Source organism: Pan paniscus, chromosome 16 (genome assembly GCF_029289425.2).
Source record: "Pan paniscus chromosome 16, NHGRI_mPanPan1-v2.0_pri, whole genome shotgun sequence".
In the NCBI taxonomy this organism is placed as follows: Eukaryota; Metazoa; Chordata; class Mammalia; order Primates; family Hominidae; genus Pan; species Pan paniscus.
The window spans coordinates 74,716,947-74,859,331 of record NC_073265.2 but is presented as its reverse complement, the minus strand read 5'-3'; the positions used below and the strand labels follow the sequence as shown (position 1 = coordinate 74,859,331).

Genomic DNA, 142,385 nt, shown 5'->3' with positions numbered 1-142,385 from the left:
TCTTCTTCCTCCTCTTCTTCTTCTTCTTCTTGTTTTCTTCTTCTTCTTCATTTTTTGAGACAGAGTCTTACTCTGTCATTCAGGCTGCCATGCAGTGGCATGGTCTTGGTTCACTGCAACCTCCACTTCCTGGATTCAAGTGATTCTCGTGCCTCAGCCTCCTGAGTAGCTAGGATTACAGGCACTCATCATCATGCCTGGCTAATTTTTGTATTTTTAGTAGATATGGGATTTCACCATGTTGGCCAGGCTGGTCTCGAACTCCTGACTTCAAGTGACCTGCTGTTCTCGGCCTCCCCAAAGTTCTGGGATTACAGGTGTGAGCCACTGTGTCCAGCCTAACTGTGTTTTTTTTTTTTATTTCTTTTTCCCCCCTTAAGGATGTGACTTAAATGTTTATGGTTTATTGTAGCCTAATTCAAGGGTGAAGGCTTTGTATGCTTTCAGGGGTGCTTTCAGGGGTGAAGGCTCTGTATGAGTTCCTTGGTTGTAGAGTCTTTGGATGATGGCTTATTCAGATGCTGGTTGTAGTAGCACTGTGCTCAGTGCATGAGCAAGTTCACTGTCTCCCATAGGATTGGAATGACAGAGGTCTCTTGAAGCTTATCTCATTCCCCCATATTATGCACTTCTTTATTTATTTTTCCCCAAGTATTTTATTTACTGGGTTGAATAGTCCAGGCTTCAGACCAAAAGGGGAGCTAGGCCATGGGTGAAAACCAGCTGTGGCTAAAGCAGGTGGGTAAATGCAATAACTAATGATGGACAGAGGTCCCTGCCTTGACCGAGATGGCTGGGGGAACTCTCAGTGAAACATGCTGAGGTCTTATCAGAAGGAAGGACTGGAGCCACCTCAGCTCTTCTGCCAGGCCAGCAGGAGAGCGATCCACCTCCCAGACAAACTCTTGATCCAGTGTTCTGGCTATTTAGAGCAGATAAGCACCTCTACTCATCTGCAGGAATGTTGATGTTCCAAGTAGAGAGGAATTGTGACTCTGTCTCTTGTGCAAGCCTGCACCTGGAGGGTGCTCCTCCAGTAGGGATGCAGTCACCCTGAAGTGTTCCAGAGAGGCTGTCTAGAGGTGCACCCACACTGAGTTCCCATGGGAAAAGCCCCAGCTGTGTTTGCAGTGGTGAATGAGGTGGAAAAGAAATCCCCCTCTCCAAGGCCCTTCACAAACACCAACACTGCCTGACTTGTCGGGGGAGAGCTACAGATTTTCCCTGCTGATCCCACCACTGCAATTTTGCCTCTGCTGAAGGAAACTTCCCACCAGCAGAAAGACCCGAGACTCAAGGCTTGCCACCTGGGTTCTTTTGTCCCACAGGGTGTTCCCTCGATGGGGTGCATTCCCCCTTCCTTTAGGAGTGGGAGGCCCTGAGAGCCAGACTACTGTGAATGCTGTTACTCCTCTGAGTCTAGCCACCCAATGTGGCTGCCACACTGTAGCCTGGTACTAGGGAATATCTGCAAGGGATCCAGAGTTATGACCTGCTCTCAAGTCTCCCAGTAGTGGGTACCAGCACCAGCTCTAACAGGAGTGGCAGGGGAGTGACATAGACTCAGAGATTCCTTGGTTATAGAAAGTCTTCGTGTATTGTCTTCCTCAAATGCCCATTTGGGTAGTAATAAGTAGGTCACATGGGCAGATTCAGGACCTCCTGGTTAGCCAGAGTGGTGCAGGCAATGGTGATGGCTGGGGTCACACACAAGTTTTCTCCTTCCTGGGCACAGTGTTATTCTACCTGCAGATGCTGTAATGGACTGTGTGAGTTGGCCTCCAGCCAGGAAGTGATGCTTGCCAAAGAGCACCAGCTATAGCAGAAGTGATGGGATTTGTGCTTGCCTTATGCTACCCAGGGCTGGTACTTTGGATAATCAGGCAATGGATGGGGCCATAAAGCTCTGAAAATTTCTGTTTTTTGTGCTCCTAAAAGTTTCTGTCTTTTGTGTTAAGCTACCAGGGCAGGTGGTGGGCAAAGCAGGTGGGGGCTGGGTCAGGCAGGTCCATGTTTTGACTCTTCACATGTGGTGCTAGCAGTGGCCCCTGTGGGAGTTGTAGGGGTGGTTCTTTGGCCACTGGGATAATGTTCCAGAGAGGAGCATAACTGCCTCTGCTGCACAGAAGAGTTCACGTAGGGAGTGGGGAGTAACAGGCAGCAGTAAGCCCCACCCAGCTCCCGTGCACTTGGCAAGGCAGATCTCTTACCTGCAGTATTCTGCTAGCAGCAGCCAGCTAAGTTCCTGGCCATCTATGCTTAGAACTCAAAACTTCCTTCGGCCATAAGCCTTCCCCTGTGGAGACAAGAACAATGGCTTTCAGGCCATGCCCCTTCCAGTCTGCCTGCACAGCCGGGGCACCCAGCTCATTTACTCATGCCTGCAGCACACTTCCCATTCGCTCCCGGGTTCTGGCCAAGGGAGTTCTTCCCCACTCGAGGTTATATCGTGAAATTCAGTTGGGAACTTCTTTTAATTAAATCAGGCAATGGCTGCTGCCTAAGTAAGTTGGCAGACTTTTGTGAGGTCTCCTGTGTGGCAGAATAAGGAATGGCTTCCCTTGGTCCATGCTGGAGACTGGGAGTGCATGCAAAGTTCTTCCTGCTGCCATTTGTGCTTTAATATTCCTCTCCACTCTCAAAATCAGTTCCAGTGTTGGTTAAGGCCTTTCCCTGTGGCCTAGATTACCAGGTTCCCTGGTGGGGGTGTATACCCTGGAGGCAGTCACTCCCCCTCTCACATTCTGGGGACTTACAGGTTTTTTTTTAACCTTGCTCATGCCATAGGCTGCAGCCTGCTACTTTAAAAAAATAATCTGTGGGCCAGGTGTGGTGGCTTATGCCTGTAATCCCAGCACTTTGGGAGCCCAAGGCAGGTGGATCACTTGAGGTCAGGAATTTGAGACCAGCCTGGCCAACATGGTGAAACCCCGTCTCTACTAAAAATACAAAAATTAACTGGTGGTGATGCATGTCTGTAGTCCCAGCTGCTTGGAAGGCTGAGGCAGGAGAATTGCTTGAACCCGGGAGGGAGAGGTTGCAGTGAACTGAGATTGTGCCACTCCACTCCAGCCTGGGTGACAGAGTGAGACTCCATCTCAAAAAAATAAAATAAAAATAATCTGTGGATTTTAGTTTTCCTGTTTAGTTCCTGCAGTGTTCCTTGGGAATAAAGTCACAGTGTGAATATATACAGGCTATTTTGTCTTTCCAAGTGGGAGTGACATGTGAACACTGCCTCCAATCTGTCATCTTGGAGAATAAAAGCAATCCTAAAGACTACCTAGATGTTGAGACTATCTGGGAACTTAAAATAACTATAATTAATATGTTAAAGGCTCCATTGGAAAATGGAAACAACATGTATGAATAGACGGATTTCAGTAGAGAGATAAAATATATGAAAGAGTCAAATTTAATTGATAGAAATAAAAAACAAGGTAACAGATATGAATTATGTCAATGAGCAGTTTAGGAGACTTTACATTGCTGAGGAAAGAATATATGAACCTGAAGACAGGTCGTTAAAAATTATGCAAACCAAAACACAAAGATAAGAAAAAGTAAAAGCCCCAGAGCACCCAAAAGCTATGAGACAATATCGAATGGTCTAACATAAGTGTAATTAGAATACCAGAAGGAGAAGAGAGAAACAGTGAGGTAGAAGACATAAACTATATTACTCACCCCATTTTTTCTTCTTAAAGCTAACCACTTATCCTAAAGTGAGTGTGTATTACTTCCATCCTGTTTTAATACTTTTTAGTATAGCTAAAGGTACCACCAAATATGTGTATAGGTTCAGACCTGAATGGATTTGAAACAATGGAGTTGCTTTTGTTTTTAAATGTATATAAATGGCATCATGTATCGTTTTTGTAATTTACTTTTTTGAATTAAAAATTAACATTCATTAATTTTTACTGGATAGTATCCCATTATATGGTTTACTTATTCCCCAAATGATAGAAAAACTGGTTTATTTTAGTTTTTACTATTATAAAATTATATATATAATATAATAATATATAATATATATAATTAGTTTTTACTAATATAAAATTATTGCAATTCTGCAATAAACATATTTACACATGACATTGTGAACATGTGAATTTCATAATGTATTCCGCAGTGTGCAATTCTGAGTTGAGAAAAAGCAATTTTTTTTTTTAGAAGAGTCTCGCTCTGTCACCCAGGCTGGAGTGCAGTGGTGTCATCTCAGATCACTGCAACCTCCACCTCCCAGGTTCAAGTAATTCTCCTGCCTCACCCTCCCAAGTAGCTGGGATTATCGGTGCCCACCACTATACCTGGCTAATTTTTGTATTTTTAGTAGAGATGGGGTCTCACCAGTTTGGCCAGGCTGATCTCGAACACCTGACCTCAACTGATCTGTCTGTCTCTGCCTCCCAAAGTGCTAAGATTATAGGCATGACCACCACGCCCCACAAGAAAAAGCAATTTTCAATACTACTATTGCCAAATTGTTCATTAAAGTGGTTAAACTGATTTACACCTCCACTAGCAGTGAATAATAATTTCTAATTCTTGACATGTTCATAAACACTTAGTATTATCAGACTCTTAATTGCTGCCAAATTATAGGTGTAAAATTATTGTTGTTTTAATTTGCATTTTCCCTGAACATCTTTTTTTTTTTTTTTTTTTTTGAGACAGTCTTGCTCTGTCAGCCACGTCGGACTGCAGTGGTGCCATCTTGGCTCACTGCAACCTCCACCTCTCGGGTTCAAGCAATTCTCATGCCTCAGCCTCCCAAGAAGCTGTGATTACAGGCATCAGCCACCACGCCTGGCTAATTTCTTTTATATTTTTAGTAGAGACAGGGTTTTGCCATGTTGGCCAGGCTGGTCTCGAACTACTGGCCTCAAGTGATCTGCTCACCTTGACCTCCCAAAGTGCTGAGATTATAGGCATGAGCCGCTGCGTCCAGCCCTGAATATCTTTTTGTATCTTTATTGGACATTTATGTTTCTCTTTATGTAAATTCCATGATCATATTATTTGCCCATTTTTAATTGCATTGTTTGTCTTTTTCCTATTATTTTGTAAGATATCTTTATCCCAGTTGATTAGTCTTTGTTTATTATATGCTTATCTGTGGCTGGCCTTTTATTTTTGTTATGAGCTCCTTTTTTATACAGATATTAGAATTTTAATTTGTAAAATTTAACAATTGTTCTCTTTGTGTTTTTGCTGCCTTATGAAGTGCTTTTTTACTGTAATATCATAAAATTACATTTTCCTCTATTTTCTTCCCAAGTGCTAGAAATGTTGTTTTTCACATTTGCAAGTTGTTATATGTGAGATAGGGTCTCATTTATCATTTTCTTCATGAAGCCAATTGTCCTGGTACTATATTTTTAATTGTGCTTTCTTTCCCCAGTGTTTTCGAATGCCACTGTTGTCAAGTTTCAAGTTGCCACTTATATGTGGGTGGGTCTGCTTTTAGGCTTCTTATTCTGTTCTCTTGGCCTGTTTTTCTGTCTTGGTGCCTCTTCTATTTTCTTCACTTAACATTATTTCATAGGAATATATGAGGAAATTTAGAGGCGGCCAACAGTGTCTGGACCACTGAGAGAACAGCTGTAAGAACTAGAGTGTTTATTTTTCTTCCTTTTGGGGCTTTATTTTTAATTGACAAATGATAATTGTATATATTTGTAGGGTATAATGTGATATGTCAATACATGTATGCATTGTGGAATGAGCAAATCAGGCTAATTTTGAGGAATTTTGATTCTTGATGAGCTTACTGGGCATAGACTGGAGAACCAGAGACTACTCCAAAACCCTCTGGATCACTGCTCTCATTAAATATGATGAGCAAGCCACATGGCTGGCGCTGTGAGTGTGATGACAGGCTTTGGGGAAAAGGAAAGGGGAACTTCAGCCTGTTCTCGTCCCATATTCTTTCACCTGAAAGTTTATTTGAATTATTGAAATTCTTACCATAGCTTAGATTATTAAAAATTAAACCTTCTGGTGGAAGAGGCAACATACTTACGTACCAGAGTAGGGAATTGTTTTAAAGAAACACAAATGTTCCCCGCTTTTTTCTCATAAGGTAATAAAAAGTGAAGGTGGAAGAAATCTTTGAGATCCTCTAGTACAGGTCGCCCAGATGGAATTTTAAGAAGAAGTTTGTTATACTGATGTACTATGTTCTTAGGACAGTTGTGGAGGAAGAGCAAGAGTCATTTTAAGTTAGAAGAAAGTGATTTCACTAATACTCCCTGGCTCGCTTGACATTTGTCTTCTGAAGTTGGAGGGTCTAGGGCAGCTCTATGACTCATACCTAAAAGTCTAAAATCAGGAGGCCATGGTTGGAGATGTTCCTGCCTGGCAGCAGAGTGACAGGTGATGGCTGTACCCTGAGCCACACTTTCACTAATAATGGGCAAAGATGCCTGTTTTTAGAGCTGTGGAAAGGAAGATTTGAACTGGAATAAATTTATATTATTCATATTACATTGGACTAGTCCCAAATTGTGTAATTATTAGGTTATTTGAGATTTTATGCAGGAATAGGGAAGAAACTGCAGAGAAAGTTTGAAGGGATGGGGAGAAATAATAAAGTTAGTTTTTTTTTTCTTATACTCCTTTGGGTCCTGCTTAATGAAAACACTAGTTAAATATGAATCTTCAGGTCAGGTGCAGTTGTTCACACCTGTGATCCCAGCACTTTGGGAGGCCAAGGCGGGTGGATCACCTGAGGCCAGGAGTTCGAGACAAGACTGGCCAACACAGTGAAAATTCGTCTCTATTAAAAATACAAAAATTAGCCAGGCATGGTGGTGCGCACCTGTAATCCTAGCTACTCAGGAGGCTGAGGCAGGAGAATGGCTTGAATCCAGGAGGTGGAGGTCCCAGTGAGCAGAGATCCTGCCACTGCACTCCAGCCTGGGCAACAGAGCGAGACTCCATCTCAAAAAAAAAAAAGTATATATGTATATGTGTGTGTATATATATGCATATGTATGTGTGTGGATGTGTGTATTATATATATATATATATATGAATCTTCAGATTGGGGGATCATAACAAGTCACAACTAAGATAAAATAAACATTTAGGTGAAGTCGCAAAGAGAATATATTTTTTAAATTCCTGCCTGCCCCTCCCAACCCCTCTGAGAATATCGTGTGACTCTAAATGTGTGATACTCTGAGGATCCAACATCACCTGTGTGATATTCTGGGCAAAAATGAATAACCCGAATCTAATAAAGAAATATCAGACAAACAAAATGAGAAACATTGTATTTAAAAATTTGGGGGAAAAGAGTATAATAAAACTGTCCATGTAATAAAAGACAAAAGCTACATAAATAGTCCAGATTCAGGAAGGCTTAAAATATATAACAACTAAATGCAATGCCTGAGAAGAGATTGGGTTGTGTACTTGAGGTGGGGAGATGGGGGAAGAATGTGATAAAGGACATTACCAGGCCAGCTGAAGAAACCAGGAGAAGAATGGAAGATTAATAAAAATGTATCATTGTTAAATTTATTAAAGTTGATAACTGAGCTGAGGGTTATACAAGAGAGTGTCTGTACTCTTAGGAAATGCACACTGAAGTATTTAGGGGTAAAGAGCACAGTATGCATACCATATCCTCAAGTGGTTCAGAAATAATTTTTTTTTTTTTTTTTTTGAGATAGAGTCTTGCTCTTGTTGCCCAGGCTGGAGTGTAGTGGTGCAATCTAGGCTCACTGCAACCTCTGCCTCCCGGGTTCAAGCGATTCTCCTGCCTCAGCCTCCCAAGTAGCTGTGATTACAGGCGCTGGCCACCATGCCCCGCTGATTTTTTGTGTTTTTAGTAGAGACGGGGTTTCGCCGTGTTAGTCAGGCTGGTCGTGAACTCCTGACCTCAAATGATCCACCTGCCTCAGCCTCCCAAAGTGATAGTATTACAGTCATGAGCTACCGTGCCCAGCTGCAGAACTATAACATTTTAATATCCTAATATTTTCTTTGTAATTCATGCATGTTAAAATGTTAAGATTATTTTTATTTTTAAATTTGTGTTATTATTTATTTATTTATTTAGAGACAGGGTCTTAATCTGTTGCCCAGGCTGGAGTGCAGTGGTGAGATTTTGGCTCACTGCAGCCTGTAAGGCTTAAGAGATCCTCCTGCCTCAGCCTCCTGAGTAGCTGGGACTACAGGTGTGCACCACCACACCTAGCTAATTTTTGTGGTTTTTTTTTTTTTTGTAGAGATGGGGTTTTGTCATGTTGCTCACACTGGTCTCGAACTCCTGGGCTCAAACCATCTGGCCACCTCAGCCTCCCAAAGTGCTGGGTTTATAGGCATGAGCCACCAAGCCCATTCTAAAATTTAAGATAAGAAAAAAAAAATCTGTAACTTCTTAAATGGTTAGGGGAAAATAGAGGGAATAAAGAAAACAAGATACCCTCCCTTTTCCAAAAAAGGGCGAGGAAACGAAAAGCATAAAAGTAGAAATACACAAAATAAAGTGAAAATACATTTCACTATATTGCCAATCGCAGGGAATATAAGTATGTATAAAATAGAAAACCATATAGAAGTCAAAACAAACTAATCAGATCTATATGTATCAACACAAACAAGTCTCAGACACATTGTACTGTGTTTATAAAATAAGATCCAAAAAGATATCATAGTAAGGGACCCGTTTGTAAATTTAAAAAATGACATAAAACAACGTTGTATATTGTTTATAGATACAAATATATGTAGCAAAATTATAGATGCAAGAATACACACCAACTTAATGATAGTGTTTATTTCTGGAGATGAGAGAGGGCAGGAATGGGAGAAAGAGATGAGAGTAAATTTTTTTTTTTTTTTGAGACAGGGTCTCACACCGTCGCCCCGGCTGGAATGCAGTGGCACAATCTTAGCTCACTGCAACCTCCACCTCCCAGGTTCAAGTGATTCTTGTGCCTTAGCCTCCCAAGTAACTGGAATTACAGGTGTGTGCCACCACTCCTGATTAATTTTTGTATTTTTTTTTTTAAGTGAAGACAGGGTTTCACCATGTTGGCCAGGCTGGTCTTGAACTCCCAGCCTCAAGTGATCTGCCTGCCTCGGCCTCCCTAACTGCTGGGATTATAGGAATGAGCCACTGCACCCGGCCTATGAGAGTGATCTTAACTGTATCTGCAATTTTTTCCTTAAAAAACAGAAAATAACAATTCTGAAACAACACATAACTAAAAGTTAACGTGTTACATCTGGGTTGACCACAAATGGGTGTCTGTTATATTTATTTCTGGATTTTTCTGTGCATTTAAATTATTTGACAATTAAATCTCTGTATTTTCTATTTCTTAATTACATTTTTCTAAGGACATAGAGAGGATGCAGTCCTGCTTTCACAGGTGCTGGCTGAGGTGCTTATTAAAATACAGCTACTAAAAATAGTGCCAGAACTATATTGGGTGGGGGGGTGCAGGTAAGGGAGCTGAGTCCCCATCTGTCATAGCAGGAAGACAATGCGTAATGTCTGATGCTGGTTATTTGTGGGCCTAGGGTCCCTCCCAGTTTCATGCTCTTCCCTGCTCCGCTGAATCCAGTGGACTGTACTGTCCAGGCTTTCTTCCTAGCTGGCTTTTGGGGTTCAGCCAGTGGGAGGCTCTGTGGGAAGATGGGAGGGTGGGATTCAACAGAGGTCAGGGTAGCTCTTTCCAGCTCTCTTCCTGCTTTGGCATGCTAAATCTAACTGTAGCTGCATCCTAGGTACAACTCTTACTCACTGGGCTCTGATAAGTGTTTCCTTCCCTTGTCTCAATAGGCCCTGGAAGCGGGGAGGGTAGTAATAGCTTCTCACCATTGCTAGTCTCTAGGTGTCCTACCATACCTTGTTTGTTACCTTATCCAGTCCAGAAACTTTGTGAATAGTCCCTTCATTAAAGCCTTTTCATTTTAACCATCTAGGATGACGCAAGAAACACTGTGAAAGGTAAAAATTGCTTTTGTTTGTTTGTTTGTTTCAGAACTCCTTTGCTGTGGATAAGAAGATTGACTAGGTGACTTGCTCCAAGTTCAAAGCCTGTTTGCATAAAACAACAATGACTTCTCTTTGTTTTGTTTGGTTATTTTGAGACAGGGTCTTGCTCTGTCGTTCAGGTTGGAGGGCAGTGGTGCAATCATGGCTCACTGTAGCCTCGACCTCCTGGGGTCAGATGATTCTCCCCCCTCAGCCGCCTGAGTAGCTGGGACCACAGGGGCATGCTATCACGCCCAGCTAGTATTTTTAAATGATTTTTGTAGAGATGGGATCTCCCTATGCTGCCCAGGCTGGTCTTGAACTTCTGAGCCCAAGCAATCCTCCTGCCTTGGCCTTCCAAAGTGCCGAGGTTACAGGTGTGAGCCATCACACCTGGTCACAACTTGATTTGAGAGCGTATGGTTGACAACATCTTGATGAAAAGGGATATGGCTGGCCAGGCATGGTGGCTCACATCTGTAATCCCAGCACATTGGAAGGCCAAGGTGGGCAGATCATGAGGTCAGGAGTTCAAGACCAACCTGGCCAACATGGCAAAACCCCATCTCTACTAAAAATTGAAAAATTAGCTGGGTGTGGTGGGGGGTGGCTGTAGTCCCAGCTACTCAGGAGGTTGAGGCAGGAGAATCGCTTGAACCCGGGAGGTGGAGGATGCAGTGAGCCGAGATAGTGCCACTGCACTCCAGCCTGGGTGACAGAGAGAGACTCCATCTCAAAAAAAAAAAAAGGGGGATATGGCTGATACACACAGAAAGATCTACTCTCCTAAGACCTTGTGCCCCAAGAATTTTATGACTTCTTGGATGGTATCGATTGTGTTTTATGATGTATTTATTCATTTACTTGATAAGTTTTGATCGAGTGCGGCTCTGTACCAAGAACTGTGTCAAGAAATGGGGATACACTGTTGTGCAAGAGGAAGTCCTCATGTGCCAGGAGCTTACAGTAGACAGGGGAGGACACGCAAACCCATTACGGTAGACAGGGGAAGACACGCAAACCCATTACGAAGAAATACGGTAAATGCGAGGGGAATGGAAGCGGAGGGTGCTCTGGAGTACCCAGGAGGATTATTCAGCCCAGCCTTATACTGTCAGGGATAGTTTCCCAAAAGAAAGGATATCTAACCTGAGAGCAGAATAATAAATACTAGTTAGCCAAGTTAAGGAGGATGGGTAGATGGGAGGAAGTGAGTTTTAGTTTTAAGGCATTCTAGGTAGAGAGAAAAGCAATTTGGGCAAATCTGGTAGGGGATAAAAATCATTTGGGAAACTGAAAGTCAGCCTCTTGAGTTGATTGCAGGAGGAGAGGGTGAGATAAGTTAGGAGAAGAAAAACAGGGATCGGATCACAAAAAGCCTTTTAAGTAAGATTAAGGGCAGGGGTATTATTATGAGGTCAATACAAAGCCATTAGATCTTTTGAGTAGGTGGTATACAGTGTAATCGCATTTGCATTTTTAAAACATTATCTTGTCTATGCGGTGAGAATAAACTGGAGGTGGATAAGAGCAGAGGCAGCTCCCTTAGGAGGTTGTTGCTGTAGCCCAGGCCAGAGATCATGAGTTGGACTTGAGGCTGGGGCTGGAGAGAAGCGGCCAGAGAAGAACATATGGCTAAAGCAGGCAACCTGAAAACATTCAGGAAATTATTGTCATTAGAGGACAGCCCGGCAAAATGCAAATTGTTCTGTCCTTATTTGATCTCAGCTGGACTATGAACTCTGTGGGGACAGGGACTATTTTGTATTCATCCCCGTTTCCAGTATAAGGAAGTACTCAGGAAATGAATGTTCTTTCTAAGTGAGTCTCAGTGACATGGTGTTTGGATAGCGTGGTAACCCTCACGCCTTTGCTGACCCACCTTTATTAGGGAAGTTCAGCAGCGATTGTGAAGTCGACATGTAGCGCTGCTGCGGCAGGGACATTTAGGTGCAGAAGCTTTACCCAGTTCACAGTGCACACTGAAATACCCAGGCTGGTTTTTCCTGACTCAGTTCTCTTCTGCCATCTGCTGGGACAGTCTTTCATAGCACACCAAAGCAAGATCACCAACGAAGACAGGCGTGAAAGCTTTGTGGGAGCCACAATGGACAATGACTTGGATAAGTTTACGACTTAGTCAGAGATGCAAGAATCACATCCAAACCACTGTCCATTTGAAGCTAATCTTCAGTATTTATTTCCCAAAGACTAAATGTCTTTGTTATAAGAATGAGTTCATGTCCTTTGCAGGGACGTGGATGAAGCTGGAAACCATCAACCTCAGCAAACTAAGACAGGAACAGAAAACCAGACACTGCATGTTCTCACTCATAAGCGGGAGTTGAACAATGAGAACACTTGGACACAGGGAGGAGAACATCACACACGGGCCTGTTGGAGGGTAGGGGGCAAGAGGAGGGAGAGCATTAGGACAAATACCTAATGTATACGGGAATTAAAACCAAGATGACAGGTTGATAGGTGCAGCAAACCACCATAGCACAAGGATACTTCTTTTTTTTTTTTCTGATACGGAGTCTCGCTCTGTCTCCCAGGCTCTGGAGTGCAGTGGCGCAAACTCGGCTCACTGCAAGCTCCGCCTCCCGGGTTCACGCCATTCTCCTGCCTCAGCCTTCCGAGTAGCTGGGACTGCAGGTGCCCGCCACCACGCCCGGTTAATTTTTTTGTATTTTTAGTAGAGAAGAGGTTTCACCGTGTTAGCCAGGATGGTCTCGATCTCCTGACCTCGTGATCCACCCACCTCGGCCTCCCAAAGTGCTGGGATTACAGGCGTGAACCACCGCGCCCGGCCGCACATGGATACTTATGTAACAAACATGCAGGTTCTGCACATGTATCCCACAACTTAAAAAATAAAAAAGTCTTTTTTTTTTTTTTTTTGAGATAAAGTCTTGCCTTGTCACCCAGGCTCCAGGCTGGGGTGCAGTGGCATGAACATGGCTCAGTATAGCCTAACCTCCTCCTGGGTTCGAGAAATCCTCCCACCTCAGCCTCCCAAAGTGCTGAGATTTCAGGCGTGAGCCGCCATGCCGGCCCATGCAGACTATCTTAAATGTCTGTATTCTCCTTTGAGTTTTTGCAACAACTTTATGATAGCCATATATTATAACATCTTTTAAACAAGGAAACAGAAACACAGACATTTAAATGAAAAGCTAACTTTGAACAAAAAATAAGTAGCCCGAGCCAGAACTGAAGCTTCCTTGACTCCTGGTTCCATACTTTTCTCACAATGTCTCAACATCTCCAACACACTACGGGAGAGTTCCAACAGGCCGAGACAGGCTGCTGATCTGCAGCAGGGAGAGGGCAGGCCTAATGTGAAGGCTGACAAGGCCGGTGGCTCCCTGATGTTCAGCACAGAGATGCAGAATGTTGTCATGGAGTGGGGTGGGGGAGAGCAACAGAAACAATTCTCCACGTTCTATGTTCCCCCAAGATATGTCAAGGTGATGTTTCCGAGGGAAACATTTTTTTTAAGTATATGAAAACTAATAGAACTTGAACTTTTGGTGGGTGTTGTCAAATAAAATAGACCCTACTATTTTTGTTAACGCGTGTGGTTAAGACTAAGAAACTATTGCGCCATCCTTTTCCCTCTCTCTCTCTCTTTTTTTTTTTTTTTTTTTTTTTTTTGAGACAGGGTCTCACTCTGTCGCCCAGGTGGAGTGCAGTAGTGAGATCATAGCTCACTGCAGCCTTGAAAAGCTGGGCTGAAGCAATCCTCCTGCCTCAACCTCCCAAGTAGCTGGGACTACAGGCATGTGCCGCCACATCTGGCTAATTATTTTTTATTTTTGTGGAGACAAAGTCTTGCTATGTTGCAAGGAATCCTCCTGTCTCACCCTCCCAAAGCACAGGGATTACAGGTGTGAGCCACTGCACCTAGCCAACTTTTCTCATTTAAACTGAAGTTATTCTTGTATGAATGCCCAAATACATTCTTGGTATTAAAAAATCCAGACACTCAGGTAATGCTAAACATTCCTTTTACTACAGGTTTCAAGCCTTTCCCCAAAGACAACCTCAGTCAGGAGTATGCTTCCAGATCTTCTAGGAAATATGGGTGTTCCTATGGGAGCATAGTCTTGTTTAGTGTTTTATCTCCCTTACATGAATGGGATCTTGCTCCCCATTCCCCTCCCCAGGCCTCTGGAAACCATCTTCTACTTTCTGTCTTATGAATTCAACTACTCTAGGTGCTTCATGTAAGTCAAATCACACAGTATTTGTCCTTTTCTGACTGGCTTATTTCGCTTAGCATCATGTTTGGAAGGTTCTTCCATGTGGTAGCCTGTGCCAGGATTTCTTTCTTAAGCTGCATAATATTCCATTGTATGCATGTACCACGTTTGGTTTATCCATTCTTCTGTTGGTGGACACTCAGTTTGCTTCCACCCTGTGGGCTATTGTGAGTAAGGCCGCCATGAACATAGGTGTACAAGTATCTCTTTGAATTCCTGCTTTCCATTCTTTGGGGTATATGCCCATAAGTGCTGCAGCAGCTTTCTGAGTACATTTCAGGCTGTGGGTGTCTTCTTCACTTGAACACCCCTTGCATTTGGGCTGTTTACCATAGTTACCCACTGATGTAGTTTGGATTTATCCCCCTGCAAAAATCTTGTATCAAATTGTAATCCCCAGTGTTGGAGGTGGGGCCTGGTGGAAGGTGACTGGATCACGGGAGTGGATCCTTCATAAATGGTTTAGCACCATTCCTTTGGTGCTGTATTCGTGACAGAATTCTCACGAGATCTGGTTGTTTAAAGGTATATAGCACCTCCCCGCTGTCTCCTTCCTGCTCCGGCCATTTGAAGTGCCTCTGTCTCCCTTCACCTTCCGCCATGATTGGAAGCTTCCTGAAGGCTCCCCAGAAGCAGAAGCCGCTATGCTTCCTATACAGCCTGCAGAACCATGAGCCAATTAAACCTCTTTTCTTTATAAATTTCCCAGTCTCAAGTGTTTCTTTATTGCAGTGCAAAAATGGACTAATATACCCACCCACCAAGGGCACTCCTTTTTCCTTTCTAGGGTAGCTATAGGCTTAAACAAGTGGTTCTCCATTTCTAAAGATTTGGGGCAGGAGAAAGAAGTTGTTCTCAGGCTCCTGTACTGTAAGACTCAGTTCGAATGTCCCAGCCTCTGTTATCTTCCCCGATCAATCTAGGGACTGAGTGCCCTTCTCCTTTTCACTGCAGTCGCACTGTGCTCTCTTATTTACCAGCGCAGTGTTGCTGCTCTTTGTTTAGAGTCCCATCTTCCTCAGGATCCTGGGAACTCCTTGAGGGAGAAGATTGTGCCTTTTCAGTCTTTGATCTGCTGTATTGTACACAGTGGACAGTGTCTACTTTTAAATTTTTAATTAATTTGAAAAATATCTTTAATAATTATATACAGTTAAAAAATTCAGGACCGGACGCAGTGGCTCACACCTGTAATCCCAGCATTTTGGGAGGCCGAGGCAGGTGGATCACTTGAGGTCAGGAGTTCAAGACCAGCCCGACCAACATGGCGAAACCCCGTCTCTACTAAAAATACAAAAAATAGCTGGGCATAGTGGCCGGTGCTTGTAATCCCAGCTACTGGGGAGGCTGAGGCAGGAGAATCACTTGAACCCAGGAGGCAGAGGTTGCAGTGAGCTGAGATTGCATCACTGCACTCCAGCCTGGGCAACAAGAGTGAAACTCTATCTCAAAAAAAAAAAAAAAAAATTCAGGCCAGGCGCAGTGGCTCATGCCTGTAATCCCAGCACTCTGGGAGGCTGAGGAGGGAGGATCACAAGGTTAGGAGTTCAAGACCAGCTTGACCAACACGGTGAAACCCCATCTCTACTAAAAATTAAAATAAAAAAAAGTAGCTGGGCATGGTGGCGTGTGCCTGTAATCCCAGCTACTCCAGAGGCTGAGGCAGGAGAATCACTTAAACCCAGGAGGTGGATGTTGCAATGAGCCAAGATCGCGCCACTGCACACTCCAGCCTGGGTGACAGAGCAGGACTTTGTCTCAAAAAAAAAAAAAAAAAAAATTCAAAGAACAAATAAAAGGTTGGTAAATGTTAACTTCCCCCTCCCTATCTTTGTGCTACACTTCAGAAAGAAACATGTCTGTTTCAATTTTCAGTCCTCTGAGTGGTAATCAGCTTCTCTAAGTAGTAAACTTGAACCACTATGCCACCAACCTGTAGGAGACAATCTATTGGCTTCTGCTTTGGTTGATGAGAATTTAGTTCACCTGTACCAGCAGCCACCTTTCCTGCCCCCATTGATTTCAAGCCTTCACCCCGTCCATGCCCATCTCCAGGCCCATTTCCTTGTGGCTTTGCAGTTCGGCCCACTTACATATCCTGTTTTTTACTTTGGGCTCAGCCATATCATGTGCTTTGGATAATGGGATGTTTGCAGGCATGATGTAAGTAGGGGTTAGAACAATGCTTGTGGTTCTGGGCACAGTGGCTCACGCCTGTAATCCCAGCACTTTGGGAGGCCGAGGTGGGCAGATCACTTGAGGCCAGGAGCTCGAGACCAGCCTGGCCAACATGATGAGACCCCGTGTCTACTAAAAATACAAAAAATTAGCAGGGTGTGGTAGTGTACACCTGTAATCCCAGCTACTCAGGAGGCTGAGCGGGGAGAATTGCTTGAACCTGGGAGGCAGAAGTTGCAGTGAGCCGAGATAGTGCCACTGCACTCCAGCCTGGGTGACAGAGCAAGACTCCATCAAAAAAGAGAGAAAGAGAGAGAGAGAGAGAGGAAGGAAGGAAGGAAGAGAGAAAGATGCTTGTGCAGTAGGCTGTGTTCTGTTGTACCTCTGTCATCATCTGGCTAGCCTGCTGGTCTTGGGAGAAGGATAGAAGATGTAGGGCAACACCATCCCAGTGAATTGTAGACTTGCAGACAAGGAGCAAAGCAATCTGGCCAGCCCAGCTAGATCAACTGAATTCTAGCACATCTGTAGATGGGTGAACAATCATAAATGATTATTGTATAAAGCCACTGAGTTTTGGGGTAGTTTGTTATGCAGCAGAAGCTAACTAATACATACCTTGATCTACCTTCCCAGTCCCCCTCGTCCTTCTCCAGTTATATCACCATTTTTGTTCCTCAATTGTTATCAGTTTAACCTTTCTCATTTCATTAATTATTAATGGTATCACTTCTCTCCCCATTTTTTTTTTTTTTTTTTGAGATGGAGTCTCACTCTTGTTGCCTAGGCTGGAGTGCAATGGTGTGGTCTCGGCTCACTGCAACCTCTGCCTTCTGGGTTCAAGCGATTCTCCTGCCTCAACCTCCTGAGTGGCTGGGATTACAGGTGCCCGCCACCACACCCAGCTAATTTTTGTGTTTTTAGTAGAGACGGGGTTTCACCATGTTGGCCAGGCTAGTCTTGAACTCCTGACCTTAAGTGATCTGCCCACCTTGGCCTCCCAAAGTGCTGGGATGACAGGTGTGAGCCACTGTACCCGGCCCCCATTTGGTATCATAAGTTTATTTTCACTCTTCCTTCCACTCCACTCACCACTGTCCAACAACTGCTTTCCATCAGCTACAGCTTAGCTTTTACACAGAGATGTTTGATTTCACTAACATTTTGTTTGTAATAGAACTTTCAAACACTTGGGGCTTTCTAAGTCCATCAGGTTTCTATGGAGGAAAACTGACAAGATACTCTTTTACAGCAAACCTACAATTTCCCATGAGCTAGTTTAATGTGTTTCTCTTTCTTGCAATCAAATGATCCCAGATTAATACACCCTCAGTCCCATCAAATCTCCTGGGACCGAAATGTAAGCAGCAGGAAGACTGAATGGCAGGATGAGACTTCTTTGCATTGAAGTCTCATCAATTGAGTTTTAGCAGTGGTAATATAACCCTGGGATGTTTCCTCTCTGACAACTCTTTCTACTGTCACAAACATTTGTGCTGGTAGCAGATAGCACACATCAATTAAATGTAACAACTGTCCTTTACAAAGCTCTGTCTTCATTAGTAAAGATCAATTAAACTAAGTTGGGCATTGTGCCCAGGAAGTCAGTGTGGCATTTAACAAGAAGGATATTCTCGGTTGATACACTTTGCCATACATTTTTTACCAGATAAAATTAAAAAATTTGGAGATGAAAATGAGTAGATATTTTGTAAGGTTTAGGCTGGAGATGGTGATGTTGGAACTGGAATTCTCAATTGGTAGGAATGCTATCCTTGGGTTTGAGGAAGCTCAGATCTTTCCTGACCCATCCACACCTCCATGGTTCAGAGAGTGTAATGAGGGACTTTTCCCTTCTGCGGACATTGGTTCCTTTATTTCTCCCATATTCGCTGGAATCATGAAAAGAACCTGGATTTGGGAGTAGACAGTTTTACATTCGAGCAGCCGCTTTACCATGGCTTGGCAAGTGGAACTTGGGCAAGTTCCTTAACGTTTCTGATCTTCAGTTTCCTCAAATAAGGAAAATAAATAAATGCTGAATAGGTTCTGCTGTGAAGAGTGAATGAGCCAAGCATATCATATGCTTGAGTCATAGAACATCACAAAAGGTAGCTGCTTTTATTCTTACTATTATTATTCATCACCTGGAGACACATTTATCTTCATATTTAACTTAGCTCACTTTATTATCCCATACAATTTACAGTGATAATGTATTTTCCCCCCTGATATCCTTTCTTCTGTGATAACTCTAAGATCTCTCCTCCCTCCGGGATATTCCTTGATTCTTGGATGCTGTCTCTTCCAGCAGAGAAAACCGGAAAACAAGGGTGTCTAGGATTTTTGGCTGTTTTTGCTTATCCTAACACACAGTGGCGCTGTTGAAACAAACAATCTTGCCACTGGGTGCCAACCTCCTGGTCCAATGCCCAGAGATCTTAGAGAACCAGATAGGCACCTCCGTGGAATATAGAGATCTGGCAGCAGCTGCTATAGCCCATCTCAGCCTCGTGGAGAGATCACTTTTATTTAAGTACGGCTTGTGATGACTATCATGTGTGCAGGAGGGATCCTCACCCTGGTGTGCCCTGCCTGTGTCTGAGGCTCAGTCCTGCTCCCCTGTTTAATTACTATGAACTTTGAGTTGACACATCCAGAACCTCCATGACAAGTGATTTCTCTCCATGCAGCTACCACCAGACTCAAGTAATGAGCATTCTTCTCCCTGGCAGTATTCACTTGCAGGTTCCTGCCACAAAGACGCCCTTGTAGGGAACCAGCTCTGAATAAAGCTTGGAAAGCTCACACCTCTCTGGGCACTTCTCTGCCCAGATGAGTTCCTTGGACCTGGATGTTTCTGCCCACACTCATGAGACCTGGGCTGGAGTTAGAAAGCTGTCAGTGCTGAGGGAATGTTGAAATTAACATCACTTGTTCACTTTCGCCTTTTAAGCCAAATCTCAGGACTTTAAATGTATTGAGGGCGTTTGCCATGAGAAGGAGGGGCATGAAGAGATATCCAAGATAAATGGTTTAATCGGGAAAACAAATTGGCAAACTAGGTGTATAACATGATCCTATTTCCCTGTTTTTTCTTTTGGACTTCTCTATTGTCTGAATTTATTGTACAGTTATAAAGAGTGTGAATTCGTTTTACACATAGTAAAAAATGATAAAGATTTTAAAAACCACTCTATTCTGCCAGCAAGTTGGTTGGAAATAGAGGCTTCAACTGAAAGAAAAAAGTAGGGGATAATGTGGTGCTTTTATCACGATTGCTTTTGGAAAAACTGAAAAATCAAAATTATTTGCTTCTAGCATTATATAATCCAGAATCAAAATTATTTTAATATTTTTAAATTTATTTTTGAGACTGAGTTTCACTCCGTCACCCAGGCTGGAGTGCAGTGGTGCAATCTCAGCTCACTGCAACCTCCACCTCCCGAGTTCAAGCAATTCTCCTGCCCCAGCCTCCTGAATAGCTGGGACAAAATTATTTTTTAAATGAGCACAAAATAAAATCCATAAGGTAATATAAAACTATATTGTGAGCCGGCCTTTGCTTCCTTAAAATGATTTCTAAAGAGATCAAAACAATTTCAAGGGCCAGGTGCAGTGGCTCATGCCTGTAATCTCAGCACTTTGGGAGGCCCAGGAGTTTGAGACCAGCCTGGGCAACATAGTAGGACCCCATCTCTACAAAAATTTTAAAAATCAGCTGGGCATGGTAGTGCATGCCTGTAATCCCAGCTACTTGGGAGGCTGAGGCAGGAGGATCACTTGAAGCCTGGGAGGTCCAAGCTGCAGTGAGCCAAGATTGTGCCAGTGCACTCCAGTCTGAGTGACAAAGCGAGACCCTATCTCAAACAAAACAAAACATCCCTATCAAAGTCTAACAGTAACCACACACTAAGGACAACAGCAGAATCAGGCAAGAGCAGATGGTGTTTCTGTCTCCTTGTGGCCAAGAAAGATTTCTATGCCTTCCTTTCATGTAGGCTTCTTTCTTCTGTTTTTACTTTTGATCGAGCGGTTAGTGGCTATATTCTTTATATTTGATTATGCCTCCACAACATAGAGTGTCTGAGCAGCATCCCTCTATTCAGTTAGAGAGACTAAAAACTGAGGAGATGAGGGAAATTGACATTTAATGGATACCAACTAGTACTGAGCACTGGGCGAGTGACTTTACTGCCTTCATGGCTAAGAAGCCTATGTCCAAGAGGGTTTAAGAGCAAATTCAAAGGTGCTGGCTTTTCTTTTTTATTTTTTTATTAATTTTTTATTTCTATTTTTTATTTTTGAGACAGAGTCTTGTTTGCTACCCAGGCTGGAGCGCAGTGGTGCGATCTCGGCTCACTGCAAGCTCTGCCTCCCGGGTTCACACCATTCTCCTGCCTCAGCCTCCCATGTAGCTGGGACTGGCGCCCGCCACATGCCCGGCTAATTTTTTGTATTAGTAGAGACGGGGTTTCACCATAGCCAGGACGGTCTTGATCTCCTGACCTCATGATCTGCCCGCCTCGGCCTCCCAAAGTGCTGGGATTATAAGCATGAGCTACCGCGCCTGGCCAAGCTGCTGGCTTTTCAAGACACTTGGTCCTTGGATCCTGCATCTATGAATGTGGGAATTGCAAATATGTATACTCCTTTATGGAAGGGAAGAATTCAAATTTTTCCAAATATATATTCAAGTCTATTTTAGCTGCATGTGTTTTCTGTATTAATTGGGTGATGTTAGCTGCTGTAGGAGATTAACACCACTTCTCAGTGGATTAACACGAACAAACATATTTCTCTGTTAGTTTCCTGGTCCATACTGCTTGGGAAGTGTTCAGTATGGCTACTCAGAGCCCAGGAGCCTTCTATCCTGTGGCTCTGCCCTCTGCTTGGTCCCCAGAGTTCTTTTCATTCAGTGGATGGGTCAGGGAGAGTGATTGTGTGGAAGACACACATGTTTCTTAGTCACTTTGACCTAGAGGAGACAACAGCACAGCATCATTTCCTTGGTGAGAACTAGTCCTGCCTAGAACTGGGGCTGGGCAGCCCCTTCGCACAACGACTGTGCACGGTGGAAAGGATCACTTATCTTTGATGGTCAGCCGATCCTTTCTACTACGGGTATATGCAGCACTCCAATCAATGATTCTGGAAAAATGTAATATTTAATGTCCTCAAAGTCACTTTCCAACTTCAGCAGTGAAAATGGCAAGAAAGAGAGGTCATTTGGAGTCCACTTAGAGAGAAGGTTGAGATTCAGATCAGGCATCCTGGAGCTTCCTGTTTGTATTTGCACAAGCAGTCTATCTCCAGACCTGGTATCTCCTCAGCAAGTTGGTCAGAGGGCAGGCAGAAGCATATCTATCTGTCAACAATTTTTTTTTCTTTAGATGGAGTCTTGTTCTGTTGCCCAGGCAGGAGTGCAGTGGCGCAATCTCGGCTCACTGCAACCTCCGCCTCCTGGGTTCAAGCGATTCTTCTGCCTCAGCCTCCCAAGTAGCTGGGACTACAGGCATGTGCCACCACACCCGGCTAATTTTTGTGTATTTTGTAGAGACGGGGTTTCACCATGTTGGCCAGGATGGTCTCAATCTCCTGACTTCATGATCCACCCGCCTCGGCCTCCCAAAGTGCTGGGATTACAGGTGTGAGCCACTGTGCCCAGCCCCATCTGTATCACTGATGAGGATTTATTTCCCAATCAGCAACCCTGGACAACCAAATAGTGCAAACACCTACATGTATGAATGACTCCCAGGGGTTTCTTTTTTTTTTTTTTTTTTTTTTTTGGCAAGATGGTATCTTAAGAGCAGGAAAAAAACTGACCAAGTTCTTATGAGGCAGAAATAAATTCTTCCAGCATGCCGCTGACAATAACCATAAATAAGTCGCCATAAATAAGATCTAGGTCTTACAAATGTGTCTGCTACCTGGGACAAGCCCAGAGCCAAATCACATCTCACTATCCAGAATGTGGGTGACAAATGTGCCAGTTTCCCTTAGACACACAGCATATTCCTTGCTGCAGTATAATTGGAGTTTTTAAAAAAACTTTTTAACAGAAGATTCCATAGAAGAGGAACAGAAGAGTGAGCGGTTGGGATCAGTGTTGAGCCTCATAACTATCTCTTTAGTGTCTGACTTGCATCTGTTCAAGTAGGTCTGTTTTATTAATGCTTACTGGCCTACAGCTATAGCCATAATATTAAAGATGCAATGTTAGCACAGCACTGACATATAGATTGTTTTCCATAAGAAAGAAATTAATGCTCGTGTAGGATATTGAAGCCCTGGCTTTCCTCCAACTTTCTGGCCTCCATGTTCAAAGGCTGCATTAAAGATAAAGATTACAAAGGGGCCCCTAAGGGGGTTACCATTAAGAATGGGGTAGAGATCAATGAAAGCTAGACTAGGGGACTAAGGCTGAGATATCACCTCACCTCAGTGTGAGACCCGACTTCCTCCCCATTGCTGAATCCTCAAGCATCAGGTAATCCATATGGACTAGCAGGTACTTGGTAAAGAAGGAAACAAAGTGATCCCTTGACTCATAAACATCCAAACAGCTTTGTCAGGCAAGTAGCAGAATTTCATTTATCATAAATGCTGGGGTCCTTTTGTCACTAAGAATAAGACAGTGTAGCCACCTCCAGTTTGATCCAGGCCAATATTCATGCTCAAAATATTGAAGGGTGGAGCATATAAATTCAGTTTCTAGGCAGCTGCCATCTTGGATACCAGGGACTCTGAGGCCCTAGCCCAGGAGGCCCCTCCAAGCAGAAGAGAACAACGAGAGTCTCCACCACAAGAGAAGGTGGGGGTTGAGTGGGAAGATCACAACCCAGTAACTTGGTCCGTGCTTCAGGGCAGGACTCCAGACCCATGAATAGAGAGGGCCTTAGAAACCAGAGGCTGGGTGGAGGGAAAGACGCACCAATGGAGTGCACTCAGAATTGGGAGCCAGGGGACTGGAGGTGATGCTGCTGCAGACTCCTCAAGATGTTCAGACCAGATGCGTCTGATAAAAGTAAACTGGCTCCTCAGGAACTCCCTCTCCTGTGGGAACAAGTTCCTCTTGGGAATGGTTGCTTCCATGGGTTCCGGGTCAGAGGGAGATTAGACTGTGGCTGACCAGCCTGATTAGGGCTATGTTCCTGAGCTGGGCTTGGCAAAGTTCTTCTGCAAAGAGTAGTAAATATTTTTATTTTTATTTATATATATTTATATATTTAGAGAGAGTCTTGCTCTGTTGCCCAGGCTGGAGTGCAGTGGTGTGATCTTAGCTCACTGCAGCCTTTGCCTCCCAGGTTCAAATGATTCTCCTGCCTCAGCCTCCCTAGTAGCTGGGATGACAGGCGCGCAACACCACGCTCTACTAATTTTTTGTATTTTTAGTACATGGTTTCACCATGTTGGCCAGGCTGGTCTCTAATTCCTGGCCTCAAGTAATCTGCCTCCCTCAGCCTTCCAAAGTGCTGAGATTACAGGCGTGAGCCACCATGCCTGGCCAAGAGTAGTAAATATTTTTAGCTTTGCAGGCCATAGGCTCTGTCTTGCTGTCACTCAGTTCTGCCCTTGTAGCACAGAAGCAGCCACAGACAATATGCAAAAAATGGGCATGGCTGCATTTCCCACCCCCCCGAAACAAAACCTTTATTTACAAAAACAGGCAGTGGGCCAGATTTGTGTTGCAGAATGTAGTTGGCTGACACCTGTTCTGGAGAAAAATACTCTTTTCTCCACAAGGCCATCCCTCCTATCCATCAGGCTTCTTGTTTACGGCCCAATGCAGGTGCTCCTCGGTACTTCTATTTTCCTCCTTTCTCCTTTGCTTTTCTTTCTCTGCTCCTTTTTTGTTTCTCTCTTCTATATCTTCAATCCCTTACCGTTTTTCTCGTAAAGCACTTGCCCACCACATTGTAATGTAATCATCTGCACCCAGATCTGTCCTCTACTGGACTTCCTTAAGGCTCTGTTTCTGAGAGTTTGTAGTTTTCCCGCAATGCTTTATAGGCAGTAGGTGCTCATTCAATGTTAGCTAATCAGCCTGCTCAACTGGGACATTTTACTCCTTTTCCTGAATGCCTGGTCTTCCTCCCATAACCTCCACAGCAGCTGTGTTTCAGGAGCAGCTCCTCCTCTCTGTTTGGAGCTCTCAGTGTTGGAGGAACAGCCACTGGGATGGGATTCTCTGAGTCCAAGAACCTTCAGCAGCTGGTCCCCGCCTGAAGAGAGAGCTGCTGTTCCAGTTCACAGCACACCTGGTTGTGACAGGAGAACAAAGGAGCCCTGGCAGGAGCATGAGTCAGACCGAGAGGGGGCAAAACCTTTTGGTGAAGGTCCCAGAAGGCAGAAGTCTTTTCATAGGGCTCGGGTCAGAGGTGTTCCACCCAAGAGGATGTCTGGCAGGTGGCAGCTTCCTTTCTACACTCTTGCCCCATTCATCCTCTCTTTGGCCCTCATCTCTTCCAAGAGAAGGATTCCTTCCTCCTGTTTTGCAAAGTGACTGATTTTCACTTATGCCAATCTAGTTGACAGACCCGGGTCAACGCAGGGCTAAGGTAAGTGTCTGACTTCACAAGCCCCTGTGGCAGCAGCTCTTCTGATGGTTATAAAGAGCCGCTCAGGAGATGTTGGGCCTCCCCACATGGTCTTTTTTGGGAAAGAACTTATCTGCTGGGTGTGCATCTTAGAGGCCTGCTGTAATTTTGGCTTCAGAAAGGGTGTCATCTGGGGCTTGGCCTGAGTCCATGTTGCTCTTGGTCTCCTTCGGTGAGACATCTCCCCCTCCCACTCCTCCTTACCCTCTTGCTAGTTTCACAGATGTACCAACACATCCATTTTTAATCTGACCAAATCAATTACAAATGTTACAGATTGTAATTACCGAAGGAACTCCCGAAAACTAATTATGTAATACGCAATCCCCACAATAAATTACACCTTTCCTTTGGCTTGATGTTCCAGCAAACTGTTTTCTGCTCATGCCTGTAATCCCAGCACTTTGGGAGGCAGAGGTGGGCGGATCACCTGAGGTCGGGAGTTCGAGACCAGCCTGACCAAAATAGAGAAACCCTGTCTCTACTAAAAATACAAATTAGCTGGGCATGGTGGCACATGCCTGTAATCCCAGCTACTCAAGAGGCTGAGGCAGGAGAATCGCTTGAACCCAGGAGGTAGAGGTTGCAGTGAGCTGAGATCACACCATTGCACTCCAACCTGGGCAACAAGAGCTAAACTCCGTCTAAAATCAAAACACAAAACAAAAAAAAATTATTTTCTGAGGAGGCAGAGAAAGAGTATTGCTCATCCCTGCCAGGGACGCTCATGAAGCGGCTATTTAGCTCTGCTGCATGTTTGTGGGTGTTTGTCAGAGGTGGCCACAGGCTCCGTGCCAGGGCTCTGGGCAGCAGCCACATCATCTTTTGCCACTATAGGGGATGTTGCCAGAATACCCATGGGCCCGTGTCTTGTCGTTCCACCACCAAGAGAAACTTCAGTGTCCTTGGGCAAAACCTGGGAGGCCAGGTAATGGAAAGCAAATAGCAGATGCAGGAGATGCTTGAAAAGGGAAGAGAAGCAACGTGTTAACCTTGGCCTGAGACTAGTGGAGTCCTGTTAAGTGATGGATCACTAGAGCGTTCCTCAGCAACAGTGCCTGTCAGAGAAGAAACCCAGAGCAGACATTTACATTCTTCTTTTCTTGTTTTTTGTTCACTATCAACAGACAATGGAATATCAGAGTTTGCTGAATCTCAGCTTTAGGTACCAATAAAAGCTTTCCTTGACCTAAATGCATTTGAAAAGCACACTATACAATTATATCAGTGATAAAGTAAGAAATTCACTCATTTACAGGAGTCATAGCATCAGAGTTGCAGACCCTTCACGGGGAGCTGCCATTCATGTGAAATGCTATTCATAATTGTTAATAAAATCATCAGGATAAAAGAGGAAACAGGGAGCAAAGTTGTAAGCATCCCAGGCATGCAGCAAGGATGGAGAAGTTTAGCAACAATTGTTTATGTCAGGGGGGCCAAGGAAGGCTGACAGAAAAAAAACATTCTTTGAGTTTGTATTAGGGTTCTCTAGAGGGACAGAATTAATGGAATATATATACACACACATATATACATATGTATATATACACACCCATATATATATAGGGGAGTTTATTAAGTATTAACTCACATGATCACAAGGTCACGGAATAGGCTGTCTAGGCTGAGGAGCAAGGGGAGCCAGTCCGAGTTCCAAAACTGAAAAACTTGGAGTCCGATGTTTGAGGGCAGGAGGCATCCAGCATGGGAGAAAGATGTAGGCTGGGAGGCTAGGCCCATCTGACCTTTTCATGTTTTTCTGCCTGCTTTATATTCACTGGCAGCTGATTAGATTGTGGCCGCGTCCAGATTAAGGGTGGATCTGCCTTCCCAGCCCACTGACTCAAATGTTAATCTCCTTTGGCAACACCCTCACAAACACACCCACGATCCACGATCAATACTTTCCATCCTTCAATCCAATCAAGTTGACACTCAGTATTAACTCTCAGAGTCTCAATAGTAGTAAGAAGGTTCCCAGTGAGAAGGAGTGAGCTTGGGGGTGGTCCCGTGTGCCTAGGTATGCACAGGGTTGGTACGTGTATGTGGCAGTGATTGTGTGTGCATACACACGTGCACATGCATTTGTGTGTGTGCAGATATGAATTGTGTGCATGTGTGTATGCATGTGTGGATGTGAGTGGGTGTGGATGTGAGTGTGTACATGTGTGCATATCTGCATTTGCATATGCGTTGCTGGGTATGGGTGTGTGTGCATATGTATGTGGGTGTACATGTGTGTATGTGCCTCTGTGTGCACATGTGTGTGTGTGTGTATAGGGACATCAAAACACACTAGATAAGATAAGAGCCCTTTACTCTTCTCCTGCAGCCTTGGCCTTTACTTCCCTGTTACAACCTCCGTGGTTCTTACTGTAGATTCCCATTGAACTGACCGCCTCCTCTCCTAGGAGGGCCGGGGGAGGGGGCGGCAGTGTGTTCTTCAGCTGCACACCCAGCCCTGAGCCTGCCTCCTGGTAAGTGCTAGCTCAGTGTCTGCAGAGCAGTAGAACTGCACCCCACACTGATGGGATGGGGGACAGTTAGTGTGCATGGCGGGCAGTTCTCATCTCACCTCCTTCCTCACCAGACGTGCTAAGTTCCATTTTGCAACATGGGCAGTCTAGGTTTTGTCACTTGTTTTTTGAGCATTGGTTTTCTTTTTTCGTTTTTTTGAGATGGAGTCTCTCTCAGTCGCCAAGCTGGAGTGCAGTGGTGCAATCTCGGCTCACTGCAACCTCTGACTCCCTGGTTCAAGCGATTCTCCTGCCTTAGCCTCCTGAGTAGCTGGGATTACAGGCACGGGCCACCACACCCAGCTAATTTTTATATTTTTAGTAGAGATGGGGTTTCACCATGTTGGCCAGGATGGTCTCCATCTCCTAACCTCATAATCTGCCCGCCTCGGCCCCCCAAAGTGCTAGGATTACAGGCGTGAGCCACTGCACCCGGCCGAGCATTTGTTTTTAAAACAAAAATGCATTTTTTTGAATTAGCGTGGACCCAATTCTGGCATATAGAATAAAGTCTATAGAAATGTAAAGAAACCCTTCTTTTTTCAAAATTCTTGACATTGGAAGAAGTCAAACCTCATGGAATGCTCTCAGTGTCTTTTATTACAAACCCCAGCTTCTTCCTGGTGATTCTCACGTTCTCGCCTCTCATGTCCACTTGGTAATCTGACGTTTTAGTTTGGAAATGATTCAGGAACCTACTCAACCACTACTTGTAAATGCTGCTTTTATGAAAACAGCCATTCTTCCTTGCCTGTGTCACCACAAAAGTTCTAGCTTGGTTTCTTTTTCCATTTCCGCTTCATTCTGCACACTTTGCTGAGGCTGCTGTATTAGTCTGTCTTGCACTGCTATAAAGAAATACCTTTACATGGCCAGAGCCAGAGGAAGGTGGGGGGCATGCTACACACTTTTAAATAAACAGATCTCGTGAGAACTCACTCACTATGCGGTACCAAAGGGGGATGGTGGTAAACCATGAGAAACTGCCCCCATGATCCAATTAGCTCCTGCCAGCCCCCACCTCCAACATTGGGGATTATAACTGAACATGAGATTTGATGGGGACACAGATCCAAACCATATCAGTTACCTTTCAATAAGAAGATCTAGTTGTATTAAGTGGGAAACTATGAAATTGCCAATATCCAACCTCTCTTGGCCTACAAAAATTTGCGGTCTAACAGAAGTCACCATGACACTGCTACCTAGCTCTTGAGTCTGTGTTGGCCTCTCATGACAATGGGTTTTTGAGAAGAAATTGCTGTATTTTGTTTCCTATTCGCTTCCTTAGGATTAAATAAGTGGGGTGGTATCCAGAATCTCATGTCCCATCGATGTCATTTTCTGGGTAACCAACAGCAAAGATCAGATATTTACCTCTGACATGCAATGTTCAAATGAAATAGTAAAACATCTCTATGTACATGTTTTATGCCTCTTTATAATATCAATTGAATTCTATCCTTTCTGAAGTCACTACACCATTTCTCCCAGTATAAAATTGTCTACGAAATCTCAGAGTTGGTTCTGACACTACTAATTTTGAGTTGAGTGACCTTAGACAGATCACCTACTTTTTAAGCTTCACTTTTCTCATATAAAAGTTAGGCATGTTAATAATAGTTAACTCATCAAGCTTTTCTGAAAATTAAAATAAAAGTGCATATAATGTGGTAAATAGGGTGACTCACACCTACTGAGTGCTCCATGGAGTACATTGTACCTTTTAAAATAACTCAAAGAGTGAGATTGGGTTGTTTGTAACTCAAAGGATAAATGCCTAAGGGGATGGATACCCCATTCTCCATGATTTGCTTATTTCACATTGCATGCCTGTATCAAAATATCTCATGTACCCCATAAAAATATGTACCTACTATGTTCCCAAAAATTTTTTTTAAAAGAAAAAAAGTATTAAAATTTGTTTTTAATTATTTATTTATTTATTTACTTGGAGTCAAAGTCTAGCTCTGTCCCTGAGGCTGGAGTGCTGTGGCCCAATCTTGTTGGCTCACTGCAGCCTCTGCCTCCCATCCTCAAGTGATCCTCCCACCTCAGCCTCCCAAGTAGCTGGAACTACAGCCGCGCTGCCGTACCTGGCTAATTTTTGTATTTTTTGTAGAGACAGGGTTTCACTATGTTGCCCATGCTGTTCTTGGCCTCACAAAATGCTGGGATTACAGCTGTGGGCCACCATGCCTGGACTTTTTTTTTTTTTTTTTTAGATGGAGTCTCGCTCTGTCACCCAGGCTGGAGTGCAGTGGCACGATCTTGGCTCACTGCAAGCTCTGCCTCCTGGGCTCACACCATTCTCTTGCTAGCCTCCCAAGTAGCTGGGACTACAGGCACCCACCATCACGCCCGGCTAATTTTTTGTATTTTTAGTAGAGACAGGGTTTTACCATGTTAGCCAAGATGATCTCGATCTGCTGACCTCGTGATCCGCCCACCTCAGCCTCCCAAAGTGCTGGGAGATTACAGGCGTGAGCCACCGCTCCTGGCCCATGCCTGACCTATTTTTATAGACACAAGTTCTCGCTGTGTTGTCCAGGCTGGTCTCAAACTCCTGGACTCAAGTGATCCGCCCAACTTGGCCTCCCAAACTGCTAGCATTACAGGTGTGAGCCACTGTGCCCAGTCTATTTTTATAGAGACAGGAGTCTTGCCATGTTGCCCAGGCTGGTCTTGAACCCCTGGCTTCAAGCAATCTTCCTGCTTTGGCCTCCCAAAGTGCTGGGATTACAGGCATGAGCTACTGTGTCTGGTCTAAAGTCTTTATTGATAACATTTTGAGTGATACTGATTAAAAAATAAAAAAGTTTTACCATAGATATTTGCGTTAGCTTTTTTATTGTTGTATAACAAAATACCACAACATAAAGGCTGAAAAATAACACATATCTCACAGCTGCACACAGTTTAGCTGGGTCCTCTCCTTAGGGTTTCACATTGCTATAATCCAGGTGTCAGCTGGGGCTGCAGTGTGTCTCATCAAAGGGCCAGCTGGGGAAAAAGACTGACTTCCAAGCTCCCTCAGCGTGGCTGGCAGAATTCATCTTTAACTGTAGGACTGAGGTCTATTTCCTTGATGACCTTTGGTTCTGAATTGGGAGCTGCTCTCACCTAGGGACTGCCTGAAGCTCCTTGTTGCCTGGCTTATCTGTAGACTGTCTTACAACATGGCAGCTTGCCTCTTTAAAGCCAGCAAGGGCTTCTCCAGTCTGCTAAGATAGTATCTTATATAGAACATAACACAGGAGTGACATCCCATCACTTGTGCTATATTCTTTTGGTTAGAAACAAGTCAGGTCTCCCATCCCAGCACTTTGGGAGGCCGAGGTGGGAGGATCACTTGAGGTCAGGAGTTCCAGACTAGCCCGGCCAACATGGTGAGCCCCCATCTCTACTAAAAATACAAAAAAATTAGCCAGGCGTGGTGGCTAATCCCACCACCTGTAATCCCAGCTACTAGGAAGGCTGAGGCAAGAGAATCACTTGAACCTAGGAGGTGGAGGCTACAGCGAGCTAAGATCGTGCCACTGCACTCCAGCCTGTGTGACAAAGTGACACTTCATCTCAACAACAACAACAACAACAGCAACAACAAAAAGAAGTCAGGTCTTGCCTACTCTCAAGGTGAGGGGATTGTATAGGGTATAACGGGTGATGCATGAAGATCACGGGGCCCATCTTAGAATTCTGCATACTATAGTATTCTAATAATCTCTAATAGATGTCCAATAATCTCTAATAGATGTCTAATAATCAGCAGAGAATATTTTCAGTTTTATCTTCATTGAGTACCATTTTTTTAGATTTATAACTAATAAAACATTATTTTTATATTAATTACATTTCCTTCGCTTTCTTGTGAGGGTTTAGAAACTAGTCTATACATTTATCCTGGGCTGTATTTTTCTGTGGGCTTTCTAGGGTGTGATGTGAGTACACAGAGTTTACACGCACCTCACTGAAACCGTTTTTTTTCCTTGCAGCACTGTAAGGGCTGTGGTAACATAGGCTGGACACGGTGACTCACACCTGTAATCCCAGCACTCTGGGAGGCTGAAGCAGGCAGATCACTTGAGGCGAAGAGTTTGAGACCAGCCTGGGCAACATTGTGAAACCCCGTCTCTACTATAAAAGTACAAAAGTTAGCTGGGCGTGGTGGTGTATGCCTATAGTCCCAGCTACTCAGAGGTTGAGGCAGGAGAATTGCTCGATCCCAGGAGGTAGAGGTTGCGGTGAGCTGAGATTGTGCCACTGAACTCCTGGGTGACACAGCGAGACTTGGTCTAAAATAAATAATAGTAATAATAATAATAATAATAATAAAGAAACAAACAAACAACGTAAAGGGACTTAAATTCTTAACTCTTGGTTTAATGTTACTTGACTTCCAAAGACTAACAGATTAGTCATATATAGTGCCGGTGCAGGTATGGGGAAACTGGCACTCAAGTTGTTAAGTTTAACTGGTACTTTCAGTTCTGATGTGTAGTTTGGCAACATATCAAAATTAAGAATTTGCATTTGCTTTGATCTAGCAATTCCATTTATAAGGATTTATCCTACAGAAATATGTGGTTAAGAATATTCAAAGCAGAATTGTTTAATGTCAAGTAAGTAGAAGAAACCTAAATTTTCATCAGTGCTATTGATTAGATATCAAGTCACTGATGCAACAGAATTTTACATAGTTGATTAAAAGAATGAGGCATGGCTGGGTGCAGTGGCTCACACCTGTAATCCTAACACTTTGGGAGGCCGAGGTAGGAGGATCACCTGAGGTCGGGAGTTCGAGACCAGCCTGACCAACATGGAGAAACCCTGTCTCTACCAAAAATACAAAATTAGCCAGGCATGGTGGCCTGTGCCTGTAACCCCAGCTACTCAGGAGGCTGAGGCAGGAGAATCACTTTAACCCAGGATGGGGAGGATGTGGAGAGCCAAGATTGCACCATTGTACTCCAGCCTGGGCAACAAGAGAGCAAAATTCCATCTAAAAAAAAAAAAAAAAAAAAAGAATGAAGCACATGTATTATGGCCATGAAAAGTTTTCTGTAAGTTTGAAAACTTCAATTTTTTCAAGAGCATTAAAAGAAAAATTTCCTTGTAAATAAAGTAACAGCTTTTTCCTGGTCCATAAAGAAAATACGACCTGGAAAGAATAGATCTTATATTTAAACAAAACAAGGCTTTGATTGTGTTAATACAAAATAAAATATGACAAGAAAAAAATTAATTTTTTGTTAAATTCATTGTACTCAAGTTGGAAATCCTGGCTCCTTTCTTAGATACATACTATCTAATTTTAAGTTGTTGTTGTTGAGACAGGATCTCACTCTGTTGCTCAGGCTGGAGTGCAGTGGTGCAATCATGCTCACTGCAGCCTTGACCTCCTGAATTCGGCGGATCCTCCCACCTCAGCCTCCTCAGTAGCTGGGACTATAGGCATGTGCCACCTAATATTTTGTATTCTTTGTAGAGATGGCGTTTCGCTATGTTGCCCAGGCTGGCCTCCAATTCCTGAACTCAAGTGATCTGCCCACCTTGGCTTCCCAAAGTGCTGTGATTATAGGTTTGAGCCACCATACCCAGCCTCCAAGTTTTAATATAAACATATTTCTTAATTTCACTGTGGAAGGGGTCACATGACAGTAAAAGAATGCTTTAGAAATTGTCATATCTACAATGCATGGATCATTGGGACATCACAAGAAACTTTTCCTGTATTCTATATAGAAGACAGGAAAATCCTTATAAAGTTATCTTGAAGTACAGGAGCAATTTCTAACATTTTGGGTTTTTTGGCAAAGCACAATGTAGCTTTAATAAGACTAATGAGGACCAGGTTGTCATCTACAGGGACTAGACATCTTAATATCTGTTTTCTGTTGGAGGGCTGGAGGGGCAGGATACATCCAAGCACTGTGGAATCTGTTTTCCATGTGTGATGTACAGGTTGAAAAGCAGTCTTCCATTTGCACAAACGGAAAGTAACAAAATTGTTTAAATTAACCAGAAGTCTGTAACGAGGTTAAGTAAAGGCTAAATGTTGTCGTTTCTTGTTTATCATTAGGAACACGTGATGATGGTAGTGCTGGTGATGAGGGTGACTGGGCTCAGAAATGATCATAGGTACACCTAGGTTTTGAGGCCTAATTTTCTTGTTTCTGGAAATGAGGTTAGAAACAAGAGTACTGATCAAAATCTCCCTTGGCTATTACTGTTAATATGGTTTGCATCTAGAATGACACAGAAAGCTCATTACCCATATCTTTTCTATGGCAGTGAGGAAAACAGAGTAAGTTCATGAACATAGGGATTTAGCCTTGGGTAAGGAGGAAGGGTATGAAGCAAGGTTACTGACATTTCCAAATGTCTGGAATCCGATTTGAGGCTGGGCACCGTGGCTCATACCTGTAATTCCAGCACTTTGGGAGGCCCAGGTGGGAGGATTGCTCGAGCCCAGCAGTTTGAAACCAGCCCGGGCAACATGGCAAGACCCCGTCTCTGTAAAAAATACAAAACATTAGCCAGGCATGGTGGTGCGCACCTATGATCCCAGCTGCTGAAGAGGCTGAGGTGGGAGGATCGCATGAACCCAGGAAGTTGAAGCTGCAGTGAGTCATGTTCACACCACTGCAGTCCAGCCTGGGTCACAGAGCGAGACGCTGTCTCAAAAAATCAATCGATCGATCAACCCGACTGTGGCAGATGAAAAACTTGGCAGTTTGATTTGGAGCTCATGGAAACTTTCAATTAATCTTTTCCCATATTTTGAATTTCTAGAGCAAGGAGACTGGCTTTCACAGAGGTTTGGGTTGAATTCAGTTTTCTTCAGAAGAACTTCAGAATGCACTACAACAGGAAAATCGTATTCTAGATGGAGTCAAGTCAATCTGTTTATATATCAGATATATCTATGATATACATGTAGCTACTATCTGATTATGTATCAATTAAATAGATCATAAATGTGGAATGATGGGGACTTTGAGAGATTTGTAACTGAAGCTGCCTTCATGCTCGTTAGAATGGTGGGGTGGAAGAGTTCCCAGTTTTAAAGGAGAAGTACAAGAAGACCCGTAATGGTTAGCAAGATATACAGAACACAGTGGACATAGCAGCACACTTCTCAAGTCAGGTGAGCTGGGGCTGAAATCTTGCCTTTCCCGCTTATTATGTGATCTTGGGCCAGATTGATTTACTATTTTATTTTTTATTTGTTTTCATTGAGCCTGGGCCTTTCTATGCTGCAGGTTAGTTTTGAACTCCTAGCCTCAAGCTGTCCTCTTGCCTCAGCCTCCCACAGTGCTGGGGTTATAGGACTGAGCCACTGTGGCTTGCCCAATTTACAATTTTTAATGGAGGGTGAGGGAGTCAAAAGAACAAAAAAGATGGTAAAGGGAATTTGAGGAGAAAACAAATAAAACAACAAGGTACAAATAAAAACTGCCTGAGTTCTTTCTACTGACTCCCTCATAAAAAGGAGATTTTCAGATCGAATGTTTTTGCAGACATTGCCTTTCCTTCCCTACAGTGCTTATTTTTTTCAGCTCCAGGTTCAAGCTCAAAGGCCTAAAGTTTTCCAAACATCTGAAGAAGAAGAAGATTTTTGAGACTGTCCTAGCCTATTACATAAAGGAAACATAACCGAGAATTTTGTCTAAAGGTTTTTATTTGAAACAAATATTTGCACCAAGCAAGAGCTTCTTTTCCCCACTCCAAATTAAAACACAGCGCAACAGGGGCCACATTTATTTGGCAGGACAGTTCCAATATGTGAACATCCTCCTCCTCACTGCCGTTGGGGTGACTTGACTCATAAGCAGGTGTTCTTACACAAAATGTTAACCCGAACTGCTAGTGTCACACAAAAAGAAGTGGTCTTGACTGTGTATGTGGGCCAGCATGTTCTACACATGCTGAAAGGTGGGAGAAGCACAAATACAACCCACTCTTTAAACAAACTAAACAATTCAAAGTAAAACGTTCTATCCCCGCCCCCTCCCCACCCCCGCCTTCTCCAATAATAAAATGTAGCATCGAGATTTGGTTTGGATCCTGACCATTCACAAAGTGTTGCCCCGTGGGACTTGCATCATTAGGGTTATGGATGATCACAGTTCATTTGCTTTGAAGAGACGCGTGTCTACTCCTTCCTCCTCTTCTTGCCTTCATGCTTATGTTCTTTGGGGCGGCTGCTGAGGGTCTTTGAGAGCCACCATGCTGTCTGGCTTCTTCCAAAAAGTTGTCCAAATCAAAAGAATCTTCTTCAAACTGAATGGTCCTTCTCAGCCTCTTGGCCTCTCTGCCTATGGTCTGAACCGGAAAACTCCTTGTCAGGAACAAATCTAGGAAACAAGAGAAAAGACTATGAACTATTTTGTTTTCACTGGTGTAAACACTGAAAAGGAGTTGTACAGCTTGATACCTGTTGGCCTTTATTCTGGTTTCTAGGTCATCACCATACATGTCCTTGTCCAGATTTTTACTGGACCTATAAAAACTCTGGACCATATCTTTACCACCCCTCTAGGCTTGATCATAAACATTATACATTTCATCTTCTACACCTGCAAATCCACTGTCCATACCCTGTAGAAAAGTGGATGACATTAAATGAAAATATAAACATCAACTATTAAAAGATGAATCTGACAACATTCATGTGAAGAGTAAACTCTTGCTAATTCATTGCTCAAATTTTCCACAATCTGAACTGCGAATTTTAAAAAGGTCTTCATTGGACTACACGTGGTGGCTCACACCTGTAATCCCAGCACTTTGGGAGACCGAAGAGGGCAGATCGCTTGAGGTCAGGAGTTCAAGACCAGCTGTGGCGTGGCATACAGAGAGCCAAGCAGCAGTGCCTGCAGCCTATGTGAGTGTGGGGCCCAGGGTGCCCTGGGCAATGGGACAGAGGGACCCAGGCAGTCAGCCGATTGCAGGAGCTTGGCTCTGTCCCAGCCCCTGGCTCTTAGAAGTGTCCTCATAATGGTCAGTCTGAGTATCCAGGCCACCTTGAGTCACTTTCAAGGAGTGTTCTGAGGGCTGACAGGGTCCCCACTGCCGACCCCTTTGCAGAGAGGGGGACACTGAGGCCCAGAGACTGGAGAGACTCAGCAGAGGCCACGTGGCAAAGCAGCTGCTGGCTGGAAGGAGGCAGGAGAGGGCAGTGGGGAAGAGCATGGGCCCTGGACCTTAGATGGCTCAGGGTTCGAATCCCTTCTTCACCCCTTCTCTGGGCCTCCATTTCCCCACCTGTATAATAGCAGTGCCCATCCAGTAAAGTTGTAGTCAGGGGCAAATGCAGTTTATGCAGGCCATCCCCTCAGCCCTGCAGCTCATCTGTAGTGGGCACTCAGCAGGAGGGGCTTGGTGGCCTCAGAGGCACAACAAGGGTCTGAGATGAGATGGAGCAGCTGGGAGGATGGGACAGCACTGAAGGGGTGGCCTGAGGTGAGTGACTTCACCTCTCTGGATCTCTGTTTCCCCATCTAAATGGGAGGGCGCAGGGGGTGTGAAGATCTGGTGAGAAGCAGAGGCCAGTGGTACTGTAGACCGAGGCACTACCCGGCTGATCTTCACTTCAGGAGGCCACCCGGGGCAGGCATGGGGTTCACAGCCAGCCCCACCCAGGGCCCTGCGCTTACCCAAGACTGGCCTGTGCCCCTCCCTGCCTCCTGGCCTCCAGGTCTGAGCTGGGTGGGGGCCAGCGACCCTGGCCTAAATGTGGAGGATTTCAGGAGCTGTGCTCCGTCAGACCTTTCAGCTGGCTGGGGCTCTGGGCGCTTCCTTTAGACCCAGGCTGGGGGTACTGCCACCAGGAGGAAGGCTGAGAACTCAAGGGCTCGTTAGGATGCTGGTGTCATGGGCTGGAGACTGGGAGTAGTCCCTCCAGCCAGTGCCAGTGATGCCTGCAGCTTGTCCCAGCTTCTCAACAGCCCTCTGCAGGGGCAGCCCCAACCCCACTTTATACATGAGGAAACTGAGGCCCAGAGGGTGGCCGAAGACTTGTCCACGATCACACAGCAGGTTGGGGGCAGAGCTCAGGCTTCCTGCTGCCACCTCCCCACAGGTCCTTACAGACAGGGAGGGTGTGTCTGGGCCACAGGGTGGGCAACCCAAGGGAGGGGAGCAGCGTGCACAAAGCTGGGCAGCAGGGATCTTGGGGTGTGGGTGCAGGAGGAAGCTGCTTGCTCTGGGCTGTGGCCATGCAGTAGCACTCACTGGGCCCTCACTGGGGTCCACCCCGGTTCTCCCCACAGGCCCAAATACAAAGGCAGATACTGTGTGGGTAAGCGGAAGCGCTTCCGCCTCTGCAACCTGCAGGCCTGCCCCGCTGGCCACCCCTCCTTCCGCCACGTCCAGTGCAGCCACTTTGACGCTATGCTCTACAAGGGCCAGCTGCACACATGGGTGCCCATGGTCAATGACGGTGAGTGCTGCCTCCCATGGAAACATTGAGACTCAGAGGGCGGCGAGCGGGGTGTGGGTCCAAGGTTACCCTGTGATGCAAGCAGGAGACCCAGTCTCCACCCCAAGCCTGGGCCACTCCCACTGTCCCCTGGGGCTGCTGCTCGCCCCTAGCTCCCCAGTCTGCAGCCTTGCAGATAGCTATCAGCCCAGCCGGAGCCTCCAGCATGTTTGTGCTGCTTGGGAGCCTCCAGCCTGCCATGGATGTGTGTCACGGAGGGGTCTTCCTGGTGGCCTCCATACTCCTGCTCCAGCTGTTGCTGATGACTCTTCTACTTGGGCCCCCAGTGAACCCCTGTGAGCTGCACTGCCGGCCCGCGAATGAGTACTTTGCCGAGAAGCTGCGGGACGCCGTGGTTGATGGCACCCCCTGCTACCAGGTCCGAGCCAGCCGGGACCTCTGCATCAACGGCATCTGTAAGGTGTGCCTGGTTAGGAAGAGGCTCTCCCAGCACTGCCTGCCCCCAGCCCCACTGGCGGGCCCCAGGTTCTCTCCTGGTCCTCCTCGGGCCACCCTCCCCATGCTCTACCATCGGGCTTCCCAGCCCCTACCCTCTATGACCTCTAAGGCAAAGCCCCTACCACGCCTCCTGGCACTGGAGACCCCCCCCAGTCAGGCCTCGCCCCACTGCGTCTCCTTGGATGCCTGCACCAGCACCGCCCCAGCCAGGAAACCGGAGCCCAGGCAGTGGCTTGACCTCTTGCTGGCTGGCTGACCCCAGGCAGTGGTTTGCTCCCTGATAGAGGGGTTAAATGAGGTGGCACAGGTGACATGAAGGGCTCTGAGCCCCGAAGAGTAGCCCTCAGTGTTTGGTAACAATTTATATTCTTATTTTTAATAACAACGATGGCCTCTCCTCTTTGCCCATGTCTCCAGCCACCTACTTGTCCTTGCTTCTTGCCCTCTAAACCACTGGGGTATCAAGGCCTGGGCTCCGAGGAGGACCAGGAGGGAGGTGCCAACCCCCAGTGCCTTTGACGTTGAAATTCCCTGCACGCGCTGCTCAGGAGCCCGTGGCGTGTCAGATCCCCTGCCTGCCCGCAGGCTTTGCGGAACTCTTCCCTTCTCTTGTCTCTTGTGATGCTCATGACATGCCTTTAAGGGAGGGGTGGGTCTCCCTGTCTCACATCTGAGGAAACTGAGGCTCAGGGAGGTAGAGAAGTTCACCTGGGTCAGAGGCACAGCTGGGGTGGGGCAGGGCCGGAGAGAGGCCTCCCAACCCCCACTCCCAGCTTTCTTCTCCTGACCCTGGCTGGCTCCCGGTGCTGGGGCCACAGAGGGCTGGCCGCCAGCACCAGGGGCCTCCCCTCCTCGTGTGTTGCAGAACGTGGGGCTGTGACTTTGAGATTGACTCTGGCGCTATGGAGGACCGTTGTGGCGTGTGCCACGGCAATGGCTCCACCTGCCACACCGTGAGTAGGACCTTCCAGGAGGCCGAGGGCCTGGGTATGGGGTGGGACCACTGTGGGGAGGGGTGTGCTCTTCACCTGGTGGCCCCTTCCCCATCTCCCCCGGGCCCCTGTCCTTGGCCTCGTGGCCCCCACCCAGCCTAGAAATGGCTAAGCAGGGAGGGCTTGCTGGGGTGGATTCTTGCAGGAGTCAGGGGACCCCTGGCCCACATGCAGAGACCTGTCCCCATGGGGAGTCTTCCTGTCCCAGAGACCCCAGGCAGGGCCACCCCAACTTGTGTGTGGTCCCTGGGCCTTTCAAAGAATGGTCATCTCCTCCTGAATCTTCTGAGACCCCAGCTCCATGCCCTCACCTCTGGTCTGTTTTGCACATGTTGCTGAAGTACTGACTGTGTGCTAGGTGATGAGGACATGCAGGTGAAGCGCTCAGTCCTGAAGGGGAACAGAACCTTCTGGTGTGATCAGTGCAGTAGAGGGAGGCCCAGAGGGCTGTGGGAGCACTGAGGAAGAAGGTCCTGGCCTGGGGAAGTCAGGGAAGGTTTCCTGTAGGAGGCGGAAGTTGAGCTGAATCATAAAACTCAGAAGAGATGGAATGGGCATTCCAAATGGAGGAAAGAGCTTGCGCCAGAGCCCTGGAGGCAAGAAGGGAAGGCAGGGCCCGCTATGGGGCCTTGAGTGCCAGGCTGAGAAGCTTAGATTTCATCCCAGAGATGCAGTGCAGTGTGGTGGATAAAGCACTGGCCCTGGAGGCTGCTTATATTGCAGCAGGACGCTCATGCACGTTACTCTTCCGGTCTGCCTCACTTTGCTCATCTGTAAAATGGGGATAACAATAGTACCATGCTATAGGGCCGTTACCCATGAGCTTACACATGTGAAGTGCTGAGAGTAGTGCCCGGCACGTGATGGGTGTGATGGAAGTGAATGAATAAAAGCAGGCCACGTGGGGATGAGGAGGGTGTCCCAGGAGAAAGGCCTGGGCACTTTGGTTTTTTTTAGAAAGAGAATGCCAGCCGGCCCTTAGAGTAGGGGATGGATCCAGCCTTATGATGAGACCAGTTTAGGTCCCCAAGAGAGGAGTGACGGGGCACGGCCAGGGGGTCAGGATTTATGGCACCTCCGCAAGGTTTTGGTGACCCATGACCGATCCGAGCAATTTGGGGAGCTCAGACTTTAAAGCTAATGGCGAAATCTTTGGCATCAGCAGGCGGAGGCAAGTGGGGAGAGATGTGAGGGGAGCAGGTGGGGATAAGCAAGCTTCTCACCCTGGGCACAACCCTTGCCTGACAGGGTATGTGGACGTGGGGCTGATCCCAGCCAGCACACGTGAGGTCCGCATCCAGGAGCTGGCTGAGGCTGCCAACTTCCTGGCACTGCAGAGCGAGGACCCGGAGAAGTACTTCCTCAATGGTGGCTGGACCATCCAGTAGAACGGGGACTACCAGGTGGCAGGGACCACCGTCACATACGCACGCAGGGGCAACTGGGAGAACCTCACGTCCCCAGGTCCCACCAAGGAGCCTGTCTGGAACCAGGTGCCTGCCTCCCGAGGCCCAGGCGGGGGGAGCAGAGGCGGAGTCCCCAGGCCCAGCACCTCCCATGGTAGGTCTCGTCTTGGAGGAGTGAGCCCTGGGTTAGTCACAGAGCCTGGCTCTGAGCCAGACCCTCCTGCTGAGGCCTCTACCTCGGTTTCCCCATCTTTAAAATGGCCCAGCTGTGTAACAGCTGCAGTTCACAGAGGTGGCTGGGGTCAGCTCCTTTAAGACTGGGTGGATGGAGAAGACACCTCGTGCTCACGGGCCCCCGCCTGCCCACCCAGCTGCTGTTCCAGGAGAGCAACCCTGGGGTGCACTATGAGTACACCATCCACAGGGAGGCAGGTGGCCACGGCGAGGTCCCGCCGCCCGAGTTCTCCTGGCACTATGGGCCCTGGACCAAGTGTACAGTCACCTGCGGCAGAGGTGAGAAGTGGGGCAGGCATAGCCCCGCCAGCAGGGGCTTCATCTCTGGACAGGGACACTGGCTTCAGCTCCCAGCTCACTGCTGGGCCACCATGGGTTTAGAAGTTTGCTTCTCTGAGCCTCAGTTCCCCATCTGTGAGATGAGGCTAGCAACCGCCCCATGCCCCAGGCCCACTGGGAGGGTAAATGGATGAGGCAGGTGGGTGCTGGCTCGCGGCGTGTGCTCAGTGTGCTGCAGCTCTTGGCGTTCTCCCTCCAGTGGACACAGCTCCCCCTTGATTTTGTCCTTGCTCAGCTCCGGCAGGTTTTGTGCCTGTATTTCTGCTGCATCCCGGAGACCAGTCCAGTGGCCCCTCACTACACTGACTTATTTCCCTGAACTGTTTATGAAAAGTAGGGCAATTTCATTAACTCCGACTCTTCCTCCCCATATTTCCCTCAGTCTCCCCCCATGCTCCTCAGTCTCCCCTCTCTGTCTCTTTGTCTCCTCCCCACTGCTCCTCAGTCTCCCCTCTGCCCCTCCGTCTCCTCCCATACTCCTCAGTCTCCCCCCATACCCCTCAGTCTGCCCCCATACCCCTCGGTCTCCCCCCACTATCCCTCAGTTTCCCTCCGGCCCTCCAGTACCCCCGCCACGCCCCTCAGTCTTCCTCCCCCGGCTCGGTCTCCCCCGCCATTCCTTGGTCTCCCCCCAGCCCCCCAGTCCCCACCCGACGCCCCTTGGTCTTCCTCCCCCTGCTCGGTCTGCCCTGCTGTTCCTCGATCTCCCCACACCTCAGTCTCCCACTTTGTCTCTTAGTCCTCCCCTTTCCCCCTCAGTCTTCCCATCGTTGACACTCAGTATCCTCAGGGTCTCAGAATCGGGAATCTGAGATACAGACATTTGAGCATTCCTTCAAATGCTATTATGATGACAAAGTGAAAATGGAGAACTGGGCAGATACCTTCCAAAGCTAGGAAACCCATTTTATCTAATACAGCTGTCTTTATTTTATTTTATTTTATTTTGTTTTATTTTATTTTATTTGAGATGGAGTCTCACTCTGTCGCCCAGGCTGGAGTGCAGTGGCGCGATCTCGGCTCACTGCAGCCTCCGCCTCCCAGGTTCCAGCAATTCTCCTTCCTCAGCCTCCCAAGTAGCTGGGATTTACAGGCACGCACCACCATGCCTGGCTAATTTTTTATTAGTGGTAGAGATGGGGTTTCACCATGTTGGCCAGGCTGGTCTTGAACTGCTGACCTCAGGTGATTCGCCCGCCTTGGCCTCCCATAGTGCTGGGATTAGAGGCGTGAGCCACTGTGCCTGGCCTAATACAGGTGTCTTTAATTGGACAAACGTGAAAACCAACAAATACATTTGCAGCACTAGACATTTGGGGAATTGTCTTTCAGCAAATTGGCTGCTTTGCAGGTGGACCACTTAGGAGCGTCTGCAGAGGCAAGTGCCCTGTGGTGGCTGGAACAGACAGGGGTTCTTTGTCTCAGGCAGGAAGTCCCAGGTGCACAGTCCAAGCTGGCGGGACCTGGAGCTGACTGGCCCTCAGCCACACCATCCTTGCCATAGCAGCCTCCCCTCCACTCCTGCTTGCCACAGATGGTGTCCTCCCTTCCAGGGCTCTTGCAGTGTTCTAGGCAAGAAGAAGGAGAGAGGAAAGGGCTGACTCCCAGCGAGGGACTTGTGCCTTTTTCTCCTGAGCCAGGACTGTGTCCCAGACCCCCCTAGTTGCAAGGGAGCGGCAGTGGGGTGTGTTTTCAGCAGGTCCCACTGCTGCCTTGAATAAAATCAGACTCTGTTGGTGAGGAAAGAGGGGGATGGATGTGGGACTGGCAGCTCAGGGGAGGGACAACTTACTCTCGGGACCACGGGGCAGGGGGTGGAGCAGAGAAGGCAGAGCCACCAGCAGATGGGGTCCTGCAGCTGGGCCTCAACAGGCAGTATGGAAGTGAGTGTCCAAGGTGAGGAACGTGGCTGTGCAAAGTCCCCAGGTTGGACAGTGGCAGAGGATGTAAAGGACTGGAGCAGTGCCAAGGCTGGTGTGGGGATGGAGAGCAGGGGCTGTCCATTGATGCCCCATTTCTTGTCCAGACATTCTCTGAGCCATTGGGAAGGGTGTGGATGGTGGGACCGTGTGTCAGTGGCCCCTGGACACACTGGGCCCTGAAGGCTCAGGCAGCGGCTCCTCCAGCCATGAGCTCTTCAATGAGGCTGACTTCATCCTGCGCCACCTGGCCGCATGCCCTTCACCCGCCTCATCACCCAAGCCAACCCCAGGAAGGAGCAGAGGGAGCTGGTCTTTCATTCTCTTCCCAAGGCTGAAGCCCCAGCCCCCGGTCACCCCTCACTCCAGCCTGGGCCACCCTGGACACTTATGGTCCTCCTCGTTGGGTCCCTGGCTGTGGAAATAGGCCTCAGGTCACGTTCAGTTTCCCTGAGGGGAAGGTGGCAGGAGCCACGGCTGGGTTTGCATGCTAGCAGCAGCTGGCATGGATCGAGCTCTTAGGATGTGCCGGGCATGGGCCGAGCCTGCACATGCAAGAACACATGCAGTCCTCCCTCCAGGACATGGAGGAGGCAGGATTGTCGCTCCCACTTCACAGAGGAGGACGCTGAGGTTCAGAGAGGCCAAATGAGCTGCCCAGGCATCTCAGCTAGGTTGCAGAGGGTCTGGGCACCCAACCCACTAAACCTCCACACTCTGCCACCCCTCCAGGGGCAGTCAGAGGGGAAGCTACATAGGAGAGGGGGTGGGTGAGAACCAGGAGGACAGCAAGGAGGTGACGGTGGAGGTCTGCCTTCATCCTGACATGGGCAGTAAGGCATCCTGACATGGGCAGTAAGGCGCTGTTCTGGGAGGGTTCTGGCAGAGAGGGTGTCTTTGGGTCTTGGGCGGTGGGCACCTGGGTGCCAGTCCCAGGCTGAGCGCCATGGCCCCTAGGTGTGCAGAGGCAGAGTGTGTACTGCTCGGAGCGGCAGGCAGGGCCCGTGGACGAGGAGCACTGTGACCCCCTGGGCCGGCCCGATGACTGCCAGAGGAAGTGCAGCCAGCAGCCCTGCCCTGCCAGGTGAGCCCGCCCCCATCCCCCACCAACTCCCCACCCCCAGGCATCCTGGGTCTGCCACAGGCCCCTACATCTGGGTCCCCGGAGGCCCTGGGGAGGAGCAGAGGGAGCCGGGCTTTCATTCTCTTCCCAAGGCTGAAGCCCCAACCCCCGGTCACCCCTCACCCCAGCCTGGGCCAGCCTGGACACGTATGGTCCTCCTCTTTGGGTCCCTGGATGTGGAAATAGGCCTCAGGTCATGCTCAGTTTCCCTGAGGGGAGGGTGGCAGGAGTGGAGGGGCTGTGCCTTGTCACCAGACTTTGAGGGCAGGACACTTACCTGAGCTTGGAGCTCTGGAGAATCATCCACTGGCTTCTGGCACTGTCCAAACCCCGAGGTCCTGGAAACCCAGCCTGGCCCTCCCTGCTGGTGAGCCTGCCAATGCCACCTGTCTGATGCCATACTGATGAGACCTGTGTGCCCTCAGCAGGTGGTGGGCAGGTGAGTGGCAGCTGTGCTCCAGCTCCTGCGGGCCTGGGGGCCTCTCCTGCCAGGCTGTGCTCTGCATCTGCAGCGTGGGGCTGGATGAGCAGAGCGCCCTGAAGCCACCCGCCTGTGAACACCTTCCCTGGCCCCCTACTGAAACCCCTTGCAACCACCACGTGCCCTGTCCAGCCACCTAGGCTGTGGGGAACTGGTCTCAGGTGAGTGTGGGATGGGAGGGGGCCCGCCTCCAGCTCCACCCTTGGTCTTCAGCTACGGGGAGGCAGACAGCCTTCCTGGAGACCTTGTGGGTGGGAGGGAACCTAGGCATTCCAGGGTCCAGCCCCTGACTCTAAAGCCTCAGGGATCAGGAAGCCCCTGGCAAGCATGGCCACAGTCATGGCCTTGAGCTGGGAAGGGCCAGAGAGGGCGGGCTGGGGTCTCTGCCACTCTGACATCAGGCAGTGGACAGGTTACCCAGCCTTGCCCCAGTGTCCCCTGGCAGCCTGCCTCCCAGGCTAAGCCCCTCACCCTGGCTTCCCCGCAGTGCTCAGTGACATATGAGGAAGGGACTCAGCACCGAAATGTCCTCTGCATCAGTGACACCGGTGTCCCCTGTGACGAGGCCCAGCAGCCAGCCAGCGAAGTCACCTGCTCTCTGCCACCCTGTCGGTGGCCCCTGGACACACTGGGCCCTGAAGGCTGAGGCAGCGGCTCCTCCAGCCACGAGCTCTTCAATGAGGCTGACTTCATCCCGCGCCACCTGGCCCCACGCCCTTCACCCGCCTCATCACCCAAGCCAGGCACCATGGGCAACGCCATTGAGGAGGAGGCTCCAGAGCTGGACCTGCCGGGGCCCGTGTTTGTGGACGACTTCTACTACGACTACAATTTCATCAGCTTCCACGAGGATCTGTCCTACGGGCCCTCTGAGGAGCCCAATCTAGACCTGGCGGGGACAGGGGATCAGACGCCCCCACCACACAGCCGTCCTGCTGCGCCCTCCACGGGTAGCCCCGTGCCTGCCACAGAGCCTCCTGCAGCCAAGGAGGAAGGGGCACCGGGACCTTGGTCCCCGAGCCCTTGGCCTAGTCAGGCCGGCCGCTCCCCACCCCCACCCTCAGAGTAGACCCCTGGGAACCCTTTGATCAATTTCCTGCCTGAGGAAGACACCCCCATAGGGGCCCCAGATCTTGGGCTCCCCAGCCTGCCCTGGCCCAGGGTTTCCACTGATGGCCTGCAGACGCCTGCCGCCCCTGAGAGCCAAAATGATTTCCCAGTTGGCAAGGACAGCCAGAGCCAGCTGCCCTCTCCATGGCAGGACAGGACCAATGAGGTTTTCAAATGATGAGGAACCCGAGGGCTGCGGAGCACCCCACCTGCCCCCGAGACCCAGCCCCACGCTGCCCACTTTGTACCCGGTCAGCAGCACCCACTCCTCTCCTAGTCCTGACGTGGCGGAGCTGTGGACAGGAGGGACAGTAGCCTGGGAGTCAGCTCTGGAGGGTGGCCTGGGGCCTGTGGATAGTGAACTGTGGCCCACTGTTGGGGTGGCTTCTCTCCCTCCTCCTCCCATAGCCCCTCTGCCAGAGATGAAGGGCAAGGACAGTCCCCTGGAGCCGGGGACTCCCACCTTCCCAACCCCAGGACCAGGCTTATGGGACCTTCAGACTGTGGCAGTGTGGGGGACCTTCCTCCCCACAACCCTGACTGGCCTCGGGCACACGCCTGAGCCTGCCCTGAACCCAGGACCCAAGGGTCAGCCTGAGTCCCTCAGCCCTGAGGTGCCCCTGAGCTCTAGGCTGCTGTCCACGCCAGCTTGGGACAGCCCTGCCAACAGCCACAGAGTCCCTGAGACCCAGCCGCTGGCTCCCAGCCTGGCTGAAGCGGGGCCCCCCGTGGACCCGTTGGTTGTCAGGAATGCCAGCTGACAAGTGGGAAACTGGAGCGAGGCAAGTGGTGTGGGCTGGGCGGGCAGGGAGTTTGCACGGGACCTTGGTGGCTGTTTCCTCATCTGAAAATGAGCAGAGTGGGACACAGGCGCCGTCTGTCTCGCCTTCCTTGGGGCGGGGGTTCCCAGGATTAGGGGAATGAGGGGACCTGGGGCCCATTCCTGGGCAGCACAGGGGGCCTCAGGGAAGGCAGGGGCAGGCACACTCTGGCAGCACAGCATGCCCCAGGATGGAGCTGGCTCAGACAGCTGCGCAGTGGGGAGGGTCCCTGTGTGGCCACCAGGCCCAGTCCTGCCCAACAGGCAGCAGCTTCCCTGAGGCTCTGCCTGGCTCCTCCAGGCTGGACTCAGCCCACTGCTACCTGGCTCTGCCCTCAGTGGCTGCACCCTCCTTTGGCAGTGACCTGCAGACGTCTGAGCTGCATGAAAGAAGCTGGCTAGTGCCCCCTCCCTGGGTCCCCAGATGGTCGCTGCAGGAGAAGCAAGCTTCTGCTCAGATTCCTAATTTTGGGGTGGGAAGGGGCAGGCTGAAGCCCACAGGGCCTGTTTTGCGTGGGGATAGCCAGCGATTTGGCTGCTGGTACCAGGACCCAGCCTTCCTTCCCTGGTGCCTCTGGGAAGCGACGAGGCTGGTCAGGATAGCTGGTCAGGGGTGCCCACAGGGTCTCCTCCCCCGAACCTCTGCACCAATGACACTGGAACACAGGCCCTTTGTCCCATGTGAGCAGGGACGGCTGCTTGCTGGGGGGATTTGACTTTTCATTCTCATGGTCTTCCTGGGAGGTGGGTGGAGGAGCCTATTTTGCAAATAAGGAAACTGAGGCCCAGAAGAGGGTCCCTGTCTTGCTGAGGTCTTGCTAGCCTAGGTGGGTAGTTTCCTGGCTGTGGAGGCCTGGCGAGGATGGGATCTGCCTGGCTTTCACGGGTCTGTGCCCCGTAGTGCTCCACCACCTGTGGCCTGGGTGCCCTCTGGAGGCCGGTGCGCTGTAGCTCCAGCCGGGATGAGGACTGCGACCCTGCTGGCCGGCCCCAGCCTGCCCGCCACTGCCACCTGTGGCCCTGTGCCACCTGGCACTCAGGCAACTGGAGTAAGGTGCATGAGGATGGAGCCAGGACAGGCATCCCCAGGGCATGGGGTGGAGCCCTGGTTCCCCACGGCCTGTGTTCCGAGAGCGGCAGGGAAGGGGAGGGCTCCAGGCTGCATGTCTACGTGCCTGATCGCACCGGATTCCGAATCTCTTGGGAGTCATCTCATCTTTGTCTGGCTTGACCTGTCTCCTTTCCTCTGTATCTTTGACCCCATCTGGACTTGTTCCTCCCTTTCTCTGTCTGTCCCAGCCCATGGCAGCCCCTGGCCATGCCACCTTTTGCCTGGGGCCTGCCAGCCTTGGCCTCTCGCTGGGGCTCTTCAGGGATTTGCCCCCGGCTGGGGCGTGGGTCTGATGCCTTTCCTGCCACATGCCTCACGGGGTCATGCCTGTGGGCCTGCACGTGGGGATGTGTCCACACAAGTCTCTCGGTCCCCAGTGCTCCCACAGCTGTGGCAGAGGTTCCTCAGTGTGGGACATGCAGCATGTGGACACATGGGACCTCCGGCCACTGTGGCCCTTCCATTGTCAGCCTGGACCTGCCAAGCTGCCTGTGCACTGGCCCTGCGGGGCCCAGCCCTGCCTCAGCTGGTACATGTCTTCCTGGAGGGAGGTGAGGCCTGGGCGTTGAGTTGGGGGGAGGGGACACCCTCAGACCCTGGCTGTGCCCTGACTCCTTCCCTGCCCACCCAGTGCTCCGAGGCCTGTGGCGGTGGTGAGCAGCAGCGTCTGGTGACCTGCCCAGAGCCAGACCTCTGCGAGGAGGCACTGAGACCCAACACCACCCGGCCCTGCAACACCCACCCCTGCACACAGTGGGTGGTGGGGCCCTGGGGCCAGGTGAGCCAGGCTGCGGGGGGGAGCAGGGAGCAAGTGCTTGGTAGTGCCTGGTCAGTCCTGGGTTGGGTGAAGGAGCTGTGGAGTGTGTGCTGTGAGCCAGGCTCTCTGTGGCCCCTGCACATGCAGCAGTCAGTGGACGAAGCCCTGCCGTGCTGGTGCTCACACCTGACAGGGAGAAACAGACAAGGAAAGGGCACGTGTGCTGTGATGTCAGGGAAGGCCTTCCGAGGAGGGGTCTGGGGTCGAGACCCGAGGGAGGAGTCAGTGATGCCAAGGACAGGGATCGAGGGGACAGCAGGTGTGAAGTCTGAGGCAGGAATGATGAGCTTGGGGAGATCAGGGAGCCCAGCAAAGGCCAGCGGCAGAAGGGGGCAGAAGAGGGGCCTCAGATGGGCAGGACACCTTCTGCTGGGCCTGTTTGCAACTGAGGGGTTCAGAAATGTCAGATTTGGGCCCTGAGCTGGGTCCGGGAGTCAGCTGGGCCAGCGTTTGAGTCTTTGTCCGACTGGCTGCTGAGTGACTCTGGGCAGGTTGCTTTGCTTTGCTGGGTCAGTTTTCTCATCTGTAAAATTGGGACGCTTTGGGAGAGGAGGGTCAGGAGGATTAAATGGAGGAACGCAACAAAGCACAGGGCCGGGCACAGCACGACACTGGCACAGACTCAGCACATGTTTAGGGCTTTCAGACCTGCACCTGTTAACAACAAAGCCTGGCGGGCTGGGCCCCAGCTGTGAAATTGTCTCCACCCCTCCTGCCCATGGGCTGCGGCAGGTCCTCTGCCCTGTCCCTCGGGCACAGCGGTGTCTCGCCCACGTCTCTGCTCACTGCTGCATCAGGGCTCCATCCCGGGGCCCCTGCCCAGGCCTCTCAGGCATGTCCCGTGTGAGGGGCTCACTGCCCTGCCGCCCCAAGGGCTGTCCCATGGTTCTCATGCCCCTTCCCTCTGCAGCAGCCGATCCCACAAGTGAGAGTGGGGTTCCAGCACCAAGTGGGCTCTAGGAATGGGAACAGGTCCTCCAGGAGGCACTGAGAGGGCGGCTGGGAGCAGGGGCAGGCCAGTCAGGCACAGGGCGCAGGGACAGCTTCCCAGAGGAGGTGTCCCTGCCCCCACTGCTAGGGCTGGCCCTGGAGACACTCATTCCTCCCCTGCTCCCCCCAGTGCTCAGGCCCCTGTGGTGGTGGCATCCAGTGGTCACACACTGGTCAAGTGTGTCAACACCCAGACGGGGCTACCCGAGGAAGACAGTGACCAGTGTGGCCATGAGGCCTGGCCTTGTGAGCTCCCGGCTGTGTGGCACCGAGGATTGTGAGCCCGTCGAGCCTCCCCGTGAGTCCCCCGACCCCAAGCTCTCTGCTGAAGTGAGGTGGGGCGGGAAGGGTGATGGGGAAATTGGGTCTTCAAACCATTGCACCCACGGCACCGGCTGGCTCCATCTGTAGTCTGGGCTCATGAGCCACTGGAAAATCCTGATGCCACAGGATCCCATGCTGGAGGCTGGGCTGTGCTGGGAGTCAGTCAAGAGGAGTCCCAGCTACACAACATCCCGCAGGCAGCTTTCTGACCTCCGGTGAGTAGAGGGAGTGGCCTTGGCCCCTGATTTGCTGTGTGAACCTGGGTAAGCTCTTTCCCCTCTGGGTCTCAGTCTTCCCACAGTGAGACCGGGGATGTCCCTGAAGCTGTGTGAAAACTGGGCCTGGGTGAGTCCCTGTCCCCTCCCCAGCCCTGGCCTGTCCATTCCCTGGCCAGAGGACTGCCTAGAGTGAGCAATGGAACCACAGGAAGGGCCTCCCTTCCAGGGTCCTGCTAATCCCAGTGGTGGGGGGTTTCCTGGCCAGCTGGGTCCTGGTGGAAGGGCCTGAGCTAGCCCTTCTGGATATCCCACCCCACTGCCTCCAACACACACACACACACACACACACACACACTCACACTCACAGACTTCCTGCAGCCCCAGCTGCTCTCAGCAGTGCTGAGGGCAGGAAATGGGGTGGCCCTGGAGTGTCACCTGGGCTCCCCTCACCAGCTGTGTGGCCTTGGGCTCCATTTCCCTCTCAGGGCCTTCATGTGCTGAATAAAGGGGCTGCCAAGCCCCATCCTTGCATAAGTGAGGTCTGGGCATGAAGGGCGCAGCACTGCGTGGGGATCCAGGTGGTGCTCAGGGAAGGCGGCTTTTACCCCTTCCCCAAAGCCACTGTCATCCCCAATTGCAAGGTCAGGGAGAGGGCCTGGGGCTGACCCTGCCAGTCTAAGGAATCCAGGAGCTGTGGCCTGAAGAGCTGCAGCCCTTGTGCTATTGGCTGTCTGCCCCCTGAGCCTAGGACAGAGTCCTCAGCCACGGCCCTCAAGCTGGCATTCGGGGCCCCCTGCAATCTCCCCAGTCTGCCTTCTCCCCTTGTCCAATGCAGCCTTCTCTACCTGCGCTGGCTCCTGGGCAGCCCTCATTTGGGCTCAGAGTGGCCCCTGCCATGCCTCGCTGCCATGCCTTGCTACCCTGCCTCTGGCAGGGGTGGCCTTCCTGCCACAAACCCCATTATCTCAAGGCCCAGTGGCAGTGCCCCCACCCTGTCCTGCCTGCCCTCAGCACGCACCCAGCCAGCATCTCAGAGCACTCCTGTGTGCTGCCTGAGCTGGGTTCTGGCATCACATCTCTCGCCTTCATGGCTAGAGCTGGCCACAGGGAGTGGGGTGGTTATGATCTCAGGGGATGAGGACCAGATGGGGCAGAGAACAGGAACTGAGGCCCCTGGGGGCCTAGAACCAAGGACGGATGGCCCAGGAGGCTCTGGGCTTGCAAGGTCTCCCAGGGGCGGGTATGAGTGGGCTGCAGGGAGTGGGCTATGGGGGCTGGTTAGGTGGCTGAACTGGAAGCTGTCCTAAGTGAGGAGTTTTCTGCCACCAGTGAACAGTGGAGGGGCAGCTGGGAAGGTGTCTTGGACTTTGAGACCTGGAATTCCCAGGATGTTTTGCTGGTCTGTGGGATAGTTGGCGGGACAGGGGGAAAGCCGGGAAACTCCAGAGTGTGCGGTCGCTGCAGTGACACAGCATGGCCACATCCATTTGCTGTGGAGGTGGGGTTGACAGAGGAGGGAACCGAGGCCCAAGAGGTGAAGCAGCTTGTCTGAGGTCACCCCGGGCGACCAGGATGCAGGCCTGCAGATGTGCACTTTGGAGCTCTGCCTGGAGCTGGGGTGGAGGAGCCTGCCTGCTGCCTCGTGCCCTCTGCCGGGCCTGAGGGATGTCCCTGGCACAGGGCTGGCTGCTGTCCTCCCGCTCTTCCTCCCCAGGGAGGTCTGCTGGAGTAAGCAGGGCCCAGGCGGCAGGTGGGGGCTGTCAGCAGTGGCAGTGGCATCAGGAGCAAGGCCAGGAGGCTGGAAACAAGCCACTTCCCAAAATGGCTGTGATAACCACGGGGCAGGAGGGCCCAGCCAAGCCTCAGCCCTGACAAGCACAGCCTGCAGCCGGCCTCCCTCCCCACTGGGCCTGGGCTTAGTCCCTGGTTTCTGCTGACAGCCTGTAGGGCCCACTCTCTCTAGGCTTCGTGGCCCACCTGGGAAGTGGGAGGCTGGCCTGGGAGATGGGACCTGTGACTCAGAACCCGAGGCTGTGTACAGCCCCTGTGGCTGGAGGTGGTCACGGAGGTCTGGCAGGACAGATGCACTGGGGCAGGGGGCGGTGGCGGGAGTCGGGGGCAGAGGCCGCTGCAGGTTGGCAGGAGGCCCCGGGACCGCAGTTCTGTGCCAGGATCTGTCGGGGAACACCAGGGGTGAGCAAGGATGGAGATGGGATGGCAGGGCGTCGCCCTGGGCAGGCTCTTTAACAGGCATGTGAGGGGGTCAGGGTGGGGTCTCAGGACCTTTCCTCCAGAAACCTCAGCCCAGCAGCGCCCGTTCTCGAGTCCTGGGGTCGGCCGTGAGTAGGTGGGACAGAGACACCAACAGTTGGAGACCTGCAACTCCGGTTTGGGAGCCGCTCCAAAAACCGGGGCTCTCTGCTTGGTGGGGAGCTGCTGGAGCCTCCTTAAGGTGGTTGGGGTGGGGAGCCAGGTTCTGGGTACCCCAAACCACTGGTTCTGATGCCTCTCTGCCCCCCCCACTCCAGGCTGTGAGCGGGACCGCCTGTCCTTCGGGTTCTGTGAGACACTGTGCCTACTGGGCCGCTGCCAGCTGCCCACCGTCCGCACCCAGTGCTGCCGCTCGTGCTCTCCGCCCAGCCACGGCGCCCCCTCCCGAGGCCATCAGCGGGTCACCCGCCACTGACGGTGCCAGGATGCACAGACCGACCGACAGACCTCAGTGCCCACCACGGGCTGTGGCGGAGCTCCCGCCCCCTACGGCCTAATGGTGCTAACCCCCTCTCACTACCCAGCGGCAGGCTGGGGAGCTCCTCCCCCTCGAAAAAGGTATATTTTTATTCTAACAGTTTGTGTAACATTTATTATGATTTTACATAAATGAGCATCTACCATTCTAAAGCACAGTGTGACTTCATCTTGGATTTGGGGAATCTTAAAAGTGAGAAACTCTTCCCCCGACCCCTCTGCCCAAAACTCCACCGCTGCAGCACCTCGGCAGGCACGGCTTTTCACCTGCTCCTCTGGGGCAGAGCTGCAGGGGGCAGCGTAGCAAACGAGTCCCTGAGAGCATGGCATCTGGTGAGGCACGGAAGGCCTCGGAAGCCGGGGGGCTGCTGCCCAGGGAGGCCTGTCTGCAGAGGGTGGGGTTCTGGGGGCAGGAGGGTCTTCTGGGCAGGGGCACAGCTTGGCCCTTACTTGCTGCCTGCCTTCAGCTCAGGCTCCCAGCCTTCCCTGGGGCCCCACTCTGTGGTCCTCAGAGACCTGTTCCACAGGGATTGAGCCCACCTTGTCACTTGCAGGGACTGCCCCCTGGAGTGGTGGGGACTGGGGCCCCCATGGGCACCTCCCTGGCTCTGTCTGTTCTATCTGTTGACTCTTCTGCAAAAAGCGGGCAGAGAGGGGAAGAGCAGGCTGGCCAATTTTGCCCTACTGTGTCCCCATGTGTCCCTTCATCTCTGTGCCCAGAGATAGGGCTGGGCTAATTGCCACTGCCTTGGAGTGGCCCCTTTCCCACCACCAGCCCAAGCAACAGGTTCCTACCATGCTGATCTATGGTCCAGCACCTGGTACCTGCCTACCCACAGCCCCTTCCCCTCCCATAAAATCTAGTCCCATGGAGCCAGACAGTGGTGCCCACAGCTGGGAACAGATGGGCATGAAGGTGCTTTGAAGAGGGTCCTGGCCTGACCAGGGGCGGGAGGCTGGAGAAGGGGCGGACACTGTCCTCCCAGGCCCAGGCCCAGCCCTGGATCCGACCCTGGCCTCTGGCTGTGAGCCTTAGACTCAGCCGTTGACAATTTCCTCCTCAGCCCTCCCCCTGGAAGGTGTTACGCCCCTTCTACAGGTGGGGGACACTAAGGTTCAGAGAGGCCACCCTGCAGCCTACAGGGGTCACCTTTCACATTCTACTCTCCAGGGTATGACATCCCTGGACGAAAAGCAAGTGTAGCCCTGGAGCCTGCATGTGGCAGCCGCGGCCGCTCAGGGCTGGGTGTATGCTGGGGATGGAGAGGACACCACTGAAAATCACTCCTGGCTGGGCGCGGTGGCTCACACCTGTAATCCCAGCACTTTGGGAGGCTGAGGTGGGCGGATCACCTAAGGTCAGGAGTTTGAAACCAGCCTGGCCAATGTGGCGAAACCCCATCTCTACAAAAAATACAAAAATTAGCCGGGTGCAGTGGTGGGCACCTGTAATCCCAGCTACTTGGGAGGCTGAGGAAGAAGAATCGCTTGAACCTGGGAGGCAGAGGTTGCAGTGAACTGAGATCACGCCTTTGCACTCCAGCCTAGGCGACAGAGGGAGGAGACTGCGTCTCAAAGAAAAGAAAAGAAAGAAAAGAAAAAAAATTACTCCTTAGGGACTGAGACCAAGAAAGAGCATCAGAGGCTGAACCCCTTGGTGATGAGCGTCTGTCCCAGGACTTGGAAGGGAGGGAGGGGAACGTGGCCAGGGGGGCTGCCTGCAGGTGCCTGTCCTGCTGCTCCTCAACTCAACATGCTCACCTCATTTCACACCAACACGCCCCATTCTCAGAGGAGGAGCCCAAGGCTCTAAGAGGAAGTAACTGGCCCAAGGACACATGCCCTAGTGACACAGGCCCATCCTAGGCGCCGACTGCCCACCTCCAAGTTCCAGGCCACGCTGAGCAGGTGAAAGAGGGAGAGGGCCCCGAGCAGGCCCCAGCTATGGCTTTGCACAGAAAGGGCAGCCTGCCAGAGTTCACGCAGGAAAGCAAGTTGCTGGGAAGGCTAGCGTGAGTCCCAGCCCCGCTGTGCTGACCGAGGGTGGAGGAGCGTCAGGCGTGCTTCCTGTCTGCCTGCAGCAGCCAGGCTGGCCCAGCAAGACCTGGGGACCCACGCTCTGAGTCATGGGTTCCCAGGCCTTAGTCAGAACTGCCCCTGGTGGCAGTCCCTTCCAAGGGGTAAGGAGCAGGGCCTGTCGACTTGCCTCTGACCCACACACTGAACCAGTCCCTAGGAACATCATCCTGGGCATGCCGTACCTGTCGTGCAGTCTGAGTCATGCTGCCAGGGCAGGTATCCAGCTCCCAGCCTGGGAGTGCTGAGAGCCAAATCCACTGCAAAGCAGGGGTGATAGTCAGGGTCCCACCTCATCTATCTGTCGGCAATCCAGTGGTATCTAGGTGAGAGTCCCATACACACGGTCATCCCACAACACACTCCACACTCCACAGGCCAGGTGGGGACACACAGCCCCCTTCCCTCCCTCCCAGGTACCACCATAGCTGCTAGTGTGTGACCGAAGGCAGGGTCCCTGGCCCCCACTGAAGCACTATCGCCAACCAGCAGGCTCACACACCTTGGCCTGTTGCTCCTAGGGGTCGCCTGTGCTATTCAGCCAAGGGGACCACAGTGCCTGCTGGCCCAGCTGAGCTCCGCCTAGCGAGCCCACCTGCCTCTCCTGCCATGGACTCTCCCTCTTCTGCTTTTCCCAGCAGGAAGGGCCCAGCCTCACCTATGCAACCTGCAGCCCCACCCCCGCCAACCAGTTGAGGCTCCCCTCTTAGACTTATACGTCTATGGCCAGTGGCATCCGGCTACCTGCCCTCCCTGCCTTCCCCAGGGTCCCTTCAGAGGACCCTGGGATTTCGGACCACCCAGAGGGACCTCTGGCGCTCACTCCAATCATCCATCCCTTATAGCTTCACCATTTTTGGTTCAAGCAGTGTTCCCTTTCTATCAGGCCTGGTGGCTGTTGGGTGGGGCTCCCCAAGCAAGAGGTGGCCCTGGGCCGTGAGTTGGAAGACAGGGTGACCAGAGAAGAGAGAAGCCCGAGGGGGCTGAGCATTCATCTGAACTATGGGTGGACTGCCTGGGTGCCATGAAAGAGGCCAGCGTGTGTGAGCTGGGGAGGGCCGCCGCAGCCCCCAGGCACTACCTATGAAGCTCCGGCTTCTCCCTCCATCTTCCTCCCCTTTCCCTTCCAGCCGCTCTTTTCCAGGAACCTTGCCATGCCCACACCTATGCCGTCCCCTCCCCGGCCCTCCACAGCTGCTGCAGCGCACCCATACTCTGCACTTGCCTCACCAGCTCTGGCTTTTCTCTAACCCGTTTTCTCTCTGCTTTCTCTCCAACTGCCAGCTGATCGGGTCAGGCAAGTCCATCCCATCCTGAGAGCCCCAGGCCCCACTTCGACCTCTAAACACATCCCTCCTCTTCTCAGAGACCTCCCTTTCCAAGCCTGCCTGGGCGGGTGTCCTGTGACTTGACAGTGGCTCCCCCAGCCCCAAAGCCAGCCCCCTTCATCTGTGACTTAAGTCTGTTGTAGCGGTGAGCTGACACGTCCAGGTTTGACCATTGCTGAAAACTTGTGCCCCCTCTGTGGTATGCCTCTGCCCTGTTCTGTAAATAGCTATAAATTCTCATATATATACACATACACAAACACACACACACACACACACACACATATATATATACATATATACATGTGGTCGACTGCCTCACCTCTAGAATTGGGAATCAGTCCCTGTGCTGTGCTTGTGGAGTCTTGTAGCCCAGCAAGAGGAAGCTGTCTCCTGACATCGCCCCTCCAAAGTGCACCACCTCCAGTGAGCTTCCGGGACATGCGCGGCCTGTGGACAGCCAGCCCCTGCCATCCCTCCCGCCCTTCTAGCCAAGCATGGCGGCACTGTGCAGGCAGCCGTGTGGCCTGACAGTCTCTACCAGTCCTGCTGTCCCTCGGCTGAGAAACCCATTTCTGAATGACAGAGAATGTGTCCTCTGCTGGCTGTGTTCTCTATGGAGCTCAGGGGAGGGAAAAGGCCAAGCCATTTTTAGGGTGCTGTTGGCAGCAGTGAAAAGGTCACACCCTTTTCAAGGGACACTTTCCCTGGAAAGTCCCTGGAGCTTAGCTGGCTCTTATCCTGTGAAGCCGGCTCTGGCCACTAGGGCACAGGGCCCTGAACTCAGCCTGGAGGGAGCCTGCGGGGCAGCCGGCACTCTGGAGGGACAGACAGGCCACCCGGTGCAGACAGGAGAGGGAGGCAGGGGGATGGAATGGAAGACACCTGGGGTGGATGGAAGTCAGTGCCCTTGGGCACTGGTATCTGTCTTCCTGACCACAGCTAGATCAGGCTTCTCAACCTGTTGGCTGTCAGGGCCGGACTATACTCCATAGGCGCCATGGCAGTCCTCGTGAAATCCACCAGGTGTCACCAGGCAGCATACAGGTAACAGGCCTGGAAGATTCCCCACAGCCCAGCTGGACATGCTGAGACACTCTGGGGCTCCTCGTTGAGTGGGAAAAACTGCAGGCCCCAGTGAGGGAAACGGGAACATGCCAGGCCGAGCAGTATGGCTAAATCCATTTATTCCAAAATCAAAGCAAAACAAAAACAAAAACAAAAAAACAAAACAAAACAAAAAAGGGGTCCCATCACCAGGGAGCCATGACCCCATCCCCGCCCCCATCATCGCTCCTATGCTAACAATGAATAAGTTTCCCAGCCGCGAATAATTATAAGAACCTCTTCCTCATATACCAGCTGCAACCTCCGCTAGGTACGATACAGAATGTTACACAGCTACAGTATGTACATGGGGGAAGGGGGGGCACCCCCAGCAGCCTGTGCCCTGGCCTGGTCTACAGTTAACTCCACTGTCCCGCCTCAGCTGCCTCTCTGAGTAAGAAGATGGGAGCCCCCCTGAGGGAAAAGTTGCTTTGGTGAGAGTAAGGAGGCCGTCAGACCTCCTCCAAACAAACCAACTCCACCAACCTCTGGCTCTTAAATAACAAACATCATCATCCAGAAATGTAAGGACTCAGCCTTGGTCAAGGTGGTAAAGGGTCTGTTTGTCTCCCTCCATTAGACAAGGGTCTTGTCTTGCTACCCTAATGGTAAAGGGCTGACTGGGGAGGGGTTGTAGGGACATGGTGGGGGTGAAGACTCCAGACCCACTTCTCCAGGCTTATGCTGACAGGGGCCTGCTTTTATTTATTTTTATTTTTATCCCATGATGTTTTTTTAAATCCCGTAACTTCTTTTTCAGAACTTTTAAAAAAAACTTTTCATAAAACTTTTTTTTTTTTACTTTTTTCCCACAACTTTTTTTGCCACAACTCTTCCACAGTATTTTTTATCCCGTAACTTTTTCATCCCACAACTTTAATTCCTGTAACTTTTTTAGTTTGTGTTCTTTTAATAAACACACTTACATGGTTACAATTTTGTAAGAATAAAAACCGATTATCTCATGCCAAGCATGCCCAGCATTTGCACAGTCTCAATACCTTTAATACTATAGTTTTGAAGACACACAAAATTTTTAGGCAAAACAGCACCTTGAAACCATCTAATAATTTATTACATTGCAGTAGCATCACAGAAGCAGTCAATAATGCCACTTTAGACAAAAATCAGTATTTCCATCATGCATTCTGTGTATAAGAATTCATAAATCGGTAAAAGTCATTCTAAGAAAACTTGGCAAATACAGCTTGGACTGGAATTGGCATTTCTTTCTCTACTTTTCCTTCCCCTAGATTCTTTGTTTTAAGCTACAGTATTCGTATTTTAAAATGTTTTAAATTATTTTAAGACATTAATATAGCAGTTACATTTTTGAATAGTTATTTGAAAGTGACTGTAAGATAAAGTTTTAGAGAATCTATTTTGGATAGGGTTGATTTACATTTTCACATTTTCTAAAAATCAGCTTTGGTTTTAGAACTGATTGTTTTTCATTTCAGGAAAACCTATCAGGTTTAATCTATTACTTTAAAAATAATTATCATATATTGCAGTCTTTAAATAGGTATTTTGATTCTTTACTTCCCACAGAAATTCAAATTTATTCAGTTGAACTCACATTTTAAAATTCTATCTTTCTGCTGAACTCTAACCTTCTAATGTTGCCTTCTAAGCAAATTGAAAGCTGCCTTATACTGAATGAGGAAGAGAACAAATACTTGGCTGAATGAGGTACTGCAAGAGACTGCGTGCACTTTGAAGAAAGACTTGAGTTATTGTCATAGGATTTCCATCCTCTTTAGCTTTTTCTTAAACATATGACAAAATACCTACACAGAGAGTGGTATTTGAGTTAATATAGTACATTTATTTTTCAGACTGACATTCAGCTTAAATATGCCAGTATGTGATTTAATCCACAGGTGCCTGATGAACACATTGTTGTCAGATTGGTTACAGATGCTAAACGCTATCTGAAGGTCATTCCTAGTCATTTATACGTGTCAGGGTAAAAGTGAAGTGATTTGAACTATAAAAATACCTTTGAAATAATTTATCAATGTATTAGATAAACTCAGTTTCAGAATGATAAAGAAAAACTGTTAGACCAAATAATGTGGCTAATTAACAGTGGTACGATTTCTAGCCTGAGGGTTCAAAATGGACTTAAAGTAACTGTCTTTAAACTGAACTCAAAGAATGCAAAAGCAGCAAGTTCAGAAAATAAAAGGCAAGAACAGGAGCTTAAGTCCATTTTAAACCCTTGGGCTGGAAATCCTACCACTGGTAATTAGCCACATTATTTGGTCTAACAGTTTTTCTTTATCATTCTGAAACTGAGTTTATCTAATACATTGATAAATTCATACAATCTGGAAGAGTCAGTTGAAGTCACAAGGGCTCAATATTTGCAATCTTTAAGTGAATGCAGGCAATTCTCTTATTCAATCTGTAAAATCGTATTATTGATCTCCTATTAATGTCATATTTATAAAAGTATCATGAGGATGCCCAATGCTAAAAGTGGAGATGGTCTAGTAACTAGAAATGCCCACCCCAGGGAGCGCAGATACATCTCTCCCTACATCCTAATGATATGATGTATTTCGGAACACAGACATTAGAACTTCATGAAGTTTTAGCTGTTGATTCTTCCCCAAGCATCATCCAGTTATGATATAGGCAACATATGACTGAAATAATTCATTGATCATGCACATTAACATAAATATTACACAAAATATGCCTCTAACTGAAACTGAGAGGTATAAAAACATATTTCACTCTTCGTAAAGAACTTTGTGAGGAAATATAACTCCGTGATTGTATAGACACTTTCCTCATGACACTTTGACATTCACAAACAGTAGATTGCGCTGCAGTTTGTAAACATTTTAAGTTGCATAAACTGCTCCTTGATTTTCAAATGTAGTATAATACTGTCTACTAAAATTCCTTTTTGTTTCAACTAAGTACTCTCACATATATTAGTTTATAATAATGTTTGTTATTATTTTTAAAGTCTTTTCCATTCAAGAAAAAGAATTCCTATGTCAGATGGTTGAAGACTAGGTATTAGCCAGAGAGGTCTAGATGGTAAAATCCATCTTCTAGCTTCAAGTAAGCTCCATGAACATAGAGGAATGCCAGGTGTCACGCAGCTTTCCTTCACTCGAATTCATTCTTGACTAGAGCCTGTATGCCTGTTCCAGGGACATTTAAACTCTTAAAGGATTTCTTCTGATCTTTACTAAATACATTAAGGAGAATGCCAACCAGTGCCCTTTTGTGTACTGGGACATGTAGTCATGTGATTAAAACAGGGAACACGAACTCTGACTTTAAAATGTATTGTAGATATAAATGCTCTCAGCTAGAAAAGGTTGTCCACATCCACAGTCATGATGGGAGCCTTTCATTCCTCAGAAATAATCCCCTTTTAGGTCATCAAAAAAGAGTACAACTGCCACAGCTCATGATGCAATATCTTCATGAGCCCAGAGCACATGCAAATCCTAAGGGAACTACCGTAGTACAGTGCTCATTCTTGGCACCGGAACAAATGAAACATATTCTATCCTGCACACACCTGCCAGAGCAGGCCACTTTCCTCTTCTGGGAGATTTAAAAAGCTCCCCAAAATGTTATTACTCCCATCCCCAATACACAGAAAAAGGGGGAAAGGCTGTTTCCAGCGCTCCACCTTTAAACAACTGTAAATGTCAGTACTCACAGTGGCATATTACAAAGTAATAGACCGCGCACTTGAGGGCAAACCACATATTGAGCTAATGAAGAGCTCACTGTGATTAGGATTCGATCAAACATAACAGCAGAACATAAGGAAATTTTATTTGAATTCCGTAATGAATATACAGGCTGTACTAACATTAAAAAAGCATGGCAGCCTATCCCAAACCAGCAAGAACAGTTGTGTGCATATAGTGGGTCTTTGTGTGTTTGAACTCCCATCACATAAGGGCAAACTCGATATGCATGCTAGCGTCCTATAATTATCAAATTTAAAAAATGCTAAAGGATGCCAGAGTGAACATGAGGGAAAGACCCACTCTCATTTAACTTTTTACAAATAAATTTAAACTATAAATTGGAAACACAAATAAATTTAAACTATAAATTAGAAACACAAATAAATTTAAACTATAAATTAGAAACACAAATAAACATAAGTGGCTCTAACATTCAAATGAAGTAAATGAATTGTGTAGGATATTAACCCCTTAAACGTTTTTTTTTTTTTTTTAAATTTCTTGACCCGCTCTTAGATGATGGTGATGTTTAGCTCTCTGTTCTCGGCGGCCCGAAAAGAATGGCATGCAGCCTCTCCTGCTCCTCCTGCCGCCTCTCCTGTACCAACAGCTTCTCCACTCAAGCCTGGGTGCTCCTGGGGAGTCCTGCATTAGAGGAAGCAGCTGCTGGATCTGCTGTGCAGTGGGGTTGTCATGGGGGAGAACCCTCCCTGTCCTCTCCCGGTGCAGCCTCCATGCTATCAGTGAGGCTCAGCTCACTAAGATCTTCAGAGAGAGGGAGGGGGGTGGGAATCTGAGCACAGTGCGAGCCTCCCCTGCTCCTGCCTGCCCACCCCGCCTGAGGGCTCTACTCACCACCCTGCTTGTCCGCACACCCAAGCTCCTGTGGGACTGGGGCTCCAGGTACTGGTCTGGCTGCTGCTGCAGACTCGGAGCCTCTTGGCTCTTCAGCTCCACCTGCCGGAAGACCCTGGGCATGAGGACATGTGGTGGCTGGCTTCCAGATTCCTGGCCCATTAATAGGGTAGCGAGGGCACTGTGGGGCTCTGTGGCCTGCCCAGGCCCCTGGCCCCTTGCTCCAGGCCTAAGAGACTGGCTCCCTTGCCTAGAACCCCATGCCTCCTTCCCTAGCATCAAATCTCACGTCCTTTCTCCCAGCATTTAAACTGTAGGCCACAGACTGGTGGAAAAGCAGGCGGAGCCAACCACCATCTGCTAAGTGTGCTACATGCCTAATGTTTCCACGTATTATCTCATTTAATCCTCAGCACCTCTGCAAGGAAAAGGCTAACTTCCTTTTGAAGTTAAAGAAACAGAGACTTAGAGATGCAAAGTCGTTGAATTATGACCAGTGGAACCGAGGCCGGAATCCAGTTTGAATCTAAGGAGTCTTTTTTGTTTTTCTGTTTTGTTTTGTTTTGAGAGAGTGTCACTCTGTGTCCCAGGCTGGAGTGCAGTGGTGCAATCTCAGCTCACTGCAACCTTCACCTCCCGGGCTCAAGTGATTCTCGTGTCTCAGCCTCCCGAGTAGCTGGGATTACAGGCATGCACCACCAGGCCCGGCTAATTATTATTATTATTATTTTTAAGTTTAGTAGAGATGAGCTTTCACCATGTTGGCCATGTTGGTCTCAAACTCCTGACCTCAAGTGATTGTCCTGCCTCAGACTCCCAAAGTGCTGGGATTGCAGGCGTGAGCCACCACACCCGACATAAGGAGCCTCTTATACCACTGTCTCTTCCTCTGTGATTGGGGGGCTCCATGCCTCTAGCTGGGATGATGATGTCCAGACCTGGGAGGACCCCAGGGCTACCCACCTCTAAAAGTCAGAGGGCAGGAAGCAAGAAACAGTCATAGGACTGCCCCGGAGGGTGCTGGGGTCACCTGTCCCCAGGCTGCAGCTGCCTGTGGCCTGGCACCTCCCCTCCCCAGAGGCTGGTGCCCGCCTCCCACATCTTCTTGGATGGGTCGGAGGTTACAGTCTCTTTCAGCTCACCCGACTTCTTCAGCTCCTTTACTTGCTGCTCCGGCTGCAGTGTGCTCTTGTTCTCGTTGTTCTGGACAGAGAGAAGCAATCAGTGGCCACCCACTAAAACTGGAGACCCCAGAACTTAGTGTCTGCCTCCCATGGCACCGGGAAGGGTGGAGGCAGGTTAGAAAAATATCCCCTCTCTCCCACAGCCATCAGAGCAGGGCTCTGGCTCACAGATGCCTTTAGAAGTACCATTTCATGTGAAGGCTACAATGCCCCATTTTACAGGTGGGGAAACAAAGGCCTTGAGGGCTAGGGAAGAGGGCAGCCTCCCCAGGTGGGGCAACGCACCAGCTCCTCGAAGCCGCTGCGTGGCTCGGCCCGCTGCTCGTAGAGGGCTTCCCACCCCAGCTCCAGCATCCTCTCCAGCTCCCGCAGCCTCTCCAGCTCCTGCAGAGTCTCCTGCTGCCACAGCCTCTCATCCTCTTGCCGAAGCCTCTCCTGCTCCAGGAGCTTTTCCACCTCGTCCAGCAGCCTCTCCCTCTCCAGCAGCCTCTCCTGCTCCTCCTGCCGCCTCTCCTGTTCTAACAGCTTCTCCACCTCTTCCAGCAGCCTCTCCTGCCCTGGCAGCTTCTGTTCACACAGCCTCTCCTCCTGTTCATGTAGCCTCTCCTCCTGTTCACGTAGCCTCTCCTCCTGTTCACACAGCCTCTCCTCCTGTTCATGTAGCCTCTCCTCCTGTTCATGTAGCCTCTCCTCCTGTTCACACAGCCTCTCCTCCTGTTCACGTAGCCTCTCCTCCTGTTCACGTAGCCTCTCCTCCTGTTCATGTAGCCTCTCCTCCTGTTCATGTAGCCTCTCCTCCTGTTCATGTAGCCTCTCCTCCTGTTCACACAGCCTCTCCTCCTGTTCATGTAGCCTCTCCTCCTGTTCACGTAGCCTCTCCTCCTGTTCACACAGCCTCTCCTCCTGTTCATGTAGCCTCTCCTCCTGTTCATGTAGCCTCTCCTCCTGTTCATGTAGCCTCTCCTCCTGTTCACGTAGCCTCTCCTCCTGTCTCCTGTTCAGGAGACTCAACATCTGATTGTTTTCCACCTCAGCCTGGAGCTGTCTTCCCACACTCTCTAGCTCCTTCCTTAGGTGGTTGGTCTCATCTTGTAGCTGCTCCACCTTAGATGGCCCTGCTGGGGGCTCTGGGGCCAGGGGTTCAGCTGACAAAGGAAGCAGACAATAAGGGCCTCTGGATTCTCAAAAAAAAAAAATCCTCCCTTCGGTGCACAGCTCCTCCTCTCAGGCTTCCCAAACTTGGCCTCACTGCTAATGCCTCCTCACACCCAGATGGTAGCCAATCTTCCAAGTCACTTTCAGATAGAGAGCACTGTGGGTGGCGGACAATGGGCACTCCTCCCTCTTTACTGATGGGGACACTGAGGCTCATGGAGATGACAAGACTTGTCCTCTCCTGGCACAGACCTCTTTCCCTCTGCCTCAAAGCCCTTCCATCCACCCACCTCCCTGGGGCATTCTAAGTCACCCCCACAGCCCTCTAATGCCAGTCCTGCTGCCAGGTCATGCCAGCCCCATCTTACCCGTCTGCTTTTTGAATTTGAACAAGCTCCTCCCAAGCTTCTGTACCCGATGTGTCTTATGCTTCTTCTCCTCCTTAGATGTGCGAACCTGCCCAAAGCAAAGGGGGAAAAGGGCCCTGGAGGGAGGGGCTGGTGAACCTCTAGAGACAGAGTTTGAGAAAGGCCCACCCCCCTTCTGCCAGTTTGTGATTTGGAAACGTGCATTCATTCAACAAACATTTACTGAGCATGTACAGGCCAGGTACAGTTCTTCATAGCAGAGATATAAAACAGCAAAGGACAGACAGGAGCCCTTGGCCCTGAGGTTTCCATTCTAGGGGCCTTTAAATCTCTGACTTTCAGAGCTAACCGAGACCTTTGATACTCTCTACCTCCTCCAGAAACACGAGCATAAAGAGGAGAGATGGCTTGTCCAGACTCAAAAAGCAAATTAGGGACTGAGGCAGGGCAGAAATATGGACCCCTGACAACCAGTCAGGCTAGTGCTTCCCGGAGAGGTGACAACCCCAGGGCATGTGTGGCAAGGACTGGAGCAGAGGTGTCTGGAGAAGAGAGAGTCAGCAAACAGGGCAGTGCAGAAGAGCCATGCTGCATGTTCTGTGCTCTGGGGTCCCTCCAGGTGAGACCTGGGTGCCCAGCTCCCCATTTGCCCTTGGCATCAGGGGCCCCTAGCCCCTTTCTTCAGGGCCCCAAGAGGAAACTGGAGTCCAGGATTGACCAGCTGTAATCAGGGGACCCCACTGGACTCTTACCGGTGAATTGATGTTTTCAGTGAGTTGACTGATTATTGCGGAGCTTGAATCCAGGGCCACTGCTAGTTCTTGGTACTGGCTCTGAGGTGCATGCAGAGAGAAGGAGTTGGAGGAAGATTGTGGGGAGGGGTAGAGAGAATAATCATTAGGGCTGGTGGGGGTGTGTGGGCTGCCTCAGCTGGCAGAGGGGCAACAAGCCCCTGCTGTGGGAGGAGGTTGGAGGGCTGGCCTGCAGGGTCACTGCATCTCGGCCCAGGGCCTCTGACCTCCAGATCCTCCAGGGTAGCAGAGGATGCACGACCCTCCCCGTAGATACCTGTTGCTGACTGCAAGAGATGAGAGTGCACATGGAGATGTTCTGTCCCCCCTCACTGTCTAAGCCCTCTGACTTCCTTTCTTCCCCCATCAACTGGCAAAAGCTTCTTTTCTGTCTATCTTGGACCCTTTTTCCCATAACTCGTTTGTGCCAACTTCTCTCATGGTTCTTATCTCCCCACCATCCCACCCTGGGGCCCTTTCAGTGACTCCTAAAGGGACAGCCTGATGGCAAGTGGCTCTTCTCATTGGCCTGGCTTCCCCTTGAGACTGGGGATGAGGAAAATCAAACAGCAACGACCATTTCCTCGGTGTCCTGGGTGTTTGCAGCAGGCCATGTACTAAGGATTCACATAAAAGCAACAGTAACGAATCTCATTTAAACTTCACAAATGGAAGTCAAAAAATACCACCTCTATTATACAGATGTGAAAAGAGAGGCCCAAAGACCTCAAGCAACTTGCCCTAAATCATATGCTAATCAATCCCAAATCAATCCTTAGCAGACGGAGAGGCAGGATTCAAATCCAGAATTCTTAACCAGTACCCAACAGTCCATCTACAATCTTAACAATTACCCTCTACTGCCCCTTGGACCCCCTGTCCCCAGGACCCTGGCCCGCCGAGACTCACATCCCCAGGTGAGTGGTAACCACCAGAAGTGGCTGTGTCAGGGCTACTGCCATTGATTTTCTTTTTCCTGTTAGCTCCTGCTGGAATGCCAGGGCTCTTCCTCTGCCAATATGCTTTTAACTGTGGGAAAGAAGAGCAGTAACACTCATGAGAATGATCAGCCCCTACAGCCACATCCTCCTTTACAGTTTTGACAAAATACCCTTATATACCATCTGATGTAATGCCACCAACAACTGTACAAGGTGTTGTCACAATCACTTAGTGACTGAGAGGGATTGATATCATGGATAGAAAAAAAAAAAAAAAGAAAGATCAAAAAAGGAACTTAAACTTAAAGGACTGGAACTTAAACTCAGTCCTCTGACTCCAAGCTCTGGGGTTTTGCCATGAATCAGCAGCTGCCAGGGACCAAAACCAGGGGCAGAGGTAGAAAAGTAAACATGAAGCAGGCAGGAGCTGTAGGCCGTGTGGTTTAGAGTCACACATCCTCACAGGTCTGCTAGCATGAAGAAGCGCACCAGTACCTCTCACACTTTCATATCAATGTGTCCTCATGGCAGAAGGCAGCTTTTGTATTAAATCCGGGAATTTATCAGAAAGAGGACAACCCAAGCCTCATTTCAGAGCGAAGTCTGGTATACGCTTGGAAACCTATGTGTCTGTCATCCCTAAGTACATTAATGCATTTTCTCAAGAGAATCAAGGGAAAATGATGCTTCAGAAAGATGTCCCACATTTATCCTGTGGCACTCAAAGTACCCCAGGTTGAGACGATATGAGGAAGATTCAAGCTGTCAAGTTCAGTTTCCCAAGATCTATTCCACAGAAGATGAGCAAATCTCACTTCAGAGGCCACTCACTGAAGGGCAGTCTGGTCCCAGAACCGTGGAGAACTCAGAAAAAAATGTGAAAGTCTCTCTGGAAAGTAGAAGCCTGGGAAAAAACGAAACCAAACCCATTCTCCCATTGCCACCCAGAGATACTGTGAACATTTTGAGCTCACAGGGGAAGTGTAGGCTTTTCCCACTGTCAATGTCTATGTGAAGGGAGTAAGGCAGCCTGAAACCTCTTGCTCCTAGGTCCCATAGTCTCCACTCCCCTTCCAGCTGGAAATTTGTGCTGCAACCAGAGGAAGCAGAAATGGGGTGAGAAAACTTAGGGGACTGGGTTGTACGATCAAAGGCCGGTCTTGCAGCAGTAATGACAGTTCCTAGGGGCACTGTGACATCATTGCATTCCACTCCTCCCAGGGGAGGGGACCACATCAGCGCGATGCCCGAGTCGCTGCTCCACGATGGGGGAGGGAAACACACGGTTTCGACCCAGGTCCCCAGAGACACCAGCCCAAGAAGCCTAGGGAGGTCGAGCTTGGGGCAGCAGGAGGGGAGGGCAGAGTCTGCAGTAGGGAGCCCCGGGAGTCACCAGCCCAAAGCCACCCAGGGATGACTGGTGAGGGCAGGGCCTGGGGCTGGGGGACCCAGGTCCTGGGAGACGCAAGCCCAAAGAGCCCAGGGAGGTTGGGCTTGGGGTGGCAGGAGGTGAGGGCTGATTATGGAGCAGGGAGCCCCAGGAGTCACCTGCCCAAAGTCACCCTGGGGTGATTGGCAAGGGCAGGGACTGGGCTGCTTGCTGAAGGCGTGGGGCTGACTGACTAGGCTTTGGTTGGGGGAGCCCAGAGGGGCTGGGGTTGGGGGGCCCCATCTGGTATGCCTCAGGAGTGGTATGGACTCTGGCACCGGTCTTGTCATCAGAGGGGATCTGTGGCTGGGTTGGGGGCCATGACCTGGTGTGTTTTACCTTTTTCTTGGCTGCGGCCAATTTCCCCTGTTGTGTTTTTTCTGACATCGCGGGGTGGGGAGGGAGGCGGGGTTGGGGCCACAACAGCGAAATACCAGTGAGCGCTGCTCAATGCCTCCAGTCACCTACCAGGCAGCTGTGCAACTGAGCCACAGGTGGCGTAACCAGGGCACCAATGGAACGCAGAATAGGGGCGTGGCCTTAATGCTCCAAGCCCATTGGTCAGTGAGAAAGATGAAAGGGAAAGGAGGCGTGGCCAGGCAGCAGCATGTCCAGAGGGACCTGTGGCATCATAAGGAAAGCTGCCCAGGCAACCGCTGTCCCCGCCCACTCAGAGAAAGGGGAGGGGCCGCCCACTCTGGGAGAGGGGAAGGGCTGGGTTTTGCTTTAAAACTTTTAAAACTGTAAAAAATAAACTTTAAAAAATATATGTGTATATACTTTATATATATGTGTGTCTGTGTGTGTGTATCTATGTGTTCCTCCAGAGCTGTCTTCATTATGCAGTTTCTGTGCAAAGTCTGTGATTTTGGCCTATATTTTTCATCTTCAAATGGAGTACAAGAATTACCAGTATTACCTTAACTGAGATATAGATCCTATAAAAATGGAAAATCCATAGCATGCTTGATGATTAAGGAAGCCGACTATAGTATCCAACATTCCAATAAGACAAAATAATCACAACAATTTCTCTTTTTTGGAAAAATGTTTGTCTTATTCTCCTACATTATTGTTAAGATTTCTTTTAAAAACAAGAAACATGTCTAATATCTTTAAAAACACAAAGCTTTTGGGCCGGGTGCGGTGGCTCACGCCTGTAATGCCATCACTTTGGGAGGCCAAGGTGGGTGGATTGCCTGAGGTCAGGAGTTCGAGACCAGCCTGGCCAACATGAAGAAACCCTGTCTCTACTAAAAATAGAAAAACTAGCCAGGCGTGGTTGCGGGTGCCTGTAATCCCAGCTATTTGGGAGGCTGAGGCAGGAGAATCACTGGAGCCCAGGAGATGGAGGTTGCAGTGAGCCAAGCTCACGCCACTGCACTCCAGCCTGGGCGACAGAGCAAGACTCCATCTCAAAAGAAATAAAATAAAATACAAAATAAGAACACAAAGCTTTCAATTTAATAACCACTTAAAGCTCTTTACTGGTTTAAGAGAAATACAAGGCCCATTTTTCTAGAATCACCTGGCCTCTCTAAGCCTTGCAAATGAAACTGAATTTCTCACTTGATACTTGGCTGTCACTTGCAGTCATGAAAACCAAGAATTTGTTATGTCACTGTGTATTACTTGTTACCTGAAATCCACACTAGGCTGGGATCAAGGGTTGAATCTTTCATGATTTTCTCCATAACCTGTGTGCTTCTTATCCCACACCAAACTAAGCTTTTTTTCTAGAGCTCTGCAATTTACAGTTAGTATATGAGAGCAGTTCTCAAAAATGTAGTCTCTGGACTAGCAGCTCCAGCAGCACCTGGGAACTTCTTATAAATACACATTCTCAGGCCCCACCCTGGACCTGATGAATCAGAAACTCTGGAGTAGGGCTCAGCAATCTGTGCTGCAGTAATCCCTCCAGGTGTTCAAGAACCTCTGGCATACAGCAGGTAGAAAAATGTGTTTCCTTCTGTAGGTCCAAAACCAGGGATACTATATGTTCTGTCTCTATATGAAACAATGACATGCAATTAAAAGACATAAATCTCCTTCCTGCTCCCACCTTCCAGCCAATGTGTTTTATTTTTATGAGTTAAATAAGAAAACAATCAGAGATTTCGTCTAAATCGCATATTTACAGGTATCAGTTCTCATCCAGCCTGATCTTATCCAATATCATTTATATTTTCTTACATGTGAAGTTTTAGAGAAGGATCTTCACAATGCTAGACTCAGGCACACTAGGAGTTCTATAATAAAACACCAAGTCCAAACTTACTGGAGAAGAAAAGTGGAATCATTGGCTATATTTTCAAATGGCAATAAACAGGAAATTAAAGTTTTGAATTTTTTTTCACCTTCATCCTTCCAAGTTAATAGAATTAAGCCAAAATACTTGTCTTCCAAAGCCTCTAGCCAGGCAAAATTTTACTATATTACTTCTTGCTTTTCAATGGCTATAAAGCAGACTCCTGGTAGGCACATTTGGTATACCTGCAAAGATGAAGAACTAAACAGTTCCATCTGTTCAATACTGAAACAAAAGTCCTGCAAACCTCGGATGGTGAGTGTAATACTTCAGCACTAGCACCAAAGCCTCAAATATGAAAAGATACCAAGAACACCACTAGCAAACAAAACTAAACTCTCGGCTGGGAGCTCTAGTTCATGCCGTAATCCCAGCACTTTGGCAAGCAAAGGCGGGAGGATTACTTGAAGCCAGGAATTCAAGAGCAGCCTTGGCAGCATAGTGAATTCACACCTCTACAGAAAGTTTTTAAAATTAGCTGGGTGTGGCAGCACACTTCCCGGGGCTGCTGTGCCATTGCTGGAAACTTCTCTGTGGAGAGTACCAAGTACTTCTACCTGTAGCATTTTCCCTGGCTGGAATCCTGCAATTATCACAGTAGCCTGAGATCCAAGAAGGCAGGGCAGGAGCATCGTGTCCCCTTCCCAGCAGGTGCAAGGGAGGCTGGGGGGTGAGGCACAAGCCCGTGGGAGGGTGAGGAGCAGGAGGGATGCATGGTGAGCCTCTGTTGACTGCTTGCTGCCTCAGCTGGAAGGTCAGGACCCAATGTCTATTACAGGTTAAATTACAGAAGTATTTCAGATTTTGGATTTTTTTCAGATTTTGGAATTCGAAAATCTGAAATCCAAAAGGCTCCAATGAGCATTTCCTTTGAATCTGGCCTTCGAACATCATGTCGGCACTCAAACAGTTTTGGATTTTGAAGCATTTCAGATTTTGGATTTTCGGATGAGGGATGCTGTATTATCTTCTGAATGAGGCCACTCCTTCAGGAAAGGCCAGAGCTTGGGGACGTGGAGCTGCAGACCAAAGAGGTGATTTCTGTAGTGGCTTTCAGTGCAGAAGGGCCTACAAAGTGGTTTAAAGCAAGCCACAAACTAGGAAACCCAATATTTAGCTAATGGAACTCTGATAAAACCTGCTCAAGATGTCTGTCTCTACTAATTCAGATGGAGCCAAGCCAAAGCATCATTATTATTTTAAAAAGGCACCAATCCCTCTGCAAAAGCACTGAATTATATCATGATACAATCATCAATTGTACCATGCATCACCATCAGCGGCGGTCTTTTAGGGATATGAAGAAGGGGTTTTCACAATACATCGCATGACACACCATCTTCCAAATCTCTAAACATTTCTCTCCACAGCCCAGTCCTCTCCATAGTTGTCCAAATCCCTCCCTCTTTTCTCTTGTTGTCTCCAAAACTCAAAACCATGCTCTGACTTTCTATATCCCGCCCTCCCCTTCTTGGACCACCTGGGAAGCCCCCCGCTTCCCCAGGGTGTCCCCTCCTCCCCTTCTGGGATCAGTCATCTTTCCTCAAATGGACCAGTTCGGCCTCTCTTAGTTTCTCCAACTCTGCATCTCAACCTTTCTCCCTTCACTACACAATAATGTCCAGGAGGCAAAGAGCCCACAAACCTGGGAACCTCCCTTTCCAGAAGGGAGGAGAGAGGTGACTACAAATATTTGGTTATGATTTTCTTCCCTGCCACGCCTGTTTTCATGGGCAGTGCTGAGCCCCAGTCCTGGCAGAGCTCAGAACCAGGCTCTCATGAGCTGGGGCAAGTGGGGCCTAGGGAGCCTCTGGGTTGAGGACCTTGCACCCCACTCTGCAGCTGCCCTGCTGATTTGGCTCATGCAACCTCTCCTCCCGGGCTCAAGCGATCCTTCTACATCGGTCTCCCAAGTAGCTGGGATTTGGGCTACCACGTTTGGCTAATTTTTGTATCTTTTAGTACAGATGGGGTTTCACCTGTAGCCCAGGCTGGTCTCGAACTCCTGGGCTCTAGTGATCTACCCTCCTCGGCCTCCCAAAGTGCTGGGATTACAGATGTGAGCCACTGCACCCGGCCTTGTGCCAGCTTTTAAATATCAACAAGGACAGATTAGAGAACAGTGGAAGAGGGTGAGCAGCATGATGAAGTGATACAGAAATAATTTCACATGAAGAACTGGGCATGCTTGGCCTTTTTTTTTTTTTTTTTTTTAAGCCATTCTGGGTTGGGTGCTGAGGCTCACACCTGTAAGCCTGTAATCCCAGCACTTTGGGAGGCCGAGGTGGGTGGATCACCGGAAGTCAGGAGTTCAAGACCAGCCTGGCCAAAATGGTGAAACCCCGTCTCTACTAAAAATACAAAAAATTAGCTGCAATTGGTGGCATGTGCCTGTAATTCCAGCTACTCGGGCAGCTGAGGCAGGAGAATCGCTTGAACCTGGGAGGCGGAGGTTGCAGTGAGCTGATATCATGCCATTGCACTCCAGCCTGGGCAACAAGAGTGAAACTCTGCCTCAAAAAAAAAAAAAAAAAAAAAGAAAGAAAGAAAGAAAGAAAAAAGAAAAGAAAATATATCTATGCACCAGAGCTCAACACTAGGTTAGGAGCATTTCTGAGATTTGGAGCTATTCAACTATGGAAGTTCCTGGCACATACATCAGGTATTCACAATACCCTTTCTCAGGTGTTTGGTCACTGCTAGTGAGCCTGCCTGGATCAGTGTTTCCCAAATGGCAGTCATTTGCATCTTTGCATTTTTGGGGGGGGGGGGTTGTGGGGGTATATCCCATACCAGATTTTTAAAAAATTGACATTAAAAATACATGTATAAAATGTGTAAAGTGTACTAATCTAAAGTGCACTGGATGTATTTTTTATTGATGTACATACTTTTGTTATCCATCACCCAGGTCAAAATACAGAATCAGCACCACAGAGGGTTCCCTCCTCCTCCTTCCCAGCCAATAATCTTCTCCTCCTACCTAACCAACTGTTCTTACTTCAATCACTGTCAACTAGTATTTTACATTCTTGAACTGCATATAAAGTGTCTCAAGTTTTACTTAACACTTTTCTTGAAAAACACTTGTTTTTTGCCACTTTTTATTTGACCTAAGAAGTAACATTAATGAAACAATGATTTGACGTGATAGGCATTTCCCTCCTAATGAGCACTAAAACACTTAACTATTTGAAAAAAGAAGTTTCTCCGTGTACCAACTAATATATTCTCGTCGGCCGCCGTTGGTACACGGACCACATTTTGTTTCTCAAAGCAATCCGATGATTTCTGAGGTCCTTTGCAGCTTGAACGCGGAACGACTGTGGTGATCGAGTAGCCAAAAGTTCACGGAATGCACTGTCACAATTGTGATTCCGCCATAGCGCCGTGCATCCATCCAACACTTGTTTAATACCTATATTTAATACCTAATACCTTAGACTGTCCTAGGCTGTGGACGCAGAAGACTCAACCCCACTTCCTGAGTTGAAGTGGGGGAAATAGAGGAGTAAATCATTTCACGATGTGTGGTTAAATGCTACAGCTCAGGTAACCACGAGCACACAGAGAAAGGGCAGTTTCTAGAAACAGGGCGGAGAGGAGACCGTGAGTGGGCATTTCCCAGAGCAGTCTCTGCCAGCCACCCTGCTGTGATCACTTTGCCACAGAGCAGCCCCGGCGGTCAACCTCAGCCTCCCTGCGCAACCTGAGCGCCCCGCCCAGGTGCCTTACTATTGGTCTCGTGGAGCGGGATGGGCAGCTCTGCCGTGCAATCCCAGCTCGCAGCCCTTGCTCCGCGTGTACTCACGGGAGGACTCGCAGACGTTACTGCCCTCTTGCGTGCCCCGGCCACCCCCGGGCAGCTTGTAGCCGGTGCGCGGGGTGGCTGGGGCTAGGTGCAGAGCTGTCGCGGAGCCGGAGCAGCAGCGGTGAAGCCCCTCGGCTCGGCCGAGACCGCCGTGCCCATCGCTCGCCTCGGTTGCCGCCGCTTTAGCCGCAGCCGCTGCTGCCGCCGCCGGGGGAGAGGCAGCCTATTGTCTTTCTCCGCGGCGAAGGTGAGGAGCTGTCTCGGCTGGGCCCGCGGGGGAGCCCCGGGAGCCGCACGGTGAGAGCGCAACTTAGTTGGCGGAGTTGGGGGAAGTTTTGTGATTTGAGGAGGGGTCGGGGTGCGGAGCGCGGCCCGTCCCCTGCGGCCGCTCGGTGGGGCGGGCCCCAGAGGAGGGTCGGGGGCTGCGCGGGGCTTCAGGGGCGGGCGGAACGGATGGGTAGCCGGGCGGCGCGGGGACCTCAGCTTTGCGGACCCCTCCTCCCTGCGCATCACCCTTCTCCCGCATTGTCTGCTTGGGGCTCGGCGCGCCTCCCACTCCGCAGCCCAACTTGGGGGCCGTCGCCGCTTTCCGGATGGGGGGCGCGCCCGGCCGCGGATGGCCCCGAACCCTTGCCCCGGGTCCCCGGGTTGGCGCCGCTGGGGCGGACTCAGTCCTCTCCTGGGGCGGGCGGCCGCGGTGTGGAGTCCGCGCCGCGAACAAGTGCTGCGGGCGCGAGGGAGCGGCTCCCCGGGGCCGACGCGGACGGTAAACCTGTCCGGCGGCGCCCGCCTGCTGGGGCCTCTCCGCTGTTTCTCGCGGGCGCGGCCCGGCTGAAACTGCGACCGTCGGAGGCGAGCGGCCCTCTGGGACCCGTGCAGCCGGTCCACCTTGCAGCTATACTTTGAGACTAAACAATTTTTTTTTTTTTTGCAAAGGCAAACCGGTATGTGAAGTTGAAAAAAGCAAAAACCCTCAAATTTTCCTTCTTTCTTTCTTTTTTTTTTTAAATCAAGAAAGGGGGTAGATAGGTTTGTTTTGTTTTGGAAATAGTTTTTATAGCAGAGTGATACCGTCACATTTAATGATCCTACTGTGAATTCAAGAATTCACGATGAAAGTTGGATTGAGCGGTATTTTGGTGTTCATTCTTTGCTGATACTCATTAATGAAGTTAGTTGGAGAGTTTATTGCTTCAGTACAGTAAAAACCAGTGTGCCTTTTTTTTTGTTACTACTCCCCCCTCCCCGCGTTGTTTTATTTTTCGAAGAAGCAATTTATTCAGTTTTTCTAAGCCACGGGATTGCCCAGATGAGGACAAACGGTGCAGTTCTTGAAAGGTCATTATTGGCAAGTTTGTGAGGGAGCTAAGATGAGTTGAGATAAACCAGTGTTACTGTTCTTGTATTCTGTCGTGGACTCTTGGGGATTTGCAGGCTGCATTCAGTACAAGTCTGGTCCAGTTTTGGGTGCACGTATTCCACTGAATTTGGTTCGTGTGGCTTATTATATGAACATGATTCTGTTTCACTTCCCCAGATGGAACTAGCTTAAATGTCTATCATTTATAGTGACAAATGATCAAAATGGCTAGAGTGTCATTTATTAACTTCAGTTGTATTCCTTTACCTTACCTTCTGCTAAATGAAAAAGAAAAATTAGACAAATACTGTGTGCGTCAGTTTGCTCTGAGTGATTTCTCGTGCTAAGTGAGTCCTGTGGAGAAGCGTTCCTGGGCTTTTCTGGTTTCGTGGGCCTTGTGTTATAAAACCAATTTTCTTCACCTGATGAAGCTAAAGACAAATTTTCTTCAGGCACAGGCATTGCCCTTTTAAACTACAGAGCCACTTGTAGGATTCACAATACTCACTCAATGGCTTCCCTTCCTGGCAGTGTGGTTTTGTGTGTGTGTGTGATTGTGGGGAAGGAGGTTGACAGAGGTTGGAAGGGATTGTCAGGGAGGGACATCATGTAAGCAAGTACTAACAACATAACGTGACGAGGGCACCAGTTGCTTTCCTTCTGTGGGCGGTGATGGCATGTTATACTGTAGGTACTATTGTTGTAGGATTTCCCACAGTTCGTTTGCCTTGACTAAATGGTAACTGCACACATACTATACTATAAATGGACTCCTCCTCTAGTCCTTTAACTCCTTGAGGGCTGTGATAGACCTTATTTAACTTTGTACCCTCTTTGCCAGTGGTCTTAACATAGTGCAGGCACGGTATGTGTTTGAATTGGGTAAATTACTTTTACTGCCTAGTGGTAGCTGGTGTACACAGGAGAGGGCCACCAACTCTGGGGACTTGTCCAAAATGACAGTTCCCTTGCAGATCTCTGATGAAATTTACTTTAAAAGGATTTCTAACCTTTTTTTTAATCTGTCGGTTATTTTTTGAAAAGAAGTGGGGCTTAACTAGTGCTCTAAGGATTTTAACAAGAGATTCCGATTTAGAAATCTGTCCCCCCTTTTGGTGAAATTATTATTTTTTTAGAGTCGGAATCTTCACTGTTGCCCAATTGTCTCCCGGGGTCCCAAGCCGTCCTCCCACCTCAGCCTCCCACAGTATTGGAATTACAGACGTAAGCCACCCCACCCAGCTGGCGAAATTATTAAAATTGTAGTGAAAACTCTGCCTCCATTGTGAAATTGGAAAAAAATTAGAAATTTTAGAAGAAAGTACGCCCTTTGGAGCTAGGTAGAGTTCAGATCCCCACATTTCCATTGAGTAGTTGCATAGCCTCTCAGAGCTTCAGCTTCCTACTCCTTAAGGGTTAGTAACATGCTTTGCAGTGTTGTTAGGAATCAGTGAAACTGTGTGAGATACTTAACTGCAGTATCTAACATGGAGTAGGTAGCTATTTCCTGGTAGCTGTAATGATAATAATTTTGATACGTTTTTACATGACTTAAGCATTCTGAAAAGTCTGATGCTTCTGAGTATGGAGGCTTAGCTATTTCTTTCATAAAGAAGGGGCCCTGAGACTTGTGAGTCTTATCCAAATGCATTTCTTCACAGGTGTCAGATGAACTGAAGGATAATGGAAACAATAGCAAATTTATCTTCTCAGTCACCTGTGAGTCTTCCTTTGCGAGTGGGACTTGCAGAGTACTTGGTAGGGTAGAGCTCTTTGTGACTATGCTATTTAGGAAATGGTGAGAGATGGATTGTTTTCAGTACATCAGTCATAAGAGGATATGAGTTAGTTCCAACTTTCCTTATTTTACCTTAGTCTTGACAAATAACAAGTATGGATTATGTCTGTATTTCTGAGACTTGTTTAAGGTAGAACTGGACTGGGTGTTAACAGTGTTAGTTCAGTAGAGACATGAGCAAATCACTCACTTCCCCTTCAAGATAACACTTTCAAGGTGCCACCATTTGCAGAAGAAAGCAGTGATTTAAAGCAGCTATACTAGCACAGTTTAGAATACTTACACTACCTGATGGAGTAGATACATTCTAGAAATATTTACCTGTAGTGGGAGTTGAACAGTGAGAACACACGGACACAGGGAGGGGGGAACATGACACACTGGGGCCTGTTGGGGGTTGGGGGGCTAGGGGAGGGATAGCATTAGGAGACATACCTAGTGTAGATGACGAGTTGATGGGTGCAGCAAACCACCATGGCACGTGTGTACCTATGCAACAAACCTGCACGTTCTGCACATATACCCCAGAACTTAAAGTATAATAATAAGAAAGAAAAATAAATATTTACCTGTTAAGGACATTTCTGTGTATTTTATTCCATCTTTCCAATAGTTTTCTTATGAAGAGATTATAGTAAACCTTTGAACTTAACAGATTGAGGGTAAACCTTTAAAAAATATGTTTGGTCACACTTACAGATTGAGGGTAAAAACATTCCTGACAAAGCTAGGCGAAGACACTTGGACTTTTTTTTTTTTTTTTGAGACGGAGTCTCGCTCTGTCACCCAGGCTGGAGTGCAGTAGCACGATCTTGGCTCACTGCAACCTCTGCTTCCCCGGTTGAAGCGAATCTTCTGCCTCTCCCGAGTAGCTGGGACTACAGGCACACGCCACCATGCCTGACTAATTTTTGTATTTTTAGTAGAGACGGGGTTTCACCATATTGACCAGGCTGGTCTTGAACTCCTGACCTCGTGATCCACCCGCCTCAGCCTCCTAAAGTGCTGGGATTACAGGCATGAGCCACTGCACCCGGCCGAAACTTGGACTTTTGATGTTTCCTTCTGTTAAAGTTAACATCTAGCACTTGAATAGACTTGGTTATTACTGATGGGGACAGGCATCCATTTGGAAGTAGCTTCCCTCTCTCTCTCTTTCCCAGGTTAGGCTGTCTTACTGCTGTAAATGGGGAGAGAAGAGAAAGCCGTGGGTGGAAGAAAGTGTTTCATGGCCTGGTGCGGTGGCTCATGCCTGTAATCCCAGCACTTTGGGAGGCCGAGGCGAGTGGATCACTTGAGTTCAGGAGTTCAAGACCAGCCTGGCCAACATGGTGAAACCCCGTTTCTACTAAAAACAGAAAAATTAGCTGGGCATGGTGGCGGGCACCTGTAATCCCAGCTACTTGGGAGGCTGAGGCAGGAGAATCACTTGAACCCAGGAGATGGAGGTTGCAGTGAGCCGAGATTGCACCACTTCACTCCAGCCTGGTCGACAGAGCGAGACCTTGTCTCAAAAAAAAAAAAAAAAAAAAGGGTCCCACTCAGTTGCCCAGGCTGAAACGCAGTGGCAGGATCACTGCTCACTGCAGCCTTGAACCAAGTGGTTATCCCACCTCAGCCTCCCAGGTAGCTGGGATCACATGCATGCACCGCCATGCCTGGCTAATTTTTTTATTTTTGTAGAGACAGGGTCTCTCTATGTTGCCCAGCCTGGTCTCAAACTCCCGGGATGAAGCAATCCTCCCACCATGGTCTCCCAAAGTGTAGGGCTTAAAGGCATGAGAGCCACCATGCCCAGCCTGCTGGGGTTTTTGATTGACATTGCATTGAAACTGGAAATCAGTTAGGAGGCAACTGACATTTTAATAATGAGCCATGAACATGGTATATCTATTTATTTAGACCTTGTTAGATTTTTCGTCAGTGTTTTGTAGTTTTTAGCAGTTGGATCTTGCTTGTATTTTGTAATCTTACACATTTATTTCATGTTTGTGGTACTGTTGTGAATGATACTTCTCAATTTCCAGTTGGTGATTGCTAGTATATAGGAAGATGATTTTATGTTATATGCTGACCTTGGATTCTACAACCTTGCTAAACTCATTTTTAGTACTAGGAGCTTTTTTGTAGATTTTTGGAATTTTGTGCATAGACAGTAATGTCACTGGCAAATAAGGGCAGTTTAATTTCTTTGTTTTCACTTTGTATACTTTTATTTCCTTTTTTATTTTTGAGACGGAGTTTCTCTCTTGTTGCCCAGGCTGGAGTGCAATGGCGTGATCTAGGCTCGCTGCAACCTCTGCCTCCTGGGTTCAAGCGATTCTCGTGCTTCAGCCTCCCCAGTAATTGGCATTACAGGCGCCCGCCACCACGCCTGGCTAATTTTTGTATTTTTAGTAGAAATAGGGTTTCACCATGTTGGCCAGGATGGTCTCAAACTCCTGACCTCAGGTGATCTCCCCGCCTCGGCCTCCCAAGATGCTGGGATTAGAGGTGTGAGCCACCGCTTCCGGCCTAAGAGGACACAGTTTCTTTGGCTTATTAAGAGGTATTTGGTTAGTGTTAGACCGGGGGTTGGTACATTAGAGCTTGCTGACTGGATGTACCATGCTGCCTCTTTTTATAAATGAAGTTTTATTGGAACACGGCCACACCCATTCATTTACATATTGTTTAACAGAGACCATATGACCTACAGACCCTAAAATATTTACCACTTTGCGCTTCGCAGGCATTTTGCTGGCTACTGCTGTGGACACCAATTTTAATTTAGGTAGATAAACTTTTTTGTAGCTTCTGAGGTTTTGCATTAATTTGCTCAGGCATATAGGTTGGTGGAAGTGCTTTCCGTTCCTTCTCCCAAACCAATCACACAGCCATATAACTTCATGCCTGAGTTTCTGTGTGGTCCTCTATAGTGAGTGAGTTTTTACATACTTCTTTGCAGCAGCATGAATTTCAAAAATCTCAACGCTTTTGCTCTTGCTAATCTTTGTAAACTTTGCACACCCAGTGCTGGTACATTCTGATGATAGTGTCCACACTGCACTGTATGAAGAAAAGACTGATGATTATTTATATTAAAATGCAGGAAGAGAATTGTAGCGGCAACTTTTGCTTCTCTAATCAGCAGCATCATAAGAGACTTACTATGTGTGGGCAAGGGGGGAGAATGTTAATTTATACATTGAGATAGTTGTATTAAAATTGAGTGACTCTTACTGTGACATAAAGTGAATGTGTCTCTCTTATACAGCAGAAAACTATTAAATTTGTTTTTTCTCAGCAGTATAAAATAAAGTGGAAAATGTGGGAAGAATACAAATCCTTAACTTCTGTGCTTCTGCTTATTTCACACCCCTCAAATTTCTGATTCCTTTCAACTGTAGCTGGCCTTACTACTGAGTGGTGAAATTGCTGAACATACTTAAAACTACATCATTTAAGACTTTGAATTTTGACATCTCCTCCTCTTCACAGTCTTTCAAATACTAGGCAACCTGTAGGGTTCCGCTGTGTCTGTCATGTATTGTCCCTGTGTTACATGAAAGCAGCCCCAGTGAACTTGTGAATTTGCTGAGTCATTTCACTGGCTACTGGGTGAGGAAGAAGTAGGATTTTCTCTCTTAAAATTCCTTGGTGAAATCATTGGGTGGGCATGGTGTGTTTCTTTAATTTTCCTTTTGGTCAAAAATCTGACAAAGCAAAGACTTTCAGTTGTTCTTGGTCTTTCAATAGGTTTAGTTTTTAAGTGTGTTTACTCTGACCAAAAACTGCCTTCCTGTAATATGCTCCTTCCTTTAGAACACAGTTCTTAAGTAGAGTTTGTTTGTTTAAATGTATAAAAATAAGTTAATGCATTATATGCAGCGAGGTTTTGCATCAGAACCCTGAGTTCTCAATGTGGCAGGTTTAAGTGTCTAGAACACCTTTTACCTGTTTTTTCTATTACTTGCTTTTTTATTTTTGGGGTAAATGAGATCTTTCTCAGGGAGGCCTTCCCTCAGCACCATGTTTAAAAGGGCATCTCCCTCATTTGCTATTCCTTCTTCTGTTTTATTTTGCTATATGGAATTTGCTACTATGTGAAAACTATTTTAATGTTTTATTTACCTGTGTTACCCCTAGAATAATATCTATGAAGGTAGGGATTTTTATCTGTTCCTTCTGTGCCTACAGAGTGTTGAGGAGTATGGTGTCTGGCACGTTGTAGGTGCACAGTGACAGCTGAATTAATAACATCAGGGAGAGTTTGTAGGATGGGGCTCAAGGTGTAGGGCAAGTCAGTTTTTAGATTTGAGGTTATTAGCAGGAGACGATGTGGGGGGAAAACGCATGTTTTAATGTCAGACTGGGTTTGAATCTGGTCTCTCCAACTTACCCTTTGACCTTGGTGTTAAATAATTTAACCTTTGAAAGATCAACTTTGTCACTAGTGAAACGGGAAATAGTATCTTTTTAATGGGGATTAAATGTAATATCAAATATAATGCTCTGTCAATGTTAGTTTTGTCTTTCCCCTTGTGTGCCAGCATTGTGGAAGTCTGAAAGCAACCTGAATTTACCAGTCTGTTTCTGGAGCCTTCTGGGGTCATTACTTTGATTACTTTTGACAGATACATTCTTTTCAGCAGCCTGCATTGCCAGCATAACAATGACCTGTCCCTTTGACCAGTGTGGGGGACAGACACTTTGTCATCCCTCTTTAATCCGTGTATCAGAACAACTCTTACGAGTTCTGGTTTTGAAACATGTTTAGAGGAGTTTATAATTCCGAACAGTTCAGATGACATCAGCCCTTTCTTAGAGTCCTCTGAGTTTGCTCAGCTTCCTCATTCCAGTGTGGCGGGAACCCTTCAGTTAAATTGATGTTTGTGGTCTTTACACATAGTCATCCTAAGTTTCTTGCGAATCATGAGAGATCAGAGGGCTACTAAGTCACTGGTTTGTCTCTGTAGATTTCTCTAATCCAAGCTTGTCCAACCGCGGCCTGCAGGCTGCATGCAGCCTGTGAAGGGTTTGAATGTGGCCCAATACAAATTCGTAAACGTTCTTAAAACATTGGCCAGGCACGGTGGCTCACACCTGTAATCCCAGCACTTTGGGAGGCCGAGGTGGGTGGATCACCTGAGGTCAGGAGTTTGAGACCAGCCTGGCCAACATGGTGAAACCCCGTCTCTACTAAAAATACGAAAATTAGCTGGGCATGGTGGCACGCGCCTATCATCTCAGCTACTCGGGAGGCTGAGGCAGGAGAATCGCTTGAACCCAGGAGGCAGAAGTTGCAGTGAGCCAAGATGGTGCCACTGCACTCCAGCCTGGGTGACAGAGTGAGGCTCCATCTCACAACAAACAAAAAATTATGAGATTTTCTTTTTTTGCAATTTTCTTAAAGCTTAGCAGCTATTATTAGTGTTAGTGTATTTTATGTGTGGCGCAAGACAATTCTTCTTCCAGCGTGGCCCAGGGAAGCCAGAAGATTGGATCCCGCTCCTTTAAGTTTTATGGATTAACAAGGGGTTAATTCCTGTATCAGTTTCACTGATGTTTCTTCTGCTTGATGCAGGAACACTTGACAAGTTAGTTAAGGTAGATTGGTCCATAAATTTATAGGTTCTTTCATTCCCATGTCCTAGGCAAGTCTGAGCAGGACCTGGAAAGCTGATTAAAAGGCCAGTGAGCACAGTGAGCTTAATTGTAAATTAAATGGATATTTAATACATTAAGAAGGCACTCAAGCCTTTCAATCTTTCATTTTCATCCATGCTTGCTATTTGAATCTGATGGGCTTGAAATTGACCTTGTTGTTCTTGTAAAAATGTTGGTTATTGCTGCCTTTCTCAAGCTTGGTTTTCAGTGTGGATTTCTGCAGATAATTTTTGCACCTAAAAGTACAAAGTCATTAAGTGAAGGCCGTCAGGAAGGAAAGAGTGCCCTGAGCCAGGAGGTCTGTTACAGCACATGGGGTGGACAAGAAAATGAATGGACATGGGCATGGAGGTGGTTCAGTCAGTGTGGGAAGGCCACCTGCTTGTCAGCTTTCTACTGCGTTGTCCAGCAGAACACGTTGAAGCTTGGGGCCTGCAACTCGTGTAGAGATGATTGCATTTAGGAGGCTGAGGTAGATTTTTTCCCTCTTAAGTGTGTGCTCACTGCTTTTTGGCGAAGCCTTGACCCGAGACATACACAGCTTGATCTGTGAGGATTTTAACATCGAGATGGTTCTATTATTTGAGTTAGGCATGGCTAGGCTACCAAGGCATTGCATTTCGGTCCGAACATTTGGTCATTTCAATTTATTGTTAGTGAGGTTTTTGCGATTTGTTAGAACACAGAGTTTGGGATTTTGTCTGTTTTTTGCATGTGTGAATGACACTTGATATTGTTGTTTATATTGCTGGTTAGTATGTGCCTTCATTTACCTATTGTGAGTAAGAAACTTCCTCAGATCAAATTATAGTGAAGTCGCTTGGTTCTGTTTCTCTGACTCTTAAGAGGATGAGATCACTTTATACACAAACTCAAGCTGTTTGGTAAAGGACCTACCATTCTGAGCATTCATAGCCTAGATGAAGTCCTGGTCCAATCACCAAGTTAAACTTTTAAAAAACATGCTGTTCTTAATGTTCAGGAATTCAACCCTGGAAGCCTTCTCTAAATCTTAATGAGAGTTTTATGAGAATTCATTTAGTGAAAATATGTATCAGGGAATCCAGCTATTAACTTTGAGGAGGGTGATGCCTTTTAGTGGTTAGAGAGGCAAGCTGTAGCCTCCCTTCTCAGAGAAGGGGAATTGAGGAAGAGAGTTCTAGTGGTCCCTTGCAATCCTCCCCTCACTTTCCAGGTTCCCTAGTAAGACTGGAAGAAGTCCCTGAGCAAACAGCATTTTGTGAGTTTGAGGGACTGTGTAAAAATGTAAGTGAACATACAGTGGTTTTGCTTTGATAACTGTTTTAAATATCCTGTTGGTTGTTGAAACTTCTGTGACAGTGAAGCCTTTTTTGTCTTTATTTTTCAATCGGAAGATCTTTCTTCCCCACTTGAAAAGATTGAGTCTGGGGTCAATCCCTGACCCCGCTTCCTTCCTAAATGTCTTAGTGTATAGCATACAGCTGGGCATATGGTAATCTCAGGCAGGGGATTGTACTCATAGAGCTATGCTTGACACCTAGGACTTTAGGTGGCTTATGTATTTTTGATGACAACTTTTAATTTTATTCTCATTTATTCCATTTCTGTTTCAGTGTCCTGGGTCATGAAACTTAATCCACAACAAGCTCCCTTATATGCGAGTAAATCATGCGATTTCTTTTCATTTTGTATTTATTTGTTCTGTTTACTTGTTGTAATAAGCCACACTCTCACATGATAGATCCTCAAGGAAAATTTTAACCATATGTGCATGAATATATTGGTGTAAGACACTTCAGAAATTGAGTTTGATTTAGTAAGTACTAAATGGCTAATCTGTGCATGGAACTGAAAACAAATAATACCTGTAAGACTTGAGAGTTAATTTAGTCAGGGCGATAGTATGCACGTATGAAACAAATTGTCCTGCCAAACAGTACTGTAGCTTCTTATTTTTTACCTGCAGTGCATTCCTGTAAAAGTAGTGTGGAGATCCTCCTACTGCCACTGTGATTTACCTTACGTTGCCACTAGGTGGCACTATGTCATTGGCAAGAGTGCTGTTTTCTTCAGGACTCTGGGTGAAAGCTGATATATCATCTCCCTGAAGTGAGGGACTTTGAAGATAAAATTGATAAATGATTGAATCAAGGCTGGAAAAGGTAGGCTGTAGGCAACTATTCTTTATTATTGTAAGAGTGAATTAATTGAATTTGGGTGGTGAAAAGTACCCGTTTGATGAGAAGCCAGCTTAGGGTTGTGGATGGTTAGAGCTGTGAGAGGCCAGTAGATGCTGGGTTGCTATGCTCTGGAGAGGGTGAGAAAATATATTTGTAATAGGACTTGATTCCAGCCTTCAAGAATATGGATCATTTATTTGGACAGAACGTCCCCAGAATTAGTTGAAGACAAAAGGCAAATGATCAGGAATGGGAGGCAGTGAACATAGTGTTGGATGAATAGTGGGGGGATGGTCAGTGGAAACTCTGGCCCACCCAAGTTTGTGTCAGGTAATAATGGGAGATCAGCCTGAAAAGGTGGATAAAGCTCAATTGTGAAGGAAGACAAAGGTGTGAGGATTTTGTTTTGTGACCACCGAGGAGCCATTGATGGTGTTTATTTTAAGGATGCTTTTCCTTTTATGCATTTGTACATAAAAACATAAATGTACTTAACCATTCTGTATTAATAATAGTCATTTACCTTTCCAACATAAAATGTTCATGTAACTTCTGCATAGCTGATTTTTACGTTAAATGTAACATGTAAAGAAATATATGTGTGTTTTTAGAAGACGTCTTATGTGCTCATTTTCTTTCTAGATTACTTGGAGATAATTTATGTTTACCAGTGGTTTTGCATGTGAACTGAGTACCTTGGGTTTTTTATTATTATTATTATTATTATTATTTAGAAAACGGGTCTCGCACTGTCATCCTTGTTGGAGTGCAGTGGAGCGATCATAGCTCGCTGCAGCCTTGAAGTCCTGGGCTCTAAGCAGTCCTGCTTCAGCCTCCTGAGTAACTGGGAGTACAGGCGCATGCCACCATGCCGAGCTAAATTCTCCCTTTTAAAGTGTGTGATTCTTTGGTTTTTCGTGTGTATACAGTTTCGTAATTGCCATTGTCTGACCAGAACATTTTCATCACCCCCCAAAAAAAGTGCCATATCCATTAGCAGTCACTCACCATTCCCTGCTCCTCTCAGCCTGTGGCAGCCACTTGTACACTTCCTGTCTTTATTGATATACCTATTCTGGAAAGTTCATATATATATGATATATATATGATCTATATATGATGTATATATGATGTATGCATGGTGTATGTATGATGTATGTATGATGTATGTGGTATATATATCATATATATCATATATCATATATATGATATATGATATATAATTTTGCAAATATATATGATATATATCATATATATTTGATATATATGATATATATGAAAAATATATATATCATATATGATATATAATTTTATATATTTATATAGATAAATTTATATATATAAAATTATATATATAAATATATATAATTATATATACATAAAAGTTCATGTATATATAAAATCATGCAATACATGGCCTTTTGTGACTGGCTTAATTTAGGATAGTGTTTTCAAGATTCACTCATGTTAGAACATGGATCAGTACCTTGTTCTTTTTATTAATGAATGACAGTCCAATGACTGGTTACATCACATTTTACTTATCCATTCACCAGTTGATGGGCAGTTGAGTTGTTTCCACTTTTGGTCTATTATGCATAATGCTGCTGTGAACAGCAAGTTCTGGTGAAGACATATGTTTTCATTTCTCTTGGGTATATACCTAAGAGTAGAATTGCTTGGGTGTATGATAACTGTGTTTAACATTTTGAGAAATTTCCACAGTGGCTGCACCATTTTACATTCCTACCAGCAGTGTATAAGGACTTGAGTGTTTCCATGTGCTTGCCAACACATGTTATCTGACTTTCTGATCTATAGCCACCCTAATGGGCGTGAAGTGATACCTCATTGTGGTTTTGATTGCATTTCCCAAATGGCAAATGATTTTGAGCATCTTTTTCTGTGCTTATTGGCCGTTTTTCTGTATCTTTGGAGAAATGCCTATTCACATCCTTTGCCTGTTTTTAAATTGGGTTGTCTTATTGAATTGTAAGGGTTCTTTGTATATTCTGACTACAGGTCCCTTATCAGATACATGATTTGCAAAAATTATCTCTCATTCTGTGGGTTGTCATTTCACTTCCTTGATGCTATCCTTTCAAGCAAAATTTTCAGTTTTGATAATGTTCTGTTGTTGATTTTTTTTTGACATCATATCTAAGAACAATTCTTTGCCTAACCCAGAGTCACAGAGATTTACTCCTATGTTTTCTTCTAGAAATTTTATAGGTTTAGCTCTTACATTTAGGTATGTAATGTGAGAGTTCATTTTTGTGTATTTTGTAAGGGAAGAGTCCAACTTTTTTCTTTTGCATGTGGATCTCTAGATGTTCCAGAAGCATTTGTTGAAAAGACTATTCTTTCCCCAATTGAATTGTCTTGGGCATCGTTGTTGAAATTGATCATAAATGTGAGGAATTTTTTCTGGATGCTGAATTTGATTCCTTTCATTTAGGTTGTCTTTGATTTCTTTCAACAGTGTTTTGTAGTGTTCATTGTATAAACTTGGTACTTTCTTGAAATTTGTTGCTTATGATTTTATTCATTTTGATGCGATTGTTAATTTTGTTATCTTAATTGTTCAGTTTTTGATTGTTCATTGATTATATATAGAAATACTATTGATTTTTGCATACCGGTCTCTGAAACTGTAGCCTTGTTTCAGAGGTCAATTATAGACTATAATCTGGCTTGTTTGTTTGGCAACAGCTCTTAAGTGGATGCCTTAGGATTTTCTATGTACAGGATGAAGTAGTTGGAGATCGTTTTCTTCCTTTCCAATCTGGATGCCTTTTATTTCTTTTTCTTGCCTAATCACCCTGAGAAGCATCTCTGGTACAACATTGAATAGAAGTGGTGAGCGCAAACATCCTTGTCTTGCTACTGATCTTAAAGAGAAAGCATCCAAGCTTTCACCATTAAGTATGATGTTGTCAGGTGTGGGTTTTTCACAGGTACCTTTTGTTAGATGAGGACGTTGCCTTCTATTCCTACTTTGACCATTTTTATGATGAAAACGTGTTGGATTTTGTCAGGTGATTGAAGATGCTACACTGCTGGCTTAGAACATGGAGGAAGGAGCCCGTGAGCCACAGAATGCAGCTCTAGAAGCTGGAAATAGCAAAAGAACACTTTCTCCACATAGAGACTCTAGAAGGAACACAGCCCTGCTGGCACTTTGATTTTTAAACAAGTGAAAGTCATTTTGGACTTTTGACTTCCAGAAATGATAATATGATAATAAATTTGTGTTGTCTTAAGCCACTGAGTTTGTGATAATTTGTTGTTAACAGCAATAGGAAACTAATAGAGTAGTAGTTTGGGGAAATTAGTGATAAAGGATAATTGGGAAGGAGAGGATAAATGTAGTTAGGTCAGTTTGAGTTCTCTGTATGTTTCACTGTGTGTGTTTTGTAACATTTTAGTTTTTCCTAAAACCGAAGGATTAATTGACCTTCAAAAGGCAGCTACTTTTTGATTTTAGTCCGTAACCTTTTATCAAATCAATATTTTCCCCAAATAGGGTTGACAAGAAGCATTCTAAATTATCTCCTAATAAGTTGTTTTGACTTCAGATACTGAAATTGCAGGCCCATCTCCCACCCATCTCTGTTTTCTCACCTTTTTTGTACGTTTTATAATAAGCCTTACATTGAAGTGTATGTGTCTGTCTGTCCCTCCCTCCTTCCCCCCACCCCCTCCCTCTCCTTCCCCACTCTGTGTGTGTGTGTGTGTGTGTGTGTGTGTGTGTGCGTGTGTGTGTGTGTGTAATTACAAAGAAGTTGTAAAGGCCTTTTAAAGTAGTTATGATGTGGTTTCCCCTCCTTTTAAAAAATAAAATATGTTAAGCATAAGTATTAACATCTTAGAGGGCAGGTAGGTGGAGACTTTGACTTTCTACTTTATTTTTGAATCGCTTAAATGTTTACAGTGAGCGTGTTATTTTTATGGTACATAGTAATTTTTGATGAAAACATTTTGAAGGCTGAAAAGACTGTCCTGTCTTTTGAAAATAAACCCATCTTTTTGTGCTAATTAACGCTGGAGGCCAGCCAAAGCTTTATAATAAAATATTGCATTCAAAATACCTATGAAAGTGGCTAGTTGAAGACTATAATTTGCTTTGAAATGTAGCTTGAAATGGAAATACATTTCTAATAATGAAAGGTGTTGCTTTAGTAATAAATGAAAATAAAATATCCCATTATTATCCCTTCATAGAAAACAAATACAACCCTAAATGACATTTTAATTAACCAGTGATTTTCCTCTAAAGCTGAGATTTGTTTTTTTAATATGTAGGTAGGATTGGCAAATAGCGTACAGAAATCTGGACATCCTTTGAAGATAATTGTTGGGGTGGAATGGGGGCATAGAGTACTGTTTTATTGTGTTCATTTTTATTAATGAAACTGAATTTAGACCAAGCAGTGATTTCAAAGTGGAAGATGGAACAGGATGTTTAGTAGGTTTTGTATACTGTTTTTGTAAAAGGCTTTGGTGCAGAACCTTTCATAAAATGAAATATTTTTTCAGCATGTCTGTTACTTACTTTTAGAATTCAGAGCAAGGGTTCTTGTTTGAAGAACTACAAACCTTTATTGACTCCAGATTTGACTCAGCTCTTTTATATTTTCTTTCTCACTGATAAGGGAAGGTACTTTATAAAGTAGATTTGTCATTAAAAAAGAAAAAAAGACTACATTTACCTGGTCAGAAGTTCTTTTGGGTTTAAAGAAAAAGATTGCAGCCCAGGTTGCAACAAATGGTCTGACAGTTATAATATGTTCCATCTTTCTTTCTTTCTTTCTTTCTTTTTTTTGTTTTGAGACAGAGTCTCACTCTTTTGTCCAGGCTGAAGTGCAGTGGCACAATCACAGCTTAGTGCAGCCTTGACCTCCCAGGCTCCAGTGATCCTTCTACCTCAGCCTCACAAGTAGCGCTCACCATCATGGTGGCTAATTTTTTTTTTTTTTTGGAGAGACGGTGTCTCCCTGTGTTTCCCAGGCTGGTCTCGAACTCCTGGGCTAAGTGATCCTTCTGTCTCCACAAAGTGTTGGGATTACAGGTGTGAGCCACCATGCCTAGCTTCAACAAAAATTGAACTATGTATTGTAGCCACCCTCAACAGTGATAAACTTTTGGCAAATCTTATTTCATTTATACTCCACTTTGGATTATTTTGAAGCAGATTCCGGACAGATCACTTCATCTGTAAATATTTCTGTTTGTATCTCTTGAAAGTAAAGACTCTTTTAACCACGGATGAGTGTCTTGATCAAATCAACATGGCTTGTTCATGTCGATACCATTTGCTCAGAGGGGAAAGATTAAGGGAAAAATGGGGTTGGATTTCAAATGCCAGGACCTGTCTACTGGGTTTGTGATTTGTTGTTCTCTAAAGTTGTAGCTCTTAAAACAAAGAAAGGAGTGAGTTTGGCCTATTCATTAACTTTTCCTCTTTAGACAGTTCAAATGTTTATTGAGTTCTTCTACAAGCCAGGCCCTGCCTTCTTCTTGCTTACCAAGAAGCATTTTTATGCGGTTTCTCTAATGTTTGGGTGAACGGTACCTCACTAAGTTGTTTTTCACACACATGCGTGCTCGTTCCTGAAGAGTCCTGTCCAGGTGCTCTGCCCGCTTTTCCTTTCAGGCTTCTGTATCAGCTGCTGTTTCCCTATAGAATGTGCCCTGACCTCCACCCCTTAACCCTACCCAATTTGTCTTTACATGTCTGACCATCCATGAAGGCTCTTCTGGGTCGTATTCAGTTCATGTTGATATTTCCCCTTCCTCCCCTCTTTAGTCCTTACTATTTTTGCTTTGGTCATGTTTTCTTACGCTGTATTCTGTAAGCCTGTTCAATTTTTTTATGGTGGCAGGGGAAAATATTTTATAATTATGCTTTGTGCTTTTTATCTTCCACTCAATAAATGCTTGGTAAATATTTGTTTTATTGAGTATATGACACTAGTCTAGCTATATTGTGCTTGAACAAAAATCTTAACTGCCTTGTAAGTTAACTGCTAAGAATTTGTCAAAAGTGCAGAGATAACATCAAGAGCTTGTCATGGATAGTACAAAAAGGTCTCTAAGGGCTTGATGGAAGTCTGTAAATTGACTTCCTATGAAAGAGAGTGTAAGAAGTGAAAAAAAGCAAAACAGAGTAGATGTTTTACTCTGTTTGCCAAGGGATTTGTACTATTTTTTTTCCTGTTTTATAAATTTGTCCTAATCTTAAATAATGAAGGGAAAAGAGCACTCTTTTTCAACCTCAAGGAATCCTTTTTATACTTCTTTTCTATGAAGCCATGTTATGAAAGATTGTTATACCAACTTAAGTATAGTTTTTCCATCTTCAGTAACAGACGTGATTGCCATCTAGTTACTGGTTCTGATCACCCCAAAATGCAAAGCAGCTTGTTCTAATAACTTATGCAGGCCTATTGGGAGCTAGTATATGGCTTTGAGTCCTTTTGAAGTATTTAACATAATTTGGCAATTCCATTACTCCTTTTATGGACTTCTTGGCATCTGTGAACTCTTGGTAGGGAATCACTGTTTTAGAATGAAAAATATCTCCCAGGAAGTAAATTAGCCGGTAAACAAATGAAACTTCATTTTTTATGTGACTTGTAGAGCCTAAATTATTACTCTTTCTGCATAAGTGGCTGCTTTCTAGGCTGCTTTTAGCGAGATTGTTAGAAACAAATGATCGGTGCTGTGAGGAAGAAGCAGCACTCAGGCAAAAAAGTTTTCTCAGCAAGACAATTTGCTTCTGCAAGTATGCTGCTTGCATTAGTCATGATTGCAAGAGCACACCAAACGGGGTGGAGCAGGGGTTCTTATCCCTAACACAGTCCCAACCTCTGTGTCATTCCAACATGGGCTGGGGTAGGACTGCACAATCTTAGCTGACTCAGTTGGATATTGTGAATATTTTCTCTAATAAGAAAGGGAGGGGGAATGTGAGTTACAGATTGGGACTGGTAGGAAGAGTTGTTTACAAGGCAGGTTACTAAGCAGGTAACTAAGCTGGCAAGTAGGGTCGAGAAGGTACAGGGAAATTGTTCTTAGGAACAAAGAACAAGGAAGTTGAACAAGTTAAACCTTTGAAGAGGAACTTACTGTACCTAACAATTCCCCCCTCTTAATTTTTGTAATTCTTCCTCTTCAAACTTTTTTAGCATGTCTTTGCTTTGCTGTTCTGCTTGGTTTTCTAGAAGGAAAAGCTTATCTGAATAGGGTGGAGGAGAGTTAGGAGAGGTTTTGGTAAGTTCTGTGTCTATGAGTCTTTGCAGTAGTCCACGAATGTATGGTATGATACAGCATCCAACAAGAATAAGCACACTTATAACGACTGCAAGAGAAGTAAATATTGAGGACGTTGTCTTTCCATTTTCCAGACCATTTCTCCATTAAACTTGTAAAGGGATCATTTATGCCAGAATTGCTTGCTAACTCATTGGATAAGGAGGTTAGGCCCTGCAAAGCTTTTGTTACTGTTCCGTCAGGGGCTGTGTTATTAGGAATAAAAGTACATCATTGGACTCCAATCATGACACAGACACCACCTTTTTCTGCTAGCATCGTATCTAGGGCTATCCTGTTTTCCCAGACTATTTGGTTAGTGGGACCTAATTGGTCGGCTGTTCCCTTAATAGCATGTCTTGTGTAGTTAACAAACCTTTGTTGGTTGTAATAAATGTAGTTTATCCAATCTACATTTTTGTTTACAGTTGACCACCAAAACAGCACAGATTCAAATCCTGCAGCTGTTTGATTTCGGGCCTTAAATTTATCTGGTACTCCTCGTGGAACTCCAATAGCACCTATATAAATGTGGGAGTCAAAGGACCCATGAAGGGCACTTCTTCTCTTATGATTTTCCCTTCTATTATGTTAATGGAATGCTAGGGTGAAAGGGATGGCCAGTTGGACTAGAGCACAAGTACTACTCCAGTTACTTGGCGGAGTGTCCAGTAAGGGTCCACCACAATACCACCATACGTATGCTCGAGGATGAACAAGGGCAGACTGACTGGTAAGCTCTTGGGAGCGTTTAAGTTCACCACATCCCTTTAGGTCTCCATGAAATGCCAAGTTTTCCCCTTGTTGTGAGAGACCCGAGGTAAAAATTGGTGTCAGTAGACGGAGGCTGGATGGCTGTCAGGGGCTGACCTGCAGGGTGTTGGACTTTAGGGAATAGCAGAGAGAGAACTTGGCAGGATTCATTACCCCAGGCTGTGGGGTCTTGGAGAAGAGCTACCATACAGCTCATGCCCAGTTGGCTGGAAGACCATCCGAGTGGAAAGGGGACAACCTGGGCCTCTGGCTTACTGTGCACACAAGTGTAACAATTGCTTTTGTTTAGAGTGCGGACAGAATATTTAATCCATTCTAACCAAGCATTCGCATCTTGGTACCCTGTCTCAATTGCTATGGTTGGTTTCAAATTTTTAACTTCTACAGTGGCTACCTTGATTTTATCCTTGGTTGAAGGAAGAACAGCAGTTTCGTTCGGAGAGAGTGTAGAAGGAGGTGGAGGAGGTGAGAAAGTAATGAAACACATTTCAAAGGATTCTATAAGATGTGTCCCTGCTATTTTGGCTCCCATGCCGTATAAGCGACTTAAAGTAGGTTTAGGGTTGGCAGAAGTGGGGATAAGAATAGAAATTTGCACTGGATTACATTGGTTATACTGGCAGTTGGGGGGGCGGGGGATGTTTCCTTTAACAAAGCAAACATGGTTTTAGGGACTTACAACTGCCTGTTGACAAGGTCCAGCCCTGATGTTCAGTTGTCCACATAATATCATTCCAGCTATGGCAGGCCTGTTTCCCTACATTTCTTAAGGAACAAGAGTCGTAATGGGGGAGTCTTTTGTCTGAAAGGGGCAGAGATACTTCTCTGAGGCTGAGAGTTGCTTTTGACTTTGGAGATCTCCACAGGGTATAACAAGGCAAGCATCAAAGGTAATAGTTTGGGGTGAGCTCGACCTAGTTACATTAATAACGAGAGGACTAGCAATAGAAGGGGAAAAGAAATACAGCATAAGAGGATCAAGCCCGTTTTAGCTTTAACTTGGTTGGAGTTGGCCCTGAAATAGCTGTCCATGCTTCTGGAGTGGGTGGTGCTCTTTTGACTCAGGTATGGTGAGTCCATTCTTTTTCGGTGGTGTGGAAGACTGTCTCAGTCATTAGAAACACTGGATAAGGTCCCTCCCAGGTGGGCTTGAGCTTCCCTTCTTTCTAACCTTTGATGAGAATGTGGTCTCTGTCCGGGCTGGTGGTGGTGAACTGGAAATTCAAGGGGTGGTGTATGTGCTAAGAGGCCTTTAGTCCTAAGGAAAGAGAAAGTGGAGGATAGACCAAGTATATAGTTCTTGAGAAACAGATCTTTTGTTTCGAACGAGGAATGTCAGCAGTGGAGTGTAGATAAGGCAACTCATAGAGCATTTCATAAGGAGGTAAGCCGACATCTTTCCTAGGGGCAGTTCGGAATCTTCACAAGCCAATGGGGAGGCATTTAGTCCATGGCAACCGAGTCTCTAGGACTAATTTGGTTAGGTGGTTTTTCGGAGTCTGATTCATTCTTTCTACTCTTCCAGATGAAGGTGGCTGCCAGGGGTTATGGTAGTCCCATGTTATATCTAGTACTTGGGCTAGTTTCTTAACGACATGTACAGTGAAATGAGTCCCATTGTCTAAATCAACATTTTCTATTAATCCAAACCTGGGTATAATATTTTCAACTAATGCCTTGAGTACATTACTAGCAGTTGCACTTGAAAAGGGAATAGTTTATACCCAATGAGTAAGGTGACCTATCACTAATAAATATTTTAAGTGACCAATTGGGGGCATTTCGGTGTAATCAATTTGGACACTTTGGAACAGCCTTAATCCTGGATTTCTCCCTCCAACAGGTGGTTTTCTGAGGATCTGCTTATTAGTCTTCTTACATACTAGGCAACTATCTGTAACTTGTCTTGCCAAAATATAAATTCCTATATATCTGTAGACCCCGAGGACTGCATCACACATAGCTTGAGGTCCCTAATGAGTCCCGTGATGCAGATGAGAGAGAATTTCCCTCATGAGGGGTTTGGATAACATTTCTCTTTGGTCTGGTGACACCCATTTCCCTTCTGAATTTTCTTTGGCTCCTATTTTTGTTAATTTTTCCTTTTCAGCGAGAGAAAAGATGGGGACTGCAGTCGGGGGAGGAAGGCAAGGGGCTAAGTGAAAAACAGGCATTTTCAGAGGAAATGGCAGTGTGTTTGGCTATTTGATCTGCTAGGTTATTCCTTCCGCTTTGAAAAGAAAGACCTTTCTGATGTCCTGGAACATGGACAATAGCTATTCTGGCAGCTGCAGGTTATCTAATTCTTGGGTGATTAATTCTTTGTGGCCCAGGTCTTGGCCTTTGCTATTAATAAGATCTCGTTCAGTCCAAATTTTTCCAAAGGTGTGAGCTACCCCAAAGGCGTACTTGGAATCAGTATAAATAGTCCCTTCTTGGTTTTGCAAGTGCTTTAAGGCTTGATTTAATGCAAACAATTCACATGTTTGGGCAGACCAATTATTTGGCAGTCTTCTGGACTCTGCTTCTTCAAGTGCCTCCCCATCTACTACTGAGTACCTATTATGCCTTTTTCCTTCAATTACTTGGGAAGAGCCATCTATAAGTCCTGCCCCGTTTTGTAAAGGGTCTCTCTTAAATCAGGCCTAACTTTTGTATGATAATTACATCTAAACACTTATGCTCAGGTCTCTTTAGATTGGGATCTCCAGTCAGGAAACCTCTGGGTTAAGTGAATTATCATTAGTGTTAAATCATCTCTTTCTAACAGGATAGCTTCATACTTTAAAATTCTCAAGTCAGTAAGCCACCTTCCTGGCTTTTAATTTAAGATGGTTCTAACCTGATGGGGCGTGCTTACAGCTAACTTTCCCCCAAAGGTTAGTTTTCTGCTTTCTTTAGTTAACAAGGCGATAGCTGCAATGGATTGAAACATTCAGGCCATCCACAGGTTACTGGATCTAAAACTTTTGATAGGAGATCCATGGGTTGCTGGTGACCTCCGTGTTCTTGGGTAAGGACCCCTAAAGCTAGCCCCTTATTTATGTTAACAGAAAGGTAAAATGGCTTTTCTAGGGAAGGCAAAGCTAAAACAGAGGCAGTTATAAGCAGATGTTTTAGCTCCTCAACCTGGTGGAGTTCTTCAGAAGTCCACAGGAGAGGGTCACGCTTTTCTTGGGTGAGTTTTAGGTAGAGAGGCTTTGTGACTAGGGCATATTAGTCAGTCTATAAGTGGCAATCTCCAGCTATCCCTAGGAATTTTCTGAGTTCTTGTTTAGTCTTAGGCAAAGGTATGGATACAATCCCTTCCACCCTCTCAGGCCCTGTCCTTCGTTTGCCGTTACTTATAAAGTGTCCTAGGTATTTAACTTCAGGCTCTATGAATTGAAGCTTTCTCTTTGAAACCCATAGTCCCTCTCCTTACAAATGGTTAAGGATATGGATGGAGAGAGCAGATACCTTTTCTATAGCCTAACCGGATATTAATAAGTCATCTACGTACTGGAGCAGACATATACATTTTGGGGTATAAACTTGTTCTAACACTTGTTCTAGAATTTGACCAAAGAGATTAGGGGAATCTGTGAAGCCTTGGGGTAGAACTGTCTATCGATACTGTTGCTGTCATCCAGAATGGGGATCTTCCCATTCAAAAGCAAAAATGTCTCAGCTGTCCTCATCCAAGGAACATGCTCAAAAGGCATCTTTTAAACCTATTACTGTAAACCATTGATGTTCATATGGAATTTTACTGAGAATGGTTGAAGGATTAGGGACAACAGGATGGGTAGTCTAGACTGTCTGGTTGATGGCCCAGAGGTCTTATGCCAGTCAATATGACCTATCTGGTTTCTTCACAGGCAGTATTGGGGTGTTATAAGGGGACATCGAGGGTTCAAGGAGCCCATCCTTGATGAGGCTTTCAATTATAGGTTTCAGGCTTATTCTGCCTTCTAAAGGAATAGGGTATTGCTTTCTTCTTACTATTTCTCCAGGGGTTTTTAACTTTATATGTATAGGGGGCATTTGGAGTTTTCCCCAATTTCCTTCCCTTGCCCAAACATCAGGATGAATGTATGTTTTCTTCTGCAGTGGCGAGCAGGTTTAATGAAGTATAGAATCCTTCTGAGCCAATACGTAAACCTATACCTAATTTTAACATTAAGTCTCTTCCTAATAGATTAGTTCCTGGAATTAACAAAAATTCAACATTAGCTGAGCAGTTTTTACATCTAATTTCTGTTTCTTCTAAAATTTTTCGTTTGATTCCCTCTCCTTTTACCCCTGAGACTACAAGCTCCTCTGAGGACCAGGTTATATTGTGGGGAAGGTAACAAACAGGAGCAGGCTGCTCCTGAGTCTACTAAAAAGGTCGTAAGCTCAGATTTGGGTCCCACTTGTAAATTTATCAAGGGCTCTTGGTGGGATTCAAGGTAAAAGAGAGAGAGCCCCTAACCCCCTATTCCTCCTCAAAGGTCGTAAGTGGGACGACTTCTCTTTCTGATTTTAATTCGGGACAATACCTCTTGAAGTGGCCTACTTTCTCACAATTGAAGCATTGATTCTGTCTCATTTATTTTTGGGTTTCTCGGCTTTGCCTCCTTACGTTCTTTATATGGCTTAGGAAGTGGGGGCCTAGGATCTTTATAGGTTTTGGCTCTCGGGAGGCTTTGTTTGGGAGTGTGTGGGTCTCCGGGTAACAGAGAGTAATACTGGTGTGTTTTATCCTTTGGGGCCCCTTGTTGGAAGGTGGATAACATCGTTTTCATTTTTTCTTTTTGCTTCTCCTCATCCCTCCTTACACACACTTTTTGAGCTTCTCTAAGAAGTTCGTTCATGGGACGGTCGTTCCAATTTTCTATCTTTTGTAATTTCCTTGTGATATCTGGCTGTTAGTAACAAAATGAAGCTTTAACATTCACTGCCTAAGAGGATCTTCTAAATCTAGAACAGCATATTTTCTCATTTGTTCTTTCAAGCTGTCTAAAAGTTCGATAGGCCCTTCATCTTTCCTTTGTTGTATGTCGAATGCTCGAGTAAGATTTTGGGTTCAGAGTACTGACTCCTGAATCCCTTTTATTATCATTTCCCTAAGTTCTTGCATATCCTCTTCAGTGGGCTGCGTTATTATTGTCCCACCGGGGGTCTTGGTTGGGGAATTTTTGATCTGCTGCATGAATGTGTTTTGGCCAGGAGGGTGTTCATGTTCCCAGGCTACCATAGCAGCTCTACAGATCATGCTTCTTTCTTCCCCTGAGAAAAGGATGCCTAGGATGGACATTAACTCAGCCCAAGTATATATAACTGTGGTCCTAGAAATTGGTTAATTTGATCTGCTGTTCCACAGGAGTTGTCTAATAGTGCGGCTTGAACTCTGTTTTTAGGTTTTGGACCTCCGAGCTGGTTAAAGGAGCATTTACAAAGCGAATACTTCCTCCACCTAGGGACACCTGTCTTAAGGGGAAGAGAGGTGGAGCTAATTCTCCCGAGGTAGAGGGGAAGGGGAAGTTCTGAATATCCCTTTTACATTGCTCTATCTCACATTGAAATCCTTTCAGGGAAGAGTACTTAGGGTGGTAGTGAGCAGGCTCTTGGGACGATTCCCAGGAGGCAGGGTTATACAGAGGGGGAACAATGTGGGTAGGAGAAGGGTCTGGGACAACTGCCTCTGCTTGAGGGGGAGGGAGGTTAGGGTTAGGGGTATTGGACGGAGGAAGGCGGTGGAGGAGGTTCCATGTGTTGGTGAGCTGTCTAGGAACAGGGACCTTATCTTTCTCAGAGGAGTTAATTTCTGACTTGCTTTTCAGGATTGATTCCTGAGTCCAAATGAAACAACAATATTTTATCATTTGCTGCTTTTTCTTGTATTGAGTCCTTTCATTCTCTTTCCAATATTTTAGCATAAGCCGTAGGGGACTATCAGGAGGAATGTTATTGTCAACTTGTACAAAGGAAAGAAACAAACCTTGATTCAGGAGCCTAGGACTTTTTCTTTGGTTTGCCCTCCTGGGACAGATTACCTTTCCAAATTGAATTTGTGGAGGAGCATTGGGAAATATCAGAACTGTCATATTAAGCACCTAAGTGGTACTTTTAATAGAGGAGTTATTCAGAAATTATACTAGGCAGATAGAGAGGGTAAGGAGGCCTCAGTAAGGCTTTCGCTTTTAATAGAAACAACTCCAGAAACATTTCTTTTTCTTTTCTTTTTATCTTTTTTTTGGAGACGGAGTCTCGCTCTGTCACCCAGGCTGGAGTGCAGTGGTGTGATCTCAGCTCACTGCAGCCTCTGCCTCCCAGGTTCAAGTGAATCTCCTGCCTCAGCCTCCTGAGTAGCTGGGACTACAGGCTGCCAAGCTTTGATATGCAAATACCAGCGCTTAGAAACTGTGTCCATTCAACATGGTGATTGCCACCCTCTTCTTCTAGTCACCACCTCAAGGTGACACCTCCAGATGACCCCACGTGTGCAGGACAACATGGTGACCTACATTTGCATATTAAAAGGCTAGGGTGAGAGGGCCACGTTTTTCTCGGGCTGCATGAATGACATGCCTGGTCAAACCAATGCCCTGGTCCCTGTGCAAATCAGACACCACCTCCTCCAGCCTCCCAATATAACCAAGTACTGTTCTGCCACACACGGGGCTTTTTCTCTGTTCGGAGCCCCCCTTTTTCTGTACAGCGGGGAGCCTTTCTTCTTTCTTGCCTATTAAACTTTCTGCTCCTTAAAACCACTCCTGTGTGTCCATGTCTTTTAACTGACGTGACACAAAGGACCCCGATGTTTCTCCAGTCATCAGAGCCATATCACTTTGAGTCCAGAGGAATTATTGTTTTCATTTATCTGAATTTATAATATAGAGTCAAATTCCTAGTGGTTATCCTCTCTCATCCCCATTTTTATAGGCTTCCTTGAAAGGAACAGGTATATGAAGAGGAGACAGGTTTCCCTTAGTATCTTGATTTTTTTTTGGTGGGAGTCGGGGGAGTTAAACTTACTTAGACCTGGTAAAGGGCAGTATTTGATACATGTCAGCTAGTTTAGGGTTAGGGAATTGAGTTGAATGGAGATAGTCACTGCCAAATGTAAAGCATGACTGGAGAGCCAGAGTGATGAAGCCAGGGTCCCTTTCTCCAGATCCTTTGTAACAGTGTTATGTGATCTCTTCTAGAAGATCGTTCTGAAAGATAATGCCAACTCGGAACCTAGGAAACCATCCAGTGGGTTTCTGCAGCTTAGGTGTTTCAAATCCTCATCAGCACGTTTGTTTTCTCTGCCTCAGTTTGCTTACAATGATGTTCTCAGTAGCTGTAATTGCTGTCTGTCTTTGAATACTTAAGCATTTTATTTTAGCTCACAGGGGTATGTATGCATTTTTCTTTTACCAAGTGTTAGAACTTTGACTCTGCTTTTGTGGGCTCTGGGTTAGCAACTTGGTTGTTTAGTTGTAAAATGATTAGTAGGGAAAACCGTGTGTGTGTGTGTGTGTGTGTGTGTGTGTGTGTGTGTGTGTGTGTGTGTGTGTGTATGTATGTGTATGTGTATTTTAAGTTTCTTTTGTTGTCAGAGCACTTCGAATTTTATGTGGAAATTCTGTCAGTTTACTTGATTCTCCACCCCACAGTTATTGAACAGGAAAGTGTGAAGGTAACGCGTCCCATAACCAGCCTTCAGAAGAATTACAGCTGCTGTATCTCTGAACTTTCAAGAAGTTTGTGCATCAATTTTCAAAAAATTATGAAATCCCTGAAGATAGCTGTGTTCTACATTTGGAAAGATACAAAAACTGAACCTTCTAGCAGGCAGTTTTGCTTGCTGGTGCTTGAGATAGAGCCACACACTGGTCTCAGTGGATTTGTGGAGAAAAGTAGGTACAGAAAGTTATTTCTAAATAAGACCAAAAAATCCTTTTCTTAAGCAGTGACAGGTAAAGAGGTTGTCTTGGCTAACCTTGAATTGTGTTGCCCTTGATAGAGACAGTTTTATGGTGGGGATGGTAGTGATGATAAACTTGTTGGAAATTTGTCCACCTATAGTAACCTTTGTGGTAGCTGTCACAGACAACTTCATCCTCACAGGCCCTAAAATTACTATAAAACTAATAGAATGGAGGAGAAACAAAGGACCTGAATAATTAGATGCTTGGATAATTGTTCTGTGTTTTCATAACAAGTGAAAAAGAGCAGTGTTAGAAGTACTTAAACATTCCATGTAAGGAACACTGCCTGAATTTATATTGTGATTTTAGAGCATCATTCACTGTTTAAAAACAGGCATATTGTAGGTAATATTTTAAAGACAATAAAGCTTAACCTTATCAAAATTACAAAATGTAAAGCATACGATTGAAAAATATTAATGCATAGGTTTAAATATTGGTCATCATTTTAGATGTCTTTCAAAGTAGGTTGTCTCTTAAATATTAAACTGAACAAACATTGAACTTGTTGTAGAGTTTGTGCTCAAGGTTAAGTTTCCTGGGGTGATGGATATTTTATAATATGGATAACAAAAAGTTCTTATTTTAAGAAATTTAGAAAGTTTTTAGGCAAAGCTAGAAAATAATACCAATAATTCCACCACTCAGAATGTACCACTGTCAGAATTTTGTATCTTTCAGTCATCTGCTCATCTCTTTTCTCCTTTGCTTGTATGTGTTCCCTCTCCCTTAAAAAATCAGATTTTTTTTGGCCGGGTGCGGTGGCTCACGCCTGTAATCCCAGCACTTTGGGAGGCCGAGGCGGGCGGATCACGAGGTCAGGAGATCGAGACCATCCTGGCTAACACGGTGAAACCCCGTCTCTACTAAAAATAGAAAAAATTAGCCGGGCATGGTGGCGGGCGCCTGTAGTCCCAGCTGCTCAGGAGGCTGAGGCAGGAGAATGGCGTGAACCCGGGAGGCGGAGCTTGCAGTGAGCCGAGATCGCGCCACTGCACTCCAGCCTGGGCGACAGAGCGAGACTCCGTCTCAAAAAAAAAAAAATCAGATTTTTTTTTATAATCTGCATTTTCACTCAACAATATTGTAGATCTGTGTCATAAGTTACTCCTCTACAGTGCCTTCAGTTATTGTGTGCTTTGTGTTGGATAACTATACCATCTAGTCTTTCGTGTTTCCTGGTACTGACTACATAAGGGTGAGAGAGAGAGAGAGAGAGAGAGAGAGAGAGTGTGTGTGTGTATTTTTTTCCTACCTTAACTAATGCTTTGGACATCAACAGGTAGAGCTAAATCCTTGAAACCTTCCAAGTGGTGGCTTTCAGTTATTGCTGAATTGGTTTTTAGAGATGGAACAAATTATATTGTATGGAAACTTTTTTTTTTTTTTTTTGAGACAAAGTCTCACCTTGTCGCCCAGGCTGGAGAGCAATGGCATGATCTTGGCTCACTACAATCTCTGCCTCCCAGGTTCAAGTGATTCTCTTGCCTCAGCCTCCCGAGTAGTTGGGATTACAGGTGCTTGCCACCATGCCCGGCTGATTTTTGTGTTTTTACTAGAGATGGGGTTTCATCATGTTGGCCAGGCTTGTCTCGAACTCCTGACCTCAGGTGATCCACTCACCTTGGCCTCCCAAAGTACTGGGATTACAGGCATAAGCCACCATACCCAGCCTTTTTTTCTTCTAGGTACCAGCTTTTATTTATCAGATTGGTAAAAATGTTAGAAAGTGTGCAATGAAATGGGCATTCTCACAGTCGTGGCAGAAAGTATAATTATCTTTGACTTTCTAGAAAGCAGTCTGGCATTCTAGAAACTTGCCTAACCTCTTCCCATTTAGGCAAGATGAATTCTCACTACCCGTAGGTGGCCAACCTTGTCCTCGTGATTCCATATCTTCCAGAAAGAGAGGTCTAGTCTCAGGGAAAACCCAGATTTTCTTGGCTTAGCCCACCTGACAGCTAATCACTGGAAATGAGGTGGGCCGGTAGAGTCCTTTGGTCAGGTTTTGTGTCAAGAGAGGAATGTGGAAAGATGGGAGGGAGGTAGCAAAACTGGCCTCAATGGAACTATGTAAGTTAACATAGAATGACAAAGGAATGTTTCTTCCAGGGAAGAAATTCTAGGGAAGGAAGAAAGTGGAGGGGAAGGCAGCAGTTCTCAAAGTTTTGGGGTCAGGATTCCTTTACACTCTTAAAAGTATATTGAGGGCCCAAGGAGCTTTTGTGTATGTAGGTTATATCTATTGGTATTTATCACTAGAAATTAAATCAGAAATACTTAAAATATTCCTTAAAAGCTCACCAAATTTTGTTATAAATGCTTTTATGAAAAGAAAATTTCTAAACCCAAAGTAGTACAATCTTACACCTTTTGCAAATTTCGTTGATGTTTGATATGTCATTTGCACCTGCATTCAATTTATTGTGTGATATTTGCTTGAAAAAATGTGAACAAAGAACAATCTCATACAGATAGGCATTTTAGATCCTTATGGGATATTTATTTTTTTATTTTTTTTTTATTTTTGAGATGGGGTCTTTCTCTGTCTCCCAGGCTGGAATGCAGTGCTATGATCACGGCTCACTGGAGCCTCATTCTCTGGGGACTCAGGTGCTCCTCCCACCTCAGCCTCCAGAGTAGCTGGGACTACAGGTGTGTACTACTCCACCTAGCTAATTTTTTGTATTTTTTGTAGAGACAGGGTTTTGCCAAATATATTTGTTTCATGTTAACAGTTTTCTTGGCCAGGCTTGGTGGCTCACGCCTGTAATCCCAGCACTTTGGGAGGCCGAGGCAGGCAGATCTCTTGAGGTCAGGAGTTCGAGACCAGCCTGGCCGACATGGTGAAATCCTGTGTCTACTAAAAAAAATACAAAAAATTAGCTGGGCATGGTGGCTCATGCCTGTAATTGCAGCTACTCAGGAGGCTGAGGCAGGAGAATCGCTTGAACCCGGGAGGGAAAGGCTGCAGTGAACCAAGATTCCGCCACTGTACTCCAGCCTGGGCAAAAGAGAGAGACTCTGTCTCAAAGAAACGTTTTCTTAAAATGCATTGGCTGTATTTCATATATAGCAAGGAGATGTAGAGACACTAATTGGGCAGTTTGTGGACTTGGGCAGGACTTTTCCAAGTCACTGCTGAAGGACTGGTTCAGATGGGGCTATTTTGGGGAGATCCTCTAATGTCACTATCTGAGGTCATTTTTCTGAGTGATTCAGTTTCCTGAGAGGAATCCTCTCGACTTTTCCTGGGAGAGTGTATGTCTGGCTGCAGCATTCCAGCATCCAAGTGGGAAAGGGGCTTGGCGTGTTTCTTACCCTTCAATGTGTAGACTTTTGCTTGTCCCCTTTTCTCTGTAGGTCCTTCTGCCTTGGGCCTTCATGTATGTCCACCGTTCCTGGGCCAGAGCCTCCTGGTTCACCCTCTCCAGGGAGTGATTCCTGGCCCTCTGCTGGGTGGCAGGTGGCCGTCACTTGGCTACTCAGGGTTGGGGAGGGGATCTAGGGTCTGATCAGTTCTTACAGACTTTCAGCCCTACTGTCTTCAGCCCTCCTGGCCGTAAGGCCCTGAGGAGTCCCTGAAAACTCAGTTCCTGAGCCTTTTCGGGCTTCTGCTTCTGGGTGGTTCCCCCCTGCAGGAATCTGACTCTCAGCTTTCATCACTCTAGCAAGTCAGCTACTGCCTGGCCATCTGCTTCCCAGCTTCCAGAATCTTGTTGACATCCTTCATGACTCATCATCACCCCTTATGGATTTATGCCTTGTTTATTTCCTCTACTGTCATTATAGTGGAGTCTTGGAAGGAAGCAGTGATAAATCTGTCTGCTCAATGTGCCATGTTTTTCTAGAAGTGCACTCACTGTGGGGATTAAGCAGGGATGTGACCAGGTCCATTAGGGATGTAAGAGCAAGGATACTGGCCTCCAGTGGAAGAGGGATTACTGGGGTGGGGGGTGGGATTGGAAGCAGAGAAGAGTTTTGTTTGGTGGTTAAGAACCTAGACTGGCCTGTCCAAGAGGGTTGACCTGAAGAACTCTAAGAACCTTTCCGGGCTGACAGGTGCTTTATGGGACCTTGGGGAGAGGTCACAGCATTTTGCCAGTGTCAACTTGGACCTGGGTGGGGAGGAGGGGAGGCCCTGGTCCCTGGTTTCCTCAAAGCCAGCATTTCTACAGGGAGAGAGGCAGGCTAGGTAACATGTGGGGTCCTTCACTTCACCCCATGGACACCCCATGCAGTGACTCCATGACCAGATCCCAGGGGTGGCCAGGGGAGCGGGCCCACATGTCTCTCCTGTCAGTGGTGGGCAGCTCTTTGCAGTCTTGAGGTGAGAGTGAAGCTTCTGACCGGAGTCACCTACTGTCTGCTTTGACCTCTTGTGGGACTGCCCAGCTCTGCTATAGTTAGCTTAAGGAGGGGCATGGAGGGGAAGGGCTGATGGTTTTGGGGATCCGGGTGTGTCGGCAGTGCAGAGAACCTGGCAGTCAGCCTGCCAGAGGAAGGAAGGGCTGGCTGACGGCCACCTTGAGTTTCTGACTCCCAAGATAGCACCTGGGCCTGATTCTGGCAGTGGATTCTGTGAGGGTCACCTCATGCTCCCAACTTCTCCCATACATCCAGGGTGGGCTGAGAGGTGGTTGCGGCTTCAGCTGCCCAGCAGCAGGCCTGCAGAAGCCACATGTGCAGCGAGTCAGCACTGGGGCAGCCAGGAAACAAAAGGGCTCGGCTGCAGCCCAGGGACTGTTGGTGCCGGGATGAGGTGCATTGGACCCCTCAGCCTCTGGGTCAGAGGACCCCCTGGCTGGGATGGGTGAGCCCCCAGTCTACCTCCTCGAGCCACGGAATGATGGCGGGAAGGAGGGAGCCCAGGGCCAGCTGACCCCACCACCCCCGGCTGACACTCTGCCCCGGGTGCAGGCCCAGGGAGGCTCAGGGAGCCCCAAGCCGCAGGAGAACTTGGGACACTCCTTTTTCCCTGCCAGGCCTCACTGCCATGGTTTTGAACTTGTATGTGGGGTGAAGTATTTGAGGCCAGGCTCGCGGTTGAATGGGAGGAGCCCTGCACTGGGGGTAGCCCAGTGAGTAGACACAGCCTGGTGCAGGCAGCCTGGGCCTGGCTCCAGATCCTGGCCATCACGTCCCTCTTGCGCGACCCGGGACAAGTGACGTATGGGCCCTGAGTGCATGAGGGGAGATGATGGTAGAGTCTGCCCAGGATGTTGTGAGGAGCAAATGAGAGGGTATGCCCCCAGCACCCTGGACCAGCCTGGCACGTGGTCATCTTGGGCACTAGGACTGCATCCAGCAGCTGCTCATCTGCCAACGCCCATGTTAGAGGATCTGTTTCCAGCCAGCATGGGCAGTCTGAGTGATTCCAGGAGGATTCCAGGGTTCTCAGTAGAAGTCTGGTCACCTTGGCTTTCTTCTCCGCAGCTCTGGGCAGAGTCAGGGGCCTGTCACTGGCCAGGGGACTTAGGAGACCACACAGACCACCCACCCCACCCTGGGTCTCCCAGCTGCCAGGCCCCCTCCTCTGAAATCTGGGCTTCGGGATTCCATGGTCTGATCCACCCTCCCAGCCTCTCTCCACACCTGTCTTCAGCACTCTTGGCCCTGTTTCCTGACCCTTTCGTGTTCTCCCAGCCTCTCCACATCTCGGAGTGTCTCTTTCTCTCCCTGCTGGACTCCAGGATCCATCACCTTTGCCCTTCTTCCTTGTGCGACCCCCTGCCTGTCCCAGTCAGGACTGTATGCTCATCCCAGCCATCTGGCCTGGCACCACCTACCCTGAGTCCACGCAGACTGGAGAACTGGAGGGATTTTGCCTCCCCATCTCCCCTGCCTGGCTAGAGGCCCCAGGTCCCATGGGTCCTGCCTCCTTCCATGCTTCTGCCCAAGTCGTGGCTGCCTGGGTCATCCCCAGCCCCGCATGTCTGCATGGCTCAATTCTCCCCAGCCACTGCTGCCCCCCAGAGGGCCCCAAACCTTCCTCCAGGACAGCAGTGAGCTGTGGGCAGGCTGGTCAGCATGCCAGGGCACTCCTGCTGCTAAGCCGTTGTAGTGGCCGCCTAAGGTCCAGCAGGTACAGCAGGCTGGTCACTGGTCCCAGAAGCAATAGCATGCCTGAGGGCTGTACAGAGTGAGGCAGGGGCAGAAGCAGGTGCCAGCCGGACCTGGGCCACCCTCCCCAGGGCCCCGGACTCCATGCTCGCTGCCTCGTGGTGGTTCTGGGCAGCCTTGTCTTCACCACACCGCAGCAGCAGGAGCGTGTGGTGGACACAGATGGCACCTGCTCGTGTCTGCCAGTTTCCCCGCCACCGCTGCCAGGGAATGCCAGCTGGAGGAAGGCAGGAGTAGATAGGGTATGACAGAGGCTGGAGGCCAGCCCTGTTGGGGAGTGGGGGAAACAGGGGACAGGCACGGATGCCCTAGGCTCTCTCCCAGGGGAGGGGCTGCTTTCCAGACCTTGCCCTTCCACAGATGACCCGAGGTCTCTGCCTGGGTGGGGCCGTCAGAGGCTCTGTTGTGTCAACTGTGATGTGATGTTCTCCGGATCCTTGTCGGGCCTGGCTCCAGGGTCTGGGCTCAGACACGGAGGCTGCAGGGTCGGAGAGCAGGGCCACATGAGGGTTTGGCGGTCCAGGAGGCCTTCTGAGGGAAGGGCCCTGGCAGCGTGTGCAGAGGCCTGGGATTGGGGTTGGGGTTGTTTAGCCAGCTGGAGTGCCCAGGAGGTGAGATGAGAGAGGCTGGGAGGGCCTGTGCTACTGGCTGCAGGTGGAGGATCGGCTGAGCCGAGCGGGGAGGCTGGAGTTTCCTACAGTTGTAGGGCTCTGTGCCCCCTCCCACCTCTCCTCCTCTCCTGGCCCCACCGAGGCTTCTCCGATGGGTCTCACAGGCTGCGCCCCCCTCCATCCTCCCGTCCCATCTCTAGCCATGTGTGGAGCCTGTGCCTGGATGACCCGCCTGCCAAGGACATCATTGACTTCCCATCAATGCTGCCTGGGGTCCTCTATGATGTGAGCCACCAGTGCCGCCTCCAGTACGGGGCCTACTCTGCCTTCTGCGAGGACATGGATGTGAGTGGGGCTGGTGTGGGTGTGGGGGTGTGGGGACCTGGCAGGAGGGCTTAGGGGACAGCTTTCACCAGCCTGTGGATGCCAGCCTGGGAGCAACCTCGTCTGGGCTGGGCTACGCCCCTGAGTGACACTGTGAGACGTCAAGTGGCCTGTGGGAGAGGCCAGGGATGGGCGGCCACAGACCCAGCTCTGAATTCTGGGTCAACCGTGGACCGACTGTGACCCTTCGGGCAAGTCCCTTCGCCTCTCTGGAGCTGGCTCATAAGAGGGAAAAGGAACCCCTGTGGGGAGGGTCTATTTATCCTGGCGAAGATTGCCTGAAGTGATCTTCTAACAGGAGCGTTTCCAGAGGAGGGGCTGGGCCGGGAGAGGTGTGGACAGCTGGGGACCGCTCTGAGCAGTGCAGCCCCGGGCGCCCCACACCACCACGTGGTCTGGGGAGGAAGGTGGGAGCAGACACACAAGAAGGGACCTCTGGGGGTCTGTGGGCCCCTGCCATGTGGAGGGGTGCCCAGGGACCCTTGGGGACGGGGTGGCGGCAGGGTGGGTGGCGGCACTGGGGAGGGGGTGAGGCTATGGCCCATGCCCTCCTCCTCACAGAATGTCTGCCACACACTCTGGTGCTCTGTGGGGACCACCTGTCACTCCAAGCTGGATGCAGCCGTGGACGGCACCCGGTGTGGGGAGAATAAGGTAGGCGACGTTCCCAGTCCCGGCAGTGGATGTGTGAGAGGCCAGACCTCCTGCTGTGACCGGGCCCTGGAGTCAGCCCCGGCTCACAGAGAGCCCCATGCTCTCTGCAGCCCAAGCCCCCGTCTGCGAAGTGGAGGCATTGGGGCCAGGGCTTGATTCCATGATTCTACAGGGTGTCTTCAGCTGAGTCAGCACGTGGGCTGTTTTACTCCCTGCTCAGCGCCTCCATGTGGCCTGGGTCACAGATGATTGTGATGATTGCGAGGGGGCCTCTCTCACCTTCCATCCTTCCCCTCTGTGCCTTTCGCAGCCTTCCCACCCACCTTGTTCTCACTAGGGTGAGGATGACTGATAGGCTTGGGGGTGGGGTGGCTCTACCTCCGTCTGTCTCGGTAGTGGTGTCTCAATGGGGAGTGCATACCTGTGGGCTTCCAGCCCGAGGCCATGGATGGTGGCTGGTCTGGCTGGAGCGCCTGGTCCATCTGCTCACGGAGCTGTGGCGTGGGCATACAGAGAGCCAAGCAGCAGTGCCTGCAGCCTATGTGAGTGTGGGGCCCAGGGTGCCCTGGGCAATGGGACAGAGGGACCCAGGCAGTCAGCCGATTGCAGGAGCTTGGCTCTGTCCCAGCCCCTGGCTCTTAGAAGTGTCCTCATAATGGTCAGTCTGAGTGTCCAGGCCACCTTGAGTCACTTTCAAGGAGTGTTCTGAGGGCTGACAGGGTCCCCACTGCCGACCCCTTTGCAGAGAGGGGGACACTGAGGCCCAGAGACTGGAGAGACTCAGCAGAGGCCACGTGGCAAAGCAGCTGCTGGCTGGAAGGAGGCAGGAGAGGGCAGTGGGGAAGAGCATGGGCCCTGGACCTTAGATGGCTCAGGGTTCGAATCCCCTCTTCACCCCTTCTCTGGGCCTCCATTTCCCCACCTGTATAATAGCAGTGCCCATCCAGTAAAGTTGTAGTCAGGGGCAAATGCAGTTTATGCAGGCCATCCCCTCAGCCCTGCAGCTCATCTGTAGTGGGCACTCAGCAGGAGGGGCTTGGTGGCCTCAGAGGCACAACAAGGGTCTGAGATGAGATGGAGCAGCTGGGAGGATGGGACAGCACTGAAGGGGTGGCCTGAGGTGAGTGACTTCACCTCTCTGGATCTCTGTTCCCCATCTAAATGGGGGGGCGCAGGGGGTGTGAAGATCTGGTGAGAAGCAGAGGCCAGTGGTACTGTAGACCGAGGCACTACCCGGCTGATCTTCACTTCAGGAGGCCACCCGGGGCAGGCATGGGGTTCACAGCCAGCCCCACCCAGGGCCCTGTGCTTACCCAAGACTGGCCTGTGCCCCTCCCTGCCTCCTGGCCTCCAGGTCTGAGCTGGGTGGGGGCCAGCGACCCTGGCCTAAATGTGGAGGATTTCAGGAGCTGTGCTCCGTCAGACCTTTCAGCTGGCTGGGGCTCTGGGCGCTTCCTTTAGACCCAGGCTGGGGGTACTGCCACCAGGAGGAAGGCTGAGGACTCAAGGGCTCGTTAGGATGCTGGTGTCATGGGCTGGAGACTGGGAGTAGTCCCTCCAGCCAGTGCCAGTGATGCCTGCAGCTTGTCCCAGCTTCTCAACAGCCCTCTGCAGGGGCAGCCCCAACCCCACTTTATACATGAGGAAACTGAGGCCCAGAGGGTGGCCGAAGACTTGTCCACGATCACACAGCAGGTTGGGGGCAGAGCTCAGGCTTCCTGCTGCCACCTCCCCACAGGTCCTTACAGACAGGGAGGGTGTGTCTGGGCCACAGGGTGGGCAACCCAAGGGAGGGGAGCAGCGTGCACAAAGCTGGGCAGCAGGGATCTTGGGGTGTGGGTGCAGGAGGAAGCTGCTTGCTCTGGGCTGTGGCCATGCAGTAGCACTCACTGGGCCCTCACTGGGGTCCACCCCGGTTCTCCCCACAGGCCCAAATACAAAGGCAGATACTGTGTGGGTAAGCGGAAGCGCTTCCGCCTCTGCAACCTGCAGGCCTGCCCCGCTGGCCACCCCTCCTTCCGCCACGTCCAGTGCAGCCACTTTGACGCTATGCTCTACAAGGGCCAGCTGCACACATGGGTGCCCATGGTCAATGACGGTGAGTGCTGCCTCCCATGGAAACATTGAGACTCAGAGGGCGGCGAGCGGGGTGTGGGTCCAAGGTTACCCTGTGATGCAAGCAGGAGACCCAGTCTCCACCCCAAGCCTGGGCCACTCCCACTGTCCCCTGGGGCTGCTGCTCGCCCCTAGCTCCCCAGTCTGCAGCCTTGCAGATAGCTACCAGCCCAGCCGGAGCCTCCAGCATGTTTGTGCTGCTTGGGAGCCTCCAGCCTGCCATGGATGTGTGTCACGGAGGGGTCTTCCTGGTGGCCTCCATACTCCTGCTCCAGCTGCTGCTGATGACTCTTCTACTTGGGCCCCCAGTGAACCCCTGTGAGCTGCACTGCCGGCCCGCGAATGAGTACTTTGCCGAGAAGCTGCGGGACGCCGTGGTTGATGGCACCCCCTGCTACCAGGTCCGAGCCAGCCGGGACCTCTGCATCAACGGCATCTGTAAGGTGTGCCTGGTTAGGAAGAGGCTCTCCCAGCACTGCCTGCCCCCAGCCCCACTGGCGGGCCCCAGGTTCTCTCCTGGTCCTCCTCGGGCCACCCTCCCCATGCTCTACCATCGGGCTTCCCAGCCCCTACCCTCTATGACCTCTAAGGCAAAGCCCCTACCACGCCTCCTGGCACTGGAGACCCCCCCCAGTCAGGCCTCGCCCCACTGCGTCTCCTTGGATGCCTGCACCAGCACCGCCCCAGCCAGGAAACCGGAGCCCAGGCAGTGGCTTGACCTCTTGCTGGCTGGCTGACCCCAGGCAGTGGTTTGCTCCCTGATAGAGGGGTTAAATGAGGTGGCACAGGTGACATGAAGGGCTCTGAGCCCCGAAGAGTAGCCCTCAGTGTTTGGTAACAATTTATATTCTTATTTTTAATAACAACGATGGCCTCTCCTCTTTGCCCATGTCTCCAGCCACCTACTTGTCCTTGCTTCTTGCCCTCTAAACCACTGGGGTATCAAGGCCTGGGCTCCGAGGAGGACCAGGAGGGAGGTGCCAACCCCCAGTGCCTTTGACGTTGAAATTCCCTGCACGCGCTGCTCAGGAGCCCGTGGCGTGTCAGATCCCCTGCCTGCCCGCAGGCTTTGCGGAACTCTTCCCTTCTCTTGTCTCTTGTGATGCTCATGACATGCCTTTAAGGGAGGGGTGGGTCTCCCTGTCTCACATCTGAGGAAACTATGAGGCTCAGGGAGGTAGAGAAGTTCACCTGGGTCAGAGGCACAGCTAGGGTGGGGCAGGGCCGGAGAGAGGCCTCCCGACCCCCACTCCCAGCTTTCTTCTCCTGACCCTGGCTGGCCCCCGGTGCTGGGGCCACAGAGGGCTGGCCGCCAGCACCAGGGGCCTCCCCTCCTCGTGTGTTGCAGAACGTGGGGCTGTGACTTTGAGATTGACTCTGGCGCTATGGAGGACCGTTGTGGCGTGTGCCACGGCAACGGCTCCACCTGCCACACCGTGAGTAGGACCTTCCAGGAGGCCGAGGGCCTGGGTATGGGGTGGGACCACTGTGGGGAGGGGTGTGCTCTTCACCTGGTGGCCCCTTCCCCATCTCCCCCGGGCCCCTGTCCTTGGCCTCGTGGCCCCCACCCAGCCTAGAAATGGCTAAGCAGGGAGGGCTTGCTGGGGTGGATTCTTGCAGGAGTCAGGGGACCCCTGGCCCACATGCAGAGACCTGTCCCCATGGGGAGTCTTCCTGTCCCAGAGACCCCAGGCAGGGCCACCCCGACTTGTGTGTGGCCCCTGGGCCTTTCAAAGAATGGTCGTCTCCTCCTGAATCTTCTGAGACCCCAGCTCCATGCCCTCACCTCTGGTCTGTTTTGCACATGTTGCTGAAGTACTGACTGTGTGCTAGGTGATGAGGACATGCAGGTGAAGCGCTCAGTCCTGAAGGGGAACAGAACCTTCTGGTGTGATCAATGCAGTGGAGGGAGGCCCAGAGGGCTGTGGGAGCATTGAGGAAGAAGGTCCTGGCCTGGGGAAGTCAGGGAAGGTTTCCTGTAGGAGGCGGAAGTTGAGCTGAATCATAAAACTCAGAAGAGATGGAATGGGCATTCCAAATGGAGGAAAGAGCTTGCGCCAGAGCCCTGGAGGCAAGAAGGGAAGGCAGGGCCCACTATGGGGCCTTGAGTGCCAGGCTGAGAAGCTTAGATTTCATCCCAGAGATGCAGTGCAGTGTGGTGGATAAAGCACTGGCCCTGGAGGCTGCTTATATTGCAGCAGGACGCTCATGCACGTTACTCTCCCTGTCTGCCTCACTTTGCTCATCTGTAAAACGGGGATAACAATAGTACCATGCTATAGGGCCGTTACCCATGAGCTTACACATGTGAAGTGCTGAGAGTCGTGCGCGGCACGTGATGGGTGTGATGGAAGTGAATGAATAAAAGCAGGCCGCGTGGGGATGAGGAGGGTGTCCCAGGAGAAAGGCCTGGGCACTTTGGTTTTTTTTAGAAAGAGAATGCCAGCCGGCCCTTAGAGTAGGGGATGGATCCAGCCTTATGATGAGACCAGTTTAGGTCCCCAAGAGAGGAGTGACGGGGCATGGCCACGGGGTCAGGATTTATGGCACCTCCGCAAGGTTTTGGTGACCCATGACCGATCCGAGCAATTTGGGGAGCTCAGACTTTAAAGCTAATGGCGAAATCTTTGGCATCAGCAGGCGGAGGCAAGTGGGGAGAGATGTGAGGGGAGCAGGTGGGGATAAGCAAGCTTCTCACCCTGGGCACAACCCTTGCCTGACAGGGTATGTGGACGTGGGGCTGATCCCAGCCAGCACACGTGAGGTCCGCATCCAGGAGCTGGCTGAGGCTGCCAACTTCCTGGCACTGCAGAGCGAGGACCCGGAGAAGTACTTCCTCAATGGTGGCTGGACCATCCAGTAGAACGGGGACTACCAGGTGGCAGGGACCACCGTCACATACGCACGCAGGGGCAACTGGGAGAACCTCACGTCCCCGGGTCCCACCAAGGAGCCTGTCTGGAACCAGGTGCCTGCCTCCCGAGGCCCAGGCGGGGGGAGCAGAGGCGGAGTCCCCAGGCCCAGCACCTCCCATGGTAGGTCTCGTCCTGGAGGAGTGAGCCCTGGGTTAGTCACAGAGCCTGGCTCTGAGCCAGACCCTCCTGCTGAGGCCTCTACCTCGGTTTCCCCATCTTTAAAATGGCCCAACTGTGTAGCTGCAGTTCACAGAGGTGGCTGGGGTCAGCTCCTTTAAGACTGGGTGGATGGAGAAGACACCTCGTGCTCACGGGCCCCCGCCTGCCCACCCAGCTGCTGTTCCAGGAGAGCAACCCTGGGGTGCACTACGAGTACACCATCCACGGGGAGGCAGGTGGCCACGGCGAGGTCCCGCCGCCCGAGTTCTCCTGGCACTATGGGCCCTGGACCAAGTGTACAGTCACCTGCGGCAGAGGTGAGAAGTGGGGCAGGCACAGCCCCGCCAGCAGGGGCTTCATCTCTGGACAGGGACACTGGCTTCAGCTCCCAGCTCACTGCTGGGCCACCATGGGTTTAGAAGTTTGCTTCTCTGAGCCTCAGTTCCCCATCTGTGAGATGAGGCTAGCAACCGCCCCATGCCCCAGGCCCACTGGGAGGGTAAATGGATGAGGCAGGTGGGTGCTGGCTCGCGGCGTGTACTCAGTGTGCTGCAGCTCTTGGCGTTCTCCCTCCAGTGGACACAGCTCCCCCTTGATTTTGTCCTTGCTCGGCTCCGGCAGGTTTTGTGCCTGCATTTCTGCTGCGTCCCGGAGACCAGTCCAGTGGCCCCTCACCACACTGACTTATTTCCCTGAACTGTTTATGAAAAGTAGGGCAATTTCATTAACTCCGACTCTTCCTCCCCATATTTCCCTCAGTCTCCCCCCATGCTCCTCAGTCTCCCCTCTCTGTCTCTTTGTCTCCTCCCCACTGCTCCTCAGTCTCCCCTCTGCCCCTCCGTCTCCTCCCATACTCCTCAGTCTCCCCCCATGCCTCTCAGTCTCCCCCCATACCCCTCAGTCTCCCCCCAATATCCCTCAGTTTCCCTCTGGCCCTCGAGTACCCCTGCCACGCCCCTCAGTCTTCCTCCCCCGGCTCGGTCTCCCCCGCCATTCCTTGGTCTCCCCCTAGCCCCCCAGTCCCCACCCGACGCCCCTTGGTCTTCCTCCCCCTGCTCGGTCTGCCCTGCTGTTCCTCGATCTCCCCACACCTCAGTCTCCCGCTTTGTCTCTTAGTCCTCCCCTTTCCCCCTCAGTCTTCCCATCGTTGACACTCAGTATCCTCAGGGTCTCAGAATCGGGAATCTGAGATACAGACATTTGAGCATTCCTTCAAATGCTATTATGATGACAAAGTGAAAATGGAGAACTGGGCAGATACCTTCCAAAGCTAGGAAACCCATTTTATCTAATACAGCTGTCTTTATTTTATTTTATTTTATTTTATTTTGTTTTATTTTATTTTATTTGAGATGGAGTCTCACTCTGTCGCCCAGGCTGGAGTGCAGTGGCGCGATCTCGGCTCACTGCAGCCTCCGCCTCCCAGGTTCCAGCAATTCTCCTTCCTCAGCCTCCCGAGTAGCTGGGATTTACAGGCACGCACCACCATGCCTGGCTAATTTTTTATTAGTGGTAGAGATGGGGTTTCACCATGTTGGCCAGGCTGGTCTTGAACTGCTGACCTCAGGTGATTCGCCCGCCTTGGCCTCCCATAGTGCTGGGATTAGAGGCGTGAGCCACTGTGCCTGGCCTAATACAGGTGTCTTTAATTGGACAAACGTGAAAACCAACAAATACATTTGCAGCACTAGACATTTGGGGAATTGTCTTTCAGCAAATTGGCTGCTTTGCAGGTGGACCACTTAGGAGCGTCTGCAGAGGCAAGTGCCCTGTGGTGGCTGGAACAGACAGGGGTTCTTTGTCTCAGGCAGGAAGTCCCAGGTGCACAGTCCAAGCTGGCGGGACCTGGAGCTGACTGGCCCTCAGCCACACCATCCTTGCCATAGCAGCCTCCCCTCTACTCCTGCTTGCCACAGATGGTGTCCTCCCTTCCAGGGCTCTTGCAGTGTTCTAGGCAAGAAGAAGGAGAGAGGAAAGGGCTGACTCCCAGCGAGGGACTTGTGCCTTTTTCTCCTGAGCCAGGACTGTGTCCCAGACCCCCCTAGTTGCAAGGGAGCGGCAGTGGGGTGTGTTTTCAGCAGGTCCCACTGCTGCCTTGAATAAAATCAGACTCTGTTGGTGAGGAAAGAGGGGGATGGATGTGGGACTGGCAGCTCAGGGGAGGGACAACTTACTCTCGGGACCACGGGGCAGGGGGTGGAGCAGAGAAGGCAGAGCCACCAGCAGACGGGGTCCTGCAGCTGGGCCTCAACAGGCAGTATGGAAGTGAGTGTCCAAGGTGAGGAACGTGGCTGTGCAAGGTCCCCAGGTTGGACAGTGGCAGAGGATGTAAAGGACTGGAGCAGTGCCAAGGCTGGTGTGGGGATGGAGAGCAGGGGCTGTCCATTGATGCCCCATTTCTTGTCCAGACATTCTCTGAGCCATTGGGAAGGGTGTGGATGGTGGGACCGTGTGTCAGTGGCCCCTGGACACACTGGGCCCTGAAGGCTCAGGCAGCGGCTCCTCCAGCCATGAGCTCTTCAATGAGGCTGACTTCATCCTGCGCCACCTGGCCGCATGCCCTTCACCCGCCTCATCACCCAAGCCAACCCCAGGAAGGAGCAGAGGGAGCTGGTCTTTCATTCTCTTCCCAAGGCTGAAGCCCCAGCCCCCGGTCACCCCTCACTCCAGCCTGGGCCACCCTGGACACTTATGGTCCTCCTCTTTGGGTCCCTGGCTGTGGTAATAGGCCTCAGGTCACGTTCAGTTTCCCTGAGGGGAAGGTGGCAGGAGCCACGGCTGGGTTTGCATGCTAGCAGCAGCTGGCATGGATCGAGCTCTTCGGATGTGCCGGGCACGGGCCGAGCCTGCACATGCAAGAACACATGCAGTCCTCCCTCCAGGACATGGCAGAGGCAGGATTGTCGCTCCCACTTCACAGAGGAGGACGCTGAGGTTCAGAGAGGCCAAATGAGCTGCCCAGGCATCTCAGCTAGGATGCAGAGGGTCTGGGCACCCAACCCACTAAACCTCCACACTCTGCCACCCCTCCAGGGGCAGTCAGAGGGGAAGCTACATAGGAGAGGGGGTGGGTGAGAACCAGGAGGACAGCAAGGAGGCGACGGTGGAGGTCTGCCTTCATCCTGACATGGGCAGTAAGGCATCCTGACATGGGCAGTAAGGCGCTGTTCTGGGAGGGTTCTGGCAGAGAGGGTGTCTTTGGGTCTTGGGCGGTGGGCACCTGGGTGCCAGTCCCAGGCTGAGCGCCATGGCCCCTAGGTGTGCAGAGGCAGAGTGTGTACTGCTCGGAGCGGCAGGCAGGGCCCGTGGACGAGCAGCACTGTGACCCCCTGGGCCGGCCCGATGACTGCCAGAGGAAGTGCAGCCAGCCGCCCTGCCCTGCCAGGTGAGCCCGCCCCCATCCCCCACCAACTCCCCACCCCCAGGCATCCTGGGTCTGCCACAGGCCCCTACATCTGGGTCCCCGGAGGCCCTGGGGAGGAGCAGAGGGAGCCGGGCTTTCATTCTCTTCCCAAGGCTGAAGCCCCAACCCCCGGTCACCCCTCACCCCAGCCTGGGCCAGCCTGGACACGTATGGTCCTCCTCTTTGGGTCCCTGGATGTGGAAATAGGCCTCAGGTCATGCTCAGTTTCCCTGAGGGGAGGGTGGCAGGAGTGGAGGGGCTGTGCCTTGTCACCAGACTTTGAGGGCAGGACACTTACCTGAGCTTGGAGCTCTGGAGAATCATCCACTGGCTTCTGGCACTGTCCAAACCCCGAGGTCCTGGAAACCCAGCCTGGCCCTCCCTGCTGGTGAGCCTGCCAATGCCACCTGTCTGATGCCATACTGATGAGACCTGTGTGCCCTCAGCAGGTGGTGGGCAGGTGAGTGGCAGCTGTGCTCCAGCTCCTGCGGGCCTGGGGGCCTCTCCTGCCAGGCTGTGCTCTGCATCTGCAGCGTGGGGCTGGATGAGCAGAGCGCCCTGAAGCCACCCGCCTGTGAACACCTTCCCTGGCCCCCTACTGAAACCCCTTGCAACCACCACGTGCCCTGTCCAGCCACCTAGGCTGTGGGGAACTGGTCTCAGGTGAGTGTGGGATGGGAGGGGGCCCGCCTCCAGCTCCACCCTTGGTCTTCAGCTACGGGGAGGCAGACAGCCTTCCTGGAGACCTTGTGGGTGGGAGGGAACCTGGGCATTCCAGGGTCCAGCCCCTGACTCTAAAGCCTCAGGGATCAGGAAGCCCCTGGCAAGCATGGCCACAGTCATGGCCTTGAGCTGGGAAGGGCCAGAGAGGGCGGGCTGGGGTCTCTGCCACTCTGACATCAGGCAGTGGACAGGTTACCCAGCCTTGCCCCAGTGTCCCCTGGCAGCCTGCCTCCCAGGCTAAGCCCCTCACCCTGGCTTCCCCGCAGTGCTCAGTGACATATGAGGAAGGGACTCAGCACCGAAATGTCCTCTGCATCAGTGACACCGGTGTCCCCTGTGACGAGGCCCAGCAGCCAGCCAGCGAAGTCACCTGCTCTCTGCCACCCTGTCGGTGGCCCCTGGACACACTGGGCCCTGAAGGCTGAGGCAGCGGCTCCTCCAGCCACGAGCTCTTCAATGAGGCTGACTTCATCCCGCGCCACCTGGCCCCACGCCCTTCACCCGCCTCATCACCCAAGCCAGGCACCATGGGCAACGCCATTGAGGAGGAGGCTCCAGAGCTGGACCTGCCGGGGCCCGTGTTTGTGGACGACTTCTACTACGACTACAATTTCATCAGCTTCCACGAGGATCTGTCCTACGGGCCCTCTGAGGAGCCCAATCTAGACCTGGCGGGGACAGGGGATCAGACGCCCCCACCACACAGCCGTCCTGCTGCGCCCTCCACGGGTAGCCCCGTGCCTGCCACAGAGCCTCCTGCAGCCAAGGAGGAAGGGGCACCGGGACCTTGGTCCCCGAGCCCTTGGCCTAGTCAGGCCGGCCGCTCCCCACCCCCACCCTCAGAGCAGACCCCTGGGAACCCTTTGATCAATTTCCTGCCTGAGGAAGACACCCCCATAGGGGCCCCAGATCTTGGGCTCCCCAGCCTGCCCTGGCCCAGGGTTTCCACTGATGGCCTGCAGACGCCTGCCGCCCCTGAGAGCCAAAATGATTTCCCAGTTGGCAAGGACAGCCAGAGCCAGCTGCCCTCTCCATGGCAGGACAGGACCAATGAGGTTTTCAAATGATGAGGAACCCGAGGGCTGCGGAGCACCCCACCTGCCCCCGAGACCCAGCCCCACGCTGCCCACTTTGTACCCGGTCAGCAGCACCCACTCCTCTCCTAGTCCTGACGTGGCGGAGCTGTGGACAGGAGGGACAGTAGCCTGGGAGTCAGCTCTGGAGGGTGGCCTGGGGCCTGTGGATAGTGAACTGTGGCCCACTGTTGGGGTGGCTTCTCTCCCTCCTCCTCCCATAGCCCCTCTGCCAGAGATGAAGGGCAAGGACAGTCCCCTGGAGCCGGGGACTCCCACCTTCCCAACCCCAGGACCAGGCTTATGGGACCTTCAGACTGTGGCAGTGTGGGGGACCTTCCTCCCCACAACCCTGACTGGCCTCGGGCACACGCCTGAGCCTGCCCTGAACCCAGGACCCAAGGGTCAGCCTGAGTCCCTCAGCCCTGAGGTGCCCCTGAGCTCTAGGCTGCTGTCCACGCCAGCTTGGGACAGCCCTGCCAACAGCCACAGAGTCCCTGAGACCCAGCCGCTGGCTCCCAGCCTGGCTGAAGCGGGGCCCCCCGCGGACCCGCTGGTTGTCAGGAATGCCAGCTGACAAGTGGGAAACTGGAGCGAGGCAAGTGGTGTGGGCTGGGCGGGCAGGGAGTTTGCGTGGGACCTTGGTGGCTGTTTCCTCATCTGAAAATGAGCAGAGTGGGACACAGGCGCCGTCTGTCTCGCCTTCCTTGGGGCGGGGGTTCCCAGGATTAGGGGAATGAGGGGACCTGGGGCCCATTCCTGGGCAGCACAGGGGGCCTCAGGGAAGGCAGGGGCAGGCACACTCTGGCAGCACAGCATGCCCCAGGATGGAGCTGGCTCAGACAGCTGCGCAGTGGGGAGGGTCCCTGTGTGGCCGCCAGGCCCAGTCCTGCCCAACAGGCAGCAGCTTCCCTGAGGCTCTGCCTGGCTCCTCCAGGCTGGACTCAGCCCACTGCTACCTGGCTCTGCCCTCAGTGGCTCCACCCTCCTTTGGCAGTGACCTGCAGACGTCTGAGCTGCATGAAAGAAGCTGGCTAGTGCCCCCTCCCTGGGTCCCCAGATGGTCGCTGCAGGAGAAGCAAGCTTCTGCTCAGATTCCTAATTTTGGGGTGGGAAGGGGCAGGCTGAAGCCCACAGGGCCTGTTTTGCGCGGGGATAGCCAGCGATTTGGCTGCTGGTACCAGGACCCAGCCTTCCTTCCCTGGTGCCTCTGGGAAGCGACGAGGCTGGTCAGGATAGCTGGTCAGGGGTGCCCACAGGGTCTCCTCCCCCGAACCTCTGCACCAATGACACTGGAACACAGGCCCTTTGTCCCATGTGAGCAGGGACGGCTGCTTGCTGGGGGGATTTGACTTTTCATTCTCATGGTCTTCCTGGGAGGTGGGTGGAGGAGCCTATTTTGCAAATAAGGAAACTGAGGCCCAGAAGAGGGTCCCTGTCTTGCTGAGGTCTTGCTAGCCTAGGTGGGTAGTTTCCTGGCTGTGGAGGCCTGGCGAGGATGGGATCTGCCTGGCTTTCACGGGTCTGTGCCCCGTAGTGCTCCACCACCTGTGGCCTGGGTGCCCTCTGGAGGCCGGTGCGCTGTAGCTCCAGCCGGGATGAGGACTGCGACCCTGCTGGCCGGCCCCAGCCTGCCCGCCGCTGCCACCTGTGGCCCTGTGCCACCTGGCACTCAGGCAACTGGAGTAAGGTGCATGAGGATGGAGCCAGGACAGGCATCCCCAGGGCATGGGGTGGAGCCCTGGTTCCCCACGGCCTGTGTTCCGAGAGCGGCAGGGAAGGGGAGGGCTCCAGGCTGCATGTCTACATGCCTGATCGCACCGGATTCCGAATCTCTTGGGAGTCATCTCATCTTTGTCTGGCTTGACCTGTCTCCTTTCCTCTGTATCTTTGACCCCATCTGGACTTGTTCCTCCCTTTCTCTGTCTGTCCCAGCCCATGGCAGCCCCTGGCCATGCCACCTTTTGCCTGGGGCCTGCCAGCCTTGGCCTCTCGCTGGGGCTCTTCAGGGATTTGCCCCCAGCTGGGGCGTGGGTCTGATGCCTTTCCTGCCACATGCCTCACGGGGTCATGCCTGTGGGCCTGCACGTGGGGATGTGTCCACACAAGTCTCTCGGTCCCCAGTGCTCCCACAGCTGTGGCAGAGGTTCCTCAGTGTGGGACATGCAGCATGTGGACACATGGGACCTCCGGCCACTGTGGCCCTTCCATTGTCAGCCTGGACCTGCCAAGCTGCCTGTGCACTGGCCCTGCGGGGCCCAGCCCTGCCTCAGCTGGTACATGTCTTCCTGGAGGGAGGTGAGGCCTGGGCGTTGAGTTGGGGGGAGGGGACACCCTCAGACCCTGGCTGTGCCCTGACTCCTTCCCTGCCCACCCAGTGCTCCGAGGCCTGTGGCGGTGGTGAGCAGCAGCGTCTGGTGACCTGCCCAGAGCCAGACCTCTGCGAGGAGGCACTGAGACCCAACACCACCCGGCCCTGCAACACCCACCCCTGCACACAGTGGGTGGTGGGGCCCTGGGGCCAGGTGAGCCAGGCTGCGGGGGGGAGCAGGGAGCAAGTGCTTGGTAGTGCCTGGTCAGTCCTGGGTTGGGTGAAGGAGCTGTGGAGTGTGTGCTGTGAGCCAGGCTCTCTGTGGCCCCTGCACATGCAGCAGTCAGTGGACGAAGCCCTGCCGTGCTGGTGCTCACACCTGACAGGGAGAAACAGACAAGGAAAGGGCACGTGTGCTGTGATGTCAGGGAAGGCCTTCCGAGGAGGGGTCTGGGGTCGAGACCCGAGGGAGGAGTCAGTGATGCCAAGGACAGGGATCGAGGGGACAGCAGGTGTGAAGTCTGAGGCAGGAATGATGAGCTTGGGGAGATCAAGGAGCCCAGCAAAGGCCAGCAGCAGAAGGGGGCAGAAGAGGGGCCTCAGATGGGCAGGACACCTTCTGCTGGGCCTGTTTGCAACTGAGGGGTTCAGAAATGTCAGATTTGGGCCCTGAGCTGGGTCCGGGAGTCAGCTGGGCCAGCGTTTGAGTCTTTGTCCGACTGGCTGCTGAGTGACTCTGGGCAGGTTGCTTTGCTTTGCTGGGTCAGTTTTCTCATCTGTAAAATTGGGACGGTTTTGGGAGAGGAGGGTCAGGAGGATTAAATGGAGGAACGCAACAAAGCACAGGGCCGGGCACAGCACGACACTGGCACAGACTCAGCACATGTTTAGGGCTTTCAGACCTGCACCTGTTAACAACAAAGCCTGGCGGGCTGGGCCCCGGCTGTGAAATTGTCTCCACCCCTCCTGCCCATGGGCTGCGGCAGGTCCTCTGCCCTGTCCCTCGGGCACAGCGGTGTCTCGCCCACGTCTCTGCTCACTGCTGCATCAGGGCTCCATCCCGGGGCCCCTGCCCAGGCCTCTCAGGCATGTCCCGTGTGAGGGGCTCACTGCCCTGCCGCCCCAAGGGCTGTCCCATGGTTCTCATGCCCCTTCCCTCTGCAGCAGCCGATCCCACAAGTGAGAGTGGGGTTCCAGCACCAAGTGGGCTCTAGGAATGGGAACAGGTCCTCCAGGAGGCACTGAGAGGGCGGCTGGGAGCAGGGGCAGGCCAGTCAGGCACAGGGCGCAGGGACGGCTTCCCAGAGGAGGTGTCCCTGCCCCCACTGCTAGGGCTGGCCCTGGAGACACTCATTCCTCCCCTGCTCCCCCCAGTGCTCAGGCCCCTGTGGTGGTGGCATCCAGTGGTCACACACTGGTCAAGTGTGTCAACACCCAGACGGGGCTACCCGAGGAAGACAGTGACCAGTGTGGCCATGAGGCCTGGCCTTGTGAGCTCCCGGCTGTGTGGCACCGAGGATTGTGAGCCCGTCGAGCCTCCCCGTGAGTCCCCCGACCCCAAGCTCTCTGCTGAAGTGAGGTGGGGCGGGAAGGGTGATGGGGAAATTGGGTCTTCAAACCATTGCACCCACGGCACCGGCTGGCTCCATCTGTAGTCTGGGCTCATGAGCCACTGGAAAATCCTGATGCCACAGGATCCCATGCTGGAGGCTGGGCTGTGCTGGGAGTCAGTCAAGAGGAGTCCCAGCTACACAACATCCCGCAGGCAGCTTTCTGACCTCCGGTGAGTAGAGGGAGTGGCCTTGGCCCCTGATTTGCTGTGTGAACCTGGGTAAGCTCTTTCCCCTCTGGGTCTCAGTCTTCCCACAGTGAGACCAGGGATGTCCCTGAAGCTGTGTGAAAACTGGGCCTGGGTGAGTCCCTGTCCCCTCCCCAGCCCTGGCCTGTCCATTCCCTGGCCAGAGGACTGCCTAGAGTGAGCAATGGAACCACAGGAAGGGCCTCCCTTCCAGGGTCCTGCTAATCCCAGTGGTGGGGGGTTTCCTGGCCAGCTGGGTCCTGGTGGAAGGGCCTGAGCTAGAGGTGGTTCTGGATATCCCACCCCCCTGCCTCCAACACACACACACACACACACACACACACTCTCACACTCACAGACTTCCTGCAGCCCCAGCTGCTCTCAGCAGTGCTGAGGGCAGGAAATGGGGTGGCCCTGGAGTGTCACCTGGGCTCCCCTCACCAGCTGTGTGGCCTTGGGCTCCATTTCCCTCTCAGGGCCTTCATGTGCTGAATAAAGGGGCTGCCAAGCCCCATCCTTGCATAAGTGAGGTCTGGGCATGAAGGGCGCAGCACTGCGTGGGGATCCAGGTGGTGCTCAGGGAAGGCGGCTTTTACCCCTTCCCCAAAGCCACTGTCATCCCCAATTGCAAGGTCAGGGAGAGGGCCTGGGGCTGACCCTGCCAGTCTAAGGAATCCAGGAGCTGTGGCCTGAAGAGCTGCAGCCCTTGTGCTATTGGCTGTCTGCCCCCTGAGCCTAGGACAGAGTCCTCAGCCACGGCCCTCAAGCTGGCATTCGGGGCCCCCTGCAATCTCCCCAGTCTGCCTTCTCCCCTTGTCCAATGCAGCCTTCTCTACCTGCGCTGGCTCCTGGGCAGCCCTCATTTGGGCTCAGAGTGGCCCCTGCCATGCCTCGCTGCCATGCCTTGCTACCCTGCCTCTGGCAGGGGTGGCCTTCCTGCCACAAACCCCATTATCTCAAGGCCCAGTGGCAGTGCCCCCACCCTGTCCTGCCTGCCCTCAGCACGCACCCAGCCAGCATCTCAGAGCACTCCTGTGTGCTGCCTGAGCTGGGTTCTGGCATCACATCTCTCGCCTTCATGGCTAGAGCTGGCCACAGGGAGTGGGGTGGTTATGATCTCAGGGGATGAGGACCAGATGGGGCAGAGAACAGGAACTGAGGCCCCTGGGGGCCTAGAACCAAGGACGGATGGCCCAGGAGGCTCTGGGCTTGCAAGGTCTCCCAGGGGCGGGTATGAGTGGGCTGCAGGGAGTGGGCTATGGGGGCTGGTTAGGTGGCTGAACTGGAAGCTGTCCTAAGTGAGGAGTTTTCTGCCACCAGTGAACAGTGGAGGGGCAGCTGGGAAGGTGTCTTGGACTTTGAGACCTGGAATTCCCAGGATGTTTTGCTGGTCTGTGGGATAGTTGGCGGGACAGGGGGAAAGCCGGGAAACTCCAGAGTGTGCGGTCGCTGCAGTGACACAGCATGGCCACATCCATTTGCTGTGGAGGTGGGGTTGACAGAGGAGGGAACCGAGGCCCAAGAGGTGAAGCAGCTTGTCTGAGGTCACCCCGGGCGACCAGGATGCAGGCCTGCAGATGTGCACTTTGGAGCTCTGCCTGGAGCTGGGGTGGAGGAGCCTGCCTGCTGCCTCGTGCCCTCTGCCGGGCCTGAGGGATGTCCCTGGCACAGGGCTGGCTGCTGTCCTCCCGCTCTTCCTCCCCAGGGAGGTCTGCTGGAGTAAGCAGGGCCCAGGCGGCAGGTGGGGGCTGTCAGCAGTGGCAGTGGCATCAGGAGCAAGGCCAGGAGGCTGGAAACAAGCCACTTCCCAAAATGGCTGTGATAACCACGGGGCAGGAGGGCCCAGCCAAGCCTCAGCCCTGACAAGCACAGCCTGCAGCCGGCCTCCCTCCCCACTGGGCCTGGGCTTAGTCCCTGGTTTCTGCTGACAGCCTGTAGGGCCCACTCTCTCTAGGCTTCGTGGCCCACCTGGGAAGTGGGAGGCTGGCCTGGGAGATGGGACCTGTGACTCAGAACCCGAGGCTGTGTACAGCCCCTGTGGCTGGAGGTGGTCACGGAGGTCTGGCAGGACAGATGCACTGGGGCAGGGGGCGGTGGCGGGAGTCGGGGGCAGAGGCCGCTGCAGGTTGGCAGGAGGCCCCGGGACCGCAGTTCTGTGCCAGGATCTGTCGGGGAACACCAGGGGTGAGCAAGGATGGAGATGGGATGGCAGGGCGTCGCCCTGGGCAGGCTCTTTAACAGGCATGTGAGGGGGTCAGGGTTGGGTCTCAGGACCTTTCCTCCAGAAACCTCAGCCCAGCAGCGCCCGTTCTCGAGTCCTGGGGTCGGCCGTGAGTAGGTGGGACAGAGACACCAACAGTTGGAGACCTGCAACTCCGGTTTGGGAGCCGCTCCAAAAACCGGGGCTCTCTGCTTGGTGGGGAGCTGCTGGAGCCTCCTTAAGGTGGTTGGGGTGGGGAGCCAGGTTCTGGGTACCCCAAACCACTGGTTCTGATGCCTCTCTGCCCCCCCCACTCCAGGCTGTGAGCGGGACCGCCTGTCCTTCGGGTTCTGTGAGACACTGTGCCTACTGGGCCGCTGCCAGCTGCCCACCGTCCGCACCCAGTGCTGCCGCTCGTGCTCTCCGCCCAGCCACGGCGCCCCCTCCCGAGGCCATCAGCGGGTCACCCGCCACTGACGGTGCCAGGATGCACAGACCGACCGACAGACCTCAGTGCCCACCACGGGCTGTGGCGGAGCTCCCGCCCCCTACGGCCTAATGGTGCTAACCCCCTCTCACTACCCAGCGGCAGGCTGGGGAGCTCCTCCCCCTCGAAAAAGGTATATTTTTATTCTAACAGTTTGTGTAACATTTATTATGATTTTACATAAATGAGCGTCTACCATTCTAAAGCACAGTGTGACTTCATCTTGGATTTGGGGAATCTTAAAAGTGAGAAACTCTTCCCCCGACCCCTCTGCCCAAAACTCCACCGCTGCAGCACCTCGGCAGGCACGGCTTTTCACCTGCTCCTCTGGGGCAGAGCTGCAGGGGGCAGCGTAGCAAACGAGTCCCTGAGAGCATGGCATCTGGTGAGGCACGGAAGGCCTCGGAAGCCGGGGGGCTGCTGCCCAGGGAGGCCTGTCTGCAGAGGGTGGGGTTCTGGGGGCAGGAGGGTCTTCTGGGCAGGGGCACAGCTTGGCCCTTACTTGCTGCCTGCCTTCAGCTCAGGCTCCCAGCCTTCCCTGGGGCCCCACTCTGTGGTCCTCAGAGACCTGTTCCACAGGGATTGAGCCCACCTTGTCACTTGCAGGGACTGCCCCCTGGAGTGGTGGGGACTGGGGCCCCCATGGGCACCTCCCTGGCTCTGTCTGTTCTATCTGTTGACTCTTCTGCAAAAAGCGGGCAGAGAGGGGAAGAGCAGGCTGGCCAATTTTGCCCTACTGTGTCCCCATGTGTCCCTTCATCTCTGTGCCCAGAGATAGGGCTGGGCTAATTGCCACTGCCTTGGAGTGGCCCCTTTCCCACCACCAGCCCAAGCAACAGGTTCCTACCATGCTGATCTATGGTCCAGCACCTGGTACCTGCCTACCCACAGCCCCTTCCCCTCCCATAAAATCTAGTCCCATGGAGCCAGACAGTGGTGCCCACAGCTGGGAACAGATGGGCATGAAGGTGCTTTGAAGAGGGTCCTGGCCTGACCAGGGGCGGGAGGCTGGAGAAGGGGCGGACACTGTCCTCCCAGGCCCAGGCCCAGCCCTGGATCCGACCCTGGCCTCTGGCTGTGAGCCTTAGACTCAGCCGTTGACAATTTCCTCCTCAGCCCTCCCCCTGGAAGGTGTTACGCCCCTTCTACAGGTGGGGGACACTAAGGTTCAGAGAGGCCACCCTGCAGCCTACAGGGGTCACCTTTCACATTCTACTCTCCAGGGTATGACATGCCTGGACGAAAAGCAAGTGTAGCCCTGGAGCCTGCATGTGGCAGCCGCGGCCGCTCAGGGCTGGGTGTATGCTGGGGATGGAGAGGACACCACTGAAAATCACTCCTGGCTGGGCGCGGTGGCTCACACCTGTAATCCCAGCACTTTGGGAGGCTGAGGTGGGCGGATCACCTAAGGTCAGGAGTTTGAAACCAGCCTGGCCAATGTGGCGAAACCCCATCTCTACAAAAAATACAAAAATTAGCCGGGTGCAGTGGTGGGCACCTGTAATCCCAGCTACTTGGGAGGCTGAGGAAGAAGAATCGCTTGAACCTGGGAGGCAGAGGTTGCAGTGAACTGAGATCACGCCTTTGCACTCCAGCCTAGGCGACAGAGGGAGGAGACTGCGTCTCAAAGAAAAGAAAAGAAAGAAAAGAAAAAAAATTACTCCTTAGGGACTGAGACCAAGAAAGAGCATCAGAGGCTGAACCCCTTGGTGATGAGCGTCTGTCCCAGGACTTGGAAGGGAGGGAGGGGAACGTGGCCAGGGGGGCTGCCTGCAGGTGCCTGTCCTGCTGCTCCTCAACTCAACATGCTCACCTCATTTCACACCAACATGCCCCATTCTCAGAGGAGGAGCCCAAGGCTCTAAGAGGAAGTAACTGGCCCAAGGACACATGCCCTAGTGACACAGGCCCATCCTAGGCGCCGACTGCCCACCTCCAAGTTCCAGGCCACGCTGAGCAGGTGAAAGAGGGAGAGGGCCCCGAGCAGGCCCCAGCTATGGCTTTGCACAGAAAGGGCAGCCTGCCAGAGTTCACGCAGGAAAGCAAGTTGCTGGGAAGGCTAGCGTGAGTCCCAGCCCCGCTGTGCTGACCGAGGGTGGAGGAGCGTCAGGCGTGCTTCCTGTCTGCCTGCAGCAGCCAGGCTGGCCCAGCAAGACCTGGGGACCCACGCTCTGAGTCATGGGTTCCCAGGCCTTAGTCAGAACTGCCCCTGGTGGCAGTCCCTTCCAAGGGGTAAGGAGCAGGGCCTGTCGACTTGCCTCTGACCCACACACTGAACCAGTCCCTAGGAACATCATCCTGGGCATGCCGTACCTGTCGTGCAGTCTGAGTCATGCTGCCAGGGCAGGTATCCAGCTCCCAGCCTGGGAGTGCTGAGAGCCAAATCCACTGCAAAGCAGGGGTGATAGTCAGGGTCCCACCTCATCTATCTGTCGGCAATCCAGTGGTATCTAGGTGAGAGTCCCATACACACGGTCATCCCACAACACACTCCACACTCCACAGGCCAGGTGGGGACACACAGCCCCCTTCCCTCCCTCCCAGGTACCACCATAGCTGCTAGTGTGTGACCGAAGGCAGGGTCCCTGGCCCCCACTGAAGCACTATCGCCAACCAGCAGGCTCACACACCTTGGCCTGTTGCTCCTAGGGGTCGCCTGTGCTATTCAGCCAAGGGGACCACAGTGCCTGCTGGCCCAGCTGAGCTCCGCCTAGCGAGCCCACCTGCCTCTCCTGCCATGGACTCTCCCTCTTCTGCTTTTCCCAGCAGGAAGGGCCCAGCCTCACCTATGCAACCTGCAGCCCCACCCCCGCCAACCAGTTGAGGCTCCCCTCTTAGACTTATACGTCTATGGCCAGTGGCATCCGGCTACCTGCCCTCCCTGCCTTCCCCAGGGTCCCTTCAGAGGACCCTGGGATTTCGGACCACCCAGAGGGACCTCTGGCGCTCACTCCAATCATCCATCCCTTATAGCTTCACCATTTTTGGTTCAAGCAGTGTTCCCTTTCTATCAGGCCTGGTGGCTGTTGGGTGGGGCTCCCCAAGCAAGAGGTGGCCCTGGGCCGTGAGTTGGAAGACAGGGTGACCAGAGAAGAGAGAAGCCCGAGGGGGCTGAGCATTCATCTGAACTATGGGTGGACTGCCTGGGTGCCATGAAAGAGGCCAGCGTGTGTGAGCTGGGGAGGGCCGCCGCAGCCCCCAGGCACTACCTATGAAGCTCCGGCTTCTCCCTCCATCTTCCTCCCCTTTCCCTTCCAGCCGCTCTTTTCCAGGAACCTTGCCATGCCCACACCTATGCCGTCCCCTCCCCGGCCCTCCACAGCTGCTGCAGCGCACCCATACTCTGCACTTGCCTCACCAGCTCTGGCTTTTCTCTAACCCGTTTTCTCTCTGCTTTCTCTCCAACTGCCAGCTGATCGGGTCAGGCAAGTCCATCCCATCCTGAGAGCCCCAGGCCCCACTTCGACCTCTAAACACATCCCTCCTCTTCTCAGAGACCTCCCTTTCCAAGCCTGCCTGGGCGGGTGTCCTGTGACTTGACAGTGGCTCCCCCAGCCCCAAAGCCAGCCCCCTTCATCTGTGACTTAAGTCTGTTGTAGCGGTGAGCTGACACGTCCAGGTTTGACCATTGCTGAAAACTTGTGCCCCCTCTGTGGTATGCCTCTGCCCTGTTCTGTAAATAGCTATAAATTCTCATATATATACACATACACAAACACACACACACACACACACACACATATATATATACATATATACATGTGGTCGACTGCCTCACCTCTAGAATTGGGAATCAGTCCCTGTGCTGTGCTTGTGGAGTCTTGTAGCCCAGCAAGAGGAAGCTGTCTCCTGACATCGCCCCTCCAAAGTGCACCACCTCCAGTGAGCTTCCGGGACATGCGCGGCCTGTGGACAGCCAGCCCCTGCCATCCCTCCCGCCCTTCTAGCCAAGCATGGCGGCACTGTGCAGGCAGCCGTGTGGCCTGACAGTCTCTACCAGTCCTGCTGTCCCTCGGCTGAGAAACCCATTTCTGAATGACAGAGAATGTGTCCTCTGCTGGCTGTGTTCTCTATGGAGCTCAGGGGAGGGAAAAGGCCAAGCCATTTTTAGGGTGCTGTTGGCAGCAGTGAAAAGGTCACACCCTTTTCAAGGGACACTTTCCCTGGAAAGTCCCTGGAGCTTAGCTGGCTCTTATCCTGTGAAGCCGGCTCTGGCCACTAGGGCACAGGGCCCTGAACTCAGCCTGGAGGGAGCCTGCGGGGCAGCCGGCACTCTGGAGGGACAGACAGGCCACCCGGTGCAGACAGGAGAGGGAGGCAGGGGGATGGAATGGAAGACACCTGGGGTGGATGGAAGTCAGTGCCCTTGGGCACTGGTATCTGTCTTCCTGACCACAGCTAGATCAGGCTTCTCAACCTGTTGGCTGTCAGGGCCGGACTATACTCCATAGGCGCCATGGCAGTCCTCGTGAAATCCACCAGGTGTCACCAGGCAGCATACAGGTAACAGGCCTGGAAGATTCCCCACAGCCCAGCTGGACATGCTGAGACACTCTGGGGCTCCTCGTTGAGTGGGAAAAACTGCAGGCCCCAGTGAGGGAAACGGGAACATGCCAGGCCGAGCAGTATGGCTAAATCCATTTATTCCAAAATCAAAGCAAAACAAAAACAAAAACAAAAAAACAAAACAAAACAAAAAAGGGGTCCCATCACCAGGGAGCCATGACCCCATCCCCGCCCCCATCATCGCTCCTATGCTAACAATGAATAAGTTTCCCAGCCGCGAATAATTATAAGAACCTCTTCCTCATATACCAGCTGCAACCTCCGCTAGGTACGATACAGAATGTTACACAGCTACAGTATGTACATGGGGGAAGGGGGGGCACCCCCAGCAGCCTGTGCCCTGGCCTGGTCTACAGTTAACTCCACTGTCCCGCCTCAGCTGCCTCTCTGAGTAAGAAGATGGGAGCCCCCCTGAGGGAAAAGTTGCTTTGGTGAGAGTAAGGAGGCCGTCAGACCTCCTCCAAACAAACCAACTCCACCAACCTCTGGCTCTTAAATAACAAACATCATCATCCAGAAATGTAAGGACTCAGCCTTGGTCAAGGTGGTAAAGGGTCTGTTTGTCTCCCTCCATTAGACAAGGGTCTTGTCTTGCTACCCTAATGGTAAAGGGCTGACTGGGGAGGGGTTGTAGGGACATGGTGGGGGTGAAGACTCCAGACCCACTTCTCCAGGCTTATGCTGACAGGGGCCTGCTTTTATTTATTTTTATTTTTATCCCATGATGTTTTTTTAAATCCCGTAACTTCTTTTTCAGAACTTTTAAAAAAAACTTTTCATAAAACTTTTTTTTTTTTACTTTTTTCCCACAACTTTTTTTGCCACAACTCTTCCACAGTATTTTTTATCCCGTAACTTTTTCATCCCACAACTTTAATTCCTGTAACTTTTTTAGTTTGTGTTCTTTTAATAAACACACTTACATGGTTACAATTTTGTAAGAATAAAAACCGATTATCTCATGCCAAGCATGCCCAGCATTTGCACAGTCTCAATACCTTTAATACTATAGTTTTGAAGACACACAAAATTTTTAGGCAAAACAGCACCTTGAAACCATCTAATAATTTATTACATTGCAGTAGCATCACAGAAGCAGTCAATAATGCCACTTTAGACAAAAATCAGTATTTCCATCATGCATTCTGTGTATAAGAATTCATAAATCGGTAAAAGTCATTCTAAGAAAACTTGGCAAATACAGCTTGGACTGGAATTGGCATTTCTTTCTCTACTTTTCCTTCCCCTAGATTCTTTGTTTTAAGCTACAGTATTCGTATTTTAAAATGTTTTAAATTATTTTAAGACATTAATATAGCAGTTACATTTTTGAATAGTTATTTGAAAGTGACTGTAAGATAAAGTTTTAGAGAATCTATTTTGGATAGGGTTGATTTACATTTTCACATTTTCTAAAAATCAGCTTTGGTTTTAGAACTGATTGTTTTTCATTTCAGGAAAACCTATCAGGTTTAATCTATTACTTTAAAAATAATTATCATATATTGCAGTCTTTAAATAGGTATTTTGATTCTTTACTTCCCACAGAAATTCAAATTTATTCAGTTGAACTCACATTTTAAAATTCTATCTTTCTGCTGAACTCTAACCTTCTAATGTTGCCTTCTAAGCAAATTGAAAGCTGCCTTATACTGAATGAGGAAGAGAACAAATACTTGGCTGAATGAGGTACTGCAAGAGACTGCGTGCACTTTGAAGAAAGACTTGAGTTATTGTCATAGGATTTCCATCCTCTTTAGCTTTTTCTTAAACATATGACAAAATACCTACACAGAGAGTGGTATTTGAGTTAATATAGTACATTTATTTTTCAGACTGACATTCAGCTTAAATATGCCAGTATGTGATTTAATCCACAGGTGCCTGATGAACACATTGTTGTCAGATTGGTTACAGATGCTAAACGCTATCTGAAGGTCATTCCTAGTCATTTATACGTGTCAGGGTAAAAGTGAAGTGATTTGAACTATAAAAATACCTTTGAAATAATTTATCAATGTATTAGATAAACTCAGTTTCAGAATGATAAAGAAAAACTGTTAGACCAAATAATGTGGCTAATTAACAGTGGTACGATTTCTAGCCTGAGGGTTCAAAATGGACTTAAAGTAACTGTCTTTAAACTGAACTCAAAGAATGCAAAAGCAGCAAGTTCAGAAAATAAAAGGCAAGAACAGGAGCTTAAGTCCATTTTAAACCCTTGGGCTGGAAATCCTACCACTGGTAATTAGCCACATTATTTGGTCTAACAGTTTTTCTTTATCATTCTGAAACTGAGTTTATCTAATACATTGATAAATTCATACAATCTGGAAGAGTCAGTTGAAGTCACAAGGGCTCAATATTTGCAATCTTTAAGTGAATGCAGGCAATTCTCTTATTCAATCTGTAAAATCGTATTATTGATCTCCTATTAATGTCATATTTATAAAAGTATCATGAGGATGCCCAATGCTAAAAGTGGAGATGGTCTAGTAACTAGAAATGCCCACCCCAGGGAGCGCAGATACATCTCTCCCTACATCCTAATGATATGATGTATTTTGGAACACAGACATTAGAACTTCATGAAGTTTTAGCTGTTGATTCTTCCCCAAGCATCATCCAGTTATGATATAGGCAACATATGACTGAAATAATTCATTGATCATGCACATTAACATAAATATTACACAAAATATGCCTCTAACTGAAACTGAGAGGTATAAAAACATATTTCACTCTTCGTAAAGAACTTTGTGAGGAAATATAACTCCGTGATTGTATAGACACTTTCCTCATGACACTTTGACATTCACAAACAGTAGATTGCGCTGCAGTTTGTAAACATTTTAAGTTGCATAAACTGCTCCTTGATTTTCAAATGTAGTATAATACTGTCTACTAAAATTCCTTTTTGTTTCAACTAAGTACTCTCACATATATTAGTTTATAATAATGTTTGTTATTATTTTTAAAGTCTTTTCCATTCAAGAAAAAGAATTCCTATGTCAGATGGTTGAAGACTAGGTATTAGCCAGAGAGGTCTAGATGGTAAAATCCATCTTCTAGCTTCAAGTAAGCTCCATGAACATAGAGGAATGCCAGGTGTCACGCAGCTTTCCTTCACTCGAATTCATTCTTGACTAGAGCCTGTATGCCTGTTCCAGGGACATTTAAACTCTTAAAGGATTTCTTCTGATCTTTACTAAATACATTAAGGAGAATGCCAACCAGTGCCCTTTTGTGTACTGGGACATGTAGTCATGTGATTAAAACAGGGAACACGAACTCTGACTTTAAAATGTATTGTAGATATAAATGCTCTCAGCTAGAAAAGGTTGTCCACATCCACAGTCATGATGGGAGCCTTTCATTCCTCAGAAATAATCCCCTTTTAGGTCATCAAAAAAGAGTACAACTGCCACAGCTCATGATGCAATATCTTCATGAGCCCAGAGCACATGCAAATCCTAAGGGAACTACCGTAGTACAGTGCTCATTCTTGGCACCGGAACAAATGAAACATATTCTATCCTGCACACACCTGCCAGAGCAGGCCACTTTCCTCTTCTGGGAGATTTAAAAAGCTCCCCAAAATGTTATTACTCCCATCCCCAATACACAGAAAAAGGGGGAAAGGCTGTTTCCAGCGCTCCACCTTTAAACAACTGTAAATGTCAGTACTCACAGTGGCATATTACAAAGTAATAGACCGCGCACTTGAGGGCAAACCACATATTGAGCTAATGAAGAGCTCACTGTGATTAGGATTCGATCAAACATAACAGCAGAACATAAGGAAATTTTATTTGAATTCCGTAATGAATATACAGGCTGTACTAACATTAAAAAAGCATGGCAGCCTATCCCAAACCAGCAAGAACAGTTGTGTGCATATAGTGGGTCTTTGTGTGTTTGAACTCCCATCACATAAGGGCAAACTCGATATGCATGCTAGCGTCCTATAATTATCAAATTTAAAAAATGCTAAAGGATGCCAGAGTGAACATGAGGGAAAGACCCACTCTCATTTAACTTTTTACAAATAAATTTAAACTATAAATTGGAAACACAAATAAATTTAAACTATAAATTAGAAACACAAATAAATTTAAACTATAAATTAGAAACACAAATAAACATAAGTGGCTCTAACATTCAAATGAAGTAAATGAATTGTGTAGGATATTAACCCCTTAAACGTTTTTTTTTTTTTTTTAAATTTCTTGACCCGCTCTTAGATGATGGTGATGTTTAGCTCTCTGTTCTCGGCGGCCCGAAAAGAATGGCATGCAGCCTCTCCTGCTCCTCCTGCCGCCTCTCCTGTACCAACAGCTTCTCCACTCAAGCCTGGGTGCTCCTGGGGAGTCCTGCATTAGAGGAAGCAGCTGCTGGATCTGCTGTGCAGTGGGGTTGTCATGGGGGAGAACCCTCCCTGTCCTCTCCCGGTGCAGCCTCCATGCTATCAGTGAGGCTCAGCTCACTAAGATCTTCAGAGAGAGGGAGGGGGGTGGGAATCTGAGCACAGTGCGAGCCTCCCCTGCTCCTGCCTGCCCACCCCGCCTGAGGGCTCTACTCACCACCCTGCTTGTCCGCACACCCAAGCTCCTGTGGGACTGGGGCTCCAGGTACTGGTCTGGCTGCTGCTGCAGACTCGGAGCCTCTTGGCTCTTCAGCTCCACCTGCCGGAAGACCCTGGGCATGAGGACATGTGGTGGCTGGCTTCCAGATTCCTGGCCCATTAATAGGGTAGCGAGGGCACTGTGGGGCTCTGTGGCCTGCCCAGGCCCCTGGCCCCTTGCTCCAGGCCTAAGAGACTGGCTCCCTTGCCTAGAACCCCATGCCTCCTTCCCTAGCATCAAATCTCACGTCCTTTCTCCCAGCATTTAAACTGTAGGCCACAGACTGGTGGAAAAGCAGGCGGAGCCAACCACCATCTGCTAAGTGTGCTACATGCCTAATGTTTCCACGTATTATCTCATTTAATCCTCAGCACCTCTGCAAGGAAAAGGCTAACTTCCTTTTGAAGTTAAAGAAACAGAGACTTAGAGATGCAAAGTAGTTGAATTATGACCAGTGGAACCGAGGCCGGAATCCAGTTTGAATCTAAGGAGTCTTTTTTGTTTTTCTGTTTTGTTTTGTTTTGAGAGAGTGTCACTCTGTGTCCCAGGCTGGAGTGCAGTGGTGCAATCTCAGCTCACTGCAACCTTCACCTCCCGGGCTCAAGTGATTCTCGTGTCTCAGCCTCCCGAGTAGCTGGGATTACAGGCATGCACCACCAGGCCCGGCTAATTATTATTATTATTATTTTTAAGTTTAGTAGAGATGAGCTTTCACCATGTTGGCCATGTTGGTCTCAAACTCCTGACCTCAAGTGATTGTCCTGCCTCAGACTCCCAAAGTGCTGGGATTGCAGGCGTGAGCCACCACACCCGACATAAGGAGCCTCTTATACCACTGTCTCTTCCTCTGTGATTGGGGGGCTCCATGCCTCTAGCTGGGATGATGATGTCCAGACCTGGGAGGACCCCAGGGCTACCCACCTCTAAAAGTCAGAGGGCAGGAAGCAAGAAACAGTCATAGGACTGCCCCGGAGGGTGCTGGGGTCACCTGTCCCCAGGCTGCAGCTGCCTGTGGCCTGGCACCTCCCCTCCCCAGAGGCTGGTGCCCGCCTCCCACATCTTCTTGGATGGGTCGGAGGTTACAGTCTCTTTCAGCTCACCCGACTTCTTCAGCTCCTTTACTTGCTGCTCCGGCTGCAGTGTGCTCTTGTTCTCGTTGTTCTGGACAGAGAGAAGCAATCAGTGGCCACCCACTAAAACTGGAGACCCCAGAACTTAGTGTCTGCCTCCCATGGCACCGGGAAGGGTGGAGGCAGGTTAGAAAAATATCCCCTCTCTCCCACAGCCATCAGAGCAGGGCTCTGGCTCACAGATGCCTTTAGAAGTACCATTTCATGTGAAGGCTACAATGCCCCATTTTACAGGTGGGGAAACAAAGGCCTTGAGGGCTAGGGAAGAGGGCAGCCTCCCCAGGTGGGGCAACGCACCAGCTCCTCGAAGCCGCTGCGTGGCTCGGCCCGCTGCTCGTAGAGGGCTTCCCACCCCAGCTCCAGCATCCTCTCCAGCTCCCGCAGCCTCTCCAGCTCCTGCAGAGTCTCCTGCTGCCACAGCCTCTCATCCTCTTGCCGAAGCCTCTCCTGCTCCAGGAGCTTTTCCACCTCGTCCAGCAGCCTCTCCCTCTCCAGCAGCCTCTCCTGCTCCTCCTGCCGCCTCTCCTGTTCTAACAGCTTCTCCACCTCTTCCAGCAGCCTCTCCTGCCCTGGCAGCTTCTGTTCACACAGCCTCTCCTCCTGTTCATGTAGCCTCTCCTCCTGTTCACGTAGCCTCTCCTCCTGTTCACACAGCCTCTCCTCCTGTTCATGTAGCCTCTCCTCCTGTTCATGTAGCCTCTCCTCCTGTTCACACAGCCTCTCCTCCTGTTCACGTAGCCTCTCCTCCTGTTCATGTAGCCTCTCCTCCTGTTCATGTAGCCTCTCCTCCTGTTCATGTAGCCTCTCCTCCTGTTCATGTAGCCTCTCCTCCTGTTCATGTAGCCTCTCCTCCTGTTCACACAGCCTCTCCTCCTGTTCATGTAGCCTCTCCTCCTGTTCACGTAGCCTCTCCTCCTGTTCACACAGCCTCTCCTCCTGTTCATGTAGCCTCTCCTCCTGTTCATGTAGCCTCTCCTCCTGTTCATGTAGCCTCTCCTCCTGTTCACGTAGCCTCTCCTCCTGTCTCCTGTTCAGGAGACTCAACATCTGATTGTTTTCCACCTCAGCCTGGAGCTGTCTTCCCACACTCTCTAGCTCCTTCCTTAGGTGGTTGGTCTCATCTTGTAGCTGCTCCACCTTAGATGGCCCTGCTGGGGGCTCTGGGGCCAGGGGTTCAGCTGACAAAGGAAGCAGACAATAAGGGCCTCTGGATTCTCAAAAAAAAAAAATCCTCCCTTCGGTGCACAGCTCCTCCTCTCAGGCTTCCCAAACTTGGCCTCACTGCTAATGCCTCCTCACACCCAGATGGTAGCCAATCTTCCAAGTCACTTTCAGATAGAGAGCACTGTGGGTGGCGGACAATGGGCACTCCTCCCTCTTTACTGATGGGGACACTGAGGCTCATGGAGATGACAAGACTTGTCCTCTCCTGGCACAGACCTCTTTCCCTCTGCCTCAAAGCCCTTCCATCCACCCACCTCCCTGGGGCATTCTAAGTCACCCCCACAGCCCTCTAATGCCAGTCCTGCTGCCAGGTCATGCCAGCCCCATCTTACCCGTCTGCTTTTTGAATTTGAACAAGCTCCTCCCAAGCTTCTGTACCCGATGTGTCTTATGCTTCTTCTCCTCCTTAGATGTGCGAACCTGCCCAAAGCAAAGGGGGAAAAGGGCCCTGGAGGGAGGGGCTGGTGAACCTCTAGAGACAGAGTTTGAGAAAGGCCCACCCCCCTTCTGCCAGTTTGTGATTTGGAAACGTGCATTCATTCAACAAACATTTACTGAGCATGTACAGGCCAGGTACAGTTCTTCATAGCAGAGATATAAAACAGCAAAGGACAGACAGGAGCCCTTGGCCCTGAGGTTTCCATTCTAGGGGCCTTTAAATCTCTGACTTTCAGAGCTAACCGAGACCTTTGATACTCTCTACCTCCTCCAGAAACACGAGCATAAAGAGGAGAGATGGCTTGTCCAGACTCAAAAAGCAAATTAGGGACTGAGGCAGGGCAGAAATATGGACCCCTGACAACCAGTCAGGCTAGTGCTTCCCGGAGAGGTGACAACCCCAGGGCATGTGTGGCAAGGACTGGAGCAGAGGTGTCTGGAGAAGAGAGAGTCAGCAAACAGGGCAGTGCAGAAGAGCCATGCTGCATGTTCTGTGCTCTGGGGTCCCTCCAGGTGAGACCTGGGTGCCCAGCTCCCCATTTGCCCTTGGCATCAGGGGCCCCTAGCCCCTTTCTTCAGGGCCCCAAGAGGAAACTGGAGTCCAGGATTGACCAGCTGTAATCAGGGGACCCCACTGGACTCTTACCGGTGAATTGATGTTTTCAGTGAGTTGACTGATTATTGCGGAGCTTGAATCCAGGGCCACTGCTAGTTCTTGGTACTGGCTCTGAGGTGCATGCAGAGAGAAGGAGTTGGAGGAAGATTGTGGGGAGGGGTAGAGAGAATAATCATTAGGGCTGGTGGGGGTGTGTGGGCTGCCTCAGCTGGCAGAGGGGCAACAAGCCCCTGCTGTGGGAGGAGGTTGGAGGGCTGGCCTGCAGGGTCACTGCATCTCGGCCCAGGGCCTCTGACCTCCAGATCCTCCAGGGTAGCAGAGGATGCACGACCCTCCCCGTAGATACCTGTTGCTGACTGCAAGAGATGAGAGTGCACATGGAGATGTTCTGTCCCCCCTCACTGTCTAAGCCCTCTGACTTCCTTTCTTCCCCCATCAACTGGCAAAAGCTTCTTTTCTGTCTATCTTGGACCCTTTTTCCCATAACTCGTTTGTGCCAACTTCTCTCATGGTTCTTATCTCCCCACCATCCCACCCTGGGGCCCTTTCAGTGACTCCTAAAGGGACAGCCTGATGGCAAGTGGCTCTTCTCATTGGCCTGGCTTCCCCTTGAGACTGGGGATGAGGAAAATCAAACAGCAACGACCATTTCCTCGGTGTCCTGGGTGTTTGCAGCAGGCCATGTACTAAGGATTCACATAAAAGCAACAGTAACGAATCTCATTTAAACTTCACAAATGGAAGTCAAAAAATACCACCTCTATTATACAGATGTGAAAAGAGAGGCCCAAAGACCTCAAGCAACTTGCCCTAAATCATATGCTAATCAATCCCAAATCAATCCTTAGCAGACGGAGAGGCAGGATTCAAATCCAGAATTCTTAACCAGTACCCAACAGTCCATCTACAATCTTAACAATTACCCTCTACTGCCCCTTGGACCCCCTGTCCCCAGGACCCTGGCCCGCCGAGACTCACATCCCCAGGTGAGTGGTAACCACCAGAAGTGGCTGTGTCAGGGCTACTGCCATTGATTTTCTTTTTCCTGTTAGCTCCTGCTGGAATGCCAGGGCTCTTCCTCTGCCAATATGCTTTTAACTGTGGGAAAGAAGAGCAGTAACACTCATGAGAATGATCAGCCCCTACAGCCACATCCTCCTTTACAGTTTTGACAAAATACCCTTATATACCATCTGATGTAATGCCACCAACAACTGTACAAGGTGTTGTCACAATCACTTAGTGACTGAGAGGGATTGATATCATGGATAGAAAAAAAAAAAAAAAAGAAAGATCAAAAAAGGAACTTAAACTTAAAGGACTGGAACTTAAACTCAGTCCTCTGACTCCAAGCTCTGGGGTTTTGCCATGAATCAGCAGCTGCCAGGGACCAAAACCAGGGGCAGAGGTAGAAAAGTAAACATGAAGCAGGCAGGAGCTGTAGGCCGTGTGGTTTAGAGTCACACATCCTCACAGGTCTGCTAGCATGAAGAAGCGCACCAGTACCTCTCACACTTTCATATCAATGTGTCCTCATGGCAGAAGGCAGCTTTTGTATTAAATCCGGGAATTTATCAGAAAGAGGACAACCCAAGCCTCATTTCAGAGCGAAGTCTGGTATACGCTTGGAAACCTATGTGTCTGTCATCCCTAAGTACATTAATGCATTTTCTCAAGAGAATCAAGGGAAAATGATGCTTCAGAAAGATGTCCCACATTTATCCTGTGGCACTCAAAGTACCCCAGGTTGAGACGATATGAGGAAGATTCAAGCTGTCAAGTTCAGTTTCCCAAGATCTATTCCACAGAAGATGAGCAAATCTCACTTCAGAGGCCACTCACTGAAGGGCAGTCTGGTCCCAGAACCGTGGAGAACTCAGAAAAAAATGTGAAAGTCTCTCTGGAAAGTAGAAGCCTGGGAAAAAACGAAACCAAACCCATTCTCCCATTGCCACCCAGAGATACTGTGAACATTTTGAGCTCACAGGGGAAGTGTAGGCTTTTCCCACTGTCAATGTCTATGTGAAGGGAGTAAGGCAGCCTGAAACCTCTTGCTCCTAGGTCCCATAGTCTCCACTCCCCTTCCAGCTGGAAATTTGTGCTGCAACCAGAGGAAGCAGAAATGGGGTGAGAAAACTTAGGGGACTGGGTTGTACGATCAAAGGCCGGTCTTGCAGCAGTAATGACAGTTCCTAGGGGCACTGTGACATCATTGCATTCCACTCCTCCCAGGGGAGGGGACCACATCAGCGCGATGCCCGAGTCGCTGCTCCACGATGGGGGAGGGAAACACACGGTTTCGACCCAGGTCCCCAGAGACACCAGCCCAAGAAGCCTAGGGAGGTCGAGCTTGGGGCAGCAGGAGGGGAGGGCAGAGTCTGCAGTAGGGAGCCCCGGGAGTCACCAGCCCAAAGCCACCCAGGGATGACTGGTGAGGGCAGGGCCTGGGGCTGGGGGACCCAGGTCCTGGGAGACGCAAGCCCAAAGAGCCCAGGGAGGTTGGGCTTGGGGTGGCAGGAGGTGAGGGCTGATTATGGAGCAGGGAGCCCCAGGAGTCACCTGCCCAAAGTCACCCTGGGGTGATTGGCAAGGGCAGGGACTGGGCTGCTTGCTGAAGGCGTGGGGCTGACTGACTAGGCTTTGGTTGGGGGAGCCCAGAGGGGCTGGGGTTGGGGGGCCCCATCTGGTATGCCTCAGGAGTGGTATGGACTCTGGCACCGGTCTTGTCATCAGAGGGGATCTGTGGCTGGGTTGGGGGCCATGACCTGGTGTGTTTTACCTTTTTCTTGGCTGCGGCCAATTTCCCCTGTTGTGTTTTTTCTGACATCGCGGGGTGGGGAGGGAGGCGGGGTTGGGGCCACAACAGCGAAATACCAGTGAGCGCTGCTCAATGCCTCCAGTCACCTACCAGGCAGCTGTGCAACTGAGCCACAGGTGGCGTAACCAGGGCACCAATGGAACGCAGAATAGGGGCGTGGCCTTAATGCTCCAAGCCCATTGGTCAGTGAGAAAGATGAAAGGGAAAGGAGGCGTGGCCAGGCAGCAGCATGTCCAGAGGGACCTGTGGCATCATAAGGAAAGCTGCCCAGGCAACCGCTGTCCCCGCCCACTCAGAGAAAGGGGAGGGGCCGCCCACTCTGGGAGAGGGGAAGGGCTGGGTTTTGCTTTAAAACTTTTAAAACTGTAAAAAATAAACTTTAAAAAATATATGTGTATATACTTTATATATATGTGTGTCTGTGTGTGTGTATCTATGTGTTCCTCCAGAGCTGTCTTCATTATGCAGTTTCTGTGCAAAGTCTGTGATTTTGGCCTATATTTTTCATCTTCAAATGGAGTACAAGAATTACCAGTATTACCTTAACTGAGATATAGATCCTATAAAAATGGAAAATCCATAGCATGCTTGATGATTAAGGAAGCCGACTATAGTATCCAACATTCCAATAAGACAAAATAATCACAACAATTTCTCTTTTTTGGAAAAATGTTTGTCTTATTCTCCTACATTATTGTTAAGATTTCTTTTAAAAACAAGAAACATGTCTAATATCTTTAAAAACACAAAGCTTTTGGGCCGGGTGCGGTGGCTCACGCCTGTAAT

General features: G+C 49.5%; 2 protein-coding genes and 4 pseudogenes across 2 annotated transcripts; 2 read left to right on the top strand and 4 right to left on the bottom strand.

The window, feature by feature from the left end:
• Positions 1-25,776: 25,776 nt before the first annotated feature.
• On the top strand, positions 25,777-53,295 carry LOC100976854 (A disintegrin and metalloproteinase with thrombospondin motifs 7). The gene is given in 19 exon segments (XM_063596511.1): positions 25,777-25,977; positions 27,429-27,526; positions 36,363-36,455; positions 37,843-38,012; positions 38,339-38,474; positions 39,376-39,497; positions 40,751-40,995; positions 41,280-41,421; positions 44,358-44,484; positions 44,952-45,165; positions 45,492-46,288; positions 46,290-46,896; positions 47,836-47,988; positions 48,423-48,596; positions 48,677-48,823; positions 49,983-50,015; positions 50,017-50,097; positions 50,099-50,150; positions 52,923-53,295. Coding segments are annotated over 19 exon segments (3,750 nt in total). The 3' UTR covers positions 53,081-53,295.
• Positions 53,296-60,301: 7,006 nt separating this feature from the next.
• LOC117978438 (putative golgin subfamily A member 6-like protein 19) lies at positions 60,302-68,415 on the bottom strand (annotated as a pseudogene).
• LOC117977822 (uncharacterized) lies at positions 67,860-68,397 on the bottom strand (annotated as a pseudogene).
• Positions 68,416-74,170: 5,755 nt separating the features above from the next.
• LOC134729061 (A disintegrin and metalloproteinase with thrombospondin motifs 7-like) lies at positions 74,171-126,387 on the top strand. The gene is given in 21 exon segments (XM_063596510.1): positions 74,171-74,218; positions 74,315-74,523; positions 108,161-108,305; positions 108,906-108,998; positions 109,395-109,540; positions 110,927-111,096; positions 111,423-111,558; positions 112,462-112,583; positions 113,837-114,081; positions 114,363-114,504; positions 117,446-117,572; positions 118,040-118,253; positions 118,580-119,376; positions 119,378-119,984; positions 120,924-121,076; positions 121,511-121,684; positions 121,765-121,911; positions 123,072-123,104; positions 123,106-123,186; positions 123,188-123,239; positions 126,015-126,387. Coding segments are annotated over 21 exon segments (3,999 nt in total). The 3' UTR covers positions 126,173-126,387.
• A 6,608-nt stretch (positions 126,388-132,995) lies between these two features.
• Positions 132,996-141,977, bottom strand: LOC117974325 (putative golgin subfamily A member 6-like protein 19; annotated as a pseudogene).
• On the bottom strand, positions 139,875-141,615 carry LOC129394027 (uncharacterized; annotated as a pseudogene).
• Positions 141,978-142,385: the final 408 nt, after the last annotated feature.